Source organism: Actinia tenebrosa, unplaced genomic scaffold, assembly GCF_029948245.1.
Source record: "Actinia tenebrosa isolate PJP-AT-01 unplaced genomic scaffold, QUT_ActTen_1.0 PGA_scaffold13__45_contigs__length_12533684, whole genome shotgun sequence".
NCBI classification, from domain to species: Eukaryota; Metazoa; Cnidaria; class Anthozoa; order Actiniaria; family Actiniidae; genus Actinia; species Actinia tenebrosa.
The window spans coordinates 5,243,779-5,379,276 of record NW_028292573.1 but is presented as its reverse complement, the minus strand read 5'-3'; the positions used below and the strand labels follow the sequence as shown (position 1 = coordinate 5,379,276).

At 36.7% G+C, this 135,498-nt stretch overlaps 12 protein-coding genes across 17 annotated transcripts; 6 read left to right on the top strand and 6 right to left on the bottom strand.

Moving 5' to 3' along the window:
- Positions 1–19,308: 19,308 nt before the first annotated feature.
- Positions 19,309–22,351, bottom strand: LOC116295187 (tripartite motif-containing protein 3-like). The gene has a single exon (XM_031702939.2). It carries the CDS (start codon positions 22,273–22,275, stop codon positions 20,119–20,121), a length of 2,157 nt encoding a protein of 718 aa, XP_031558799.2. The 5' UTR covers positions 22,276–22,351; the 3' UTR covers positions 19,309–20,118.
- A 9,587-nt stretch (positions 22,352–31,938) lies between these two features.
- Positions 31,939–33,585, bottom strand: LOC148911667 (uncharacterized). Its single transcript, XM_089029228.1, has 2 exons — positions 33,525–33,585; positions 31,939–32,598 (listed from the first exon to the last, which is right to left on the bottom strand). The coding sequence occupies exons 1-2, from the start codon at positions 33,571–33,573 to the stop codon at positions 32,345–32,347; spliced, it is 303 nt and encodes a 100-aa protein (XP_088885354.1). The 5' UTR covers positions 33,574–33,585; the 3' UTR covers positions 31,939–32,344.
- A 259-nt stretch (positions 33,586–33,844) lies between these two features.
- Positions 33,845–34,635, bottom strand: LOC116295182 (uncharacterized). The gene is made up of 2 exons (XM_031702933.2): positions 34,294–34,635; positions 33,845–33,982 (listed from the first exon to the last, which is right to left on the bottom strand). Exons 1-2 carry the CDS (start codon positions 34,633–34,635, stop codon positions 33,845–33,847), a joined length of 480 nt encoding a protein of 159 aa, XP_031558793.2.
- A 635-nt stretch (positions 34,636–35,270) lies between these two features.
- LOC148911666 (uncharacterized) lies at positions 35,271–40,402 on the bottom strand. Its single transcript, XM_089029227.1, has 3 exons — positions 40,014–40,402; positions 37,385–37,505; positions 35,271–36,389 (listed from the first exon to the last, which is right to left on the bottom strand). Exons 1-3 carry the CDS (start codon positions 40,353–40,355, stop codon positions 35,884–35,886), a joined length of 969 nt encoding a protein of 322 aa, XP_088885353.1. The 5' UTR covers positions 40,356–40,402; the 3' UTR covers positions 35,271–35,883.
- A 2,105-nt stretch (positions 40,403–42,507) lies between these two features.
- LOC116295185 (putative NADH dehydrogenase) lies at positions 42,508–45,739 on the bottom strand. Its single transcript, XM_031702937.2, has 2 exons — positions 44,571–45,739; positions 42,508–43,683 (listed from the first exon to the last, which is right to left on the bottom strand). The coding sequence occupies exons 1-2, from the start codon at positions 45,454–45,456 to the stop codon at positions 43,253–43,255; spliced, it is 1,317 nt and encodes a 438-aa protein (XP_031558797.2). The 5' UTR covers positions 45,457–45,739; the 3' UTR covers positions 42,508–43,252.
- A 136-nt stretch (positions 45,740–45,875) lies between these two features.
- Positions 45,876–54,593, top strand: LOC116295180 (uncharacterized). 2 transcript variants are annotated; one of them, XM_089029226.1, is made up of 6 exons: positions 45,876–46,242; positions 48,342–49,802; positions 51,015–51,096; positions 51,732–51,975; positions 52,392–52,717; positions 53,089–54,593. In XM_089029226.1, exons 2-6 carry the CDS (start codon positions 48,401–48,403, stop codon positions 53,144–53,146), a joined length of 2,112 nt encoding a protein of 703 aa, XP_088885352.1. In that variant the 5' UTR covers positions 45,876–46,242; positions 48,342–48,400; the 3' UTR covers positions 53,147–54,593. The 2 variants fall into 2 exon arrangements, with proteins under 2 accessions (XP_088885352.1, XP_088885351.1); XM_089029225.1 differs by having other exon boundaries at positions 45,876–46,246.
- On the bottom strand, positions 54,039–64,344 carry LOC116295184 (cytochrome P450 4V2). Its single transcript, XM_031702936.2, has 14 exons — positions 64,011–64,344; positions 62,905–63,020; positions 62,401–62,473; positions 61,417–61,429; positions 60,515–60,635; positions 60,373–60,442; positions 59,809–59,878; positions 59,201–59,327; positions 58,453–58,638; positions 57,880–57,982; positions 57,242–57,309; positions 56,630–56,696; positions 56,148–56,327; positions 54,039–54,891 (listed from the first exon to the last, which is right to left on the bottom strand). Exons 1-14 carry the CDS (start codon positions 64,201–64,203, stop codon positions 54,731–54,733), a joined length of 1,548 nt encoding a protein of 515 aa, XP_031558796.1. The 5' UTR covers positions 64,204–64,344; the 3' UTR covers positions 54,039–54,730.
- Positions 63,790–73,272, top strand: LOC116295183 (cytochrome P450 4V2). 2 transcript variants are annotated; one of them, XM_031702935.2, is made up of 15 exons: positions 63,790–63,942; positions 64,712–64,998; positions 66,030–66,145; positions 66,995–67,067; positions 67,254–67,266; positions 67,747–67,867; positions 68,670–68,739; positions 69,201–69,270; positions 69,614–69,740; positions 69,969–70,154; positions 70,622–70,724; positions 71,008–71,075; positions 71,823–71,889; positions 72,015–72,194; positions 72,372–73,272. In XM_031702935.2, exons 2-15 carry the CDS (start codon positions 64,806–64,808, stop codon positions 72,536–72,538), a joined length of 1,554 nt encoding a protein of 517 aa, XP_031558795.1. In that variant the 5' UTR covers positions 63,790–63,942; positions 64,712–64,805; the 3' UTR covers positions 72,539–73,272. The 2 variants fall into 2 exon arrangements, with proteins under 2 accessions (XP_031558795.1, XP_031558794.1); XM_031702934.2 differs by lacking the exon at positions 63,790–63,942 and having other exon boundaries at positions 64,585–64,998.
- A 2,200-nt stretch (positions 73,273–75,472) lies between these two features.
- LOC116295191 (adhesion G protein-coupled receptor E3) lies at positions 75,473–98,572 on the top strand. 4 transcript variants are annotated; one of them, XM_089028952.1, is made up of 21 exons: positions 77,402–77,615; positions 79,351–79,401; positions 82,311–82,402; positions 86,623–87,012; positions 87,182–87,765; positions 89,115–89,174; positions 89,451–89,619; positions 90,827–90,943; positions 91,331–91,409; positions 91,839–91,923; positions 92,583–92,641; positions 93,108–93,234; positions 93,309–93,412; positions 94,028–94,130; positions 94,271–94,421; positions 94,623–94,707; positions 94,795–94,861; positions 95,378–95,466; positions 96,245–96,371; positions 96,814–96,855; positions 97,420–98,572. In XM_089028952.1, the coding sequence occupies exons 3-21, from the start codon at positions 82,330–82,332 to the stop codon at positions 97,663–97,665; spliced, it is 2,757 nt and encodes a 918-aa protein (XP_088885078.1). In that variant the 5' UTR covers positions 77,402–77,615; positions 79,351–79,401; positions 82,311–82,329; the 3' UTR covers positions 97,666–98,572. The 4 variants fall into 4 exon arrangements, with proteins under 4 accessions (XP_088885079.1, XP_088885078.1, XP_088885077.1 ...); XM_089028953.1 differs by lacking the exons at positions 77,402–77,615; positions 79,351–79,401 and adding an exon at positions 75,473–75,710; XM_089028951.1 differs by lacking the exon at positions 79,351–79,401.
- A 285-nt stretch (positions 98,573–98,857) lies between these two features.
- Positions 98,858–110,387, top strand: LOC116295178 (uncharacterized). The gene is made up of 9 exons (XM_089028720.1): positions 98,858–99,163; positions 104,305–104,362; positions 104,485–104,928; positions 106,294–106,900; positions 107,102–107,720; positions 108,077–108,136; positions 109,168–109,333; positions 109,510–109,623; positions 110,305–110,387. Exons 1-9 carry the CDS (start codon positions 99,113–99,115, stop codon positions 110,385–110,387), a joined length of 2,202 nt encoding a protein of 733 aa, XP_088884846.1. The 5' UTR covers positions 98,858–99,112.
- Positions 110,388–110,515: 128 nt separating this feature from the next.
- LOC116295175 (adhesion G protein-coupled receptor L4-like) lies at positions 110,516–116,938 on the top strand. Its single transcript, XM_089028954.1, has 12 exons — positions 110,516–110,609; positions 110,754–110,809; positions 110,889–111,015; positions 111,359–111,462; positions 112,074–112,176; positions 112,515–112,665; positions 113,150–113,234; positions 113,731–113,797; positions 114,278–114,366; positions 115,293–115,419; positions 116,015–116,056; positions 116,220–116,938. Exons 1-12 carry the CDS (start codon positions 110,586–110,588, stop codon positions 116,454–116,456), a joined length of 1,212 nt encoding a protein of 403 aa, XP_088885080.1. The 5' UTR covers positions 110,516–110,585; the 3' UTR covers positions 116,457–116,938.
- Positions 116,939–124,775: 7,837 nt separating this feature from the next.
- Positions 124,776–131,035, top strand: LOC116295192 (adhesion G protein-coupled receptor D1-like). Its single transcript, XM_089028719.1, has 11 exons — positions 124,776–124,865; positions 125,860–125,915; positions 126,046–126,172; positions 126,428–126,531; positions 126,612–126,714; positions 127,865–128,015; positions 128,555–128,639; positions 128,714–128,780; positions 129,713–129,801; positions 129,886–130,012; positions 130,805–131,035. The coding sequence occupies exons 1-11, from the start codon at positions 124,776–124,778 to the stop codon at positions 131,033–131,035; spliced, it is 1,230 nt and encodes a 409-aa protein (XP_088884845.1).
- The last annotated feature ends 4,463 nt before the right edge of the window (positions 131,036–135,498 follow it).

Sequence of the window (135,498 nt, the reverse complement as noted above, 5' to 3'; positions counted from 1 at the left end):
GCTTCTCAAGGCGCGCAAAGGTCTATTGGGATTGATTCTTTTTCAGCAAACGCCATTCGCAATATGATTGGCTAATCGATCTCCGTCAGATCACCTGGATGTGTTTACGGAAGCAAGAACACGGGGCGTATAGCCAATTGTTTCTCTTGCCTCTTGAGTAAATGTTTTTGAGAAAAACACCTGAAAATTATCCTTAATTTGTCTCGTCACTCATTGTTATTACTTATACCTACTTACAGCCAAATATTTTGGCGTATTCCTGTCTAAAACTAGGGTTCATTAATCCGTAGATCACAGGATTCAAAGCAGAGCTGCTCAATCCGGAAAATGTTACAATCAAATGAACCTGGCGAGATAAGAACGACCAACCAAAAATGTTTGTTACTAAGGTAACAAGAAGCGCTGGAATCCACGTGACACAGTATCCTAGCAACACGGCAAATAGAGTCCAAGTGATCTTGATTTCTCGTACGCTCTTGCCCAGGCCGCTGGAGTTTGTCGAGGTGGAGTCCGCAATGCTTCTCTTGTGTTTTCGTATTTTTTTGAATACTTTGAAGTAGCAGTAGGTGATGATAATGAATGGTATTAGCAAGCAAGCGACGATCAACATATTACCCAAAACTACGAATAATTGCTTGTTTGTGTCATACACAAAGTTACATCTCATTTGCTCGGGAAAAAAGATCGCGTTTGAAGCACTGTTGCTTAGCTTGTTATAGACAGTCGTTCCAACAAATATCGTCACCCATGCTATAACGATCATGATCGAAGTGGTTTTTTTATTAAACAATTTTTGGTATTTCTCTGGTTTACAGACACGAACGAAACGATTGACAGCCATAAGGACCATGTTTATGACTGTTATGTAGACTAGACTTATCACGGATATTGCTTGAAAATCACACATATGTGGATTGAAATCAAACCTACTTTGTACAGAAGCGATGATCGTCAGGGGCATCGCCATTATAAGGTGCAGTATGTCTGTTATCGCGAGGGAGAGTGCGAGGTAGTTAGTGATGATACGAAGGCTGGGATTGCGATAGATGGAGATTACTACCAGAAGATTTCCTCCAATGGCAATCAGTACAATAAGGAGTAAAATACTTGTCTCTACAGCGATGGTAGCTGGACTGCGGTTCATGAACACGAGCCATCGTAAACTTACTTGCGTAGAGTTCGTCCCCGCATCCATTCTGAAATGAAACAGGATTGAATCAAATCGTCGACAATGATTTTTCAGAATCTTTATATCATAAAGCGTTAGGATAAATGATAAACCATATTGACAACTCAGCTGATCCTTGTCAGTGCTAAAAGACGAAAATTTTCTATCAAAACAATTCAGATGTAAGCCTAATTAAATATTGGCCTGTTACGATTAACTTTTGTAATGTTTCAAATACAATTATATCGAAGAATAAGTGGAGAGTGCAAAAGAGACAACCCAAATTGTGGATTTAAAAAAAACGATTTTAGTTCCAGGCACACGAACCAAAAATTACTATGGATAAAATTTAGATGTCAACATGCTAACACGAAAGAACAATTTTTGCTATTCAAGATTATTTTTACTGTATCATTCTAGCCGAGTGTTGTTTTGTGCTGTCAATTCGTCATATTTTTTTCCTCCTTCATATCATTAATTATCCAGAAATATCCATTTTAAGCTACGACATATTTTGGCAGTTCAACATTCTAGAAATATTGATAAATTTACCACCTTCATTTAAGTAAAACATACCTGTAAACTGTTTTTCTTCGAGGAAGGCAAGCTAAAGAGTCGCGGAAAAACTGGTACTCGACCTTTACACTGCATATACTGAAAACCCTTTAAGAAACTTCTTAGCATATGTACTTTTTTTATTTTACGAATTGCCAGATGTCATGGTCATTGTATAGGGATGGCACCGCTGTTGGCATTATTCAAATTTTCGATACATCTATTCATATGGTCATTATTCACTGACAGGCGCCTTCCAATCGCACTCCAGGACCTTTAAAATTATACTTATATTTTTTTCACAAGACTTTTGTATAAAAGAATGGAAGGATTGTAATTTAATCTTTTTTCTTGTGGACTCTCAGCTGCAGTGGTTTGACATTCTATAACATCTTTTATAACCTCTCTACAATTTGTTTATGTTCTACATCACGTATTTACAATACTTAACAACTCTATTTGATTTGAGCGTAATTCATTATAAATACCTCTTTAATTTGTTTGCAAAAGGTATCCCAAAGCCAAAATTTAAAATGCCAACTTATTCGCATATATACAAACCTTATAAGATATTCGATTAATTTGTTTTATAAGATATTTTATCAATTTTTTATTTGTGGTGTTCATTTTGGCACAACTGCTCGATTAATTTATTAAATGCTAATATTTTTCCTCGGTCGACATTGTAACCTTTCGCTTATTTCTCTTTGGTTCGAAACACAGCCAGAGGAGGGTGTAGGCGCGTGGAGCATTGTGGGTTAAATTTTTCGTTATGCTTCATTTGCGTTTGACCGTCGTTGTGTGAACATCTCCTGGCGAGAAAGTATTATGAATGCCAAATCTGTCTCACTGGTTTGGTGTGAATTTTCTTACAGCTGGGGATTTCCTACATCTATACTGTGTAGACTTTCAATTTCTACATCCTCGGTACGGCAAAGTCTCCGCCATTTATGTCGATAAAACTAGTTGGGGGCCACGTTAGCTTCAAAATTACGATTTCATATCTTATCTGAAACGATTTAGTGGTGCCGTGTTTTCATGTGAATGAGGATAGTAGCGTTACGCGGGTGATCCCCGCCATCTTGACAAGATATGCTTGATAGGCGACATAGTACAATGCACAACATTCAGAATAACTTGGAAACGGTAAGAGGTTCACCGGAGTTCACCTCGATATTTTTGATCATTAGGAATTAAAGCTTCAGAATATCTATAAATACAGACATGCTATCCATCGCAAAACCAGATGACAAGCGATAAAGATGCACGATATTTCAACATCTAGTGTCAGCGTGTGAAAGCGATGGCCATCGTAATGTTAAAAATTTACATAGAAATATGTCTTATCTGGAAACGAGACTTGGTGTACAGGAATTAATGCCATTAATCCATGCGACAATTAAAAAATATGAGGTTATGATAAGTAATATAAGGGGAAAGTAATGATTCTTTACGATGACTATGAAATTCTTGTGATATTTTTTGTTGCCTGTGATCATGATTGTGATTGGTCGATTAGGTCACGTGTCACTTGATCACCCTCCTCTGGAACACTGCAGTATTCCACAAACGTCAAACGTACAATTGTCTATGTTTAGTTCAGTCGTTTTAACCAATTGTTTTGACAGCCACTTTGACAGCCAACACCCACTTTGACAGCCAACACCCCCAACTGTCCGTACGTACGCATGGCTTTGTTCCTAAGTACGCTCCACCCTCTCCTTTGGGATCTCCAAGGGCCTTAACCCTCCATGACTTCCATACCTCCGGGAGCCCTGTTACAACATTACGATTTTCTTACCAATCTTGAATTGCTTTTTTCACTTCTATAGTCTTTTTGAAAAACATACACTTATGTTGCTACTGTTATTTTGCATTTTATTCACGGGCGGCGGAAGCTGAAGATCTTTGGGGGGACTCGTCTACGGCTAGTTCTTCTCCTTATACTTCTTTCGTGCGTACGTCACTTCCTGCGTGCTTCATTACTGAACGGAGCACGGAAAAAGCTGCTTTACTTGTTACATAACGTGGCCTTTGTATGTAAGAGTGCATTTTGAAATTTGAATTGTCGAGTTCTATAGTGCAAATTGTATATGAAATTTGATTTGATAGCTCATTTGATAGCTGCTGATAACAGCAGAAGAGGATATAGAGCGATGGTACTTAATCCGTTAAATAAAAGCAAAATAGTTATTAACTAATAGTCGCAATTTAGTGCCTATTTAGTCGACATCACTCAAGTGAATCAATCTATATATGAATGCACAGGAGACATCAAATACACAAGAAACATGTTAGTCATTGATAGTCATTGATAGTCATAGCATTGATGAACAAATGACACATAATATGTACGTGAGCTTGAAATCGTAGCTGACCAAATGTTAACAGATTTTTTCTGATGAAAACGGATTTTTAAAAAAAAATGATAAAACGATTATTAATATTGGACTCGGTTATCACAAAATATCTTGATTTGTTAGTGACTCGCAAGTCTTCGGCATGGGCAGATAATGGACTACTTCGACGATAAGGCGGCCATCTTGGATCACGTGCTCAATGCATAATGTGGCGTCCAGGGGGCAAATAAAGCTTTGTTACGGTATTAACAGCTCACCACAAGAGAATACAAATAAAGATAAATTGAGACGGCACATCGATCACCTTTACCCATGAAAGAAAGACAATCACTCGAAACTCTATATATTTTCTGTCGTCTTTATTTTTTGGTTTTACCCCTGGCAAGATGGCCACCGTATCGTTGAAGTAATCCATTACTCGCTCGCTACTAACAAATCACGATATTTTGATCAGTTCTCAGCGGCGTTCCGAAATGGCAAAATTACTTGTGTCTTGAAAGACAATATATTTCAGTGTTCAGAAGGAATATATTTACTCTCAAAAAAGACTATTAAGTTAATTTAGGTGCATGGCATTGTACTTTCATTCTGTATTTTCTCTATAATATAAAATTATATTAATTGTACAATAAATTGTTTGTGTGTTTTGTGTGTTACTGTCTCTTAAAACATTTAAAACTAAACGGCTAAAAGCCTCGAGCCTGACTTCATGCTCGAACTTGAATCAGTTAAAAATGTCCAGGGAAAACGAGAGATTTCGAGGAAAATCCCTCCACGAAAAAGCCATCAAGCAACTTAAATAATTTATGCAGGACCAAGCTTTTTAGGAAGTCACTGTCAAACTTCAAGTTTTCTTGTCCACATAATATATAAATCAAAAGTTTTTGTTGCAATAAGATTAATGATTCTTCAACCATTTGATATTTTAATTTCCAAGCTTTCCGATCAAAAGTTATACAAATATCCCTGTTTGTCACATTATGAGTATGGGGAGATAACAAAGTCGCTTCATACAAAGCAATAAATAATGTATTAATTATTTTTTTCGATTAATAAGATAAGCCGGAAAAAGATAAAGATAAAGATAAAAATTAAACACGAAATAAACTACTTGAAAAAAGGCTTTGAGTGTGTGGAAATTAATAGAGGTGTAAGGTTGAGTAGTTGATGATGTACGTATCAATAAAGAGTGCATGCATTACACAATGGACACACAACAGGTGCATTTTATCATACGTGACTTGCAAATTGAAAGAAAGCTGAGAGGAAAAAAGAAAGAAAGAAAGAAAAAAGGGAGAGAAAGAAAGAAAGAAAGAAAAAAGAGAGAAAAAGAAAGAAAGAAAGAAAAAAGGAGAGAGAAAGAAAGAAAGAAAGAAAAAAAAAGCAAAAGAGAGAATAAAGAAATCTCCCCCACCCCTCACTCCCGCATTCTCTCCCCCTCCTCCCTCCCCCTTTCGTTCTCCCTCCCCCCCTCCTCCACTCACTCCTCCCAACTCTCCCCCAACCCTCTTCATTAAATGAACATAGAAAGAAAGAAAGAAGAAACTGAAAGAAAGTACGTAGCTTTAGCTCAAAAACACTGATAAGACAGACAGACAGACAGACAGACAGACAGACAGACAGACAGACAGACAGACAGACAACTTTATCTAAACACGATAAAAAACATCAGCTATATTATAAATTTCCCTGCTAGCAGAGTCTCTCCTCTTTCTCTTCCTTCTTTCAGGCGGGAAGGAGGGAGACAGCCTATGTAGAGCGTTTCCTTCGATACACAGCCCGTCCACGATGGTGGACGAACTGCAATATTCAAAGTGTGGCTCTATCAGAGCCTTGTATATTTTTATTGCAGTGTGTTGATTAACGAAAGGTCTGACTATTTTAAGGGCGCCTGTCCATAGGAAATCTTTTTAGAGATTTCACAGATCTGAATTTTCCATTTTTCAAGTAGTCATCAATAAAAACCCCAAGAAATTTAGTATTGTCAACCCTTTTTATTTGTTTATCATCAACTTGTATGGTGATAGTACTTTCTCTTCCAGTTAGTAGCTTTTGGCCGGAGCCAATAACCATAAATTCAGTTTTAGCAACATCAAGGCTTAATTATTTGATCTAATACAGATATTTTGTGTTTGGTGATTGTTCAGTGTTGAGGCTGCATAGATAACAGTTGAGTCGTCAGCATACATTCTAGGCGGTATACCCATGTACAACAAAGACAGGTAAGATAAAGGTATATAGATAACAGATTATACGGTACGTTTGAGCTGAATGCGATCTAGAACAAACGGGAATACTTGAAGAACTCAGTATATAGTAAAGACATCCAACTTTCTGGTTGCACATGCGTAGTCTGGACTCTCTTAAGTAGTGTAGTGGGTATGCATCAATCTCATACCCAGAGCCTGCGTTACTTCTGGCCGGCGGCGAAGAACAAGGGCTCTATAGGTATAAATTTGGTGTCGTCTCAATACCTTATGTGCATCTAAATATCCTCTTGTATTCCTGTCGAAAGGATGCGTTCATTACTCCGTATATTATAGGATTGACAGCAGTGCTCATCGATCCTGTGTAAGTTACGATCATGTGGACCTGACGAGGTAAGTTTGCAGAACCGAAAATATTTTTCAGTAAAGTAATTATCAACACGGGCATCCAAGTCATGAAATATCCAATCAAAACAGCGAACATAGTCCACGTGACGTTGATGTCTTGCACATGCGCACCCAGGCTGTTTAGGTTGGAGGCAGGAGTGATGTTTCTCTTGTGTTCTCGGATTTTTTTAAAGACTTTGTAGTAGCAGTAGGTGATGATTGTGAATGGCATTAGGAGAGTCATTGCAATGATAAAGTTGACTAGTATTTTTGAGGTGGTTTCCTTGTTAATTAAAAAGCCACATCGAAGTTGACTCGGTATGAAACTTGCTTTCGTTTGATTCAACCCTGCTTCGTTATACAAAGGAACTCCTGCAAAACTGATGACCCAAACCGATCCCAACATCAACAGAGAAGTCTTCTTGTTGAAGATCTTCTTGTATTTGTCGTGTTTACAGACACAAACAAAACGGTTGACCGCCATTAAGATGATGGTCACCACCGACACATAAATGAAACTGGTGAAAAAACTAGCTTGGAAATCACAAACCCCTTGTTGTGAGGTAAAACGGCTTTGTATTGACCAGAAAATAGACGGTGGAATACCCAATATTGGATGAAGAATATTAGCTAAAGAGAGCGACAACACGAAGTAGTTAGTGATGGTACGAAGACTGGGATTACAATAGATGGAGATTACTACCAGAAGATTTCCTCCAATGGCAATCAGTGCAATAAGGAGTAAAATACTTGTCTCTACAGCGATGGTAGCTGGAATGCGGGTTGTAAAATCTTTCCATTCTTTACTCAATGTAGACGAGTTTTCTACGTTCATCGTCCTATAAAATAGAAAATATAGTTATTTTGACTAAATTATGGTGGAAATCTATCAGTTAGCCGTAGTCCGTCACTGACTTATATTTAGCCCAGAGGTTAGTTATGAATAGAGTTTGATCTCAGTTACGGAGTTAGCTGTTCCCTGAATTAGATCAACCGAATGTTGTTTAAAGGGTTTTATCTGTGAGTTCAGCCGTGCCCTGATTGAGATCAGCTCAGAGGCTTTTGCAGGGTATTAATCAGTAAAATTTGAAAGTCATCCGGCCGGAAAGCTCCTTTTGATTCCAAGCAAGATTTATCAGGGTTGAAGCAATAAGCGTCAGCTGGGTTAAATTTGATATGAAAAAATTTAGTTGCTTGGTTATAACTATCTGGAATATTTCAAGCCATGCTTCAAACATCTGGGTTTGGACTGCGCAAATTGCCGTTTCGTCAGATTTAATTTTCTTTTTCCCGAATATACAAGCTCTTTAAAAAAACGATTGAGACCAAATAAGTGGAAGGAGTTCTTTATTAGTAAATAGAGTTTAGCATCGGTACCGTTGAGAGCGAATCCTGGCTGTCTTTTTTTGTTTTCTTCGTCGTTGGTCAGTTTTGCTAAGTAGTTATGACTAACTGACTAAGACTATTTTGTACTCGAGATTTCTCGCTTTTAATCTTTTCTTTTGATTTTTCTCCCGGTTTTTTAATAAGAGGGTCTTAATTAAAAGAAAAAAAGGTAAATTCAAGTTCTTATCAAAAGAAAGATGTGCAATTGAATAAGAAGCAAATCAAACGAATAAAATAAAATGAATAAATAAACTGACCACAATGTTGCTCTATCTATATTTAACAATCATTTTAGTTTTTATGGAAGAAAAAAAAAACAAACCTGCTACTATGTCCAGTTTGACGATGATCGACCGAAAAAACTTGCGTAAAAAACTGTGAACCATGTTGTACTAAAACATTAGGGAAATAATAATAATATCCTATCTAACCTATGGAATGATTACTCAAGTTTAGGAAAATAAATTGACTCATATTTTTAAAACATTCACTTGGTAAATTTCAACGCATTTTCTTACCTCTGATCCAAGATTGTCAACAACAACTAAATATGTTAGTTGTGTGTCGACTCCTAAATCGAAGAAAGTCAATACTAAAAGCAATCCAGTTGCTGTGCAGTAATATTGTGCTTGTGGTAAAGATAATTGCATTTTCTTCATTTGATGTTCCCCGACTGATTTCGGCGCGAAAGCCAAACTGCATCATTAGATATTAAGTTTACATGTCTTCCTTCATGTATTATTGAGAATTACGAGATTACAGCAAACAAATGTGGTGTTTATTCTTGCCGATAATAATTTTTCCAAGGCTGATTAAGGAGATTTAGTTTATATACTGAAAGGGATAACATATCGATGGCCTGTTTAGACTAAATATAGCTTTTGATCGATCGATTCAAACCAGCTTACATTTGCTCGAAGCAATCTCGTACACTGTAGGACTTTCGTTTAAGTGCATATTTATTTATTACCCTCGAAGTGGAAATTAGTCACGACTGATTATTTGACATGAAATTAATTTCTGTCACACTCTCAATATATACTAAAAGTTATTATATCTTTGATAAGAGGAACTACTAATATATGCTATTAATAGCGCAGAAATTTTGGTTGACAGTTACCATAGTCACGAAACTGAAGTTGGTGCCATTTCGGGTAGTATCATTCGAAGTATAGTTGTGGACAGCGGCGTGGTATCTGAAGTAATCTTGGAAACCTAAATTATATTTGAGTTTATTTTCTGTTACATCAATGTTAATTGATCAACCAGGTGGAAAATTTACGCTTTAAGAGCGAAGGCCCACTTATATCGAGCATCGGCTAGTCTGGGGAGGGAGAGTTGCGTGACGACCGACACTAAAAACGGAGATTGTTGATGAATGTTTTCAAGTATCATGGTGCCGGCTGTTGGTAAAATGTGGTCTTGCATATATCCGCAGCACTTCACTTACATTATGTAACGAGTATAGTTTACATTATATTTACATCGTTGAATTTCCATCTTTTCACATCAGTTTGAATATTTTTTTGCATTCTTGTCGAAAGCCTGGATTCATTAGCCCATATATTACAGGGTTGATGGCACAACTGCTAGATGCAGAGTATATCGTTATCATGCGAACCTGACGAGGAACCTTAACTCTCTCAAAAAACAAGTTAATTGTCAATGCAAGAAGGAGAGCAGGAATCCACGTAAGTAAATAACCAATCAAAACTGAAAACACAGTCCACGTGACCTTGATTTCCTGTATACTTGTGCCCAGACTGTTTGGGTTGGAGGCAGGAGCGATGTTTTTCTTGTGTTCGCGAATTTTCATGAAAACTTTTAAGTAGCAATAAAAGATAGTGGCGCATGGTAAAAAGAGGGCGAGACAAATGGTTATATTCGTTATTATCATTGATATTACATTTGTTGCTTGATAAACGTACCTACAAGCAATATTGGATGGATTAAACCGCGCGCGCACCAATTCAAGCCCCCCTTTTAGATAAAGCGCACTCGAGAAAAAGCTTCCAACCCAGATAACAACGATCATGATCAAAGCTTTATTCCTGCTGAACACCTTTTTGTATTTCTGAGGTTTACAGACGCGAACAAACCGATTGATGGCCATGAAGAGAAGATTGCTAACAGAGACCCATACTAGACTGGTGTTTAATACAGCTTGAAACTCGCATGTACCAGGCTTGGAAGTAAATCGGTCCTGTATCGACCAATAGAGACTGAGAGGCAAACTTAGGGTTGGAAACAGAATGTCAGTCATCGCGAGCGAGAGTACGAAGTAGTTAGTGATGGTACGAAGGCTGCGATTACGATAGATGGAGATTACTACCAGAAGATTTCCTCCAATGGCAATCAGTGCAATAAGGAGTAAGATACTTGTCTCTACAGCGATGGTAGCAAGACTGCGGTTCATGAACTCCATCCGTCTCTTGCTTATGCTGCTTGTCTGGTTAGTCGTGTTCATTCTCGACAACAATCAACTGCTTGTTTTAAGATTAAGAATACAACGATATGATTCGTAAAGATATGTATAATATTACAACATCATAGACTACCCGTCTTGTTTTCCTTACAATGTCGACATCTTTGAATTGACTTTTGGACTGTACAAAGCTAGCAACACGAACATGAAAAGCTTTGGAACACACTGTTTGTCTTTGGGGTTTGGCCTTCCAAATTTAATCAACTTTACTTTCTCAGTCCAAATATACTTTACAGCTGCTGAAAGTGAATAAATGTATTTCTTTATTTGACAGACAAGCAATTGTTACCTCGTCCCACAGGGAACAATTTCTATATTCAATATTTAATCCTAATATAAATATATTTGATAACATGTAGGTAAAATATGATATGCCAAACAGGAACGATTGCTTATGGAAAAAGACGGAGTTCTGCTAGATGTAGCAGATGTTTTGCGCGAATTTTCTGGAACGAAAAAAATTACGAATTGAACTAGAAATAAAGTAAATCAAAAATTAAAAAAATTGGAACTAATAAGTGCTAAAGATGACAGAGAAATGTAGTCAAATGAACAGATACTAATACAACCTCGTCATGTTTCAACATACTTGACTCGTCCACTATAAAAATCTGGCTGTGTGAATTTGATTTAAAAACTAAATAAGATGAATTGATTTATACTAAATTGTATAAGCTTTAATACATATTTACAATAATGCGACCGAGTTCGTTTCTCAGAATCGGTGTCGTATTTTAATAGAGTTGCGTCTGTGCTTCGAGGGTATTTATACCTCAACGTATATTGAAAACTGAATAAACTTCTAAATTCCATATTGGAATCCAGTGGAAGAAGAGCCATGGAATCAACTGCGAATTTTATTTTTATTTCATTCATTTTTCAATCCGTCTTGAAACAATTCGTTCCAAGAGAAACACTTATTGTACTTTATAATGCTCTCGTTCAACCGCGTTTTGATTATTGCAGGGCAGTATGGGATGGATTCAACAAAGGTCTCGTAGACAAGCTTCAAAATCGTGCTGCGCGAATCATAACCTTCTCAAACTATGATGCACGAACGAATGATATATATTGTAGTTTAGGCTGGCTTTTACCCTTACAACAACAAAATAAATACGATTTAGTAAACACAGAACGTAAGGTAGTTCTGAAATGCCAAGGACAAATTGCTTCTAGAAAAAGCTTCGGTTATAGTGGTGGCTTTCTCTGGGACAGCTTACCAAATGAACTGAGAACAGTTACAACTATAAAGTCTTTTAAATCTTTAATGCTACAACATGAATGAAATTTAATCATTATTTCGTATTCTATTATTTCAAAGCACGGCATTCTTGCAAAGCAGATTTTATTTTCCCTTAGAGCAATACATTTTATTTTCATAACTGTAAATATATATATAGTTTAGTGTAGTGTAGTGAGTGTAGAGTAGTTTAGTCTAGTAAGCTTAGTTTATTCTTTGATATGATTTTAATTAATTAGTGATATAATATAATTTCTCCTGAAGGATCTACTGTGGATAAATAAAGCTATCTATCTATTTATCTACTTTCCTAAATTTGAAGGACTCATTTGAAACATTAAACATGAAATATAAAATTGAGCATGAAACCATTTATACTTCCTTAATACTATTTCAAACGTTCCTATGGTAATTCATCAGTCTTTGCCAAATAAACGCTCGTGGGCTCATAAAAGCCGTTAGAGATAACAAATTAATCAAGATTTTTACAGCATAAAATTTTTTTGTCGGTTTTCACAGAAACTTATTTATGGGAGGTGAAACGTGTATATATGTTATTTACGTTTTTCCCTATCCGGACCGACTATAGGACGGTAAATAACTTTTTTCTCCGTATTTTTTTAAACTTCTTTTTGTAATTATTTTGTTTTGTTGTTTAGCGACAAAAGATACCGGACCGTGAGCGCGGGCAGATACTGACAATATACCGCCCGCTCAAACAGCCAATCAGAACGCACGGTTTTTAGGATACCGGACCGGAAAAAAATGAATACTATATCCGTACCCCAGAATATCGCATACGACTGAGTTTTGCTTTCAAGATGACCGCCTCTCATATCAAACTTCTCGCTGAATTTCCTGAGTTTCAGAGGAGATTTACTGAATCTTTCAATCAAACATTTTGAATTTTGAAGCAAGAGGACGGGATTTCCTGGGGGAAAAATTGTCAAATAAAGAAGTTTAACATTAAGTCCAGAGAAGCGAACTCAAGAAGTGTATGGCTGTTACACGTTTCAATTTCTTATGAGTTTCTGGTTTTCATTAAATACGACAAGTGAAACAACTACAAACACCATCATAATTAATCAACAGTATTTTCGTTACGTTACGAAAGATATTTAATTAAAACTCAACACGGGAAAAAACAATATGGTGTTTGAAGAGATAACAACGAAGAAGTTGGATTAACATGTTTGACTTTCGTCTCAAAAGTATCGTGGATGTGAGCCTAACATGGAAATACAAAACAAATCACACTTTTTCTCGATGGAATTTGTGGCATTTCTTTTGTATTCCCATGTTCGCCTCGCATTCTAAATAATTTTAAGAAGGGCGGTGCATTTGCAGGTCTCACAAATGTTGTCTTAAAACTGAAAATAAGCTCAAACACAGTTTTACATTTTACAATCGTTGCTCGGCCTCCCTGTAGCCTGCGTTGCATCCGGATATTTTTTTGTAACGTCTTTCCCCAAATCAGCGCCACAAACCTTGGTCTAGATCCCCTGCGAATATTGTATGATTATATATAATAGATTCTGATTGGCTCTTATTGATAATTCATTCTTACGCAAGCTTTCCCTCTAAAAGAAAAATTTCTTTAAGGGGCACTTGGATGAAAACGCCCCAATTTTTGAAAGTCCAAATAATTGAAGTATTTGAGGATAATATGACTAAATCATGACTATGTAAACATGATTAGTGAAAATTTTAGCCTGTGAGCCACTTGCTGTTGAGAAATTTTGGTTTAAAAGCAAAAAGAACAATAGGTTTGAGTAAATGACGTCATTTACTCACAATTTAGATGCTGAATAAAAATTTTACTATAAAGAAAATATGTGGCTTGGCCACCATTGGGGCCATATAGATAAGCTCAAAGGTAGGGAGCAAAGGTATTTGAATAACGAATTAATATTTTTTTAAAGTGTATATGACACGAAAACATTCCATCATTTAAAATGTATAGTTTGTTAGTAATAATAAATATATCGTAACAAAATTTGTTTCAAAAGCTTATTTCTTGAGATATTTGCGAAAGTTAATCCCAATTTGTGACGTCATTTTGTTGACACGTACTCTAGATTCAGTAGTAATGTACTAAATATAAATTGTAATTCATATAAATTAACAACAAAAGACATATTTTAGTCAGCTTCATTTGATAGCTTACGTAGTACTCTTCCAATGTTGGGAAATTGAAAAGTGTACTACTTGAAATTAAGATTCTACATTCAAACATATTTCGTGTATTTGCAACTAAATCTGGAGACTTGTAAACAAAATGACGTCACAACTCGTGCTAAAATGTTTTGAATTTCTAGAGAAATACGTTTTTGGAACAAATTTAACCGTGATATTCTTATTAATGCCAATAAACTACACATTCTTAACATTAAAATTTTTTCGTGTCATATACACTTTAAGGAAAGCAAGTGTAATTATTTTAATGTTTTGAAGGCATTGACGATTCATAAAACACCAGTCTGCTGGCCTAGACTCGCTTCTGAAATATGAGTAACAAAACAAGCAACTCCTGGATTCGAGGCTAAGCCCGCATACACTGGAGGTTGTTGAGGCATTTTTGATATGTTGTCCAAAAATGCCTCGTTTTCGAGTTCAATCCACAGGGTGACCAATATATATGCAAATATTTTATACAAATTGTTAAAACAGTTGACAAGTGAGTTTAAAACATTATACTCACCCTAAACATCCTTGAAGCTTCAATACATTCACTACTTGGAAGACTTTAATGCGTTTCTACCCTGGTATAAAGATATTGAACAACACCATTATAATCCCTCTCTCCTTGAAGGTCATCTCAAGTCACAACAACCAAAAATAGTTCCAGTCATTCGGCACTAACAAGTCGCTTGTATTGTTGGACCTTTGCTGCCTTCTACCCTAAGTTTATCCGTGTCATTCTTTTGTCTAAACAATTTTTTTAACTTACTTTTTCTCTTAGATTCATCTACTGTTTGTAACTCACTAAACGGCTTGTGTTCTTCACTCCCTTCTGAACCTTCCTTGCCAATCTTCTTCGGTTTACTCAACTCAAATGCTTGATTATATTTCAATAGACCCCTTGCATTGAGTCCCGAGAGAAATTGTGCGTTCTGGGTGACAAAACAATGGATGATTTTATTTATTTTAATTTTTGCTTGAGAAAAGACGGCCTATTGTTTTGCCCCTCAAGACAATTTATTCTTCTAGGAAATAGTTGCAAGGGGTCTTTATTCAAACCTTATGATTCAGTGCGTGGGAATGTTTAGTTTCGCAAGTCTTTCAGGGGCGGATCCAGGTATTTTAGGGGAAAAAAAGGGGGGTGGGGGTGACTATTACAAAGGCTGTCTTTTATATGCGTCGGTTGTTTGTAAACATTCGCTCATTAGTAGCGATTTAAGACACACCTCTTCAGTTTCACTGATCAGCATAAGTTCGTAATTAGTTCTCGCGGCAGTAATGTTAACAATGAATTGCAAAATATGAAATTCAGCGCTTTTCCAGCGGTCTGTAAGAAAAATATCGCGGAAAAAGTTTGAATTTTCAACTAACTTAATTATCAGTCTTTCGATTCCGTTTAATTATCATAAATATATGACGTCATGTTAACAAGCCGTTCTAATATGTAATGTGACGTCACTACAAGGAAAATTCCAGGATTTCCAATCGCCCATCGATACATCACACGATCACTTATATGTTCTCTTGATGTTTAGTAATATCAGCTAATTTGAATAAATGAATGAATGAATGAATGAATAAATAAATAAATAAATAAATGAATGAATGAATGAATGAATGAATGAATGAATAAATAATAAATAAATAAATAAATAAATAAATAGATAGATAGATAGATAGATAAATAGATAGATAGATAGATAGATAGATAGATAGATAGATAGATAGATAGATAGATAGATAGATAGGTAGATAGATAGATAGATAGATAGTTAGATTCATGGGGCCCTAATGTAACTTGACACGCTCCCTTTTGTAACATTTGATCCTTTTTGTAACTCATTGCGGTTACAAAAGGGATCGCGATCCCTAATGTAACTTCAAGAGTTCCCTAATGTAACCTGATGTTCCCCAATGTAACCTGACACGTTCCCTAATGTAACGGGAGGTTCCCTTTTGTAACTCAAGGCGTTCCCTTATGTAACTCCACATTCGCCTTCAATTTTCTGTCATTTCTTTTTATTTATTTCATATAATAAAGGTGATATGGTAAATCGAGATGCTTTTTGAAGAGTATTACCATGGCTGTTCACCTTCTGAGAAAGGTTTTTGGGGGTAAAAATCGATTATAAAAAGTGTACTAAAACCAGTTACTTCGATAGTTCCCTTATGTAACTTCATATTTAGCTTCAATGTTTTGTCATTCTTCTTTATTCTTTTTAAATAAATAGTGCAATATGGTGGATCAGAATGCTTAGAGAACACCATTATCGTACTGTTTTCTTTTTAGGAAATGTTTTTCCGGGATTAAAATCGATTTAAAAAATAATATTACAACCACTCGCTGTAATAGTTGCCTAATGTAACCTTTTACTAAGTCTTGTGTTGATATGATGTTCTTTGAAACTGATAACAAATATCTTACACTAATTGCCCATGCACAGAGTTTTGACTAAAAACTACAATATTTTTTATCGAAATAAATACAGCCACAAAGTAGTTTGGTCTCTATGGTACTTCTTAACTAAGTTTTACATTACTTTAGAAGTCGTTATTAGTGCTGGTGATACCCAGTGTTCAGTTGTGTTTTGTTTGCTTGACGTTTAATGGTATTTTTACACAGTGCAATGCAACAAACGATTGAAGTAGTGCAAGTAACTTCAGCTATACTTATTATAGTTATGGCCTTTATGTTATCATCAAGATTTCAATGGCGTTTAAGTTGTTGACACACGGTGCAGCATTGCACGCAACATTGCAAGCAATAAATTTGAATCGGAGTTACATTGGAATAAAATCATGCAACATCGCTTGTGTCAGCCTGCTATGTTAAGATATTTGGTCCGCAGTCATAAATTTGGTGCAAGCTGTTTCGCTTTAAATTTCAAAATGTTGCAGGTAATGTTGCAGACATGTTCACATGATGAAATTTGTAGAGCGCGATTCAACTTCAGATTTGTTGCATGCAACGTTGCGTGCAACAAGTTTGTGGTAGACACACGCTACGACAGTCCTTTTGCGTGCAATGTTGCATGCAATGTTTCACCGTGTGTCAGCACCATAACTGCCGTGAGTTTGTAAAGCGAGGTTATTTAGCAAAATGTGTTAAGATTCAAAACTCACGACTGTGTCAAACATCCTTCGTTTTGTTAGTCATATAAAAGCTATGAGGCTCTTACGTAAATGCGCTAATGCAATAATGAAACGATTTAAACGAATGCAATGATAAAAATAATGAACGAAGTAGTTTGAACTCTATCGTACGTCTTAACTATGTTTTACGTTACTTTAGAAGTCGTCATTAGTGCTGATGACACACAGTGTTCGATTGTTTTTTGTTTCCTTGAAGTTTAATGGTATTTTTACAAAGTGCAATGCAACAAACGATTGAAGTAGTGCAAGTAACTTCAGCTATACTTATTATAGTTATGGCCTTTATGTTATCATCAAGATTTCAATGGCGTTTAAGTTGCTGACACACGGTGCAACATTGCACGCAACATTGCAAGCAACAAATTTGAATCGGAGTTACATTGCAACAATATCATGCAACATCGCTTGTGTCAGCCTGCTATGCTAAGATATTTGGTCAGCAGTTATAAATTTGGTGCAAGCTGATTGGCTGGAAATTTCAAAATGTTGCAGACATGTTCACATGATGACATTTGTTGCGTACAATGTTGCAACAGCAGAGCGCGATTCAACTTCAGAATTGCTGCATGTAACATTGCGTGCAACAACATGGGGTAGACACGCTGCATGCTGTTGCGTGCAATGTTGCACCGTGTGTCAGCATCTTGACTGCCTTGAGTTTGTAAAGTAAGGTTATTTAGTAAAATGTTTTAAAATTCAAAAATCACGACTATGTAGCTCATCCTCCGTTTTCTTTCATATAAAAGTGATGAGCCTCTTACGTAAATGCGCAAATGCACTGATGAAACGATTTAAACAAATGCAATAATAAAAATGACGAACTAATGTTATTATTAGAAGTAGCTGTACAGCTGTTACAGATTAAAGATTACAAACATATGACAGCAAAAACGTGCGAATAATGTATCTAAATGCTGACGGATAAAACAAGGGAGAAACGCCGTATTCTGCAAAACAAAACACTTTTTTACACTCTTACAAACTATCTAACAAGTTGGTGATGCGCATATTAGAATTCTACATCAAAAAGTCTTACAAAAAAGTCTTGTAGAAGAAGCTATAATTTCGGTGTTTTTCGCCGATGTTCCCTTTTGTAACATTTTAATGTTGGAGATTAAAAATTCAAAACGAGCAAATTAGCGAAAGCAACTCAATTGTCTATTAGGATTCACCGAATTGATTCTATTCATGGCAAGAGATTAAGTTTCGCGAACAAAATGAAACCTGGAGAAAACTTTATTCCAACTTAACCCTAACTTTCCCATTTGTAACTTGAACGCCATTTTACAGGGGTACATATAAAAAATCATAACTTCCTAGAATTATGTTATTTTATCCTCCACTTTTGGTGTAGTGTGCGGAAGAAACCTCTTATCAACTGGTATAAAATCCATTCCTATCCTCAATGTTTGTAAGAAGTTATCATTATCCGCTTGGAATGGTTAGATTTGCTCAAAACAGCTACTTTTCGGTTACGCACATTTCGACAACTTTGGCCAAGAAAATCCTTCTAACTCAAAATCTACTTAATATTTTTGCATGAAATTTTGAGGACATCTAGTACAGGTATCTAGAATGTATGTACTTGAATTTAGTAGCACTACATTAAAACGGTGGAAAGATATGGCAATTTTTCATGAAGATGCACGTTTTTTGATCATTTTGAAATTTCTTCAAACCCTAGGACCTAGTGAAGTTCATACGAACTTACTTGAAATTTTCGTCCCGATTTCCTAATGAAATTTAAATACTGAGTGGATGTTTGGGGGCATCAGTAGACAGTGTTAAGCATGATCTAACCTGATTTCCTATCATATTGGGTTTTTGATCGATTAAGAAACCGCAGAATCCACGACCATGTTCCCTAATGTAACATAGCTAGGTTTGTGAGGTTCGTAAAATTTGAAAACGAAAGCAATGAAAGAGTGACTCCTAGGGAGGAGAAACAGCATCAATATCTGTCAATCCACTCTATTTGGATTGAAATAGCACGTTTTTAAGAGTACGAAAAATGCTATCTATTATTAGGTTACACTAGGGCCATCCATGAATCTAAAGATAGATAGATAGATAGATAGATAGATAGATAAGTAAGTAAGTAAGTAAGTAAATGAATGAATGAATGAATCAATGAATGAATGAATGAATGAATGAATGAATGAATGAATAAATGCAGATGATCACAATTCTATGAATATAAGTCAAACTTTATTATTGAAATTTCAACGCAAATTTACAAATCATCTAGTTCTATCAGTCTTCTGTATAGTATATTGAATTCAGCATGCATTAATACAACGGGTTGTCATGGCAACCAAACACATGGCCTATGTACCAAGACCACTGCATTATGGGTATTACAGGTTTATCGGTGTAAATAAAATAAGGTAGTAATCATATCATGACCTTAACCTGACAAAAAAAGATCTGCGTAATAGGTAAATTACGAGCCTTGTTATAGGTAAATTTCCAAGCCCATCCCACACGGCTTACCGCCTCAGTCTTTGACGAAAGAAGGACAAACTTCGAAAGTTAATAGAGCGTTTTCACGTGACGTCACAGCGGCCATGCTGGTGTACCAAAACAATACATTTTCTATCCTATAGGGGAATTGAACTCTATTTTTATGCAAAAACTGTGCAGAAAGTTTCAATTGTTTGTTACATTCATATCCACTTGTCACGTGAGTGAAAACTCTCTGTTGATTAGTATACGTAGTTGTGATATTTGATTGTCTGATGTTGTGGCACAACAGCCAAGGGAAATAAGATAACACCATAAGATACAACTTATTGATCAATAGTGTTATGAGTATAATGATGGTTATATATAGACATTAATAATATACAATTAGATACAACTTATTGATCAATAGTGTTATGAGTATAATAATGGTTATATATAGACATTAATAATAGACAATTAGAAACAACTTATTAATCAATAGTGTTACGAGTATAATGATGGTTATATATAGACATTAATAATATACAATTCTACTTTAAACGAAAGACACCAGAATTATTCGTACTAACTAATAACTGACCATCCTTTAAAACAGTTATATATGCAGGTTCCTCGTCGCACCTTGAATTATAACCTGCAGTTGAAATCCTTCCTACAAAACGACCATCCAATGTAAATTTTTGTACGCGTTTATTATGTTTATCACACACCAGTAGATAATGGTCATTATCAATAGCCAGGCCCAGTGGTCCATTCAGCTGACCATCAGCTCTGCCTTGACCACCAATCGTCGATATTCTAGTCGGTACGTTACCTTTCTTCTCAAATACCTGAATAACGTGATGTTTACTATCACTGACGTAAAATAGTCCATCATGTGTTATCACATCATATGGAGCGAACTTGTCCTGTGTTGTGAAACCAAACTGATATTGATAGTCACCGTCTCTTGTGAAGACTTGAACACGATGATTTTTAGTATCACACACAATGATGTTACCATCGTCATCGACGTGTACTCCCCATGGACGATAAAACTGTCCATCCCCGTCACCTTGGTTACCAAAGGTTTTTACCAATGTCCCTGTTGTAGTGTTCACTATACATATTCTATGATTATCCCTGTCTGCTATGACTAAATCTGTATCATTCAGAAATGATAAACCCATAGGATTAGACAACTGTACCTGTGGACTAGCATACGTCAGTAAGAGATCTCCATCAGTGGTGAATACATGGACACAATGAGAATAATAATTGGTAACAGCGATCCTGCTGTTGTCTTTGTTTACTGCTATACCTGTCAACCCACTAGATCCTATATCTACACCTTTCGTCTTAAACTGTCCTATTGTTCTCATCCCTTGTGACATGACATACATCACTAGAGGACTGTTAGATACAGGATTCCCATTCACTTGAACCTCTGCTATCAACTGACCAGCTATCTTAGCCGTGAACTCAACTTCTACTTTACCATCAGTTCTCACATATTTCTTTTCTATTTTCACATTTTCTTTAGGCTTGATTTGAACGTCTATAACATCCCTTGGATCATGATTGAGTTTTCCTTTAGACGTTCTAGTTTTCACTACCAGATTCTTTTTCGTTGAAGCTATCGCAGTCTCAGTTTCCACCTCAATAGTGCTCATCTTATGATCCGTTTTGTAACGGGTTCGTATTTCTCCCAGCCCTGAATTCACTTCTTGAACCAGCTGTTGGTTAGGAATAAACTTAATCTTAGCTGACAGTGGAAGATAGTTGAAGATGAATTTCTGAGAGCATTGTGTCTCTTGAATGTTCAACATTTCACTTGCCAGTCCTCTTTCCATCACCTTCCTGATGTATTCCGTGACGGCTGGAATATGATGAATTGTATTCAAGTTTGTTGTGGCTGTATCCAGCTTCTCGTCGATTTGTCTCAGCAATTCTCTTTCGCTTTCTTGTAGCTTTTCTATGATCTTCTTGGTTTTGTCTTTGATTTCTTTTTTGGCCTTTTCTCCTTGTTGTTTGATTGTGTTAGCAATCTTTTCTTGTTGCTGCTTTTCCTTGTCATCTAATCTCAACTGCTCTAATACCTGCAGCTGCTTTGATAATACAGCTTTCTTGATCGAAGCAAACTTATCTAATGACAATGTTTTGTGATCCTTGTGATCGTGTTTCCAGCATGTCAAGCAAATCATGTCATCACAGTCTTCGCAGAACAACTCTAGCCTGTGATGAGGGTGGCTTTGACAAGGATTTTCTCTTGTTATTATGAACTCAATATCTTCTTTCTTCAAATAAGCCAGACGAACGACCTTGTGATCTTCGGTAAACTCTGAATGATATTTCTTGCATTCCTCACACATTGAGCGATCACAATCAAAACAATACCAAGATGCTGTCGAATGACTCTCCGAAACAGAACAAACCTTTTTTCCTTCTGCTAACGCCAGACCCTTCAAGATTCTTGATAGGTGTAAGCTTGGCTGTAGATCTTCCACGCTGCTTGGTTCTGGTAGAGAAGTTTGTGATTTGCATAGAGGACACTTGAAGACGTTGACTTCGTCGATCAGCTCTGCGTGTCTTTTGAGGCAGGGTTTACAAAATGTGTCAAAACATGGTAAGATCTTCGGTTCTATGAGTGTATCATTACACAAAGAACATTGGACTTCCTTCTTAAGATCGTCCACGAACGATTCCATGTTGGCGAGATTTGAGGGAGTTGGCTGAACAATGTTGTTTATCAGACGATTCTTGGAAATTCGCGTGACACTTGAATTCCTAGAAATGATATCACGCTATAAATGCATAAATTAATTAGCTTAAGCGCAGTGTCTAGATACCCGGCAACCGGGAACCAATTTCAAACGATACTAGATACCCGGAAGTTTTTGATTTTTGAAAAAAAAATTGTCAAATAAACACCTCTTTTCCCATTGAATATATTCTTACTTTATTTAGAATAGTCAAGCACTTCTGCATAGAATACGAAGGTCAATTCGAAGACACTCAGAAAAATTTCGATCAAACATGCTAGCTCCCGGGAACCAATTTCAAAAAATACTAGATAGTTAAAAGAAGTGCTTGACTATTCTAAATAAAGTAAGAATACTGACAATGGGCAAAGATGTGTTTATTTGCCAATTTTTTTTCAAAAATCAAAAGCTTCCGGGTATCTAGTATTTTGAAATTGGTTTTCGGTTGCCGGGTATCTAGACGCTGCGTAAGTTAAGATATAAGGCTACTACGCTCTTGTTTAGATGTGGTGAGAAATTGTGAAAATTGTGAAATTTAAATTTGTCGTGTAACATAAGACACGATAGAAATGTCTTTTTCGTTTGTAATATAGTTTACATATTTGTCTTTAGTGTATTATATTTTTTGTGCTTTACTCAAAGGTAATTAGATGTAGGTGTCCTCGTGGATATTAATGACATAATGATCATATGTAATGAACGACGTCAGTCTGAATGATTGGTTTGCCTTAGGGACTGGTCATTATTTATCGAGGGGGGGGGGGAGGGGGCTGGTGCAATATTAAATATGCTATGCTTGATTTTTGCTGACCCCCCTTCTCCTTAAGCATGATTTTTGCTGATTTTTGCTTAAACCCTTGCATAAAAAATACTGACCCACCCCCTATTTGCACCCCCCCCCCTCTCGATGAATAATGACCAGTCCCTTAGTTCCTTTGAATAAAACATTTATCTAAAGCGCGACAGCGATCTTTATCGGTACTCTCTCCTATACAGTGTTCATTGCTCCATATATCACAGGATTGATGACAGAGCTGCCCAGTGCTGCAAATGATATTACCATATTAGCCTGGCAGGTACAACACCATTAAATGTTTTAAAACATATGCATCTCCTCAGCTACTTGGACATCATGAAAGCTGGAACCCAAGTCAGTAAATATCCAATCAAAACTGCGAATTTGATCCACGTGACCTTGATTTCTTGGACAGTCGTTCCCAGGCTGATTGGTTTGGTGGCAGGCCGAGCGATATTTTTCTCTTGTGCTTTTGGATGTTCTTGAAGAGTTACAAGTAGCAGTAGACTACAATGCGGAGACGGGGGTGAGAAGGATAATACTTGCCAGATTGAAGAGCATTCATTGATTCCCGGAAAGTAGAACTAGTTTTTTGAATGAAAATTTCACTGAGCTACTTCCAAACACTTTAACGACAAAGGCCACCTCGTAAGTTCCTTCCTCTCTTAGGGGTGAAAAACGAGAAGTTTTTGGTCTTTAGCACGTGCGGTATCTTCTAGGGGTACGCGACAGTTAAATTGATGGTTTTCAAGTCGGCCATGCTGGAGGAATTTAACAAAAGAATTGTCAATGAATTCTTTTGTTATATCCTCCAACATGGCTGCCGTGTCTTTTGTTATTTAATTCTCTTGGGAATGGTTAAAAACCATCCATACTTTCAGAGTATGTTGCAATAAACTCAATGATTTTTTATTTAAATGATTTATCTGGTGTTTCGAAATGGTATCGCTTAGGGTAAGAGAAAATGAACTTGGTTTAGGGGGTTTAAACTAAAACATTGCAACGCCCAAACTCTCTCTTTTAGGGAGGAAATGTATTTTTTTCGACGTTCATCCCCGTTCTTTTACATGGGAGTACCGTCCCCCCCCCTCCCCCTCGGGCAATAGTTCATGCCAACCAGCAACCGGCAACTCGCACACCTTTTGTCCCAACAGAAAACAACTTTTAATTGACGAAGCCAGAATAAGGCTCAAATTTGTAGAAGGGAACGGAACCTCTGTCATCGCTAGCAAAAGACTCGGATAACGATAGATGGACGGGAGATTATTGCAGAAGATTTCCTTCAATGGCAATCAGTCAAATAAGCGCGAGTAAAATGCTTGTCTCGATCTACAGCGATGGTAACAGTGCTATGACAGTGAACTCGTTAACTATCAAATTGCTCACAGTCGGTATCTATTTCATTAAAAACTGCTATAATTTTACCGACTTTACCTGATTTGAACATGAAGTTAAACCGGAGAAAGATCAATAAGAGAGACAGGTGAAACTGAAACTGTAAGACTTCGAGAAACGCCGGAGGAAGGTGAAAAGCTCCAGCATTTATTTTTATCTGCGTAAGCAAAGTGTTTTTGAGGAAATGGATTTGAAAGTTTGAATAGAGCTATCTTAAATTGTCTGACATGTTTACACTTTCTATTCAATGCTGAGGATGTCTTAAGTTAAAAGCCCTTCAGATTCATCACGAGAGTCTTATTAACTCATGGACTTCATGCATAAGAGCGTTTTTGTATTAATAGACTGAAATCAGTCAGCTGTACAATGTGATGGACGACTAAGTATCTTTTCTATTAATTGGTACTGTGGAACTCTTAGTTAATCAATCTATATTAGGAACTAATACATAACTTTAATTTTAAAAAGGGTTGTACAACACTAGCACAAAGATTTTCCTTTGTAGTTTTTCTTCGCTATGCGGTTTTTCAAGGTTTAATTTGTCAAATTTTCCACTTTCTTGATCTTTCGAGGCATTTGAAATATACACGTCTAAGAAAGCTTTCACAGCAATATATCATATAAGAAAAGTTTGTTTAAATGAATCGCTAGACTATTAAATCTTTTGCATTGTTGAAACCGGCATTAGAGTTTTCTCGATTTTGCTTGATGGATGACGAAAATGCTATTTAAAAAAGTCTTTTGCTTGAGGTTAGACCATAAAATCAACAAGAATTTGGACACAGCTGCAATCTCGGCTTAAATACAGGCGTATGTTACTTTGCCTCGCCAGTAGTTTAACCGGGTTCTCAGTGATCCTCCCTCTGCAATACCTGCTACGCTAAATTCCAACTTTGATTTGTGAATTAGCCTAGCGTTATTTCTATCGATCGGAAACCGTGTTCACAGACGCATGTATTAACCGCCAAATATATATTTTTTATGCGCCAAAATATCTTTTTATGATGAAACAAGTGCTAAACAGTTCGATCGACATTTACTATCGCAGTCCAGCTACCATCGCTGTAGAGACAAGTATTTTAATCCTTATTGGACTGATTGCCATTGGAGGAAATCTTCTGGTAGTAATCTCCATCTATCGTAATCCCAGTCTTCGTACCATCACTAACTACTTCGTACTCTCGCTCGCGATGACTGACATTTTGTACCCGATGTTGGCGTTGCCTTTTACTGTATTTTGGTCAATCAACAATAGTGTCATTGTTTACCAGGGAATGTGTGATTTCCAAGCAATATTTGGAATTGGTGTGTCAAGAGTTTCAATCTTTACTATAACTCTCATGGCCGTCAATCGTTTTTTTCGTGTTTGTAAACCGTTAAGATACAGGCAGATTTTTAGCAAAAGAAAGTCATGTTACATGATAGGTGTTTCTTGGGTACTGTCTTTTATCATAACGATATTGCTCGTTAAGGGGAACACACTGTTAGTTGCCAAATACAATCCATTTAACATACGCTGCATTATTTCATCAGCGAGATCTGAAAATGGCTTGGTAATTAAGAACATTACCATGTTAACCACCATGGGAATCCCATTCATCATCATCGCCTTTTGCTACTTTAAAATATTCAGGAATATAAAGCTACACAAGAGAAACGTAGTTCCTAACAGTAATGGCTTTGGTAGAAGAGTGATTGAAATAAAGGTCACATGGACTTTGTTTGGAATTTTGGTGGGCTATCTTGTGACTTGGATTCCTCTATTAGTCATAACGCTAATGTCCAAAGATGATCTTCACAAACTACCCCGACAAGCATATTTGGTTACGACGTATTCTATTGCAAGCAATAGTGCCATTAATCCAATAATATATGGATTAATGAACAGGGTATTTAGATACGAGTACCAGAGAATTGTTAAATGTCAGCATAACAACTAAAGCTGTATGGATTTCACTTTAAACCCGCCTCGTTTGTAAACAGGAGTATAAACCAATTTAGTCTTTTTTTACTGAGAAATCGTTCCTTTTTCAGTTCATAAAAACAATATTTTGCTTTATACTAGTCCATCTCTTTTTTAAACAAATTCTGACTATTCTTTTAAAAAATTCTCTTGATCAACTAAAGAACACCTCGGAAAAATACGACAAAAACGACAGAAAGAAGAAGAAGAAGAAGAAAAAGAGCAATAACAACAACAACTACAAGAACAACAGCAACAACAACAACAGCAACAACAACAGCAGCAACAGCAACAACAACAACAGTAGCAACAACAATAACAACAACGGGAAGAAAAAGAAGACTGAGTAAGAAAAAAAAAAAAAAAAGAAGAAAAAGCATTTCCCTCCCTTTTTCCAAAATATGTATTTTAAAGCTGCACATGGAAACTAAGGCTTTAGCTTAGAGCTGATGTAGTCCTTTTTGTAAGACACTCAGACAGGTTGTTTCAGGGTTCTATCTGTGAGTTATCCATGTCCTGACTTAGATCAGCCCTGAAGTTGTTTCAGGATTTGATCTGTGAGTTAGCCATGCCCTGACTTAGATCAGCTCAGAGGTTGTTTCAGGGTTCGATCTGTAAGTTAGCCGTGCCCTGACTTAGATCAGCCCAGACGTTGTTTCAGGGTTTGATCTGTGAGTTAGCCGTGTCCTGACTTAGATCAGCCCAGAGGTTGTTTCAGGTTTGATCTGTGAGTTAGCCATGCCCTGACTCAGATCAGCCCAGAGGTTGTTTCAGGGTTCGATCTGTGAGTTAGCCGTGTCCTGACTTAGATCAGTCCAGAGGTTGTTTCAGGGTTCGATCTGTGAGTTAGCCGTGCCCTGACTAATAGATCAGCCCAGAGGTATTTTAGATAATCGTGTATGAATAAAAGGTATATAAATAAGTGCTGTTATTTTTACAGGCAGTCAGCTAAGCAATGGGACAAAAAAGTTTACCATTCTTTTTAAAAAACTGTACGAATTAGAAAGAAAAGTTGTCGATGTAACAAGACAAAACAAGATAAAAGCATTGATAAGTGATGATTTTGATGATAATAAAATCAAGTGAATGACCGGAGATTTATCAAGGCTTTTATAAATATTGAGTGGTGCAAGCAGATGGCTGTTAAATTTGAATCACTCAAATCTAAGCTTCGTAGGTTGAGTATCGTTGCTCGAGATAATGAATCGTTCAAAAGGCGAGGCAAAGAACTTTGTTTCTCGCGTTATTGCGAGATAGTACTGAATTTCACGAAGAGATAACGAAAGTCAAGGAAATAGTGCGGTTGAAAACTGTTTTTTCCAGCTCTTGATGCTCGATGGAAAAGGTGAGTTTCTTGGATTACCTATCTTTTTTCGTTCGTTCTCTCTTTCCTTCCTTTCCTTCCTTTCTTCCTATCTTATACTTTAATTTTTGATTTATTTTTTCTCTTTGCTTTTCGTTTTTCCAACACGAACAACACGAATTGTTACTTTCTTTCTTTCCTTTCTTTCCTTCCTTTCCTTCCTTTCTTCCTATCATACTTTTTTTTTGATTTATTGTTTCTCTTTGCTTTTCGTTTTTCCAGCACGAATTGTTACTTTCTTTCTTTCCTTCCTTTCCTTCCTTTCTTCCTATCTTATACTTTAATTTTTAATTTATTGTTTCTGTTTGCTTTTCGTTTTTTTAACACGAGTTGCTACTTTCTTTCTTTCGTTCTTTGTTTCCTACTGTTCAAGTGGTACAATTTATCACGAATTAGTTTTTTATTTTTATTGCATGCGATTGAGCTCGTACTGAATTTGCTAACAATGAAGTCGCTCTATGTCCATTGCTTAATAATTCAAAATTGATATTTGAAATAGTACTTGACTCATCATTGATAATACTGCAGTAAAGTTGAAATCCGAACTGACAAATTACAATACACTTTTAACGTATATTTGATGTTAGGTGAAATAGCGGATGTTTGCCCTCAAGACTGCTTGAAGTTTGAATTACGTAGGCAAACCTAGCGAGCCTTGAAATTACCACAGAAAAAAAAAAAAGAAAAAAAAAAAAAAGAAAAAAAGACCATTGGTTCTTAAAATGAACTGAGTGTTTCATATGTTTAGATGAATTCGACTATCTCCACGCCTCATGTCTCTCAGAAATGGCTAGATTTCTGGAACCGCAGTCCAGCTACCGTCGCTGTAGAGACAAGTATTTTAATCCTTATTGGACTGATTGCCATTGGAGGAAATCTTCTGGTAGTAATCTCCATCTATCGTAATCCCAGTCTTCGTACCATCACTAACTACTTCGTACTCTCCCTCGCGATGACCGACATATTATACCCGATGTTGGTTTTGCCGGTCTCTGTGGTTTCATCAGCCGTCAGTCGGTTTGCATTGGGCCACACTTTTTGTCAAATCCAGGTAACATCCACGTTGATTTTGCTAAACGTTTCCTGCTACACCATAGCTGTAATGGCGGTCAATCGATATGTTTGCGTCTGTAAACAGCACAAATACAAGAGATGGTTCAACAAAAAGACATGCTTGATTATGATCTTTGGTGGTTGGTTTGTTTATTTAGTCGTAGGGCTGGTTGCCATAGGAACAGGGGAAGTTGTCTTCATTAAATTTTTTCCTAGGGAAATAATGTGTAAACTTTCGCGTGTTACAAAAACCTCAACGACAAAGATTGCAGGAAACATATTGGTAGCTTTTTTTATTTTACTACCATTCACAATCATCACCTACTGCTACTTCAAAGTCTTTAAGAAAATCCGAGAACACAAGAGAAACATCGCTTCTGCCTCCAACCCAAACAGCCTGGGAACGAGTGTCCAAGAAATCAAGGTCACGTTGACCATGTTTACGGTTCTAATGGGGTTTGTGCTGAATTGGATTCCAATTCTTATTGTGATGTTAACAACCAGCCACGACAAAAGCCTTCCACGACAGGTGCACATGATCGTGACGTACTTGATGGCGAGTTGTAGTGCTGTCAATCCCGTGATATATGGAGCAATGAATCCGACGTTCAGAAAGGAATACAAGAAAATCATCAAATGCCAACCACATTGAAACTGTAACCTTAGTACAGTACAAAAGGTAAAAAGTAGTCTTTCATTCCCTTGCGATTGCAATCATGTATTTGTTGCCAGTAATGTTTGAAAAGACGCATATGACTTGAATATAGACGACAGACAGCTGACCTTATTCTTCTGCATAAACTAAAACACGATAAAATAAACTCGTCTTAAGCAATATGTACAGCCTGTACCTAAACCTAATCAGTTTGCCGCCTCAAGAAACTACTACGAAAACAATTTCCAAGAACTTAATCTCTTCAAACAGGACTATTACCTATTACCTCATTTCTACCTAGATCTATCAAACTATGGAACTCGCTACCAATACACTGTAAAATGAATGATGTAAGCCTTTCCAAATTTAAGGAATTTGTGACCACCCATCTTGCTTCCAAAATGGAACATTACTTACCACCTTAAAATCTTTTGAATTTGAATGTTGATAAATTTTGATCCATCAACCTTTATGATCCTGTTTTTTTTTTCATTATCGTTTTTTCCTCGTCAATTTTAATGTTAATCATGTTTGTACTGTATGTAAATTGTATGGAGACTAAACTAAACTAAACTGAACTGAACTGAACTGAACTGAACTGAACTGAACTGAACTGAACTGAACTGAACTGAACTGAACTGAACTGAACTGAACTGAACTGAACTGAACTGAACTGAACTGAACTGAACTGAAAGTAACAGAAGTCGGACATCCTTACCTAGCCTTTTAGCCACAAGAGGCAGTTATAATAGACGCGTAGCATGGAGATTATCAGTTTGAGTTTCTCCTTGCCCTAAACCTTCTTGGGAATAGCTTTTGTCATGAAAAAAACAAACAAAACAAAACAAAACAAAACAAAACAAAACAAAACAAAACAAAACAAAACAAAACAAAACAAAACAAAACAAAACAAAAAAAAACAACAACAACAAACAAACAAACAAACAAAACAAAAAAAACGCCTTAAGTAAAACAGTAATTTATCATGTTTTAATCAGTTTTTAGAGAGCTTAATTAACTAAAAGATTAGTGCGCGCGTGTTAGTTTGTGTGTGTGTGTGTGTGTGTGTGTGTGTGTGTGTGTGTGTGTGTGCTTTCTGGTGTTCTCTACACGTTCGTTTTTCATCGTGTTTGGAAGAAAAGGGATAAAAGTAGCATCGGAGCATAGTAGTAGAGGCCATAATTATTGTGATGCTATACGTTTGAGGTGGGGTGACACGACTGTCCTGGGGTGACGAAAAAGAAGTGTTCATTCCAGATGTTCCTGTTACCTCTAGTTGGGTCTTACTGCAGACTTTATTCAAATTAGCTTGTTGGTTGCGGATCATTCACAATGGAGTGAAATAACTAAAGACATGACGGCCATGTTGGTTGATAAAACAAAAGAATTAATTGACTATTCTTTGTTTTGATCCAATCAAGATGGCGGCTATGACGTCATGTGCAAACCAAGAATATGACGTAGGCATGATGACGTCATTTGACTTCCACTGTATCAAGATGCATTGCGAATTGTCTTTTCCAATCTAATTTGTATTTCTTCATGAGAATAATAAGACAATTGGTGCTAATTAAGTGTACAAAAAGAAAAGTGTGCAAGGAATATAATTTTAATATAGTAAGTGCAGTAAGATTTAATTATGAAATTTGTGGGGAGGTTTACTCCAATTTTATCGACCTTTCGACGTCATCAGGTGGTCAAATTTTTTTTTCGGTTCGTAAAATTACTTCCTTTGAAGGTATTCACTTTGCAATTACTTAGGGTCTATGCAAAAATGTTTTTCTACAGATCGAACATTCGCCTTCGTCCCGGCGTGAGTTTTCAACGCATGCATTCTTCATTCAAAGAATAATTATTTAACCTATGAGCAACTCTGATCAATCACTAAACCAACTTGTTTATCTTAAATCGGAACAGATTTGCCACAATCAGACCCGATCGGTCGTCGAAACCTGACTCCTGACCCGCTTGCAGAAAGCTTTGCCAGACCTGACTTGCATGGCTCAATTATAGGCCATTTCACGGATCCCGTTACTCAACTTCAGCCTCGTCAGCGTGTAATTATTCTTTAGAATTTGACTACAGTCCGCAGTAATGAAAGGAATTTACACATCAACGAACAATTGAAACACTTAAAAATTTCACAGGTTGTAGACAATTTCTAAAGAATATATTACACGCTGACGAGGCTGAGGTTGAGTAACGGGATCTGTGAAATGGTCTATTATCACAGCGCAAAAACCAGTTAAAGAGCGATATAAATCTCTCTTTTCCAAAGTTTAAAGACATGCTTCTTAGTAGATTTACTGAACCGAATGAGAATCCCTAAACAAAAAAATGTTGTACAAAAAAAAAAAAAAAAAAAAAAAAAAGCTCTCGTTCCAATGGTTCCTCGTCGTACATTTTGCTTTGTCGCGTGCGATACCGACAGAGAAGCGAGAGAGCCTCTGACCCGCAGGATAACAACTAAAATACATAAACATACACAAAAAAATTAACAAAAAGATAAAACATACTAAACTAAAATGAAAAAATCTCATGCATCGTTTTTTTTTTTCATTCAGAGCAAATACTGTCCTCAATATGATCAACATTGATATGTTCCCATGATCCACTGCCCCCGTCCACAATCCTTATCTTAGCCACGTTGCCCTGGTATTTTGCAACATCAAAAGAACTTGGTCTCATGGTTTCACTATTTGTTGCAGAGGTGGTCAATGAAGTGGCTTTCGCAACGACATTTCCACCAATCAGGAGCTCGATATGTCAGATCCTCCTCCAATCAGAAACTTAATCTTCATACCTCGGATGATAAAGGGGGGGTGACGTCATGGTACCTGTAGGTGGATCTTTTTGAGTAGAGCCAGCTGAATGAGAGGGACTGGGTCGGTTTTCAAATGTACCTATCCACCATTCGCCTCTGAGGTTTGAGGCTATGGCGCTTCGAACCAGGCTGTTGTCACCGTACGTTGGTTGGTTATTGAAGGCTGTTCCTGTAAGAGTCCAGTCAGCTATGCCATTTTCAAAGTCGAAAAGGACGCACCCTACAAAAAGAGAAAGACAAATGATCTAAGGCAGGGCACGACCAAACTACAGATCGAATCCTGAAACAACCTTGATAAGAGCTTTTCTAAGTCAGCACGCGACTAACTAACATTATTCCCATTGATTAGCGTGCTTCCATTGAGTGGCAGGTGCATGTGAGAAGCGTATGAGTTGCACCCCTCCCCCCTCAGGTTCAATGTTGGCATCACCCAGGATCCTTCGCGGGATTGGGGTCGAAGGCAGAGAAAATAAAGCAGAAGCACATGGTTGTAAAAATAGTGTGTCAATCATTAATCTTTACGAGTTTAATTAAGCCCAACACTCGCTGCGAGAGGGCAACACATGTAACTATTTACGCAAATGTAAATATGTGCTGTGTTTTATAGTTACTCTGCTACATTATAACTTTTCATTGTTTGGTACGTTTAATAAAATGGCTCATTGTATACTTTACTCAGTGCAGACACGATAAACCGTGACCACCTGAACAAAATTTAAGATAACAAAGATTTTAGCCCGCAATAGATCTCTTGCAGCACGTCGGAATGCATGAAGCTCAATTTGGAGGGTAAAACAATAGGTTTTCAATTCTCAGAAAATTACTGAATTTATTTGGCTTTGTTCTCCAATTTGAGCTGCTTTGATGTCCCATGCAAGGATTCTATAGGGAGATAGCAAAATGTGTATCATATAATTGACCTTCGACAATCACAATCAACATTCCCGTGGTTGTTGATAACAGTCTAAGTTGAATTTTCTCAGATATCTATAGTTTTCATTGTTCGTTCCAGTTTGACTAGAGTTTGAACGCTTTTTCCCCGCAATCTATGTCGTGATTGGTTAACTTTCTTTAAGTGGTCCCGGCCCGGTTAGTGTGTCTGCACAGTAAAATGAGTATAGTTGATACCCTGAGTGCTATACTCACCTGCTTTTTCACAATTCTTTCCTGTGAAGTTCTTACTGCAGTTGCACATTGAAGAGTCTACGGTCACTTGACACTCATAATAACATTAACATCAGGCCACCGGAAACGGTGACATGAGGTCATCTGATATTCTCGAACAATCGTTGACTCACGAGGAACACACGTTCATATTGTTACCGTTCTTTTATATCATTTATAAGCATTTAGGACCTGATTACTTCTTTGTTGTAAGTACTTTATGATTCAATGGGACTATTATAGCATGTTAATCACGAATTACCATTTATATATCATGTATTTGTAATCATTATTTTGTAGAATCACTTCTGCATCGTCATCGTAATAAAATAGACAATACGAGCATCGAGGGGTAATTCTTCACACATGTATGGCTGTCCTCCGATGTTTGCTATGCATTCTCCACCGTTCTTACAAGGGTTTGGCCAGCAAGCTGCGGTCTATACGAGATAAAAAATGTGAGAAAAGTAACGAACGAACGAACGACGGTCACAGCTGAAAATTATTTGCAATTGTAAACACCTGCGTCGGTTGACTATAGGTAGGCGTGCTGTTTACATTTCCACTAAATCGCGTCTCGGTAAATATTCCCCGATATTCACTTCGCCTTCGGCGAATAATTGCTAAATAGATATAGATAGATATACACTGATAGAATATTTCGCTTAAATGGGACATTATTTAGTTAACTTTGCATCCACACTTGCCCCTTCGAAACGTTTGTTAGCCATTAATGAGAGTTCAAACTTACCAATAACCTCATGCTGTAAGAGTTTGCTCTTGGTTTCAGATATCTGTGAAAAGCCGTTCCTCCCCAATTCAGAAGCTCACATTGTATCTGACTTGGTCCATTAAAGAACAAGTTGATGGAGAGACATTGCTCTTGTTTCACACATTCAAGCAAACAATCACTTTCGTCTTGGGTCGTGAAATTACTTAAGGAAGTTCCATTCTTTTCAAAGATTTTGTCAACTTGCATTTTTTGATAATTACCAAAGACAAAATTGCCTTTCCTGTTGACTTGTGCGTTAGTTTGATAGCCTTTATACGCTAAGATGAAGAAAACTGCGAATAGAACAGCATTGAACGACATGTCGTACGTTTTGATTTGAACTCTTTGAATCATAAAGATTCAGTGCAATTACTGAGAATAGTATTCATTCTTATTACCACATACGGCTCACAATAACTAACTCATAAATGATTAATAAAAACATCCGTTTTTGAATAATTTAATTGTTTATTTCCCTATACTTAGATGCCTAGACTGCTAAGCTTTATTTATATTAATGGTGAGGCTATATATCAAAATAAGGGGTTTTTTACCCTCTGGTTACCCCCAAAAGACGCAAAGGATTATAGGGATGTGAAATTCGAGAATAAAAGGCCAAGAAACTTAACGAATAGGTTTCGCTATAAAATGTTAATGAGAATGGTGGCACTTTCTTTTAATCGCAATTTTAAAATATCCATTACATGATTAGTGACCATGCAAAGTTTGAGAAGAAAGTTTTGTTTTGCCGACATTTCTTTCAAGGGAATTCCAAACAAGGATTAAGTCTATCAGAGTGAAGTCATTAAACCCGTGTAATAGATATTAGACAAATACCCACTAGTAGACCCTAATTTCATTGTTTTCTTTTGTATTTGACTATTAGATGTGCAAAGTACGTGTAGAATAAAACACCATAGAAATAATCTATAAAAACATACTTTTTACATATTGGCGACTAAGCGAAATCACAAAAACATAATATAATATATTGTCATCATAATATTAGAGTTGAATTAAAGATTTTTTCAAGCAAGTTGATAAATACAAAAGATTAGGAAATTATTGACTTTGATTAGTACTACGAGTACTAGATGACACTAGGAAGGGAGTTCCATATTTTTGGCCCAAATACACACGAGCACGATGAATTGTTTAATGTTTGTATGACAGTGTCGTGATCTGAAATTGTGAGAAATTCTAGTGTTCTAATGATGAATTTGATTACTTGTGGAAAAGAAATTAGTAATGAAGGTAGTCAAGGTAGTCAAGGTAGTCAAGGTAGTCAAGGTAGTCAAGGTAGTCAAGGTAGTCAAGGTAGTCAAGGTAGTCAAGGTAGTCAAGGTAGTCAAGGTAGTCAAGGTAGTCAAGGTAGTCAAGGTAGTCAAGGTAGTCAAGGTGGTCAAGGTAGTCAAGGTAGTAACAATGCGTTTTTGTAGTAGAAATATTCTGTTGAGGCTTGAAGGATAAGGGCCTGGGAATAAAGAAACCAAAATCTAAATTTTCAGTCCTCTCGCGTTAGGTTGCTAAAGATAACTCGCATGAGAGTTAGAGCTGCTTGTTTTTTTTTCATTCAGAGCAAATACTGTCCTCAATATGATCAACATTGATATGTTCCCATGATCCACTGCCCCCGTCCACAATCCTTATCTTAGCCACGTTGCCATGGTATTTTGCAACATCAAAAGAACTTGGTCTCATGGTTTCACTATTTGTTGCAGAGGTGGTCAATGAAGTGGCTTTCGCAACGACATTTCCACCAATCAGGAGCTCGATACGCTCAACATTTATGTCAGATCCTCCTCCAATCAGAAACTTAATCTTCATACCTCGGATGATAAAGGGGGGTGACGTCATGGTACCTGTAGGTGGATCATCTTGAATAGAGCCAGCTGAATGAGAGGGACTGGGTCGGTTTTCGCTTGTACCTATCCACCAGTCCCCTCTGAGGTTTGAGGCCATGGAGGGGCCGCGTCGAACCAGGCTGTTGTCACCGTACGTTGGTTGGTTATTGAAGGCTGTTCCTGTAAGAGTCCAGTCAGCTATGCCATTTTCAAAGTCGAAAAGGACACAACCTACAAAAAGAGAAAGACAAATCTATATCGCTGAAACAACCTATGGGCTGATCAAAGTTGTTTCTAAAGACATAGTGAATTAAACAGAAATTTTATGCTGTACTATGCATACACTTGGGATTAAAAAAAGAAGTATAGCCTATCGGGAGAGACTGATCGAGCAAAATTAGAATTCTCGGATAAGGACTTAAAACTGTAGACCCTGTCTCCAAACCCTTTAAACCTCTAAATGGGGGACATAAAATAATCTGTTGAATAATTCGTGCAAGAGTATAGGGGATTGTTCCCTGTTCGACAGCCTATCCCAATTTGGAGGCATAATACTAATATACTAATAATTCACTATAGATTTTAAAAAAACTTGTCATTATGGCTTATCACCACCGCAAGTACAGAAGTGGTGCAGCTCAAATGGGATCGAACTGAAAGCATGTAAAGACGCCTCTGGCAGACGCTATACAATCCATGTATGACCCTAGAGCACAGCTCTAATCAGTTTGAATTAGTTAGGGTTGGTTTGAGAGGAGGGAGGAAAAACTGGAGGACCGGAAAAACCCTCGGAGTTAGAAAGAGAACCAACCAACTGAGCTCACATAGGGTGACTGGGATCAGCTGCACGTCTGCTAATAGCGCCTTAATATACAGCCTATAAAGTAACTCCGCTGATCACAGATCTAAAGCCCTTTGAGACAACTGTGAAATGGACAATTTTCATCACTCATTCCCACGGCTGTTGACTGGTTGTTGATTACATCTAAGCTTAATTTTCTCAGATACATCCCTAGTTTTAAATGCTTGCTCCTGATTGGTTTAATTTTGAATCAAGTTTGATTGCTTTGTCTTCGCCCTATACCTTGATTGGTTAACTTCCTTCAAGTGGTCAAGGTAAGTATGAGTCTTCCTCGTAGATGCTAGCTATCAGTGTCGTCATGCAACGCTTAGTTAGTGTGTCTGCACAGTAAAATGAGTATAGTTGATACCGATGCAATACTCACCTGCATTTTCACAATTCTTTCCTGTGAAGTTCTTACTGCAGTTGCACATGTATGGCTGTCCTCCGATATTTGCTATGCATTCTCCACCGTTCTTACAAGGGTTTGGCCAGCAAGCTGCAGTCTATACGAGATAAAAAATGTGAGAAAAGTAACCAACCAACCGGTTCTATATATTCGTAGAGCTATTCATCAAGGTCATGAACAGTTCACTTACATTTCTCGGGGGAGGCAATGTTCATTTGTGAGTTTTTCGGTACTTTTATGTGCGCAATTCTGTCCTATTCATGAATGGAGTCGTTCTACTATAGATAACATACTAATCGAAGGTGACAAGATGTATCTGAATGCTTTTGAAAGCCATGCAACCCCAGATCAAGAGCATATATCTCTAAACTTTTTGCCTAATACTGTTTCTTCGCCTTTTGCTTTCGATAGCAGTACAGAGTCTTTGAGCCAAACGTCTTTGAGGACAACAGATTGTTATACGTTTTGTTACTGTTCAGCGTGGTAGTATGGACCTCTCAAATACATTAAGAGATGATTACGAATGCATGATCCAAAGATTGTTGCATTTAACTAATAAACACTTACTGAATATTAATGTCTACAAGTAAGAAGCAATCCAACGGCTCTATAGGTCTATTTTTTCAATGATTTTACAATATCGATATATTTAGCCCATGAAAAATAGAAAAATTAATAGTTGTGGGTTGTAAAGCAACACAATTTACTGTTTTCTCTCGTGAGGGAGATGAATCAATTGAAATTAGAAACTTAATTTGTTTTATTCCAATTATAATTTCAAATGTTATATAAACATTTTACTCAGTCTCCCATAACACAATATGAAGGAAAAGGACAAATCAATCTGCAGCACTTCACTTTCAATCTGAAATGACTAATATATCTGATATAGATTCGTCTTCAGTCATTTACATAAACTTTGACTTGGATTTTCTCTATCAAACTTGGTTCATTTCGTAAAGAATTCTGTACAATATGAGAACATACATCATGAGTTTTTTAAGCCGTTTAATAAACTCGCAGATCGTGTTTTATCGGGTCTAAAACCACTCGACTCCGCCTCGTGCTTTTAAATCCTGATAAAACACTCCTGCGAGTTTATTAAACAGTAAGAGAAAACTAACAATATTTTTTTCTTCACTAAAAATGTACCTTAAATGACGCCATGCACAAAACGTTTTACTTAAAAGTCCATTGCAGGAGTGTTTTCTGTGGGTACAGTGTGCAAAAATGCTCTTTCGTTTTTTCGTCACTAATAATAATTCTTTCAAAAAATGCAGAACATTTCAGCTAACGATTGTTGGCTTTACCTCAAAAATATATCGCGTGCAAGCCACTTATTATTATAATTATACAGCTTCTCATTAATCCCATATAGATAACTGTCCAATTATTTTCTTTATAGTACACTCAACAAAATTACTTGACTCTGATTGGTCGAGAGGAGTACAATTATAGCGTTAATTGTACTCCGTAGGAGTACCGAATTAAGTCGCTATGGCAACAAGGCCAAAACAATGTCAAATCAATTATTTTCTATCATTTTGTACTTAAAAAACATAAATAAAATTTTAAAGCCGTAAGAACTAATCTTTTTTATGCATTTCAGTTGCGCGATGGACTGAAAATCGGCCGCCAAATAGACAAAGATGAACGGCGTCGCTTCGAATTTTTTACTGAAATTTTGTTGAGTGAACTATAAACAAAAAATCTCACGATCTTCTCGTACAATTTGGAATTAATAGACACTCGTAATGTTTTGAAAGTTCTTTAATTGCACTCGCCTAAAGGCTCGTGCAATTATAAGAACTTTCAAAACATTACTCGTGTCTATTAATTTCCAAATTGTACGAGAAGATCGTGCGATTTCCTATACTAATTGGACAGGTCTTGTTGATAAGGGATTAATCAGGCAGCTATATAATTAATAGGTAATGGGATTTCATGCTCCCCAATCAAGAAATAATTAGACTCGAAAAATTCCTCTGACTGCCTCGGAATTTTCCTCGTCCAATTATTTCTTAATTGGACAGCATAGAGTCCTATTATATATACTTATTCATTGTTTATTTTTGACAAAAGCTTTTGCAATAAAAGTGTAAGACATTTCAAAGTGAAACTTTTAATATCAAAACGAAGAACATCGTTTTCCTAATAAGCCCAAATTATATACAGCGCTTTGCAAAAATTCTGTAAATAATATGAATAACGATATATCGATGTATCGGGTAAATTGTGGGGTGATTTTCAATTTAAAAAACGTTTTAATAAAAGTTAAATACAATGTTTTCGGTGAACTCGAAAACAATGGTTACATCGTTACAAGAATTTTTGTTAAGAAATTATTTAAATCATTGTCCTCCATATTGATATTTATATAAATCCCAAATGTGTCAACGTTTTAGGGTTTGGTGTACTTTATCTTCGGCAGACTAGAAGCCGGTAACTAAAATGTCTGTGGAACGTTTGTCAAATGTATGTCTGCAGATATAAAGCTTTGCTCAGAAGGCAACACAATAAGTATAACTTTATCTTATCTCCTTGCTCCTTGCTCCCTTTGCTCCTTCGAAACGTTTGTTAGCCATTAATGAGAGTTCAAACTTACCAATAACCTCATGCTGTAAGAGTTTGCTCTTGGTTTCAGATATCTGTGAAAAGCCGTTCCTCCCCAATTCAGAAGCTCACATTGTATCTGACTTGGTCCATTAAAGTACAAGTTGATGGAGAGACATCGCTCTTGTTTCACACATTCAAGCAAACAATCACTTTCGTCTTGGGTCGTGAAATTACTTAAGGAAGTTCCATTCTTTTCAAAGATTTTGCCAACTTGCATTTTTTGATAATTACCAAAGACAATATTGCCTTTCCTGTTGACTTGTGCGTTATTCTGATAGCCTTTATACGCTAAGGTGAAGAAAACTGCGAATAGAACAGCATTGAACGCCATGTCTCACGTCGCAATACTATAAGAATAGTATTTTGTTGGTACTTATCTTTTTTCCCTCAGCTTTTCTTTCTTATCTATTATTATTTCTATTGACAAAAGAATATGTTAATGTAATATTAAAATTTGCCTCGTTTAGCTAGTTTGGCTATTACAGCTGGCATGTACACAGGCAGCCCAAGCAAGGTTCCTGTGTGATATGGTTGAATAAGGGAACGTACGGACGGGAGTTATCATGAAGCGGATACTGCAAAGATATGTTTCACTGAACAATTTGCTTTAAAACTTGATACAGTCGTTGCTTGTACCTCGTTCAAACTTCTTGCGAGGTTTCAGCGCGATTTGGTGCCGTTTGGTGAGTTTTTTTGAAACCCGGCACCTAAACAAAACCCCCTTATACTATAAACCATACACAGGAACCTTGTTTGGGATGCATGTGGATTGTACCAATTTTCTGTATTCTTGTAGTTTAGCATATGTAATTTTGCAAATTTCGTACTAAATAAATATTGATTTATTCCACATTTATTCTTATTACCACGATGCGACTCAAAACACAACTAACAAACTAATTATAAATAAATAAAGACATCCTTCCTTTAATAATTATTCCTTTAATTGAACTTCAAAGACTTATTCAGTTGTACTCATGGTGATGTTGTGCTATAGGCTTTGCACCCTTGAAACTTGGCACGAAATTCTGTTGCTAATGCATGAATTATCAGTAGAAAGAAAAGAAAAACAAAACAAAAAAGAAAAAAAAAGTATATATACGAAAGTATATTTTTGTAACATCCTATCTGTTGGTGTTTCCAGCTACAACATCGAGGTGGTTTGCTTTCTCTCAGCCCAAGCAAAGCAATCATTTTGTTCGTAGCTCAATATTCCTAGCCCCAAATTTTTTGGTCCAATTAACGACAGCTTTTATTCGAAAATACAGAAAATAAATTAAACTCTTCAATGATTCACCAAATATCTTATAGAAAATGCACATTTTCGTCGTTGTTGTTGAAGAATGTTTCGTTTTGACTAGAGATAATAGAAAATACTTGGAAATGTTTGCCGTGACTGAAAAAAAAAAAGAAGCATTTTGCTGTGACTGAAAAAAAAAAAAAAAAAAAAAGAATTGCGTGCTTATATCACCTGGATGACACTGTATCCTGCAATGAAAAGGCCCAGGGGATTAATAAGGATTTTACCGTAACTAGTTAACAATGTTGGTGATTGTGGTTGGCTGATTATTTTTTTCTCTGGTGTTTTCTAAACGTACTTTTGCACATCTTGACATGAAGAAAATGAATGAAAGTGGCATCGGAGCATAAATGCACTTTTTATTCCAAACAGAATTTGCGCTGAGATTCAATATGATGTTTTTTGGACGTCAATCAAAAGGGCTTAAACATGTCGTCTAATGCCTTCTGACTCCGAATTCGTAGCTAAACTTCGGGGAAACATGCGCGCGGTAAAAGTTTCTGGAAACATCAGTTCGCCTCGTTTAGCCAGGGGCTATAAGTTACGATGTGCACTCCAAAAAGTTTAATTTTCTCGGTTGTCTTGATTCTTTGTCCATCTATCTCTAGGTATGCGTGCTCTAGCTTCCTCCACAGGCGCCTCTTTGCTCTTTTCTTTTTCCTATACTGGGCTTCCTGTGCTGGCAGAGAGTTGTTTCTTTCCTTCCCCGTACGCCTTAGTCTAATGATTTGACCATAAGTAGTTGGAGCTTTTCAGGGTTGGCCAAAATTTTTCGATAGTTGTTATACATGCACCAGTACAGTGCATTTTCTGCTTTCCTTTGCTAGAATTTTTTTTAGAGTAGATACCTCCTTCCCTGTAGTGTATAGCTGATGGTCGTCTTCATACATGGTTAAATTTGCATTTCTTATATATGTAGATAGGTCGTTTTGAAAAAATTTCCAAAGAAAGAGTCCTAACGATGATGCCTGTGGAAATCCGCTTTCCATCCGCTTTTGTAACGATTCCAAAGTTTACTCTGTTTAGTCGTCTATCGAAAAAGGATCTCATCAAGTCCAAGGAGTATCACACTAAAGTCATAGCCTTTGAGTTTGGAAATTGTTAGCGTATAAGTTAAGGAAAAAAAACGTATTGATATGTGTTTGTGGTTTCAATTTTCGAAATAAAGTTAAAAAATTCTAGCTGTAAAATAAACTGAAATTTATTTAATTTAAACAGTGGTCGTGTAAGATGATTGTCCCCAGTCTGGGATTGTGTAGTTGGAACGGATGATATATATTATACAAGACGAGAATAAGTCATACACCCCCCCCTCAGAAAAAAGGATCTGAAAGAGATTATTTACTTGGCTGTATGGTTTTAAGCTTGTATCAAGATGCTAGAATAATCTTTTCTGCATTTTCATGTTAGCCTCCCATCCCAGATAATTTTGAGAAATATTGACGTATATGTCCTTAATTAAATTTTATCATTAATTAAATTTATCTTTATAATCTTGATTAGATTTATCGTATAATTATACATTATGACATTATCATTATATAAAGGTTAAAACGCTTGGGCGAGGGTTTGCATTGAATTTCAATGCAAATCCGAGCACGTGTGTTTTAACTGGTTTAAAAAACAACCCAGCCCTATTTTTAATGTTTGATGGAGGGTTTGAATTTTGATGGAAAACCTGTCCCGGGTTTTGAATTCAGCCCCGCTCTCCCCTGTTAGTATCAATGCTAAATTTAAAACCCGAGACAGGTTTTCCATCGAAATTCAAACCCAACCTTAAACAATAGACATAGGGTGTGGTTTGTTTTTAATTTTGAAAGGCTCATAGATAATATTACATCGTTTACAATATTTACATGAAAATTATGCAGTCTTATTTTTTCAAATTAATAGTCGGTGCAGAACGTATACAGTGCTAAAATACCAAGCTAAAACTGAGAAACATCCCTTCCAAAGATGAAAGTTCTAGTCCAGTCAAAAGGAACTTGGAATCTTGCTCTCCAACTCCCAAGTTTGGTAAGATAAACCGATCTCCAAAGGAGCCATGATTTAAACCCCTGGAGCTTGTTTGTTGGAAAATCTGCCAAGCCCTGATACCCACCTAGGTAAGCAAGCATGCCAAGGTTACTCCAGGAGAAAGGCTTTACCTCAGAGTTTTTCCCTTCGGCATAAAGAGCTAGAGACTTGGCAAGGTAAAGACCCTGTTTTTCTGCAACCTGGGCTGTACAAGGGTATGGATTAGGTTCCACGAAGGAGCAGTCACCAACACTAAATAATGATGAATCTTCAACACCTTTGATTTGAAGACACTCATCAACTAGCAGCTGTTGGGCCTTGTTTTTAGGTAAGTCAAGAGATGCTGTAAAGAAAATCATAAAAAATTGAGAAATGATTTAGGCTAAAAGAATGAATACCAAATAAACAACATAACAGCTTTACTGCTGGTGTACACCAGATTATTTATTTATTTATTAGTGACTTCCATGCAGATTACATAAATAAAAAAAATGGAATCCAAAGAGAGTGGATACACGTAAACTACATGAGGGGCAGAGTGAACGGACTCGTACTCCCAATGAGGCTAGCCCCAGATGAGAGAGGGATAGCTAAGGATTGAAGGAGGGTTGTCATTATAAATTAAACAATTACTTGAATCAGAAGGCTGTCACAGGTTGTTTTGTCAGGTTACCCCCGACAATTTGCTGGTGACTAAATGTAGGGACATGTAAAAATGCTGCCTAACAGAAAACACATACTACTGACTGTAGTGCGGCATATGACCAGGACCCAACTTTCAGTCCAAAAGTTATAAAGCTAAGGATGATCTTGGAACAACTGTGAGCAAATTGCCAACCTCTGTATTCTCACTGGGGGCTTAGCACACTTATTCTGGTGTGCCCCAGTATTGTCTTTACCATAACAGACTATAGAAAATAGACTATAAATAGCTTGGCCAATCAGAACACATTATTTCCAATAGTCCGCTGATATATATCTGTTGAACACACGTGCCTGGGCTCTATTCATAGGTAAGGAGATTTTTTATAATTTTGGATTATCTATTAAATATAATTATATCATTGTACATGACCCGCATACCTGTAGGGGAACTGAACTCATGATGGAAAGGAGTAAATAATTTATAAACTGTTTCTATTGTTATACCCATTATCTTGACCCTTCCCCCCCCCCTTTCCTTCTCAAACATCCTGAACCCACACTTGAGTCATACATATTATACTTTACCTGTGAATGACCTCGGTGCAAGCCCTGTAGACCACACAACCAGACCACAACGGATTTTATCTCCACCTTTAAGGGTTACACCATCCTGATGAACTTCTGTTACACTACTTTGAAGTAACTTGAACTGCTCGCGTTGTTTCATTTTTTTCTCTGCATATGTCCTTAGCTTCTCATCAAACGACGGTAATATATGCTGAGCTTCTATCAAAGTTACCCTCACATTTACCTTCTCATGGGAATATAGGCGATTTACATCTTGTCTTACAAAATCATATAGCTCTGCTCCAAATTCTACTCCTGTAGGGCCTCCCCCTACTATCACGAAATGCAACAGCCGCCTTTTGTCCTCCTCTGATATCCCAGGCTGCACTGCGAGCTCGAAGTTCTTAAGAATTTGATTTCTAATCTTCCTTGCATCTGCAATCTCTTTGAGGAAAAAGGCATGATCGTAGACACCTGGAACCCCAAACGTGTTACTCACTGCCCCCACACCTATAACCAGTTTGTCGTAATTAAATTCGACAACTTCGTTATTCAGGGTACTTTTACAGACAACTTTTCGTTCTTTTGGAAAAAGAGCAGTTGCTTCAGCGAGTTGGAAATCGTGCTCATCTCTGAACCCAGTGTTTCTAACTGGTTCAATGATGCTTCGAAACTCAAGAGTTCCGACAGTTGTACTGCATAATAATGGCGTAAATAGGAAATGGTTTCTTGGGCTTACAACTACGACGTCAAATAGCTTCTTATTAATGTGCTTGAGTACGCTGTAACTACCCCATCCAGTACCAAGTATTACTAGACGTTGCCTTCTTAATAAATGCGTTGTGGTGCTAAAGCATCGTACTAATGATGATGTTAATGAAGCTTTCTTCGATATCCTTAACATTGAAACTAAAAGCTGTAAAATGAATGTAATAATCTAAAAGAGAATGATGGCACGGAGGTCAAAATCCAAACCCGAGAACAAACATGGCTGCCGTGAAGTGACGCTGGATGAGGAGGCCTGGGGAAAGCTAGAAGAAAAATAAAGCCAATATACCTTGAGAAAATATTATATAACTTGCCGCAACACTTTTCCTTAACTGTATTAGTAGAACCCAATTTTGAGAAGACAGCAATGGCTCTTCATTCGCACTTTTTCTGCTTTCGTGCGTTGCCAAATGGATTCCCTGTGGTTTGTATCGTTTGGCTCGTAACACAGGTAACCCAAAAGAGAAACTACAATCAATGAATTATTTTATGTTTTCATGTCATTTCCGCAGGAAGGTCTGAGGAGAGTGCCTTTTATCACTATCATATACCAGTGGTATGTAGCCCGTGAATTCACTATGTAACTAGTCTTGATACCAAGAAGTTCTTTCAAAATGTCCTACTTCCGGTCTTACTTAGACTACTCGGTACTTGCCCATCCCATTTTGATTGACGTCTGTTACGCAAGGTAAACAAGATACCTTCGTGCTTGGCAGACCGACTGAATCACTAGCAAGGCTATTCCATTGTGATAAACAAATTTAAAGACTGTCTCAGTTGTTGCTAACTGATCAAGTAAATGCGTTTCTGTAAGACGCTAAACTTTTGCGAAGTCAAGGTCGTGACGGCAGAACCAAAGTCACCAAAGTTCTGGAGTTTTCGATTACATTGAAATGTAAATTAAACTTCAAGATTGAGTCGTGTAGGTAAGCCATTTTGATATATGCTTACATTCACTTATCTCTTCTCGTATTAGCTATGCTAAAAGGCAACTTTGAAACTGAATATTCTTAATTTATTTTAAAGAAATATATCTCCTTGATGATATTTTAAGATTTATACTATGCTTAGACTCGTTGACCACATAACTAATTAAAGCTTAGTACATTAGAATATTCAGTTCTTGAAGCAAATTTCCATTCTTATTATGTCTAATTTTTCATGTTGATGTTAAAGTGAAATTCGCTCCCAAAAACTCATAGGTTTCAGTAACTTATGCCGTATTTGCTTCCTAGCTTTCTTGAAGTAAAAATTTCCTTAAAGCGCTCGAGGCTCGGATCGGAAGCTTGTTTTATTTGCATGATCATGATGTTGATGAATAGTTTGCCAACCTTTCTTCGAATACTAATTTTGGCTAGGATATCAAATTTGATTTCTTTCTTTGCAATTTTATTATATGCCTTACTTGTGGTTAGATAGTTGACTTGACGGAGCTATTTCTTATCAGCTAGCTACGACAAAGTTGAGTACGTTTAAACTGTATGGTGCTGTAATCAATTATCCAAGAAGCTATAAATACTTTCAATCTTTCAATAACGATCATAGTTTAAGTACATTTATTACGTGAGTTTTACAAATAGTACATTTATGACCATGATCGATTCCTTTTAAGTTAGTCCACTATAAACTGTTAATCCTACCTCACGCAATATGATTAATGCAATGTTTTCCAACTATATATGAATTTATTATAATAATATTTATTATAATAAAAAAACGAAGTCATCCATAAAACTAGCCAGCAAGTTGAAATGTAATGCTGCGTAGCGATTAGACTTTACCAGGTACAAATTAAAGAAGAAAAGTAACATTTGATTGTTACAATCCAACAGGCAATGATTTCTCTCCTGAAAAGGTGCTAATTGGAAGAAGTCAGTTCTTTAAGTCTCAATATTTGGCTTTTTGGAACTGTTTTTAAAAGACTTTGAATACTAACTATAGAGAGTATGTCTTAATTCTAATGGTTGGCACAGACAGGCTTTTCTCAAAATTATTATAAAGGCCAAACGACAATACAAAATAGTTAAATTAAACTTTTTATTGATTGAAAGTTTTATTTGCTAACATTTTAGCCTCATATTCAAGATATTTAAAAGGGTCAATGGGAAGGGAAGATTATTATTTATGAGTGATGTTAGATTTAAAAACATCCTTAATTCACTTTATATTTTTATGATACCACTGATTGTTATCACTGTGAATATCATAAGTGTAGCTGAGCAAATAATTTGAACCACTTCTTTAAAATATATAAACAAGGTAGGACATTGGAACAGAATTTTTAGTTGGGGGGGGGGGGGGGGGGGAGGCTATAATGAAAAGGCATGTGCATTCAAAACAAGGTCAACAGCAAGTATAGCTGACTGTGATAAACAAAGGCTACCGCATTCTTAAGTGTTAGAAATAAAAGATACATATTAGCTAATCTGGTCTACTTCAGTTGCTTATTGGCAAATGCTTTACCAATAAAATATATTATATGATTGACTTATCTACCATAATTTCATTGTTATTTGTTAATTGCTATAGCCCCCTCCCTCCCCTAACCTCCTTGTCAGCTCCTACGTCCCTGATAAAATTATATATCGAAATCAGAAAATAGGTACCTAAATAAAATAATGAGTTTCCTGAATAGATATTTTAATTTTGTGCCTTTTGGTAATCCAAATCAAGTCAATCAAATCTTCATTATTTTTTATTTTATTTTTTTGAGTGGCAAATTTAAAGCTTGTTCTTGCTTTCAGTTTACAGCCCAAATTTATATTTTTTTCTTGATATGATACACTGACAGATTGTAGTGAGTATGGAATTTACTTTTGGCTTGCATCCATAAAATTGATAAAGCAATACAATGAGCATCACATCTTGGAATCAATCTATTTATGTTTATTGTGGTTATCTTCATTTACTGACTTGCATGGTTGGCCATGGTGTTTTATTATTGACTTTTCAAACAATTATTGGCATTTTTTTAGATTCAATAGACCAGAGTGAATTATTGTTTAAATTTTTCTTCAACAGATTTAAACCTCAACATTTTGAGCCAAATGTGAAAATAACACAAACTTATTACTGATGCTATGGCTTTAAGTGAGCCACAAGTAAATGAGATAAGTGAAGAACAAGAAGCAAATGAGCTATTTCATACTTTTATGGATATAACAAAAGACGCTGCTATCATGGACCACAAGCAAAATAATACTACTGAAATAGAGAAAGACAAAGAGCAAATTAATGTTGATAATACAGTGGAAAAAGAAGCAACAATAAAAGAAAATGAGGAAAAAACAGTTGAACTGAAAAATGAGGAAAAAACAGTTGAACTGAAAAATGAGAATGAAGAGAGTTTACCTGAGGAAGGTAAAAGAAACCCTAGCAAGAGCTTATCAGAAGCTGTAGATGAACTATCTGATCTTGAAAAGCAGCTAAGTTTAATGATTTCTGAGGGTCCAAAACACAGCATTCAACAAGATAACGCTTCAAGTACTTCTGATGTCGTAGAGAGTGGTGATGATACTTTTATAGACGCTAAGGAAGAAGGGATGACTATCTCCGTGAATGAAGAGAAAGACCACGATGCTAAGGAAAGTGTACCAAAGCTAACTGAAAACACGGATAAAGAAACTGTATGGGCAGATGAAGACACTGAAAGAAACGTAAATACAGAGGTTACAACCGAATGCAAGGGAGACGACGAGAAGGAAACGAGTGGAGAAAAGAATAATACAAATAGTGTTGATGAAGCTAAAGATATTGAAGCAGAGAGAAGTACAGAGGTAACGACAAAGTACAGTGAAGATGATGTTAGGGATACTGGTAGTGAAAGTGTCCAGGAAGATGATCCTTCAAAACCAAGTGCTGATGGAATTGCAGAAAGCAGTCAGAATGCAAACGTCGAAGAGAAGAAGGATGACAGTCTTGAAACCAGCAATCTAGTTAATGAGGACACATCTGTAAATGGTGGGTCTTCTCAGAAGTGCAGTGAGCTAGAGGTTTTTGACCAGACAATTATCAATGAAGAAAAACCCGATCCTAAGGTAGGGGAGGGTGTCACTCAAGACGAGGGTGTAAACGGAAAACCTGAGGATGCCAAGGAAGAGGGAAGCAAAGAAAGATCTCCCGAGGTGCATGATGACGATGTTGATAGGAAAGCAGCAGAAATAGAAATACTTATGACAGACGAGAGTGGAATTTCCGAACGTAAAAGTCTTGATTCTCTAGATAGTTTAGATGATGATAACCACCATGGTCGACCGGATTCACCAGCACTGTCTGATGAAGGAATAGATACAGATTCCAAGTCAGACATCGGTGAAGATGATACTTTTGATACATCCTCCGGTGACTTTTCCATGAAGAGTAAATCCAGTTTACTAGACGTTGATAGAAACCGCACTGGATCAGACTCGTCGACGATATCTGAGCAGGAGTTTAAGAAGGACCTATCAGATAATACAGACGGCGTCATCGGAGAAACTTCAGGTAAAGAGGGCTCTCTCAATATGCCATATTCTAATCCCAGTCGCCCCCATGTGAGCTAATGTGGTTGTTTCTCTTTCAATCCAAATCCGAGGGGTCTTCCGGCCCGCCAGTTTTTTACCTCCATCCTTCCAAAAAAAACTCTAACCAATTCAAACTGGCTAGAGCTGTGCTCCAGGGTAATACATGGACTGTACACTCAATTGAAGAATCGTTGTCGGGTTCATAAACATATGAAATAAAAGCTGAGACCGAAATGGCACATGGGAAATGGCATAATTATATTATAATTTATTCATTTGCGCCATCCATGCAGTCGGTTTAGAATGCCAAACGTGTATTAAAAACAGTAGATGATGCCACGGGTCGCCGGTCACAGCATGCATTGAAATAACGTACTTCTCATGTGCCATTTCGGTCTCAGCTTCTATGTTCTATGTTTCTGAACCCGACAACGATTCTTCAATTGAGTGTATACACGTTACATTTTCAGTTCGACATTTGTTGAGCTGCGCCACTGCTGTACTTGCGGTGGCCATTATTGATGACGAGTTTTTCCCCAATAATTGGCATCAGTGCCATTTAATTATTCTAAAAAACGTGCAACCGTGATGTGTTGTGGTTGGACGGATGATTACTGTTTTGATCATTTGAGCGTTTAGAATATTTCTGGAATTTTTTTCTTGTTTGGACTTGCAAAGCTAGCATAATTTTTTTGGGGGGGGGGGGGGGGGGGCGGTAATTTGCAGTGCATTATACAACACACTCTACAATAGACCATTTTACGGATCCCGTTACTCAACCTCAGCCTCGTCAGCGTGTAATATATTATTTAGAAATTGCCTACAACCTGTGAAATTTTTAAGGGGTTCGATTGTTCGTTGATGTGTAAATTCCTTTCATTACTGCGGACTGTAGTCAAATTCTAAAGAATAATCACACGCTGACGAGACTGAGGTTGGGATCTGTGAAATGGCCTATTGCATCAGAACTTCTCGTATCGCTTTAGCGCATTTAATTCTATGCGTACGTGCATGTACGTAGTTCTTTCTCGCTCAAGCAATGGCAATAATACAAAAATATCTAATCTCTGAAAAATGGAGTATAAATTCGAAGTGAAACGGTTTTCCACGTGCAAAACTTCGTACTCTTTGCGGTAAAATAGATAATATGTACATATTTGTAATAGATGTTTTCGTTCTGTTTTAACTTAAGCCGCAGACCATGTTACTGTGCAAGGATATTTGCTAAAACTAGGAGGATCTGGTCTTACGCCAAGGAACTGGAGACGGAGATGGTAAGACTGATAATTAATCGAATTTCTTATAAAAAGTAAATCGAGTTTATGTCAAGGTGTAGAACAACTTATTCACCGTGTCACAGTAAAAAGGAGGGGGTTCAAAAAACAAAACAAAACAAAACAAAACAAAACAAAACAAAACAAAACAAAACAAAACAAAACAAAACAAACAACAAAAAAAAAACAAACAAACAAACAAACAAAAACAAAAAAAACAACAAAAAAAAAAAAAAACATAAAAAAAACAAAAAACAAAACAAAACAAAACAAAACAAAAACCGCAGAATTCCTGAAGGAAAATGTACCCATGTCGTTCCAAAATCTAGCAGATGCTTTAAGACTGAGCTACAGGAGACTTTTGGTGAACTAATGGACAATACTGGACTGTAGATCGAGTGTAGTTGATATCAGTGAAAGGTGTACAATTCATGCAAAATTCCCTATAAAATCAGTGATAGGTCAGTTGATTTGGTCAGTTTTAGGATTTGGTAGAATGGTTGCAAGAGAAAAAGCGTAAGCGTACAATTCATGCAAAATTCCGATGAAAATCAGTGTTAGGCAAGTGGTTTGATTTTTAGAACTTGGTAAAATGGTTGTGCAAGAGAAGAGTCACATTTTCTCGTTTGTTGCAGGTTTGTGCTCAAGGGAGATAATTGCTTGTACTATTACAAGCATTCTAAAGACAAAGTGCCTTGTGGAGTTATAGTCCTTTGTAACTATTCCATCACCAAGGCACCCGAGGACAGCAGAAAATACTGCTTTAAGTTGGATAAAGGAGGTGCAAGAAGCTACCACCTTAGCGCCAGCAATGAAGATGAAATGAGAGAATGGATGGTGGGACTTATGACTGCAGCAAATAAAGTCGCGCCTGATGGGGTAGGTATTTTTGGGCTGCATGTGACCGCTATTTTTATTGGCTGTAAAAAATGGGGTTGGGTTCGTTTGTTATGTCGACCAACATGGCGGACACGTCTTTTGCCCTTTTATTCTTATGGGAATGGATGTACGCCTCCAATGTGAAACCCAGCAATTGTTGGTTTTCAGTTATTCCCAAGGAAATTAACAAAAGACATGGCCGCCATGTTGGATGATATAATAAAAGAGACTAATGACGAATCTTTTGTTAAATTCATCCGACATGGCGGCTGTGAAAACCGACAGTTATTGTAAAAGTCCCCGGTGCTTCGATTCCTGGTCAAGAAGTAAAAAAACCTTTTGTAGTTTGACCACCCGTCCTCCTCCCAAAAGACCCCGCATCAATCACGAATAACAAACTTGTTTTTGTGTCATAGTCAAGTTTCCAAATCTCAGAGGGTAACGTCCACAACGTCAGTATCCCAGCTCTATCCATCAAAGACCCCGAGTGCCACGGCTACTTGTCAAAAAAGGGTCACCACATCAAGAACTGGAAGCGCCGTTACTGTGTCCTGAAGAACGGCTACCTGTATTACTACTCTGATATGTCAAATACCACTGCCTTGGGGGTTGCGAAGTTACTTGGTTACACAATCGAGATGGGAGATAAACGTGGCAAACACTATTGTTTTTATGGCAGTCCTCCTAATGACTCGCTAAGGACGTACCACTTTTCTGCAGAAACGGAAAATGACCGAGATAGGTAGGACTTGTTTTTGAATGCATTCTGAAGAAAATGTTTTTCTTTAGACCCTTGTCACGCAGCGCAGCCATGAATAAGACGCTTGCGTGATGGCGTCATTTGACTCCCACTACCATAATGCTTTGTAGGAGGGAGGAAACCCGGAAAAAACTCTCGAAGCACAGAAGAGAACAAACAAACAACTCTATTCACTTATGATCCCAGGATTTGAACCTGGGTCACGTTGGTGAGAGGCGACGCATACCACCTGGCGTGCTTGATTCCCACTTTACCATACCCGCCCCGCGTGCTTTCGCGATGCTTACTTAGTACTTGCTGCTGGCGATGCTTATTAATCATTTTGATCAAATATATTACTTGATTCATTATAGATGGATGACACGGATGGCAGAATCAATACACAAAGGAAATCACATAACATCCGAGTAGCTAGTTTGCATTCACCCTTACTTCTTAAAGCCAAGCATCATGGTATTCAAATCAATAACATGTTAGTTGTCTTTCTATGAAAGAACCGAAGCAGAATTCAGCTAAGTACTGAGACTTTTGCTATAATTACCAACCACCACATTAGCAATCAGAAGCTTTTCATGACCAGCTAATATATAATTCAGTTAGTTACAAATCAGGGTTTAACCAGGAGATTATAAAATTCCAGCCTAATTTAGCCAAAAGGTACTGACACACAGTGCAACATTGCACGCAACATTGCAAGCAACAAATTTGAATCGGGGTGACACAAGTTGCAACAAAATCACGCAACATCGCTTGTGTCAGGCTGCTATGTTAAGATATTTGGTAAGCGGTTATAAATTTGGTGCAAGGTGATTGGCTGGAAATTTCAAAATGTTGCAGGTAATGTTGGAGCCATGTTCACGTGATGAAATTTGTTGCGCGCAATGTTGCAAGAATAGAGCGCGATTCAACTTCAGATTTATTGCATACAACGTTGCGTGCAACAAGTTTGGGGTAGACACACGCCGCAACAGTCCTGTTGCGTGCAATGTTGCATGCAATGTTGCACCGTGTGTCAGCACCTTAATACCAATAGAAATTTCAAGAACCTTTCCAGGAGTTGGTGTAAAAAATGAAATTTTCAAGGACTTTTCCAGGGCCCTGGAAGAAATTTTCCTAATTCCAGGAGTTTACCAGGAATTCAAGCAGCAGTGCGAACCCTGACAAATCTATAGAACAGTCAAGTCAATATTCCAAAGCACTCTCGCTTTTCACTCTTTTACTTTTTTAATAATACGTCTAAAAAAGCTATATTATTGTAATCTTTCCTGTGAGAGCTGGGAGAAAAAAAAAAGAACAAACAACATTACTATTTCTACCCTTTATTACGATATTTCATATTTAAGTCATAATAATAAAGAGAAGCACGGAGTTTGAGGTACGGACAGCCGGTCTAGTGTAACAACATAACAGGCCGCCCATGACTTGCCTCAATCCTCCCCGTTCTCAACCAGCAACGTCTGCAAGCTAATACAATCCAGGCAAAAAATCTAGGTTATGTTATGATCAGTTCGTGTATCGAAGCCGTATTTGTTTGAGTGTTTATCAGAAGTAGAATTACATTTGCGTGATAGATATAAGGCTTATCAATTTTATAACATTTACGTACAAATTAATATCGATTCGCTTGTAATCAATAAGATAGAATAGAGATATTTAATACCAATGAGAACAATTTTTGCTTTGGAAAAAAAGGTGTGGATGATATACTTTATCTAATTTAGTGGAATAATTTTCTCAGTGTATTTTTATTTTTTTTCTTTTCTTTTTTCTTACACAGGCTAAAAACAAAAGCCGTAAGTTAGATAAACCACTGGGTTATTGCGTCACTCTCTTTTAATAAAGTTTATCGTAATATTAACATGAGAAAACAGACATCTTTTTGCCGCTTTGGCGCGGGGCGAGGCAATGGGCGAAAGGACGTCTGTTTTCTCAGGTTACAAAGGCATTCAATTGGAAACAAACCGCGTGTTCATACACTTGTAAGAATAAATTTGCTTAGTTTCTTGGGGTTAGAGTGACGAAGATCCCATTCTGTGGCCTTGTGATCAATTCAGCGCAAACCCTGATTTGATCACGTGATTGCTCGGACTTCACGCTAAAGTGACGAAGAATGTTGGCCAACACGACCTTTTCCTCCAGGATAGCAAACCGCTGACCTGAATTAAATATTTAAGAAAAAATGAGCTGAAATTGCCCTATTTCACTATGACGTCACTGCTTGTTTATGTGGGGGATAGAATCGCCAAATCCAATAGAAAATTCAACAAAATTTGCTCCTAGCGAAACAGTTTAATCTAAAATGGCCTGGTTTTCAGATATAATATGTGTAAATATGTAATAAAAAAATTATAAGCGTTTGCTGGCTATTCTACTTCTCTTCGTGGATTGATACGGGTTTTAGAAAATTTTCGGTGAATTTGCGTTGATTTGACCGACGACCATGATCCTTTGCGTTTAAACAATAGGTTGTTTTGAAGTGACGTCATAGTGAAATAGGGCAATTGATTGGCGATGATTCAGCGACACTGCCGGGGGAATCCTAATCGACGAAATACAGCTATTTCAAAAAAGGTTAAAGGGGCGAACGGTGATAGATAATACGCGATAGGTCCCATTCCAAGATCGAAGAAATAGCGACACGAATGAAAAACGTCTGCGCATGCTCTGAATCCGTATGCAAATTAGTCAAAACATGTGTAAAGTTAACTTTCAAACATGCCTTATAAATTGGACTTTACAAAATAGAACTTAGTGTCCATGCTTAAAACTTTAGGCTAATCCATATTGTGTTTGTTAATACAGTATCTTGGTCTGACAAAAGTATACTCTCGAACTTTTTAGTATACTTGGAGGAAACAAACATTTATTTTCTCACTCAATCAGGTACTATCGTCGTGTACGGATTAACGAAGTACGTCATAGGTTTCCGAACACACGAGTGGGAAATTTTGCTTCTCCTCACTTAGAAAAAAAATTAAGTGAAGACACCAAGAATCGAACTCGGTACCTTCGGCACCAAAGAACTACTACAATGCCAACCCCAACCCTAACCCTAAACCTAACCCTAAACCTAACCACTAGACCACGAAGTGAATTCGGTTGGGTGGTCTCATGTTTTAGTCATATTTAAACGATGTATCATCAGCGCGTGTACATAAATATTTATTATAGTTTAATTTATGCTATCGTAGGGTACGACTACTAGCCGATTACTCGAAATTTGAATTTGAATAGAATTCCCCTGACAATTCCCGTACACGACGATACAACCCTCAATCTCTTCAAAATTCTTAGAAAACGTGCTAAAATGCACGCATGCGCAAACGTTTTTCTTTGGTGCTTCTTTTTATCATTCTTAGTGTTATTAAAACCGAGGTTACTGTTTCGATAAAATTTGTCTTAGAAAACTTACCGATGCAGTTTCTAGGTCCCGCCGAAAAGGGTACATAAGCGTAGGGATGACGACCTTCGCTATTTTCAGGTAAAAACCTGTCTGGGTCGAATCGCTCAGGATCTGGCCAGACATTTGGGTTGGAATGCAGAGAAACTTGTGCCACGCCTACTGTGGTTCCTTTTGGTATTGGTATTCCATCTGTGAAGAGTAAGATTCACAGTACAATATAGCGATAACACCGATAGTTTCAATTTGGTGCACCTGCCAGACCAAATGTAGGCCTTTCAAATTGCGGCGACCTTTAAGGGTTACTAGCAGATCTAAGATTTTCAAAATCAACGACGACGATTATCAACCGGAAGTGTAAATAATTTCACTTTGGGGTTTTGCGCCTTTGATGCCTGTCTTCCCTGTGGACGAGTTACATACTTGGGTAATAGACCCATGTAGCGATAATAAAAAGAATAAAAATCCGTTAAAGTTGGTTTAAATTGTCGTACCAATAGTTAGGTCTTCTGATAATTCTCTTGCAATGAACGGGACTGATGGATACAAGCGAAGACTTTCCTACGAAAGAAAATAAAGTGAAGACCGTTTGATATAAGTGATACAAAATATACGTGCCCTTGGATGCCTACCACTCGTCCCACTCTTCCTCCTCTCTCGTCCCTAGTTCTTCTCTGCCATAAAATTTAACAAAGGAATCCCAACGAAGAATAAATGGGGTAGCCTGCGGAGGAGGCTAAAAAGCTAAAACTAACCCATCCGGATGGAAAAAGAGCGGGAAACTTTGACTTCCAACAAATGGTACACGCGTCTACCGCGAGAACCAAAAAGAGCGGGAAAAGTGGATTACTTCAATCGGAAGACCGAGTTTTCCGAGACATTCCGATCGGAATGACACGTACTATTTGTCTTCTTATAGGAATTTCCGGTTTTTCCGGGTAAATGGTAAGCGCCCCTGATAACCATGATGTAAAACATTCTCAATGTTCTTATCAAAAGAAAATGCTTGCATTACTACCTTTATTGTGTAGAAAGTATCACTCATCAATGAGCACTGTTAGAATTCAATAAAATGTAAGCATTTGGCTAAAACAGGTCCAGCTTACCTTAATGACGCACTCCAAGTACTTCAAATCCTTCAACGAATCAACAGTCAGTTCCTCTGCTCGAGATTCTACATATTAAGAATATTTATATTTATATTTATATTCAGTACTTATGGAGCCGATGTCTTCTATCAAGTTGCTTTTCAAGATTACTTTAAAAAATATATTTATTGTAATAAAATACTGATGGAGCTATTCTATATTTAAAACAAAGTATTCAATCCCCACCCCAAAAAATGGACTGCGAGCGTTCCCTTTCCCTCTACATTCAGTAAAGACGAGTGTAATCTCTGCGCGCGTCCACAGGAATGCGCAGAAATGACAACGTGGATCTTCGCTCAAGACTCTTGAAATATATGCAAAGGCTCTTTGCACTCTGGTCACTGAAAATATTGCAAAAAGGTAAAAGTAACTATATTTGACGTCGGTAGTTCCTTCGGCTGGTATCCTAGGAAGCCGACGGTGCGCACTTTACCCCTTCTCTTTATAAGTGCCTTGTTTTAAGAGTATTCAAAGCCGAAGCTACACGGATTAGAGAGAAGTTGAAACAGAGGTGTAGATTCAGTCTTAGGATCGAACGATGGAACTCTAGCTCCGAAGGCCGCAAACTAACCAAATGAACTACGCATGCACCTTACCAAAGAACTCGTCCACTTCGTGCTGTACTTTATCCTGTACTTCAGGATGTAAACCCAGTAAAAGTATGGTCCACGATATAGCAGCAGCAGTTGTGTCGTGACCCTGTCGTGAAAATGTCGTCAAACATGGATTTTAGGGACGGACCATTAGATAATTTAGGGGGGTGGGGGAGGGGTGTTTGCGTAAATCCCCAAAAATATCTTTTCAATAAAGAAATATGAAGCAAACACACACACACAAATGCATGCTGGGGTTGTTGCGAAAAAATAAATATCGTGCAACATAATTTAATGCAACCCAAATCCCCCCCCCCCCCTGATGGTCCATCCCTTAGTATCAACTTTATATTTACGAAATGTACATTTTGTTGGTATACACAATAATTATCCACGACACAGAGTATTTCAACAGACAAATCAGAAACGTCTATGTCTAATCATATAACAAAATAGCATTGAAACCAAACCAATATTAACTAAAAGTAACTGCATCCAAATAATGATGAGTAACATTTTCAGTGAAAATGTTACTCATGATTCAGTGAAAATGTTACTGATTCTTCAAATATATACCTCAAACATGAATGTGTCTACTTCTTCACGGATGCCTTCTCTATCGATCTGTCCATCATCAAAGGCATCAAGCAACAGATCGAGGAAAGCCAATGGACGTTTCTTACGCTTCCCAGTGAACTCGTCTACTTCCCTTTCCTCTTGTCCTGCTGAAGACTTCCTTTCTAACAGACGCTCGTCAATCACCTGCACGATAAACAAAATACAATCAATATCTAAATTTACTTACTGCTCCTCACAGAGGTTTCTTTTAACAGTACATCTAGTCAAGAGGGAGAATAACAAATTACCAATTCAAGTTGTGTCTGCAGGACACGAAAAAGCGAACCCTATCTATTCCCGGGGGGGGGGGGGGGGGGGACTCTTGCCCCTTTAGGGTAGGGATGTGCCGCTGAGCCCTCTGAACCCTGACCCTCCTCCAGAGTAAAATCGCTGAAATTCATACCCTGTTCCAGAGCAAGATCGCTGAAAACCATACTCTGTTCCGGTATTGCGAAAATAGCTACCCTGAGGAGAGAGCGTGATTTCATATACCCTGTCCCAGAGCGAGCGCGATTTTATACACCCTGTTCCAGAGTAGAATCACTGAAAACCATACCCTGTTTGGCGGCACGTACCCGTATAATGAATATAGGGGAGAGCCCCCCCCGGGGGAATCTATTAGGAATGCAATCGTGTGAGGTGATGACCCTGGAGTAAGGATGATCGCTGGTGTGATTGGTAAATTGAGTTACTTCTGCATTGTTACCTTGTTGGTAAAGCCATGAAGAGTTTCAAGGTACTGTTGCTGCATGCGTCCTGATGGAGTGATGCTATAAATGAGATCAGACCAAAACCAGGGACTTTTTTGACGTTCTTGTATGAGCTCACAGATCCTGCAGCAAAACCAGTGTAAGACTTGTAAAGAAAAGTTTTTGTATAATATCGATATGGTAAATGTTTAAACCACATTTGCTTTGGGAGTGTACATAGTAATCTATTCTACAACAATCTCATTCATGCTCAATTGAATTAAGGAATGGGAAAATATTGATCAGCGGTCTAAGCCAAGCTGGGAACAGCTTGGCTTAGGACTGGTTAAGAGAATATGACCCAAGTGAATCTGGAGGGAGGGAGGGTGGGCCTATTCTTCAACCAGTGTTCCGCTGGAACTGAGCAAGGATGGAGTATTTCTGGTCCACTTCTTATTTATAGCCATCCAGTTAGCGTCCTTCACGTGCATATGTACACTTAGCTGTTAATGAACCGAAATTGTAAGTTATTTCATTATTGCTTATCATTAGGAATGTTGTGAATAGTAATGTATAAACGAACATTAGAATCAGAAAAAATGATAACAAAGATTGAATGATTTACCCTGTAACAGCTGCAACATATCTAGAATTGCCATCTCTCTGAGCATTAACATTCTTACCCATCGATGACTCTATAAGGGGAAAAGTGGAACGTACAGAAGGAGTGAAAACATGAATCACAGAAAGGAAGAAGAAAAGAAAGAAAGAAACAAGAGTAAGAAATAAGAATGAAACTGCAATATAATGGAAAAATAATAATGGTGATTAGAAACAAATTAATGGAAGAAATAAAGAGGGAAAAAAAGCAATTGAAAGAAGAAAGAAGGAAAAGAGAACACAATTAATATTCAAATATGACGAAATAAAATAAAATAGAAGAAACAAAGAAGAATGAAGGGAAAAAGAGAGAAAAAAATAAAAAAATTTAAATATGTAAAAATGTACCACACCTACCACCTGTACTGGTGATTCGGAATCTGGTCAAGTGGCCAGAGAGTCAAGTCGCCCAGTAATTTAAGCTGATCATTAGAACTTATTACTATCTAATAGGTCAGAATTTCAGCTCTTCAATCTTTAAATATAAGCTAACCAATTAAAAAGACATTATTGAACTTAATTTACTTACTGCAAATAATGTCTAATGCACATTTTGCGGCTCGAGGGAAAATATCTAGAGCACCTTCCTGGCATTCAGACTGGAAGAAAATAATATGGAAAGTGCACTCAATTATAAAATAAGATCAACACCATGTTAGACCTTGTCTCACCTTCAGAATAGAAACAAGAATTTTTGACTGCTCTTCAAACACTTGAATAAATTCATTCAGAATTTTGAAGTGGAATGTTGGTGTTATTTGTCTGCGACGCCTCTTCCATTTTTCTCCAGTGCTGAAAGATTATTAAATATATTACAGTCATTACTGCTGTAAAGAGAAATTTGTGTTCAGGGGCAGCAGAGCACTTTTTAGGGGGGGGGGGGGGGTGTACTTATCTCTTTCTTTCTTCAAAAAAGAACTCAAATTAAAACAAAATAAGATGTTTTTCTAGTAAAAAGAGAGGGAGCTTCTTCCAGTCCTGTTGGCCCTGCTATCCTGGTAATATATCAGCTATATATGGTAGGAGGATTGGAAGGAGTTGGGTTATGTGATGAGGGGCCAGGGAAAAGTTAGAGATACTTAGGGGTACATTCAGATATCAGGGCCGGGTGGAAGGAGGTGGGGGAGAAGGATGAGGAGGATGATGATAAGGAGGATGCTAAGGAGGATGCTATGTATATGCCATAAGGCGTGAGGGAGAAGTTAGGGTTACTGAGGGGCACATTGAAAAGTGGGGGCTGGGGTATAGATGGAGCTTCATGTAGGATGGTGAGGAGGAAGATGGTGAGGAGAAGGGTGGTGAGAAGGAGGAGGATGCTATGTGACCAGGTGCCAGAAACAAGTAAGGAATGCTGAGGGGTACCCTGAAATATCAGGCAAGGTGGAGCTAGGGTGGAACTAGGAGGATGGGGAATAGGAGGAGGATGGAAAGGAGGAGGATGGGAAGGAGGAGGGTACTACGAGACAAATATCTCGGACAAGTTAGTGACACTGAGGGGCACATTCAAAAGTGAGTACTGGGTTAGAACGACAGTGAAATAGTTAATTGCATGGTAATTAATGCAATGACATACCTGGTAAGAAGACCTGTCAATCATCAGTCAACAGTTACACTTAAAGTTCAGTCCCATTTTATTTTGACCTGCAGACCTCAAAGACACCATAATGAAGTCTAATGGTCTACTGTAATGCTGGGACTGTACTATTAAGTTAAACTGTTGTGGTAAAATAATAAATCATGTGAGTAATAAAATCATACCATAGGCCTTGGAAAAAGGGGGGGGGGGGGGGGGGGGAAGGAACTAGGTGTGGTTAAGTGAGTAATAGGGAAGTGACCCAATGTGAGATTATAGTGTAGCAGTATTGATAGTAGTGTTTAAATAATGGTACGCATTCTGGAGGCTACACTCACTTTTTTAAGTTTTGATGAAAATTCATCAAAACATTATTTAATACCCTATATAAAAATTGAAAATGCTAGTATAGATAAATGTTAACATCATATATCCAGTATAGGCTATGTATGGGATCCCCCTCCTCCCGTCCAAACCATTAATGTTGTTTATTAGATTTGTCATTAGTGGATCGGACCTCATATAAAGCTGTTCAATATTTTCATTACTATTTTAGAGACACATGATCGTACATTTGGTAGCTAGGGGCATATAGAGAGGCAAATACAAACTATAAACTTAAACTTAAACTTTTCTTGTAAAACCACCACTCCTACGAGGCTCTTCTGTGAGGTTCCCTCCACACGCACTACCACTACATTCTATATTTACAACATACAAAACTCAACTTGCATATATGTTGATTTTTACGGAGGAGGGAAACTGGAGTGCATGGAGAAAACCCTTGTGGCATGCAAGTAAGGGAGAGAACAACACAACAAACAAACTCAACTCACATGTGATCCAGTCTGGGCCGGAGCTTGCATCCGGACTACAGCGGTGAAAGGAGAGTACATCACTAAGCCACTACAATATGCCACCCATGCCACCCATGCCACCCAAACTATGAAATCCACATGTATTTAATTAAGTCTAATTATTTACCTGTGCCGAGCCATGGATGTAAAAATACATATTCGTAAGATTTGCTGATCTGGTGTGAGCTGCTCAGTAATATCTGCAAAATTTACCAGTAAACAACCTTTTTCTAGGTCAATAAGGCAGATACACATAAACTAGTCAAAGCCTCACACTCCCATGACACAGATTTTATTAGATAATTATATAAAATTAAACATATTAACTCAAGGTTAAAGCATTAATTAAACAAATATAAATATTCTGTTGTTCTATTGTGTAATAAGGGAAAACCCTGCTGGCACTAAAATCAGATGAGTAAGCTATTAAACGATTAGACCAGGTCTACACAAGTCAGTAGCCCATTTGGACCAAGATTATAATATTATCACACAGTAAGAAATTGCATTTACAATTGTATGGACAATGATAAATGAAAGCATCTAATGGGTTTCCTACGGTGGAGTACCTAATAAAGACCAGCAGTCAACATCTACCTTCATTTATCTTCATATTTCTTATGTATTTTACCTCTGCATATTCTGGCTTGAAGGTATATATGAATGGATTAAACGGACCAAGCCAGATGCAGAACATGCCATTATCCTTGAAATCTTTGGACCAGCTGAGTACCTGGTCACGGAATTCTGTTTTTACAATAATTTTGTAAAAATAGAGAACATTAGTTTTACATACTGTAGAGATATTATTCTTGGAGTACATGCAACCATGGACAAGACTCAAAATCAAATTCCCTCAAGATCAGTAAATACTGTAACAATGAAAAAACTGCCATCTTGAATTGGTTGATCTAACAAGATGATCAGTAATGCTTGGTTATGATTGTCAACCAACATGGTGGCTATGAGGTAACTAATTGCACCCAAAGAATACTATACTATTATGGCATTATATGAGGACGAAACATCATTATTATGAGAGGCTGCAATGGGTGATCGGGGTACATATGTTTTCCTGTGAGCATGGAATTCTAAAAAGATTTGGAGTAAGTTGTCAGAGGTCTTAGTAGCTAGGCTGGCCGCGATCCAATAGATGAACTATATTATTATTATTATAATGGAAAAGAAAAAAAAAAGAGCAGGCAGATAACTTCAAATCAAAGCTCTTGCCGGCATCCACCAGTTTATTCTGAAAGCCAAGGTGTTAGCGGTGTAAACCCTGATTATTGTGAGTGAAAAAAGTCATCTGTATATAAACCCCTGGCATTAAATTCCTAGAGGAATTATTCTGGGCGACGAAACAATAGGGCGTCTTCTCTTATGCAAAAAAAAAAAAAAAAAAAAAAAATTGTTTTGTCCCCCAGAACAATATTCCTGGAGGGACTCAGTGTAAGGGGTCTATTCTTTGGGTACGTGCATGTGACGTCATAGCCGCCATTTTGGTTTACTTTGACATTTGGTCTTGATGTATTTTGTCATGTCAACCAAACATGGCGGCCGACCTCTTTTGGCCTTTTATTCTCACGGGAAGGAATACACGCCACTATTTATGATAAAGCCCACTATCTGTGCATATTTTACGCTGGATTACATTTGGTCGTGATCGAAGGTAAACGCTCGATGATCGAGCTAGCTAATCTTGTGTATAAACTTAGCAGCTAGTATTAAATCACTCACCACTTGGATCTCGAGCAAACTGGAGCGTATTTCCAAACAGAAAGTTTTTCTTGGGTCCTGGAAATTTCTCAAGCATCTTAACCTTGTCTATTTTTCTTTTCCATATGAACAATCCCAATAACACCAGGAGTATTGGCAAACAAATAAACGAGCTCATGCGGGCCACACTTTTTGATTCATACAAGTAATCCATGATGAGCGAAACTATCTTATTTATGAACTTCAGTATCTCTTTTTACGATCCGTCCACTCTAATATCCTATAATCTAAGTCTATTCAAGGATATAAATAACAATCAAAAAGCGTGCCCATAAACTAGCACTCATAATCTTATCGAAAACGAGGCCAAGGTCAATCAATGTCAGCTTTGCTTTATCTGTTTATTGATTATGTACTTGCTATCGATATCATTTTTCGCGCGGCCATCTCGCGTGATCCTGAATATATTTTGTTGTGTTCAAGTGAAGGCATTGGTTTGTATCAATTCTTTATTCTTTTATTCCCCAAGTTTGTTTTTTTTTTTACCTTGATATATTCTTGATGTTTCGATGGAACAAAATTGCGTGACAAAAAAAATACATATGCTGGACCTTGGACAGCACGTTCTGACAGATGCCACTTTAGAAAACCCCACCCCGGTTTCTCTAGCCATTAAGTGGCATTTTTAGAAACTTGTGGATCGTTGTGGCGGTTTCTTGCAGCAAAAAGACACGGTAAACGAGTCGATCCATACTTCTGCTCAAAGAGGGACAGACTTACAGGCTTTGGAAGGGAACTTTTGAAAGTATCAAACCAATGGAGACCTCAAGATCCGAATTTTGGCCACTTATACTTGCCCTGTCCGTTGGCGTACCTTTGGTGTTCGCGGTGTGGGGATTGATGGCATGGAAAAGGGCAAAAAATGCAATGAAAGTACTGGAAACTCTACCTGGTCCAAAGAAAAGCTTCTTCTTTGGAAATGCTATGCAGTTTAAAAGGGATGGTAGTGGTGAGTATTAAAAATTTGAGACGTAAATTCATCGTTATTTAACACCCACTTTTTATTTGTTGTCTAAGCTAAATAAACATGTATTTTCTTGTAATCCTCTGTAAAAAGATTATCAGTGAAAGGAGATTGACTATCATACAAATTACTTGCGAAAAAAATAAGTACCGTGTATACAGGTGTATATATATATCCAGTATCTAATATGATTTTTGCCTTTAAATAATTGAGGGGGTCGGGAAGCCGACCTTTGCAGATGTTCTTTGCAGTGCGTATAAAGCTACTTACTGGCTGGGAAAAACTTGTGGACTTTGAAGAATTCAGAAATAGTTTTCACAGGTTTTTCACAGAATTTTCACAGGGTATGGATCGACACAAAGAACTTCTGAAACGTTAAGGAGGCTAGTGATTACTTGATAGATAATTTAACTCTTTCTTCTTTCTAACCCTGCCAGTTAACCAATAGTAATAGTAATAATGATGAGGGGCAGATCTAGTGGGTTTGTCCACACTCCCTAATCCATTATTAAACCCCCTTAACAATGATCAAACCCCCTAAATGGCAACTACAAACCCATTAAAGGACTCTGACACGAACCCAATAACAAGCTAGAAGTTGCTTTTTTTTCATTTTGATTCAGTTCACCCCATAAGCATATGCTTTAATTACTTTATCGTGTGAAAATAAAGTTTATGTATTCATGTATGTATGTATGTATGCAATAAAAACCTGGACCCAAACCTGATGATGATGATTTAGGCAGAACTATGTATATGTAGGTTCTAGAAGGTTTCTTCCTCTTATATCATGTCTATAAATACTTACAAAACATAGTATAATATATTTTTAAATCTAAGCCCAATTCTCACTTTTGAGGGTGCTCTCTGTAGTGCTTGCTGGAGCTGACAGGACATTTCACTTTTTAAAATGGGTTTTAAGATGGGTTTTCAGATGGGTTTTAAAATGGTTTTTCAGATGGTTTAAGTGAGGGATTCTAGAAGCTAGAAATTCTAAAATACTTATTTATTTTTAGATTTCAATGATCAGTTGTTGCAATGGTCCAAGGAGTACCAGGAGAATGGTTACTTTTGCCTTTGGTTTGGTCCCTTTCACACCATGATCTTCACTTTTCGTCCTGATTTTGCAGAGGTTATTATTAAATATAAATGTATAGTTCCAAAAATGATCCATATCCCCTACTGAGGAATTTGAAATTTCCAAGGGGGGAAGGGGGGGAGGACAGAGGGACTAATAATTGTTTTTGAAGGGTTTATAAGGAAGGAAAATGGAATTTCTGGTGGTGGGGTTTTTTTAAAAAGAAATTCCACCATGGGAAAGGGGGAAGGATAATTTCCAAGGGGTGAGGGGGGGGGGGGGGGGGGGGGGGCAGAGAAAATGTTTTTAAAGAGTTTGTAAGGAACGAAATTGGAATTTCTGGGAGTGGGGGTGTTCTTTAAAAAAATTCCTCCATGGTGGGGAGGGGGGGGCGGGGGGGGTATGGAGTCAAATGGGAGTGAGTCTTACTAAATCCATAGATGGGTACATGCTGCATAGTTTTCAGTGACAGGAGAATACATTATTTAAAAACATCTTCAAATGGAGGGGTACATCATTGCATCTGATTAAACCTCACTTAACCAAGCCATTGGAGCTTTCCCCTTTTCTCCTTCAGATAGCCTGTGCTGCTGCTTGGCAGAATTTTTTTGCAATCAAAGTCATTGATAAAGATGAACTTGATATTAGGTGCCTTAAGTTATAGCTGGTCGTACTGGACATGATAAGGAGGTGACCATAAATTGGAACCAGAGAAACACAGCTGGCCAGCAAAACCTCAATCTTAATTTTGCCTAAATTACATTTAGTCACATTTAAAGACCACAGACCACCAAGTATTGCAGACTTAAGACCAGATGGATTTCAGCAGTTTTTCACAGGGCAGGCTGTTGTGCAAGGAATTTATAATAATTATTTACTTTTCTGTCTAATTTTCATTTTCAGCTATTATTAAGCAGCTCTCGCAACATTACCAAGTCATTTCTGTATACTTTTGTTCATCCATGGCTAGGAACTGGTAAGGATTTTGCACTCTGTAATTAGTTTTACACACAGTTTATCTTAAATATTGCATTCCCTTGGTTCAAAATGACAGATTCAAATATGCTATACTTTTTAAAACCTTTTTGATACATTTTGTAAATTTAATCTTTTTTTTTTTTTTCTTTCTTTTTAAAATGATGTTTGTGTTATTCCATACAAGGACTTCTAACAAGGTACTGATTCAGAGCACTTTTCATCTTTTAGCAACTCAAAACAACTCCAGACTGAACAGACATTTTCTCATTATTCAGACTTTCATCCATGAAATTTCTAATGTCTGACTTAGTAGCTTTACTCATTCATTGTGGTGCACAGTGTTTTCCCATTACAGAAGAAATATTGCCAGTCCATAGGGATTGAGATTCTTTTTTCAGTATGTATCCATATTTTTGTGTCTTCTCATGCGCAACAGCCATTTAAACAAAGAAATGAATCATACTCTAGGGAATGACACGTGGTCTGTAATACCATGGAAATTAAAGACATCATTACAACATTCACTCTCATTCTTCCTTCCTTCCTTCCTTCCTTCCTTCCTTCCTTCCTTTTTTCCTTTCTTTCTTCTTTCCTTCCTTCCTTTTTTCTTTCTTTCTTTCTCTCCTCCCCCTTCACATTTGATATATTTATTACTTTATTCATTCTAAAATATTCAGCACTGGCGAAAAATGGAAGAGACGTCGCAGACAAATAACACCAACATTCCACTTCAAAATTCTGAATGTATTTATTCAAGTGTTTGAAGAACAGTCCAAAATTCTTGTTTCTGTTCTGAAGGTGAGGAAAAAGAAGTGCCTTGTCCTAAAATAACAACAACAACAAAAAAGTCTTGTGTATTTTCTTTGGATTCTATCTTTTTTGTAAACTGATACTTGAAAAGTTATGAAGCAAATCGAGGGTGGTGTAGCGGTAGTGTCATTGCCTCATTTTAGGGGTCCCCGGTTCGTTGGACTTAACTTCAACTATACAGCGGCCATCTTGATGGCAAGGCATTATGTTGCGTCCAAGGGGCAAACAAAGCTTTGTTACAGTAATGACGTCGATTGATATTAACAGCTCACCACAAGAGAATCACAAAAAGATACGAATTAAGACGGCTCATCGATCACCTTTATCTATAAAAGAAACACAATCACACGAAACTCTATATAGTTACTGTCGTTTTTGTTTTATTTTGCCCCCTGGCAAGATGGCCGTCGCAGCTTCGAAGCAGTCCATTCAAATGCGAATAGAATTTGTTAGTTCTCTCCTCCATGGTAATTCTAGCATTTTTCCTAATCCAAATGTGATCAGTTAAGTTTGCTGTGCCCTGATTTTGATCAACTTGGGCTGACCCAGGGTTTGTTTCGGGGTTCAATACAATTAGAATCGAATTCACAATTAAATCTTCATCTAACCTAACTTGAGCTGGTTGCTTTGTCAGAAGTACTTATATATGTTAAGTTGTCAATTTTTGGGTTTGGGGCATTTGGTAACAGCTTAAATTAAATCATTTTACTGACGTCTTTTCTGCGCTTAACAGGTAGCAGGCCGTATATATAATATATTTTCAATTGAAGTTTATTCTTCTTTTGTTCAGGATGAATGCGAGAAAGGAAAACTGGACATCTTCCCTAAAATAACAAGATGCGCATTGGACATTATTTGTGGTATGCTGTCTGCTCTGCCTTTATATAGAAGTATAAGCAATACGCTTAGCACAGCGATCCCAAACTTGTGGAATAGAGGCTTTTGCACCATCACGTGATGGCAGCCATGACAGGAGACACAACAACAGAGTCTTTCTCCCCTGGGAAACTGAATTGTTTCTTATGTAAATCAGATTAGACCAGATTCAATTGTTCCCGTCATGGGTGCCATCACGTGATGGTGCAAAAGCCTCTATACTCCTATTTCGAGTTTGCCTTTGCTCAGTCTTAGTCTCGATTGTGCAAAAAAATAATTTCTTTTTCTATATTGAGGCACATTGTATAATAAGGAATGTACGTACTACGGAACAATACGAGTTGATTAAAATGCCACGAGTTTTCAGTTAGTTGAACAGCTGAATATTATAGCACAACCGAGACTAAGAGTGAGCCTGTAACCTTTAGTGCCATTGTTCTTACAGAGTCATCGATGGGTAAGTCAGTCAATGCTCAGATCGAGGGAAACTCTCCTTATGTAAATGCTGTTTTAAGGTACGATCTAGTTTTTCTTTTTCCTTCCTTTCTTTCTTTCATCCCTTCCTTCCTTCCTTCTTTCCTTCCTTCCTTTCCTTCCTTCCTTCCTTCCTTCCTTTTCCCCCCTTAATATCTGGTTATTTCTTTCTTTCTCTTGTTAATATATAGTTTTCCGGTTGTGAGCGTGTGTAGCGCAAAGTTGAGCGTTCGAGTGAAATAGGAGTCAAATACTACTCTACTGTGAGAGAGCCCTAAAATTGGGACTGATTTGAAAGACTGAATGAATACATGTTAATAAGCGTTTTCAATTTGAACTTTAAATCTATACCTTTAAAAAAACGTTTGCCTTTTTCTTTTTAAGGATGAGCGAGGTACTTCTTCAACGTGCAAAGAGTCCTTGGTTATGGCCTGATTTCGTTTTTCATCTGTCATCCTCTGGACGCATACACAAACATTGTCTCAACATGCTACATGGCTTTACGAATAAGGTACTCTGGACACTAGAGAAAAACGTTTGCGCAATCGTGCATTTCAGCACGTTTTCTAAGAATTTTGATGAGTTTGTGAGTGAGAAAATAAATATTGGACTTGGTGTGTATGGTATATATGATATATAGTATAGGTGTTCTGTAGTGTGTGCTGTGCTCTTAAAAGGAACCTCTATTGCGGAGCATGAGGTAGATATAGATATTTGATTGTATTTGATAAATTTTCAGGTAATTGACGAGCGTCTGTTAGAAAGGAAATCATCAGCAGGACAAGAGGAAAGGGAAGTGGACGAGTTCACTGGGAAGCGTAAGAAACGTCCATTGGCTTTCCTCGATCTGTTACTTGATGCCTTTGATGATGGACAGATCGATAGAGAAGGCATCCGTGAAGAAGTAGACACATTCATGTTTGAGGTATGTTTCTATTTATTAGTTATCCTAAAGTTTGTAAAGTCATCGATTTTCAGTTTCAAGGAAGCAAGATATCGCTTAGTTCCATTAAATACAAGTTATAATACATAATATAAGAATATATGTACGCTCGTAGCATTATGTTTAATGGGCTTCCTGTGGCACACAGAAATATGAAGGTTTTGCAGTACTATACCCGTTGGGTTCCCGACAATAATACTAAAGTGTCTAGCGAATGGTAATAACTTGTTTATGATGGTACTAAAAATAGCCCAATCAGGAATTTGCATGGTGCGCGCGTTATTAAGAAGTTTCAATTCCCTTTCTTATTTATGCTCTTTTGAAAAGTTTTGACACTCCACAAAAGTTCAAATTCTTACTGATGACCCCTTTGAAGCCCCACCCCTCCTAGTAAAAACCGTACCTTCCCATTTTAGTCATAGTTATGAGATACTTTGTTTGGATTTCAGGGCCACGACACCACAGCTGCAGCCATGACATGGGTCATCCTTCTGTTGGGTCAACATCCTGATGTACAGAATAAAGCACAGCAAGAAGTTGACGAATTCTTTGGTATATATATATATATATATTATTTTTTTCCTTGTCCAAATTGCGCTTTTGAAATTCTTAATGGAATAGGTCTTACTTTTCTTTTGTTCGATAAACATAATGCATTCTGGTCCTGCATGTTTGGGCGCAATCCGCATCCGAGAGACAGAAGGTGTCGACATGTTAACCGAGATAAATTAGGTGAAGACTGTTTGTGGCAGTAAATATATTTCACTATTGGAATTTTAAATCATAGATCAAATTATGTTGAAATAAATATTGATTATTAATTATGTCTTCTCAGAATCTCGACCTGAACAGCTTACTGTCGACTCTATGAAGGATCTGAAGTATCTGGAGTGCGTTATTAAGGTATTATTTTGGTATCCATGTGTATATCGGCCAAAAGAATCTCGTAAATCTCATTACCAGCACTGCCCCTCATGTGCTATCGACCAGAGATTATTCTATTGCTTGGGATAAATTTATCAGCTGAATGAATCTCATGAATCTCATTGCCAGCCTACAATGACATGCGCTATGAACCAGAGAGTATTCTAATGCTTGGTATCAATCAGCTGAATGAATCTCCTTACCAACCTACGATAACAGACTACCCGTCATAACCAATTTTACTTAAGCAAATATCGAGTTTCATATTATTTTCCCCCTAGAATATTAATATCAATATTTCGGGTTTTTTTTCCTTTTTTCTTTTTTCTTTTAATTAATGACAGGCATTCATGATTTGGCCTATTCATCTTTTATATCTTTTATTCAAAACCCCATGAATAATTAATAAGCATTTAGACCTATCAGGTCCTTCAAATTCATCAAGTGCATGTATCTTTATACCTGATAATAGTTTAACAAGGGTATCTTTATATATAGATTTGAAATCTTTACCAAAAGAGTACAAGAACATGTCACGAATAGGGACCCTAAATGCTCATTAATTATTCGTTCAATAAACTCGCAGATCGTGTTTTATGAGGTCTAACACCACGAGGCTACACCTCGTGTTTTATACCCGATAAAACACTCCTGCTCATTTATTAAACACTACTTTATGTTGGTTCGACCATAGACCTTACTTTTTTATTTCTTATGTTGTCAAAGGAAAGTCTTCGTTTGTATCCATCTGTTCCATTCTTTGGAAGGAAAATAACCGACGACTTTGTCATTGGTAAGATTTTATAGACCTCATTCCAGGGGCAGATCCAGGAGTTGTAAAATGGTTGTTAAAGAACCTAAGCGTGTAAACGTCATTTAAAACACCTTTATTGATATCCTTTATTCTACTCATTTTAGACGGAGTCGCAATCCCGAAAGGAGAAACAGTCGTAGTGGCTCCCATGGCTTTACATCATAACCCAAATGTCTGGCCAGATCCTGAGCGATTCGACCCAGACAGGTTTTTACCTGAAAATAGCGAAGGTCGTCATCCATACGCTTATGTACCCTTTTCTGCGGGACCTAGAAACTGCATCGGTATGTGTGTGATTTTTTATATTCAATATATTAACAGGACGCGGTCGTCGTGGTTATTTCGTTTTGATATGAAGCCCTCGTGACATGCGCAATAAATGAGCAGAAATGAATTAATCGCTTTCATGAAAGAAAACAGATTCGTATTGAAACTTACGATGTTTTTAATTTTTCATTTAGGGCAACGTTTTGCTCTACTTGAAGAAAAGGTCGTGTTGGCCAACATTCTCCGTCACTTTAACGTAAAGTCCGAGCAATCACGTGATCAAATCAGGGTTTGCGCTGAATTGATTACAAGGCCGCAGGATGGAATCTTTGTTACTCTAACCCCACGTGACAATGTCTGACTCTTCATGCTGTAGACCAACCCCGCTTATGATCCTCTCCCGACCCCCACCCTCTCCCTGTTGCATGGAGTGGCTAGATTTCGCATTTTTCGGATAAGGCTTCTCAGCCAATCGTTTTGGGTAATTCCCGTAACCATGGAATCCATTGTATTCGCCAAGTGACGTCACTGGATGGAGTACCCCTCTGTGGCCTAGTAGCATAATGAAAATTCGCTAAAATTTGCCCACCCAAAAATCATTACGAATTAGAAACTCATAATATATGCCCTTACCTTTACACTAAACACTGACCTATTCATGTCATATATATGTTCAACCATGCATGGAATTTGCCAACAAATGACCCCGTGCTTCTTCATTCAGAGAAACGCCTAGTTTTAGTTTTTGTTAAAAATAACTGTATGACTTTTGTTTAGTTCCTTCCGTATTACTTAGTTAAGTTCAACAAACCAGACAGACAGACAGACAGACAGACAGACAGACAGACGCTAAGGCTCGTGTCAAACGGGAAGACATATGCCTTATTCAATTTCGGCGAAGTGTTTTTTTATTCATCTTCAAAGTATATTAGATACGACTCAAATATAGAATTCCTCATATATCTAAGTGATTATCGGTGGAATATTTATCGAAACGCGAGTCTTCGAGCGGCAAAGTAAATATTCACCATGCATAATCACTGAGCCTGAGGGGAATAATCAATTGCTTTAGTATAATTTTATAATTTTTTTCCATCTGTATGCTTTACCTTTCGTCGGCTCGCTCGATCGCTTTGCGACCTCATATTACGCTCGCATATTACGCTCGTTTTCGCAGAGGTCGACTTTGAGCAAATCTATCCCTAACCCCAATTAAGATTGATACCCACCACAATCCTCTTTCAAAATTTCTTTTCATATTCAAATGTCAAAACTACTTTGAGAATGCCCGAAGGCAATAGTGAAAATCTGTTAGCAAAAAAGGATGCTGGGAGTGTAGGTATAAAACGTCATCATGATTGAGGCCAATGCACCTTTTAAAAGCTAGCCGTCACGTGGTATAGATTGTGTTGGATTGTGTTACGGTCACCAAGAAGTTTGGACATTGTTTTCGAATTCCCATACAAATGTACTGACTTTTGAGCAACTTATTTACTTGGCTTGCTTATCTCTCCCCCCCCCCCCCCCCCCCTTCTAAATAGCAGTAAGAAAAGCTTCAATCAAGTTTAAAAATGACATTTTGCTTATATTTATGCCGTAGCTAACGAGAATCCGACCTTAACACAATCCAATACAATTTATGCCACGCGACGGCTCAAGAGGTAAAATACCTTGAGTAGCCGCGTAATTAGCAATGTTGAACTTGACAAAATACTGTACATGTATGCGTTTCTCCATCCACCATATCTCGTATATTGTATTAGCAAGTAGGTAGTCTTGAGCTCCCTTAATTGTTGTGGAGACTCGCATTTCCTCAAAACTCGATTGCGGAGCATCGATCGTTGCTTCGACAAGATAGCTATCTCCATTTCTTTTCTTTATCAATGCAAGTACTGGTTATTTACTGGGAAAAAAAAAAAGAAAACGATTTAAACCTTTTTGTCAAATCAAATATTTTTAGACAATAAAACCTTCAATCAACTCCTGTCAAAAAGAGTGCATTCAATACAACGTTTACCAAATCGAAAATGATCGCTTTGTTCAGCAATATGCTTTAACACGTAAAAGAATAAAAAAATTCATATGCCATCGTCAGTGCATGTAAAGTTGAATTGATTAATCCATTCAACGTTACACTGATGATAGCAGATGACTTGCCGTAACAATAATCCGAAAAGTTTTTCAGTACTTTAGGTTTTTTTTTTCATTTTTAAAAAGTAGGTATAGGTAAATATTCTAACGTATCCTTAGGACTGGCGTAGTAATGAATGTTTGCTTAAGTAAGATACCTTTGTTCTTTGTTTAATCAGAATTGGTACTAATGGCTTTATCATTGTTTCTGTAATCTATTTTGATTTATTGCCTTGATGATCGACTCATGATCAGTTCTTAATGCCCGCCATCCAACTTCAGGTAAAAAATTGAAAACTTCACTCTTCAACACTTTATCCATTTTGGTTGATGTGAATTCTTGTTGAATATAGTGAATTGGATTCAATTGGACAACTTCAAGGTTTGACTGATCTTGTCTAGTTATCTAGAATATTGACTGAATTCAGGTGCTGCAATCGACAAAGTTACGCGATTCTGATTGACAAAAGGAGTACAACAAAATCCAAAATTGTACTCTGTAGAGTCCCAATTAAGTTGCTCAGTTTTGTTGAATGTATTATAAACAAAAATTCGCACAATCTTCTCGTACAATTCTGACTTCATAGATACTCGTGATGTTTTGAAAGTTCTTATTAGACTCTCGCCTAAAGGCCCGTCCAATTTCGAAAACTTTCAAAACAGCATTCGTACCTATAAATTCCGAATTGTACTCGAAATCGCGCGATTTCCTATACAAATATTACACCGGTTTCCACACAAAACACGGTGTTACCTTGTTTTTTTTTTTGTTTTTTTTTTTTGTTTGTTTGTTGTTTTTTTTTTTTTGTTTTTTTTTTGTTTTTTTTTATATTTTGAATCCCAAATTTTCAAACATGGCTTTTGCCCCGAAGGAGCTGAGCTTTAGTTGCTTTATTTGATGCTACTCAAAAAAGATTGCCGGGTTCTAATTTAGTTTTCTCTTTCAAAATTATACTGAAAAAGGATGTACTTCCCTTTGGCTATCTCTTTATCATCATTTAAAAATAATAAATAAATCACTTCTATTGTGTGTTGTCGTTCAAGCGCTTTCGGCACTTATTGGGGCGCATTTCGCTCACACGCATGGGTTGCATGGGTACCCATATCATAGCAACAGAGGATTTAGCACCAGATGCCTTCAACCACGATATTTAACAAGATATGAGTGTTACAGCAAACCTACGATAAGGAAGCCGAAGCCCTTGAGCAATGAACACTTATAAAAGTCAATAGCGACGAAACCAAGCTAGTTATTAGAAGTGATCTGTTCATGTGTTATGAAGGGCAATTAGCCAACTGTTTTATTGGGTTTTATAGTTGGAGTGTAAGCTGTGAGTGGTTTCCATGATTGGATCTATTAGCACAAGTCACTGCTGAGATGCACAGAACATCTTCCTTTGTAGGTATATAAGGCTATTTCAAAAGACGCTGTTGAAGGCTTTGTTACGGCATGTTGCTAACTCAAGCTAAACTATGGGAGATCTTCAATTGCTTTTTTACTTCTTTTTTTCATTTTTCTTTCGTGCTGATATATGAATATTATTTACATATGAATATAACAACAAGCAAAAAAAAAGCCTTCACCACTCTTTTTTTGAAATAATGTATTTTGGTTTTATTTCTAGATGTTCATTTGTGTTTGTGTCCCAAGTATCTTGTAATGTGAGTTGAGTGACGAGTTTGTACTCGCCGCTCTCAGTATGATTTCCCAGAAAAAATCCTTCTGGAACTCAAGGTATTAATATGGCATGGCGGCTTTATAAAGGGTAAAACGCGACCTATGGCAGATTTTAGGAAACAGTATAAGATATTGCTCATTTTCATAACTACTTTTGATGGTATTAGAAATTTGAAATATAATTAGAACAAATGTTTAAGTTTATAGTTGCAGTCACACACACACACACAAAATAATAACATTAAAACCGATCGAATAATCAGAAGAGAGAGAGAGAGAGAGAGAGAGAGAGAGAGAGAGAGAGAGAAAAGAAAAGTTCGTGTAATCGAATAATCAGAAGTAGTCCATTCCTATCATTTTCATTTCGAAAGCGAACGAACGTCTTATTCTGAAAAATTGATCCTCCACTCATTTGTTCATTTATTCTTCATTATAGCGTGTACTAAGAAATAGCAAAGAAATAGACCCTAACCCCAAATGTCGTTTCATACCTAAACTACTGATCACAACCTTTTTCAACATCTCTTTTCATAATTCAAATGTAAAAACTCATCTGAGAAAATTATCATAGCTGGGAAGCTACCAGAAAGTATTCTGGAAGTGTAGGTATAAAATGTCACCAGACTCTTTTGAAATATTAAAACTGCTTTGACAATACCACTACGATGGTAAAAATTAGCATAATGAAAATGCTATCGTTCTAGATTCTAGAAGTGTAGGTATAAAACGTCACCATACTCTTATTCAAATATTAGAACTCCTTTGAGAATACCGCTGCAATAGTGAAAATTACCGTAACAAAAATGCTACCGTTCTAGATTCAGGAAGTGTAGGTATAAAACGTCATCATACTTCAGGTCTATCAGTTTCTTTGTTGTTGTCAATTTTTAATAAATTTAATATATACTTTTTAATTTCTTTTTATTTTCTGTTTGTCTTATATTTATTTTACTGACAGTTGTTTGTTTTTCAATTCACTGAGTTTGGTTAGTTTTTCCCCTCTTGTCTCAAACCTTTCAAACTTAATTCGGGTATGTTTTATTTTTCATCACGTTCATGGACCTCACGATTAATTTCCAAAACTTCAGTAAACAGCATAGTTAATTGCCTTTTGGTTCATGTACTAATTAATCCTTCAAACTCATTAAAAAGCTTTTTCATCAGCCGAATCTTATCCTTAATTCTGGTTGATTGATTACAGTCTGGCATGTGCCGACTTTAAAATCAACATTTGTAAGGTTGAATAGAGAGGATGGCAGCATGACATCTAGCTAATTTAGCCTATATCCGGGTTTCCAAGTTGAACATTATTGGTTGCAGTCCTTAATAACCTCTTTATTTGCTGAGTGTTCATCGAATCGAACTTGATGAAAAAACTTTATCTTGGTTCAGTATTATTGCCTTTAGACAAATAGGAAAATGCTTCTTTGTTGCAAGGAAGGAGCAGTTCCTTTAAGACTATTTTTCTGCAGCCTCTGAACTAAGAATTCCAACTGTGTGTTTTCTTTAGATTCATTTAAGCAAATTCAAGCATAAATCGTAGCTCCATTGGGTCGATCTATTTGACTTAACTAAGTGTATCAGGATCTAAAGTAATAAGGATCGAATTCGAACAAGAATTTGATCGATGGTAAGTGCAAATGAAATCCATGTGTAACTTGCCCTATTTCATTGATCTTAGGATGCGATTTCAATGGTTCCATGACTCAGTACCGTAACTCGTTAAAACTTGTAATTTATTTTTAAAGCGTATTCGTTGCCGGTCTTTATCTAGTCTGACAAAACATTTTATTACACTATTCAAATCAGTTACCTTTAATACTTTAGGGCACGTTCTTCTCACGAAATATTCAATTGCTTTAAGTTACTGTTACGTGGTTGTAAGTAATGGCTAGTGCGCGCTGTGTCGTCTAAGGCCCTGGCTAAAAGAGGAAGCAAGTTTCCAGAAACATGTTTCCCGCGCGCATGTTCCCCGATGATTCCAAGTTTAGCCACATGCGAAATATTGCTGCGTGCAACAAATTTTGCTTCCAAGACGCAAAAGTGTTTCTGCTGTGCGGCAGAAACATTTCATGCTTCCAAGACGCATGGAAACAATGTTTCCCAATGTTTCCTCGTTTAGCCACGAAAGTCAACTTTCTAAAAGTTCGTTTCTTACCAACGCTAGCTCTATCTTCAAAGTGCGCATGCGCTACCCGATATTGAGTAAACATGCTTCCCGATGTTCCCTGACAGTTTGCGCAACTTTTAAATAAAGAAATAATACTCTAGCGAATAACACACAGTTTGCGCAACTGTTAAATAAAGAAATAATACTCTAACGAATAACACACGATCTGAAAAGGGAAAACATTACGCCTTAGGTAAAATGGTCTATTCGGAAAGGCAAACACTAAACACTGCGCTGTTTCGTTAATGCTTGGTAAAGTATCGAGCAGTATTATCTGCCTGCTCGAATTAGCCAATCAGCGAACATTTTGTTCGTAAGCTCAATATTTCCTAGTTCAAGGTTTTTCGGTTCAATAAACAACATTTGTTTACTCAACATTAAAGAAAATAAGACTAATCCGTGGAAAGATACAACAGATATCTTTTAGAAAAGCATAATCCTTCGTAGTTGGTGGAAAATACTTCTTTTTACGAGACATGATAGAAAATACTTGAACATTTTCGCTGCGACAAATAATGCAATGCGCGCCTAATTTCTAGATCACCTGGGCCCGGTTGTATGAAGGGTGGATAGCGCTATCCGATGGATAAATCTTATCCAGTGAATAAATTTATTGGATAACAGCTTCGATTTGTCCACTGGATAAGGATTTATCTGTCGGATAGCGATATCCACGCTTCGTACGACCGGGCCCTGGTTCGACTATACAAGGGAACAAAATCTCCAACACTAATTAACATTAACGATATTCTGATCTCGAGCTAGAGCTCCCGAGTCATGAGCGGGTTGTTCGCATGCACTCCAGAAATACACTCATTGTCCTGTCCGTATCCCTCCGGTAAGCCAACTTATTATAAAAAATTCATGCTGAGGCCTACACCTACGAAGAATAAGAATTTATAGGTGATCGTTTAATGACGAAATTTATTTTGGTTAACGCTTATTGTTATTTAAATTACCAGCAACAAATCTATTGGACAAACGGATAAAACAGAGCGACACAACCTATTGTTAAAATAGTTGGGCCATTAACATTACAACAGTAATTTCTATAAACATTGAACCACTTATTATTTGGATCTGCACCTGTACTCGTAGGGCATTAACAATTTCACACCTTTGAACACAAGTCAGGTCTATCATAATTGAACTATAAATTGAATGCTTATGTACTAATTATGGATTTCTCGTGAAGATCTGCTGCTAAGGAGAAGTAAAGGATTGAGTGTACCCGACTAAAAGAGCTGTAAGGGATTAATTTATATATTTATTTAACAATCATTCGCCGAAGACGAAGTGAATATCGGGGAATAATAACCGAAACGACGTTGTAGGTTATTATTCCCGATATTCACTGAGCCTGAGGTGAAAAAAACACAGGTGATTCTTTCAAAAGGAGGGAAAAAAAGAAGATAAAAGACACATTTTTTCCCGGTAACAGCAACAAAGCGGCTGGCCGCCATTTTGGATTATCGCTGGAGGGGATTATCGTGTGATAATCTGAGTTTCAATGAATGTAACAACAACCAACAAGGAACTATTTGATTTAAATATAAATTGTTGCCGAAATAACATTGAATACCAAATAATTAGGATTTAAAAAAAGTTTCACACAAACTTGCTCCTCGTTTAATACTTTTTAAAATTTTTTCAGCAAAAATTACACTGAAACATATATGTATCCGATAAATGTCAGAATTTTTGAGACTTGGTGTACGTATATATTTAACCTGCCAATTAGAGGGCGAGAAGTCTATTTTTTTAGTATAAACTTAATAATTGGTCAAATAAATGAATAGGTGGGCGTACGATGACGTCATTTGTTTTGATCAAGAACATGAAGTTCTTGGAAATTCAAGCAATAAACAAACAAATGTTAAAAGTGGCAAGATCCTATCGCTTTGGAAGATATCTGAGAATTTGAAGACAAATCTCTTGATATTTTTCAAATTAACGTTGTGAAATTTGACAGTAAATGTATGTTGGTTGGCAATTTAGCAACTTTAATTTATTATATCTCCTCGGAACTAATGAAGCAACTGCTCTCAAATTGATAAATATGAACAACAGTTATTACTTCTTTATATTTCTTAAGTCCAATCGTTTATGGCTCAAAAGTTGATTTTTGGAAATGTAAACAGTACACCCACCTATAAAAACAATGTTACAATTTTGCTGAAATAATTTAGTTTTTAATTAAAAGTGGTCTGTCACTAATAGACCACTGGTATCTCAGCCAATCAGAGCGCAGGATTTGGATAGACCATTATTGGCTTTATTTAACAATTATTAAGTGAATATCGGGGAATATTTACCGAGACGCGAGTCTTCGAGCAAGATTTTCAATAATCACCTGTGTATTTTTACTAAACTAAATATATTTGTCAGCTTTTTTTAGCAATAACTTATTCAATATCTTAATATCAAATGTTAAAAAAAGATTTTGAGATGACTAATCAGTGGAGTAACCTAATTATAACAGTTATACTAATAATAGCGGAGCTCCCGCGCGGAGCACCATACTTAAGAAAACCATCGTGTTGATTTTTCATGGCTTGGCTGACGTCACTTCCGTCCGTCCGTCCGGATACACGACACAGGAATCCCGCTTGATATCAAACCAAAACTACTTACAAATGCGGCTCTCAAATGCACAGAAAAAATCGCTTTAGGACAAGTTATAGACCAAAAACAATTAAAAAAATGTAGTCAAAGATGGATCAAGAAGTGTTCTTCAAGAATTCAGGTGTGTGTTTTTTTAGCAAACAATCAGTCGTATATATATATATATATTTTTTACAAGCATTTTTCTCGACGAAACGACAAATCAAGGACTTTCTCTCAAAACTTTTTATATTCTATAGATAAGCTTAATTTATTTTAATGCTGGAGGAAATATAACACGGACAGCATGTTACGACAACAAATATTCGTCCTTTCAGTGTTTAGCTTTGTAAATCTTTAACAATTCCGTTGTTTTTAACCAACTATCGTATGTTTTTCGTTCAAGAAAAATGCAGCTTTGTTCGCCTCCTATCGCGGGGTCTCATCGGCAAAACAATGAAGACTTTCATTCAAGAATTTTATATATTTCTACAGATAATTTATTTAATTATTGAATGAATCATAAATTTTTATCAAACATTCAACTGTTTATTAAGCTGTTCGATCAAGTATGGTTATAAAAATGAGCTTAAATTTGTGTTGTTGAGAGATGTTATTGTATAAAGACCTAGATTTTCACTTTGAAAAGCTAGAAAATATTCAAAAATATTTACAAACGCGATTTACTGACAAAGAATTTAGTCATTTTGTATTTTGCATTGCCTTTTTCATTATTTTCTATTTTGTCTCAGTTGTTCTTGTCAAGTTTAAATGAATGTAAGCTTTGTTTTTGGAAAACTGTAAAAGACCTAATTAAGAAAACCTTATTTTTTGCTCACCTTGACCAGTTTTCAAGTCTGTTTTTTGGTCTTGATTTGTCCTAAATCTCAAGATTTTCGATTTCCATGAAAGACATCCGAGGTAAATTCCACTAAACTTGATATTGTATTGGATTATCTATAGTTATCTTTCGTTTTTGTCGGCCTTGGAAAACTTTGTCGAAGAATCTTCAAAGAACAAAACTAGCCCCTGAGGGTGGTGGTGAGTTGTGTACAAAATGTGGGAGTGTATACTGGCGCAAAGAAAACAATGTAATGCATTTCGATTCGAATTCACTGCATGGTTTCTATAATGGGAGAAAGTATCTTCATCTCGAATAAAAAATAATTGAAGATTTTTTCCCGATCTTAGTATTTTTACCTTTCAGTTTCATTCAAATTGTTCTTCCTGCGACTTCCGTAGGCGGGAGCTCCGCTTTTAGGCAGTGCATAAATATATATATTGTTTTCATAATATGGGCTGTTTACAGTCAGGATTCATTGGTCTATATCACAAAAGTATTGTCTCTGACTTAAAATATAAAATCAACAGACTATTGGCTAATTATTTCTTTCTTTCTGTAAAGAAAGCTTAAAAAACTAATAATAATTGGAGCCATAATAAGTAAATGTTTAATTTATCAGTTAATTGTATTTTTATTATTATTATATTATTAACGTCATGTGATCTTCACTAACTGTGACTCGCTTTTTTGAATAACTTACTTTGTAGAAAGCTCTTAGCAACGAAGATGTCCGAAATTGGCGGCTCTTTAAGACCGTGGCTTATGGTCGTTTTAAGTCTCTATTTGGCATCTACGATTGGTAAGTTGGATTCAAACGAATGATTTAATGAGTGAGAATCATTTCATTCTTCATCGTTTCTTTTTCCCTCTTTCAAGAATACATCATTCATGTCATTCGTTACGTTCGCGACTGCAAAACTTTGATCAATAATCCGTACGTCGTTTTTTATATTACATAAGCATTTTCGCTACTTCTTAATGATAACAATTCATATTATCTTTATATATTGTTAGTTTCTATATCATTTTCTTCTTATTTCTCTATTTTGCAGAGATGTAAATGTGTGTTTTGCTGGCAAAAAAGTCTTCTTTCCTTTTTATTTATTTATGTGCTTAAGTACGTATAATTATCCTCTGTCTTCATTTAATTACCAAAAGTACTGAAGCAGTATTAAAATTGCTAGATTAGTCGTTTGAGTATAAATCAATTCCTACCGATATCAGCCAGTATATTAGTTAATATAACCTTAGCCCTGGCTTAGCTCTTTTCAAACTTCTATTAAATGAAGTGGCTTTAAGTTGTTAAAAATCTACCAATATCAACAATCAATTTTATCGAATCCTGAAGCAGTCGTTTGGCTTCTCGAAGAGCACGGCTAACTCAAAAGGTTGAATGGTAATTTCGCATTTTTGGTTGTACAGAAAACTTTCGAAACATCGAAACGCTACAGGCTTTGTTTCCTGGCTAGTTCCTTTTACCTCGCCGCCGCTCACTTGCACCTGTTTTAATACGGCGCTTCAAAATTTTTTCATGTGTCAAAAAAATCCATTGATTGATCATTCAGTAACATTAAAATGAAGCTGCTAACGAGCGCATTGATATATATATTTTTTCCTATATATTTCTCCTGCTACATTAAAAAACAACAACAAAAAAACAAAAAAAAAAACAACACAAGATCTCAAATATTGTGCACGTATATGACAACAAGGACTGATTTAACTCTGATTTCACTAAAAACCTCCTATTTCCTTAGTTTCCTTCTCTAATCTCTTTACTTATCTTTCTTTTTTCCTTCCCTCTTATTTTCTGGGGTCAGAGTGAAGTTTTTTTATAGTATCCTAATATTGTGAAAATAACTCTTTTGTTTCGTTCTTTACTTTATTTTTTAGATAAGATAAATAAGCAAAAAAGTAAATAAGTAAAGCTTTTGCAACTTATTAAATTTCTTTATTGATTTAAGTAAATTGGCCTATTTTGCATGTTCAAACCGATTAGGAAGAAATAAACTAAATCATTAATTTCCCTGCATGCACGTTTGCACACTCTTTTCAGAATTAGTCAAAATTCTCTGTTTTTTAAGGGTTAGATCATTCCAGAGTGCGTTCAGGGTCCAATCTGTGCGTTAGCCCTGCTCAGACTTAGCACAGAGGTTATTTAAGCGTTGGGTCGTTCAAAGGGTTTGATATGAAGTCCAGTTAGTTGAATACAAATCATACTCTATCCTCTAACCTGGTTTTTTTATACACATATTTTTCCAGATTTTACCAATAAGTTGTTGTTTTTCGAACACTCTTTTTTCCTTTTATTTCTTCTCTTGTTGCTTTATCGCTTCTGGTATAGCATTTTTGACATTTCCTTTCCTTTAGTTCTTTACGCTTCTGTAATTGCAAAGCGTTTCTATTTGCATTTCCACGATGAAGTTTGTAAAAAATCACAAACAAAACACTTTGGAGAAAGAAAAAGGTGGAAGCCTTTTTTTACCTTTTCTTTTCTTTACTTTCCTTTAATTTTTCTTAGAAGATTAGGTTTTAAAAACTTTTTTCAGGACATTGGTATATACTAATATATGTTTTCTAATTTAGTAAATATTCTTTCTATCCTTGTAAAGCGCCTTAATTAGAGCCTTGAGAAGGGCTATAGAAATAATACGGAGTATACAAGTAAAAATTAGAGATCACCAGATAAGCAAAATTATCGTAACCTTTGGATCTTTAGATGTATAGATGTAAAATAAGGAATTTCATAATAATTGAGAAGAAGCGAAGAAGACGGCTGCACTTCCTTGCTAATTCATTTCTTAAGACTGAATTCTTTTCACATCTGTCTGCAAGGTGATTATATGTGTACAAGCATAATTTGTGGACTTCCGTTCCGTTTATTAAGCAAAGACACTAATTTTTTCCCCTTTCTTCGCAATCAGAACGGAAACATTTAGAAGTAGCAAGTTCAAGTGTTCAACTTGAGTGAATTGTAAATTATTAGAATTAATTGCGCAGTTTTAAATACCCTGAAAAGAACAGATTTAAATTCCATATGGCAGTGAATCAGTGACGCGTCGTCATAGTGATTTATGTAACTATGGTTTTTCGACTGATAATATTATTATTTTCCATGCAATTAAGAGGAAATCTTTTTCAATAACGAGCAATAATGGTAAAAAGCGCCAAAAACTAGACTTTCGTATGAGTTTTGATCCCAATTTTCGTTTTGGGTTAACACACAAAACCTTTTTTAAACAGTTAGAAACTGATGTACTATGATAAAATGCCTGTTTGAAGCGGTATTTTCAATTGAACGAAGATGTTTTGTTACATTTGTTTTAGAATGTTGCTTTGTCAGGCTTTTTTTGAGGTCTAAACTTCATTGTCGAATAAAATTTTTGCTCTGGGTTAGCACTGTGATTCCACTTTCATCGGTCATCTCCACTTCAAAACGAGTTAAACTTTCTGAATAACAAGATTTTAGCGTGGTACAACAGCCTTGCTCCAAGAAAATAGTTTTTGGCGCTCACTGCTTGAATACGAAGAGAATTCTCTCTTAAAGCTTTTATTTGCAATGTTTGTTCGGATTTTGATCCCACAAGGCTTTGTGATATCTTTTTTTTGGTAACCATGAAAAATGCTAACAAGTATCTTCAATTCGACTCTGGTCTGTTCTGCTCTCTTATTCTTCTTTCTTCTGATTGTTTTTCCTCTCTTTTCTCATGCCTGTTTGTATTCTCCACTTTATTTTTATGAATGGATGAATAACCTTTATTTGACCACGTTCATAACATCAACGTAATAACACTGCTTTTCACTAAGGCCGTAAAATAAAAATCTATGCCATACAAAAATAAAAGGAGAAAGAGAGAGAGAGAGAGAGAGAGAGAGAGAGAGAGAGAGAGAGAGAGAGAGAGAGAGAGAGAGAGAGAGAGAGAGAGTGAGTGAGTGAGTGAGTGAGTGAGTGATACTTTATTTATACTCGAAAAAAATTCTATCAATATAAAAATTGCTTTACAAGAATGTCGAGTTAAATAAGAATACAATTTAGACAGCTAAAAAAGTTTATGAGAGTCCAACAGAAGAAAGCTTTCTTTTAAATTCCCTTATACTTCTAGCTGACTTAATATCTGAAGGCAAAGAGTTCCATGCTTTTGCACCTTCATAGGAGAACGCACGTTTGAGGTACTCAGTGTTTGGTTTCGATAATTTTAAACACTTTTCTCCCTTCCGCAAATTATATTTTGTAGTTTGATACTCAAAGCGGTCTCTTAAACTTTGAGGTGCAAGAGCATTCAAAGTCTTGTACATTATTGTGGCTTTATGTTTCTTCCGCCTGTTTTGAAGATTTTCCCATCCTAGAGACATTAAAATGTCGCGCGATCTAGTTTCATAATTACTCTTAGTTATAATTCGGCCTGCGCGATTTTGCATTTTTTGGAGTCTGTCAGCTGATGTTTTTGGTAAATTATCCCAAACCACATCGCAGTAGTCAAACCAAGGAGTTATCAGCGAATTATATATTGCAATCGCCGTCTCCTGGGGGACGTAATCACGAACCTGTCTAAGGCCAGCCAGGCCTGATGAAACTTTTTTACATATATGATCGACATGGTCAGCCCAGGACAGGCGTTGGTCGATTACAACCCCCAGGGTTTTGGCTGTTTGGACACGTGCGATTTGTTTACCTTCAAGGTAAACATGTGGTTTGGAACTTATTTGACGTAATTTGTCGTCAGACCCAATAAACATATATTCAGTCTTTGTTGAATTAAGGCTTAATCTATTTGCCATCAGCCAGTTGGATATGCTAATAATATCAGAATTGATCTGCTCAGATAAAGATTTTACGGAAGTATTACAAGCCGTGAGGCTTGTGTCGTCCGCGTACATTCTTGTACTTGAAAAATGTACACTATTTGGTAAATCATTAATATACAATATGAATAATAATGGACCTAGGATTGACCCTTGGGGCAGAGAGAGAGAGAGAGAGAAGTAGAATGGCACTAACGACTTCACCTTTTGTTCTAGTGTTCTGCGCATGCCCACCAGACTGGCAAGAAATAAACAACTCGTGTTTCAAGGTTTACAATGTCATGAAAAAATGGAGCGAAGCCAGTAAAGAGTGTTCCTTAGCAAAACAAGGGGCTCATCTTATTTACTTCGACAACGGACGCCCACTGACTTTTGTAAACTCTCTTAATGACATGGAGCACAAAGAATACTTTGTTGGAGCAAAGACGAATAGTCTGGGACTATTGGTTTGGGGGAATGGTGCTGAGGTATCAATATCTTCTTTATTGGGTGCTGTAGGTGGTAATAAATATCTTCTCTTCAAGAAATGGGATCTCACATGGGCCGCTACCGATGAAAACCATGAAAGTTATTTCATTTGTGAGCTAAATGAAACTCCTACTCCAGGTAAGAAACTAACTACTTTATTTTTTATAAAACCTGAATTATCAGATGAAATTTTCGTAGTATGACAATACATTAGTAGTGGAAGCCAATTAGATCTGGAATTTCGTTGTATACGCTCCATAATACTTTGAGAATATTATGTAGCTGAGGTCTTTCTTTTTTTCTTCAGGTAGTTCTTCTGTGATATCAAATTCAATAGTACCCTCATCGTCATCACCATCTTTTTTATCATCATCATCATCATCACCAACATCATCATCATCATCATCACCATTGCTGCCATCTAAATTATCGGTATCATCATCACCATCTCCATCGTCATCAACGACATCATCATCAACAACATCAGCATTAGCATCATCATCATCATCATCATCAACGACATCACCATCATCATCACCATCACTATTGCTGCCATCTTCATCGATATCATCATCACCATCTCCATCGTCATCAATGACATCATCATCAACAACTTCGGCATTAGCATCATCATCATCATCATCAATGACACCACCATCATCATCATCATCATCAACAACAACATCGTCACCATCATCATCATCATCAACATCGTCACCATCATTAATATTACCATCACAAGGATCTTTACCATCATTATTACCAAAGAAAACATTTTCGCCATCATCACAGTTTCCATCAGTACCTTTATTGACAACACCAATGTCTTCGCCTCCTATAAGCCCGGAAGGAAGTGAAAGCAACCAAAGCCAACCATTGGACAACAATCTGGTAATGATATGCAACGACATTCAATAACAACATAATTATAGAGTACTAGAGAAAAATAAATGTGTGATTTAGCAACTACAATTCGCCATGCATTTTCCATACATTGGTTCACTGGTCAAACACAAAGCGCTCAAGCTAGGCGCCAAGGTACTCAAAGGATTATTCAAATTTGAACCTTGCAACCTCGACTGAATGCTTTGTGTTTGACCAGTGAACCGATGTATGGAAAATGTTGACTAACAGAAGCTGCGACCAAACGAATTTAGATAGCAACATCAAAAACGAACACCAACCACACGTCATCATCATCACCAGCAATGACTGTAACAAAAGAACAATAATAACAACAACAACACCATACCAGCAGCAACAACCGCGACAACAACAGCAACAACAATATCAACAAAAGAAGCAACGACAGCAGCAACAACAACAACAGCAGCCACAAAAACAATAACAGCATCAGAACAACACCAGCAGCAACAATAGCAGCAGCAGGAGCAACAAAAATTACAACAAGAGTAGAAATAGCTGCAAGAAAAACAGCGTAGCAACAACAGCAACATCTTGAGTAACAGTAACAACAACAACAACAACAATAACGACAACAAGAGCAGCAACAACAGTCTTTTTCAAGGCTATACTCACCTGGACGATCACATTTCACACCAAACTTCAACACCTAGGTCCAAAACATTTACTCTTATGCCTGTTAGAATTAGAAGAAAATGTTAATAACTGAGCTTTGCGATCGCTATAAGTTTTATTTTATATATACTCTTCATTCTGACATCAAATATAACAATAAATAGTCCTAGAAAGAACTTTCCCAATAAACAAAGAAATAATACTCATAGGAAAGCCACAAGCTGTACAATGGAAAATATTACACCATAGCAAGAGAATATGAACTAAGAGAAGGAATCCTACCTATATAGCCTTGTAACCACCATGTGCACAGTTTGATGCTATTTTTAGCTTGGAGATATTTTGAGCGAAGAACCTGATTGGTTGATTTCTTGAGGGTAGGCGGCTTCCAGTCTTGCAGTAAACAAAAGCCTAAGTTTTTGACGTGGACGTAGCGAAATATGGCGCTTTTCGTGTCCTTAAACGAGGCATTAAAGGGTAGCATGATTATCGCGCGGGTATGGTAACGAGTTAAAAATAGCATCAATGATTCTAAAAATAGCATCAAAGTGTGCACATGATGGGGCACGGGGATTCCTTCTCTTAGTTCATTTTCCCTTGACCATAGCTAAAGGGAATAATAACGCTATCTTGCGTACTGGGTCTGTGAGTCAGCATATTCACATATTTACTACAGTCTAACACGTTCCATCTTTCTTCAGGTATCGATCTACATTCAAAAGATTGCCAAACTTGATATAAAGCAAAATTCTTCATTGGAAGTAAGTCTGGTCTAAACACAGGGGCCGAAAGAATACGATTGGAAACGATCCAATTTTTTTGGAATTAAAGAAAATTTGAAATAATATAATTATTGCTTATATGGGGTTATAGAGTGATGATACAATTAAATGAATTAGTGCATAGCTGCTACCCCGCATTTCAACCCTCTTATGATGAGAAAATGTAATGAATTTTTTAGTTTATAAAGAACATATGAACTTTTAAGGCGCGAAAATCAAAACACTGAGTTTGAATTACTCTCACATGATTTGAAGGAATCTGTAGACATGATGCAAAACATACTTGTTGCCATGGGAACATCTTCAACTAATTCCACCAATCAGATGCCTCTACTTGCAAGTCAAAAATTGGAAGAATTTGCGTTACGATACTTGGAATATAATTCGAACAAGAAAGAAATAGTCATCAAGAAAAGCAATGTTGGTAAGTCATTTATCTGAATTATGTTTTAAGAATTGGGTAATAGATTTTAGGTTTTAATTATTTAACATTAGTATTTTTACACACGTGAATATCATAAATACGGCGCGCTCATTGGTCACAATTTACGCCCTATTCTGCTATATATTTGCCTACAGGTGAATAGTGCAGTATTCGTATGACTGTGAAAAGCTCACGGCACGAACACGGTCATGACACAGCAAGGGATACGCCAGACCAATCACATTGCACGAGAAAAAATCATCCAATTAAAATTCTAGAAATCATCACGGTCACGGCACGTCACGCTTACGGCACTGAGCTTTTCACAGTCATACGAAAACTGCACGTTTCGCGCACGCACACGCTTTTTTGTCGATTTGTGCCGCTTGCAGAGATGATTAAAATTTGAAGGAAAAAAAAAAAAAAAACTCTCTCTCCCTTATTTATTATATTCACTTATGTTAAAAATACTAAAATAATTCTTTTAAATAGTCCCCTTCACAGTTCCCTGCGCCATCTTGAAAAGTTACCGTGGCTTTGCATCGAATGTGAATATTTGTTCGTGTTAAAAAAAGGGTCTCTATCATTGCAAGCTTACCTTTCGTCTCGCTACGATGCAAAGGCGCGGCTACCTTTCAAGATGACGCAGAGTATTGTGAAAGGGACTATTAGATCCGCAGCCCAAATGGTCTACGAGTCAATAACGAGTCAGGGATCTAATTGTTTTAGAATATATCTAGTATTAAGCCAAATAAATGGATACAAAAAATATGACAGGGGCGGCGGAACCGGGGGGGGAGGGGGGGACGTGCCCCCCTCCAAATATTTCGGGGGGGATTGGCCACCTCAAAAAATATTGGTTCTTAGTCATTGTTTTACGGCGCATGCGTCTGCAATCAAACAAAACATTGTCATTATCACATAACGCTAAATATAATCTTCTGTGTTGCTCCCCGCCCCCAAAGATTTTTAGCTTCCGCCACCTCTGTATGAAAAAAGATTGAAATAATTTATTTTGGGTTGTTTTGGTTTTTCAATACCGGCACTTTTAGACACTAGGACTATTAGTGGTATATCGCTATTAGACTGCTAGTAGCTCAGCCAATCAGCGCGCAGGATTTGTGATAGACCGAACGTAGGTTTATAGTAATAATTCATATTGCTTTAATAATTATGTAATTGTTTTTATTTATCGTTTATTTTCCAGTCCTACACGCAAAGATAGTCTTGCCAGGAACCACTTCCTACGAGTTCGAGACAGACGATGGTATACAGGAGCAGAACACCAAGATTTTCCTACCGAAAGAAAACTTCGTTGAAAATGGTATCTCTTAAAACACTGAATCATTTTGATAAATTCATGGAACCAGGATATTATAAAAGGGGCTTGTACCATATAATAGACCGTATGGGGTTACATATGCCATGCCGCTATTGCCGGACTGAAAAGCTAGTTTTTAAAAAACGAAAGCACAGCCATTAGAAAGAGCAAGCCTTTTTTAAATTTCCCTTTACCCGTCAATGAAAATCATTTGGAAGCAGAATTACAAAGAATTGTACGTGTTCAGCAATCTGATTCCTGGTTGACTAGTGTCGTATGGGTCTAATATTTGATATTATCATAGCTTTTGAAGGATTTAATATTTCTGCATGAACCCTGCTCAATTATTTAAATGTAGTATATTTATGAACTACTCTATTCGTTTTCCAGGAACGGCTGTTTTAAGTATTTATTATAACAACCTTGAAGATATCTTAAACAAACAGGAATATATCTACACGAGTAACAAGTACGTATACATTGAGTTCATGTCAATTATTTTACGATAGTCCTCTTCACAGTTCCCTGCGCCATCTTGAAAGGTAGCCGTGGGGGCTTTGCATCGAAGCGAGACGAACGGTGAGCTTGTAATGATAGAGACCTTTTTTTAACACCTTGGACAGTTATTCACAGGTCCCTAACATTGCAAGCTCACCGATCGTCTCGCTTCGATGCAAAGGCACGGCTACCTTTCAAGATGGCACAGGGAACTGTGAAGGGGACTATTGCAAATATTCTGATTGTCAACCCAAACTGTAAGTCAAATGAAATCAACATGTGAGTTGAGCGTTGTGTGCAGAGAATATTGAATTAAGTGGTATAGTGCGTGTGAGCGAAAAGTGTTATCAATTAGTGCGAAATCGCTAGAACACGACTATTAAAAAAATGTTATTTTCAGATATGGAGTGAGGTCCAAGATATTATCAACCTCCATTCAGCCAAAGAAAAACAAGTTGGTTAAGAACGCGACAATTGGATTTAAGGTTAGTCTGAAAGTTATAGTCTTAGAAAAAGGAATATAATTGTTTTAATGGGTTATTTTTCTCTTTGCAATTCTTTTTTTTTTTTTTTTTTTTTTTTGTTTTCGTATCCTTTAAAAAATCCATCATGTTAAAATTTGAGAAGACATCGATTTTTATTTGAACCCCACTGAGCATGTGCGTGGAAATATATAACGCGAATTTAGGCATCCCACATGGAAAGGAGTGACTAATGGAGTATAGTACTCAGTGATAAAAACGAAATGTCAGGGCTGCTGGTCATAGCAAGGGGTTAATCATCTACGGTCTAGGGGCCGACTAACCTCTCCCTTAGGCTTCGGCCGAGCTTCCTGATCAGTCTGTAATTCCTCCCGGGGATAGCGGTGTCGGGGTCGAAATCTCTGGCATAGCCGTAAATGCTTCGCGCTGCCATACGACGCTTCAGCATTCGGGTCTGGGAGTATGGTCTCCGGTTATTTTTGATCAATAGATAAGCTAAAATAATCCTAAACAAATCTTTCCAGCAGAGAGAACTCTGAAAAACCAATCAAAAAGAATTTAAACCCGCATGCGCAGTAGCTTGTTTCTGATCAAAATTTAATAATAATTGTTCAGCATATAAAAATCAGAGATATTTAAAAATGTTTACTTATTTATAATAGATCCCTGTTTCTGACCCAATACCTGAAAAGAAATGCGTCTTTTGGAAGTTTGCAACAGAGTAAGTACATGTTTTTGAGACTGAAAAAAAAAGTTTATGTTATACTATATTGGTATAGTAAAATTATATTTGCCTCTTCCGAGAAAACTTATGAAAGCTTTAAAAAAAATCATTGGATCAAATCTCTCAAAGAAAACCTATTAAGATTTCCTGTTGATCTGAGGAAAAATACTAGCCAATCGAAATCAAGAAAATTTGCAAAACTGAATTGTCACTTTCCCATAGATTTCAAGGCCACCGACGAAAAAAAAAAAAAAAAAAAAACGTTTCTAAGAAATGGTTGAGAACCGTGACACGATTATTAATGAGATTTATATTTTTTATTGCAATGGTGAGTGATGTTTATATTTTTTTTGCTGGTAAGTTTTCTCAGGCTTCATGTCACCTAAGTTTTGCAGTGACGTCATTTGTACGTCAATATTTCAGATCACGCGGTTGACACATTGATGTTTCTGTACCTTTGTAGAAAAGTCAAAGATCCCGGATGGTCAAGCGAGGGTTGTACGTTAGTGAAGTCTACAGACCAATATGTAGAGTGTTCATGTAATCACCTGACACACTTTGCTGTACTCATGCAAGTCAAGGATGATCAGGTAAGATAACTGTACTATCACGTGATCACTAGACGTCAGTCAAGTCTACATCTTTCTGCCTTTACCTTAACCAGCTTTCAAGCGAGCATCAGGATATTTTAGAGATTCTAACCTATCTTGGCCTAACTTTGTCGATCATTGGTTGTATCTTGACCTTCATGACATACTTTTTATTTACGTAAGTATTTTACTGAACTTTGTATTTTCTAATTTCTTATCATTTTTTGTTTCAAAAATATTTCTTATTTTCCATAAAAATACTTGTTATTCCTTTTTAGTAAAAATACGCAGGTGATTATAGAAATTCTCGCGCGCTGATTGGTTAAGAAACCCACACTATCACACGATAATCACCTCAAGCGAAAATCCAAAATGGCGGCCAGCCGCTTTGTTGCTGTTACCGGAAAAAAATGCCTTTTATCTTCTTTTTATCCTTTTTTTTGAAAGAATCACCTGTGTATTTATACTAAAACAATTTAATTGTTAATTAATCGTTGCTGGATTTCGCCGTATCGTTTTCTACGCAGAAATAAGGCAACCGATTTACTGCCATTTTCAAAAACATTCGAAATCGCGATTGGTAGTTGCGAGCTGCACGCTGAAATTTGGTTTTTCACTGCCGCCAGTCAAAAATATGAAAGGTACCGACTGAGTACCGACTGGTTTGATTGACAGCAGCAAAAAAAAAAAATTTCAGCGTGCAGCTTGCAGATACAGAGTGACATGTTTATGAAAATTCCAGTAAGTGTAATACACTATCGGTTGATTGAGTCGCCACTTCTTTTTTGCTCAGTGATGTTAAATCAGAGCAGTCACAGATCCGCATGAACCTAGTATTTGTCTTGGCTGTTGCTCATATTCTGTTCTTACTCGCTTCTCCTGCAAGAGGCGATCTTGTGAGTATCAATATTGTTGTTTTGTTAGTTAACTGAAAAATGTAGATATTTTATACTAATATTTGAGTAATATCTTGTCATATTGCGCCCAATATATACTGATTTAATAGGCGACTTTATCTTTTTTTCTTCTTAATAAGTTCCTATGTATATCAGTAGCTGCATTGATGCAGTTATTCTACACGTCTGCCTTGTGCTGGATGTCTGCTGAAGGAATACAACTATACATGCAGGTTGTCAAAGTGTTTAACACCAACCTGAAAATGAGACAGGTTTATGGCTTTGCTTGGGGTGAGTATTGAATGATAACATGCCCACGAAAGGATCAATTCATACGACCACCTCTATTCCGACCACTTCCACTAAACCAACCACCTCTATAGCGACCATTTCGAAAAATAATCATCTCTGTCTGTCTCTGCTCTGGCCACAATTTTTCCACTTTCGACCGATTTTCCTAATTGTTGGCAATTCTTAAAAATTCTTTTCCAGGTTTTCCTCTTCTTCTCATGGTAGTTTCACTTAGTATCGCTTCGAATGGTCATGGTGGATTGGCAAGCTTCGTTAACGAGGAATTGTACGTTTAAGGGTTTTCTTTTTTATCCATAATCAATAAATATTTTATATAATTTTTCCTTAACCCTTTTTGTCGTTAACGTTGCAGTTGCTGGTTATCGACAAAAAATCATTTGATCTGGACTTTTATTGCTCCGGTGCTTCTTTTGATACTGGTTGGTAATAAAGTTCATATTTTTTAAGTAGAACCTCTATTAAGTGACCACTCTTGGCCTTGGATTGGCAATTGTTTCAATTCTGATATTTAACGACTAAGGTCAATCTCGCTTTGATCTTTTTGGGCACCCTGGATATATTTCTTAATAATAATAATGATTAATAATTTCGTTATTTCTAACGCGTAAATTATCATGTACAAAATGACCAAATGTGCGTATGAGTACGAGTGGGAATAGATATTACGCTACGCAACTGTAAAAACTAGACTCGTGGATTGGGTCGATGCAATCCACGTACGCATAATGTTTTCCCATGCAAATAAGACCACGTTGTCATTCTAATCAGAATAAGATTCTTTATTTGAATTGTATGCATATTTGTTCCCTTAGAACTCATTTGCAACCGTTAAACAAAGAAATGATACTCTAGAGAATTCACGTGGTGAGAAATGGGAAACTAATAGGTTGGGCCTGTTTTATTGTCATCTAGAGTGTGTTTTTTCTTCTTCTCAGGGGAACATAATTGTTCTTGGTTTGGTGATGAAAGAAATGAAAAATATTACCAAGCCAATGGGAACTGGTCAACGTGCAAATGCCTTAAGGTATGCACCAAGAATTCCTTTATCGAAAATAGTATATTTAGTCTTAACTTAATAAAGATTCAAAGTTGTTGCCGTATTGCAACCCAGGGCCTATCACCGGCTCTAGGGACTAGTTAGCTTAGAGTTGTTAGTAATAAGGGAGTTGAAACGTGTAAGAGCCAAACATTTCTTTCCTAAGATGCTCTGGGGATATCCAACTTTTTTTCTTGACAAATTTCTTCTCAGTAAATCAAGACATCTTGCTTCAAAAATTCCTCAATGTTTGATTGACTAGAGATTCAATAATTTTTTCTGAAAGTCAGGAAATTTAGCATGAAGTTTGCTATGTGATAGGAGCGGCCATCTTGAAACCAAACTCATAATTCCAAATATGCTATCAAAACGCCCAATTTGCATATCTGAATATTTCAGAGCATGTTATAATGTTACGTTGCGATCCCTTTATAAGTTTCTGCTCGGGTTCAATAGATTCGAACAAACATTGCATTCTGTTTAACGAATTTCGCCTTTGTCTTCGTATTGATGACGTCACGGCTGCGCTGCGCTATTGCTTAAGTCAATATCACGTGTCGGTAGAGCTAATTGTTACGTCATTCCTTCTCCGGGTTCAGCTGTTTGTCTCCAACTACCAAACCCAATACACTAAATTTCAATTCAATCTGTGAGGTAGATCTGCACTTTAGTTTGATCAGTCCAGCCAGAGGTTATTTCAGGGTTCCAATAAAATTCACGATTCATAAACGTCTCACCTGGCACTTTCTTCCTTAATCCTTTTAAGGTCCAGTTTTAAAGCTTTCGTTGTCTTGGCACCTTTGCTTGGAATCACGTGGATAATGGGTTTGCTATGCATTCTGGGAGCAGGAGCTGCTGGGTTGTACATATTCACTATTCTTAACTCCATACAGGTGAGTTGTTGTCTTCAAGGTGATTGGCCACTTTTGTGTGATAATAGTCCCCTCCACAGTTCCCTGCGCCATCTCGAAAGGTAGCCGTGCCTTTGCATCGAAGCGAAGCGAACGGTGAGCTTGCAGTGATAGAGACGTGAATAATTGTTCAAGGTGTTGAAAAAAGATCTCTATCATTGCATTCGCAACCTCACTGTCAACCTCAACATCACCTTTGAGGAATTTGCCTTCTTGAAGTTCAAAACTTGTATGGTCCCTCGATGACATTTCAATGGCTATTCATGGGTTTTGCTCACACGTTATATCGTGGGCTCAAATCGAAAGGTACCACAGTAGGCAGTCACCTCCAGATAATAATGCTAACGAAAGGGTCTAAGGGAGTTGTAGAAGGGGAGGGTGTTACAATATTTATGATTTTTTTATGTATCTTTTCTTTTTTTAGGGATTTTTCATTTTTCTCTTTCATTGTGTCCGAAATTCCGAGGTAAGACTTTTGAATTGGTATAATTGATTCTAGTTGTCTATATGTTTTTCAGTGCAAGAAACAGGGTATCGTATCTATATCCTCACGAGTGAATGTATCCATGACACTTTCGATGTTTCCCCGCTCACATAGCAACAACTTTTATTTTGGGACGTGTACCTTTATATCAAAAATAAAATTACACTTTGGCTTGAAAATATGAAGTTTATCTTCTCGTGTTGAACAAAATATTTCTCCACTCGAAAATAAACGTCATATCTTCGCGCCACCGTGTAATATCTTCTATGTAGCCTTTACTTCAAGCAGGTCGTTATTTAAACTCAACCAAAGTCATGAGCAAAACAAATACATTTTTCCGGGATCTGAGTGACATGGGACGGGGTATACAAGTGAAAAAGCTCGAGTTGGTTGGATTGAGGGTTAGTAGGGTAAACGGACATTCTGCACTTGGAGCGGTCGGGTTTGGGTGAACAAAAAAAGGTAATCGTACGACCACCTTTTTTGTTCGCCCAACCGCTTCAAGTATAGAATGTATTGCTCAATTCACGCATGCGTATTTTACAGATACGAAGCAAACTTCAGCGCAAAATACAAGCGTTTGATGACAGTCACCTTAAGCAAGAATCGTCTAATAACTATCGTCGATCGAAAAATCTAAACCAAATAAATAGTAAAACGCCGAATAAGCCCACCACACCAGAGACAGCTGTGGTTAACACTCTCAATATACCACAAGAAAATATGGCTTTATCTGAGCTAGACATATCGGACAATCTTCATGGTCAAACTCAAAATGAATTGAAGTTATGAAATAACGAATAATCGTTTTAGTATTTTTAACACAAGTGAATTTAATAGATAATGGAGAGTTTTTTTTCTTTTGTTGCTGTTGTCGTTGTTGTTGTCGTTGTTGTTGTTATTGTTGTTGTTATATTATATTTATCTCTCCAAGCAGCACACATCGAGAAACGAGCGTGCGCGTTCGCACGTTATATTCACCTCTAGATGAATATAACAGCATAAGACGTAAATTGTGACCAATTTATTATACTCACTTGTGTAAAAATACTGATATACAATTATTGGATGAGAATGAGCATATTATTATCTGCCTCATTGTATAAAATATATGTATAGCACGGTAAATAAACTTCCAAGTCTGGTTACTCTATACAAATGCATCGAAAGCAACGCGTAAAGATATATCTTTAACTAAGTATTTGATTCGCTCGATATCAAACTAGGCTGATCTTTTTGAGACTTGATGATTCAAAATAGATGAGAAAAATTAGCAGCTGGCTGTTGTGATAGCTGTTAGTACAATTGAGTCCACAGTGACAAATTCTCTTGTTTTAAGAATCATCCAAGTGAGCCTATCGGGTGGATACAATGCTTTTTGTCTCATTTGCATTTGCATTTGAATGCATATCACTGCTGTTTTGATTTCTGTCAAGACTTTATAATTCTATATATACAAGCTATAGTTATTAATGAGAAGCTAACTGGAATAAAACATGCTCTGCTATTGCAATAATGATAGATGTAAAAGTGCTGTAAAAGTGTCCAGGATTGTATTGCGGATTAAAAAAAAAAAATAATAATAATAATAAAATAATGACTGTTGTTTCAACTAAAGGCCATATAATTTGAATTCGTAAAGTAAAGAAAGAAGGCAAGGAGGGGAGGAAGGAAGGAAGGAAGGAAGGAAGAAAGAAAGAAAGAAAGAAAGAAAGAAAAAAAAGAAAGAAAGAAAGAAAGAGAGAGAGAGAGAAAGAAAGAAAGAAAGAAAGAATGAATGAATGAATGAAAGAACAAAAGAAAGAAAGAAAGAAAGAAAGAAAGAAAGAAAGAAAGAAAGAAAGAGAGAGAGAGAGAAAGAAAGAAAGAAAGAAAGAAAGAATGAATGAAAGAACAAAAGAAAAATAGAAAGAAAAAATGGAAAGCAAAAAGAAGAGAAAAGAAAAGAAAAGAAAAGAAAAGAAAAGAAAAGGAAAGAAAAGAAAAGAAAAGAAAAGAAAAAAGGATAAGAGAGAACGAATGCCTAGAAGAATACTGACTTTTTTTACTCTAGGCTATAGCTCCAGCCAGAAGAGGTACGCGCCTTGTACGTGGCACTTCTTTCGGGTACTGGCCATGGTAACACCGATCCTAACAGACCAACCCGATGAACCTACCTTCCTGGCGCCTTTGAGACCCAGTCCCAACCAACGCTGACACTAGAGGTCTCGATATTGTTTAATTTGTTGCCCAAAAACAGATGCTCAGCAGAAGAAAACTGACAATTTCGTTCGACACTTGCAATATACCGGTAAGTAGTAATAGATTTAAATGCCAAAACACTTGACATGAAGTTATGTCATATTTTTAAACTAATAACATGATCATATTCACATAAAAAAACAAAACTAAAAAAAAATAAATAAAAAAAAATGAAAAGGCAACATACATTTTATCCCTATCTAGATTCTAGTTTCTTCATTTAATTGTTTATGTTTCTTTTGAGATGAAGTTGATAGACAGTATCATTTTAACCCCATATTTTCTCACCTTTCGCTCCAAGAGCTATGCATAGAATAGCTCTTGTGGAAATACATAGATCTAGATCAGGTTTATTCTGGAATTCCCCACTGCAAGGGTTCTAAGGAATTATCACAATTGGTTTCAAGAGCAATTTTTCGTCGACTTTAAGTAATTCTTTGACTTTTTTTCAAGTTAAAAATAAAACAGAATTTTCTAGTACGTAATCAATTGAGCACAGAGAACTGAATAAAATACTAAAGAATCTCATCACCTACGTAGAAAAAAAATGAGAGGTTATAAAGCAAATGCTGAGCAGGTGCGAATCTTTTTTTAAATAATGTGTAATTAAAATCGTGAGGGATAGAGCGCTACTGCATTTTTTCAGTATATTATTTTGAAAATGTAAGTCGTAAGAGATTAGATAAGAGTTCAGTGTTTAAAAACGACCCGTAATTTAAAAACTATCGCGGATTCGACCAACAAGATTTCTTATGCAAAAACAGTGAAAACAAATCTAGCTCGCGAGGTAAACGATAATCATAAACAGACAAAATTTGAGTTTTGATGAACATCCATTAAATCGCTTTTGCTTTTTTAATTTTCTTCTTCTACTTCTTTTCTTCTTTATCATCATCTTCTTCTTCTTCTTCTCCTTCTTCTTCTTCTCCTCCTCCTCCTCCTCCTCCTTCTTCTTCTTCTTCTTCTTCTTCTTCTTCTTCTTCTTCTTCTTCTTCTTCTTCTTCTTCGTCTTCTTCGCCTCCCAATTAATTTCGATGGCTGAATGTAATTTTTTCAAGAATAGATACAATATTCCAATAACATTTCAATCTCACTTCTTGTCATGTAGTGCTCCAAGTTATTATTTATTGGATAAGGCTGAGTATGCATCACGCCTAACGTCCTTTAATAAAGATTTGACACGTTAAGGCTTATTTGAAATTGTCTAAATTTTTCTGCGAAATTTGATTAATCTGAGATTTCTTGGCAAACGCCTGCATTGATCTATGCAGAAGTAATAATTTCAATCACTGAATTTTTGACTGAGTTGTTGTTGTGAGATGTAGAATACAGTTGGAGTTGATTGTATTTATTTCATACAATACATATTCTGCACTGCTGTGCGAATTAAATACTCTCTCAAATATATTACTCTTGTACATACCAAATAGTTTTAGGGCGCTAGAGCACCTACATGGGCTTTTCTTTGAGCCAATCCCGTCGAGTCACCACGTATTTCATCCAATCAGAATGCATGAACATATCACAGCACGTCATTGCTAGTTTTCAGCTTTTCCATTCATTCATTCATTCTTGTTTTTTAACAAAACGAATTATTAACACTGACTTAAATTTCGAACCTTGGAAAGAAATCCTCTGAAGAAATTTCATTTATCTTCGATTTTCATAATTTTCTAAAATTCTTCCCAATATTCATTTTTTATCAATGTTTCTAAAATTCTGCTATTTCAAAAAGTGATATCAAGTAAGGAGCAGGTGAGTCAAGAATCTAAAGCTATTTAATTAACAATATAAAAAGGGAGCCATGATATAAAAAGAAAAAAAATTAAGAATTTATATTTTGTATTTTAAAGTCGATTTTATTTTCTCAAGCATGTTTTTAAAATTTATTCGATTGTACATTTTAGGGAAATGCCATTGACTTTGAGAAAAGCTAAAACATAAGGCCATTTTAAAACAAATATTTTTTGCGAGGTGTTTATCAGTAGTCTGTCGCATTATTAGTGCTAACTGATAAATCAAAAACGATAAGCCAAGCAAAAGTTTGGGGAATATATACATATAAATATTCAGGTTGATTTTCGAAAACTATACAAAAAGTGAAAAAAATGACCATAACGACGATGTTACAACGATCGATGTGAATTGTCAAATTTTAGCGCAACGCGGCAAAACTAAAAGAGTTTTGACTTCGGATCCCATCATATCAAAAACCTTGCAATTTCGGCGTTTTCGACGTTTACACGCGTACTTTATTGCGAGCTAGTTTTTGATCTGGCGAAGTCAAAACCGTGCAATTCAAAATTAAGATTTTTGGCAGCTAGATAGCCTTTGAGCGAAAAATCGTCGTCGTTAAAACTAGTCGGTAAGGACAAAAATATATGCGAGGAATTGGGGGAAAAATGCGTTTTCAATGTGTAATTTGTAATTTTTTAAAGTTAAATCAAATTAAATTAAATCTTATTATCATTATTGATATTATTTTATTTTATTTTACATTTTACTAAACAACTAGGTTTTTTACGAAACTAGACGGCTTGCATTCTTTGTTCGTTCGTTCGTTCGTTCGTTCGTTCGTTCGTTCGTTCGTTCATCCGTACGTTCGTACGCTCGTTTGTCCAATCATCCGTTCGTTTGTTCGTTTGTATGAACAAACAAGCGACATCTGATAACTGGGGTTAATATTTGTTATGAACTGTTATGCGACTGCCCAGTATTAAGCAAATAAGCCCGCAAAAATCATGCACTTTTAGAAAGAGCACGACTTCAAGTTAGTAAGAATATGATTCTATTAATCAATGTCAAAAATTGACCATGGCATTAATTGGCATTTACGACAGAGATATATCAATCAAATGGACAAATAATAACAGATTTTTAAAAATTGACAATGAAGTTTTAGAAAAGCTTGCTGCAAGAGGCTTTTTAAGTGTAGCCCAAATATTTCTTTGACAATAAATCCTTTCGATGTCAACTGAATGAAGAGCTTCAAAAGCCTTTCAAGTGTCGAGTTGACAAGAATGCTTGCCGATGATAAGAAACACATATTTCTTTATTGATAAAAAAAATAGGGCTGTTAATCAAGCTAGTACGTCTGGAATTTGAAGAGTCACAAGAACAATACTCGTATCCGATATAAACCATCAATAAAATCCTGTGTAAATCTTCCTTGACTGTTTTCTACTTTTTGGAAAGAGAAAAATATAAAACTAATTATATGATTATAAATATATATTTTAGTACAAATATTTTTAACAAAAAAATTTAAAAAAAACAAATTTGGTGAAAGATTGCCTTCACCACAGGTTATTTGCATAATATGATATTTCTTTTATCAATTGTTAGACGAAAGTTTTTTATTTCATCTCAATTACTATTTCATTGTATTTCTTCTATTGTAGCTTGTTTATCCAAAAAATAACAAGAAATAAGCTGGGCATGCAGATGGTGATTTCCAAACGACTGAATCAAATCTGCTTGTGATTTTGGAGACAAGAATTACGCTGAAAACTGGATTGCTTCGTTTGATTTTATTTTTATTTTTATTTTTGCCAAGAGTAAGTAAAATAAACTACATTGTTTATTTAATTATTTCACTCTTTTAAAAAAAGATAAAATGATAGGAAGTTTCAGTCTTTTCTATAGTTTGAGGGTTAACGGAACGTTTTGACTCGGCATCGATCAATCCGCAAATCTGATAAGAAAATCAAGAAAAAGGGTTTGGAAGGAGAAATAGAAACAACAGCGACGACACTAAGCGACGACAACGACAACAAAAACAACAACAAAAACAACAGCAAAAACAATAGCAATACTAAAGAAAACCACCACAGCTACAGCTACAGCAGCAACAACAACAATATTAGGCACAACAAAAATAACACCAAAAACAATGAATTTAAAAGCAACAAAAACAAAAGATCCTTAGATGTTTATTACCAAAATTTATATAAGTCAAAATTTACGACAGTCATTATTACAAATATATGATTAGATAATGGCACAATATAGCTTCTAAGAGTGTAGTAAGAGAGCAAGAGGGAGGGAGATAGGGAGAGAATATTTTACCGCGTTCTAATATGTTTTGGTTTCTTTCATGATTATGAAAGTGGAAATGGAAGTAGAGAAGGAGAAGGAGAGGAGGAGGAGGAGGAGGAGGAGGAGGAGGAGGAGGAGATAGAGGAGGAGATAGAGGAGGAGATAGAGGAGTAGGAGGAGGAGAAAGTGATACGACAGCCTTTAAACGATTGCTTCGGACGCGTTTCATGATGAATATTGTTTTAGACTTTTATTGCATACTGCACTTGATTCAATATCATTGGAGACTTATGTTACTTCAGTGGCATGGTTAAATATAGATAATTATATCATTAGAGTCTATTCTAGTCCCTGATTGTTAGGTACTATTTTTAGCGTAAATGACGTCATAGCCGCCATGATGGATGACTTCTTATTCTCCAGCATGGCGGTCACCCCTCTAGCTTTTTGTTTCCTTAATAAGATAAACGAATAGGATAAAGAAAGCATTATGATTTTAAAATCATATTCTTAAGATTTTACAAATTCTAAGAATATTTAAAATGTCTTAATTTTTTTAAATGTTTTAAATATTTTGCATTTTTTAGATGTTTTAAATGTTGAAGTCATATTCTTAATTTTTTTTAAAATCATACTTGAAGAGTAATTGCCTTATAACACTTAGACGTCACAACATGTTTACAGTGGGGGACAGACTCGCTAAAAACAACGGAAATTTAATTTTTAGACTAAATCTTATTTTCAAATCTTATCTTTTTCTTCGAAAGTTTGCTTTCAAATTGTGTAGTTTCCATATGGCCGAGTTATGTCTCAATGTTTATCCTTCGATATTAATAGTATTTTTTTTGTCGTTTCTCCCTACTCCGATTGGTAAATGCAATTTTATCGTGGCTTTTGTGTGTGTGTGTGTGTGTGTATTGTTGTCATTCTGCCTCTTTCTAGCGACCAAAATGCTTGTCATTTCTCCCTACTGCGAGTCGTAAATGCAATTTTATCGTGGCTTTTTTGTGTGTGTGTTGTTGTCATTCTGTCCCCCTCTAGCGACTATAATCCTGAGCTTTAAAGCAATAGACTTGTTTTAATCTGACGTCATAGTGTTATAGGGCGTTTTCCGCAAATACATCCGTTTTTTTTTTTGGTATTATTGTGCAGGCAATAATGACGAGAACAGAAATTCGGATTGGTCTTCTGATGACTGCGATTGGGGCAGGTATGTCAAGTTCATCAGCTGATTGAAACCCAGCAATAAGATAAATTGAATACCACATTTTTGCCTGATGTCTTTCCGACACTAGCTAGATATTCATTTATTTACACTGTTTTACTTTGTAGTGTTCTGCGCATGCCCATCAGGATGGCAGCCATATGACAGCGATTGCTTCATAGTTGTGAACCAGAATAAGACCTGGTTTGAAGCAAACAGTGATTGTAATGATCGACACCCTGACGGCCACCTCTTTTATATGAATTCTTCAAGCTATAGATATAAACACCAGTTATATAAACTTGGTAAAAGCATAAACCTCACCGAATCAGACGTCTACTACCTGGGCGCAGAGAAGAATGCATCCGGTTGGTTCTGGAGCAATGGCAACAAGCTAAACGCTTTAATCCTTTCCTTGATTAATCAAGACAATATTCAGCCTCAAGAGAATTACTTGGCGGTAGAATATACGACAACCTATAGTAACCATAAGTTCAAAGCAGTTGATGGGCGAAGCAAATACAAATACATTTGTGGAATTGAACAGAAGCTTGTTAATATTTCCGTTAAGGGTATGTATCTGGACTTAGGGAAATGTTGTTAAGTCTTCAGTCTTTGGTCGTGACTATAGCAATATGATTGGATGAAAGCAGGGCGTAGCCAGGGGGACCAAGGGAGCCAGGGCCTCCTTCGTGGCAACAAAATGGCGGTTTTTTAGGTTTTATATGGTATACACCTACTTGCAAGAACGTTGTCATACGATATTATAACATTAGTAATTTAGTGAGAAAGGAATACATTAAAAGACAAAAGAAAAAGTTCAGCTTCAGTGATCTTCTTTTGTTTTTTAATATAATTCTTATCCCACTAAATTAATCACTAATGTTCTATTTTTTATGTGACAACGTTCTTGCAAGTAGGTGTATATCTCAAAAACATTTTGAAAACTAAAAAACGTAAAATGTAATTCCGGTTTTTATATGTTTTTATACTGCAAGGGGAGAGTCAATGGCAGGTCAAGACATCTTTTTTCATGTCTTAAAATCAACTGATCTTTTCATCAAAACAAAATCAAGGGTAAATGAAGCACGGGTGGTTTGCACTGCTAATGCGCTGCCTGTCACCAATGCGGACCACGTTCGAGTCCTGCCGGTCTCGGTGTCGTATGTGAGTAGAGTTGTTCGTTGGTTCTCTCCTGTGCTTTGAGTTTTTTTTCCGAGTTCTCCGGTTTTCCTTCCTCCTCAAAAATCAACTTCTAAATTCTAATTCAATCTTTGGGCTTTTACCTAGTTGGAGTCTAGTTCTGTCGTGATTGTCCCACGCTGTGATACAACAGCTAAAGCTTAATAAATTATTTAGATTTTTAAATCACACTGGATAGCCTGCAATGATTCAGAAGTAAGGTTACCTGATATAGCAAAGAATACTAATCAGGTCAATAGCCCAATATGGGGATCATGTCATATGCTTCGCTTGTCACGCACAAAGGTTCCAATGTGCGGTTACGAACATAATTCTTAGTGATTCGGGTAGCATGGGTGGAGTTCGCGACTATAACGCGTCGTCTTTCACCGTTGTGAGTCCAACGAGTCGGGTCGCTGGTTCGAGCCCTGCGGTCGCCACACGGGAATTAAGTTTGTTTGATGTGTTGTTCTCTCCTATGCTACGGGGGTTTTCTCCGGGTTCTCCGGTTTCCTCCCTCCGTATAAAAATCAACATGTGAGTTGAGCGTTGTGTGCATAGAAGTTTTCAAAGCCGGCACTTTTCGCTAGTAGTAGGCTATAACTTATTTTTGTAGCCTAGTAGTAGCTCATCCAATCAGAACGCAGTAATTGTAATAATAAGTAATTGTATTATCCCCCTCCCCCATGCGCAATGCACAAGCAGCCCCATGCATGTGTTTTAATAATTCAGTGTAACGAATGTTCCTGTTGCAGATGCTACCTCTAGATCTTCTTCCACGAGGCAAAATCTAGCGTCGCCATCGTCGCCAGCGCTATCGTCTGCAGCATCCAGTACACCACATACATCATCATTACCATTATTGTCATCATCATCATCATTACTCTTGGGTTCATTACCATCATTGGTGCCAAAATCTTTTTCGTTATCGCAAACGCCAACACCATCAGCACCATCCTCGTCATTTTTTATTGCAGCAATATCATCAACATCATCAATGTCACTACAGCCACCACCATTATCATCAACATCATTTACAGCAATATTTTCCGCACCATATAATAAAACTAAGCCATCACAAATATCATCATCATATCCATCACCCCTTCTAGATTCTTCCTCGTCTTCATCATTGATGAACTTGTTATTAACAGAAAAGCTGTTGCCAAACTCGTCCTCGTTGTCTCCATCATCATCATCGTACATCGTAGCATTATCATCACCAGTATCAGTATTAGCATCAACACAATTATCATCATCTTCTTCTTCACAATCCCCATCACCATCATCATCACTATCATTACTGCCATCATCATCATCACCATTACACATATCCCATTCTTCATTATCATCACACATATCGTCTTCACTTTCACCTTCACCTTCACCACCATCAACATTACCACATTTATCTGCATCATTATCATCAACATCATCACACACCTTTATCCTATCGCCTTCTCCTTCACCTTCACCTTCACCACCATCACCACCATCACCACAATTATCAGTATCATCATCAGCAGCATCAGTTTCATCACAATCATCATTATTATTATCAAGGACATTAACATCGCCTATATTATCATACTTGACAATATTACCACTGTCACCGGTGTCTTCTGTGAGCGCGACTGGAGATACGATGGAAAACGACAAGACAGTGCCGTTGCCTTCTGCGAGTGTGATTGCAAATACGATGGGAAGTGACAAGAATGCGGCTTTCCCGATCAGTTCAACAACCTCCGCCAGTCAAAGCTGGCCCGTTAGTACACATGGTGTTTCTGTAGAGGAGGAGTTGAAAAGCAGCACCAAGACAGCACCGGTGTCTTCTGTGAGCGCGACTAGAGAAACGATGGGAAGCGACAAGAATGTGGCTTCCTCGATCAGTTCAACAACCTCCGCCAAAAAGAACCGGCCTGTTAGTACCTCTAGTGTTTCTGTTGTAGAAATGTTGACAAGCAGCACCAAGACAGTGCCGTTGACTTCTGCGAGTTTGAGAGATACGATTGGAAGTGACAAGAATGCGGCTTCCCCGATCAGTTCAACAACCTCCGCCAGTCAAAGCTGGCCCGTTAGTACTCCTGGTGTTCCTGTTGTGGAGGTGTTGACAAGCAGCATCAAAAAAGTGCCAGTATCTTCTGCCAGTGTGATTGCAGACACGATGGGAAGTGAAAATAATGTAAGCAAAGAAATAGGGTATTATCATGAAGGCCATCTTCATCTTCAAAGGCTTAATTAAAAACAATCAGATCTAGAAAAAAGTTATGTTTATTATACCAGCACTGTGAAATTTAGTCATTTTATAGACAGGTCGTTCATGTCCATAGCCAAATATTAAGTGGCACTTTTCACGACTACGTTGGTAAGAAACTTGTGGTGTTATATTCCCCTCCGGTTCGCTGCCGTCATTAGATTCGGTCCTACATCTTCGCGGACCCGGCGTGAGGATCTGGGACCATACCTAAGGACGGCTACGGAGGAGATTATTGTGGTGTGCGCATGCGTTATATTAACCATTTTGTCTTTCTTACGTAGATTGATTCCTTTATTGAAAACATTACCAATCTTGATTTTAAGGACATCTCATCTCTGAACGTAAGTATGTTGTCTTACTAGAATAGTAAACACTTGGTTTCACGTTTTTGAAGGCCTGCCTTCGCGAATATAATCTCTTTTTCTTGAAAATAAAAAATAAACAGAAAATTGAAGCTTGAAACTTTCTTACCCTGAAATGTAATGCTGATTCCAAATATGAAAATAAAAATGGGGCTTCCCGAGCTCGTTTTCGAGATAATGGGCGTTTAGTGGATGCCTACGCGCGAGTTTTTGGGACAAAAATTGCGACACCGTAAGTGATCAGAAAAACTGAAAAAATCCATAAGATAATAGTTCTTTGCAGACTCTATGATTGCACAAATGACGGTTAGTGTATATTATTCTACGATAAATAATACGTGGATATTTTTGACAAAACGACAAAGAAGCACATCGATTTGTATTATTTTGTCCCTTCTGTGTTCTCATCAAAAACTCTCATAAAGTCGAACAAAATAATCCTTTTTTTAACAACTTTTTCATCTTTTTCTAAAAAATGATATAACCTAGAATTTTAGGAGTTTTTTTTTTGAACAAGCTCACAAAGCGTATAGAGTCCCGTGCTAAATTTGAGGGTTTTGCCCTCTTGTAATTGAATTTCAAAATGCGTATGGTTCTTCAATGAAATCGTGAAGACTATTCAGTGGTTTTTGAGCGCGCGCACATCGTTGGCTCAAATCGAGCGTCATTCTTCTAGGTGCAATGTTTTCCCGTCACACACAACGTGTGGCATTCCCTAGAATATCATTTCATCCTTTGTTCAACCGATGTGCATGAGAAGACATATAATCTTACTCTCAAGGCCTAGGATGACACGTGTTCCGAAGTAATATATATTTTCATTTTTTCCTATGTTGTTAGACTACTGTGTATTTGAGGGGGAATTTCCGCGCCAAAATGCGTTTTATCGCTTCACCAACTCTGGTACTCTCACTGCGCCACTCCAACCCTCACCTCGAAACATACGTACTGGTCTGTACAAGGACGTATGTAAAAATAAACAACAACTAATTCAATATGATTTTCATTAGAAATCTTTGGCCATGATGGAAAGCCTTCTTACGTCAATGAAACCAACAGACTACAGCACCAATCACAATCCTCTGACTGCAAGCAAGATTTTAGAAGAGTTCGCACTTCGTTACATCGACTACCACTGGAATGGTGCGGCATTTTATTACAACCAAAGAAATATAGGTACGACGACTATCACAGAGACTATAAACATTACAGATAGAACTGACACGTGACTAGCAATTATACTTCTAAATACATATATGGTCATATAAACTTGAAATTCTTGAAATTCAGAATTTCTCGCCATGAGCTCCTAATATTTGATGGCAAGATCTTTATGATTGATTTTGTCATAGTTTTGCAGGGTGAAAAGTGTTACCCAGGAAACGACAGTTACAAATTCAGAGTATCAGGAAATGATAGCGAGGAAAGCACAATAATTCTACCAAAAGAAAACTTTGTCACCAACGGTAAGTTTCTATTATATGAATGCGATATATAAAACAAAGCTTATAGATAATATATGTACATTCAGCTGATCTGAAATAGTGACGTAGAAATGACGTCACTGCAAAACTGAGGTGTTATGAAGCATGTGAAAATAGTCCCCTTCACGGTTCCCTGCGCCATTTTGAAAGGTAGCCGTGCCTTTGCATCGAAGCGAGACGAATGGTGAGCTTGTAATAATAGAGACATGTGAATAATTTTCCAAGGCGTTAAAAAGAAGGCCTCTAACATTGCAAGCTCATTCGTCTTGCTTCGATGCAAAGGCCCGGCTACCTTTTAAGATGGCGCAGGGAACCGTGAAGGGGACTATTGACCAGGAAAAAATAAAAACCTGTCCACCGTTGTAATAAAGATATAAAACTCATTAGTTATTGTGTTACTGCTATCAACCTCTTATTACCAACGTCTTTTTTCTCCATTTGGTGGACTGCAAGTCAATTTTAAGAGGAAAAGTAACACCTCAGTTTTGCACATTTTCTCGATTCTGATCACCCAACATCTTCTCTTGGATCGTTAGATAGAAGTAGAACCGTGGGATCGTTATGATCACCAATGACGGTCGTCATTTTTATGCGTCTGTCCTGGATGTGGAGTATTAAGTGGCCAAACATGGGTCACTCAAATGTTACCTATTTCTTTACCAGGCACGCTGATCTTGAGTATTGCGTTCAAACGAATGCATTACTTGATGGAAGGCCAAAGTTACAAGCTACAAAATGATAGGTAAATAAAGAGTTTTAAATAGCTGCCAAAGATGTGTTTGCCCCCAAGAATATTGTAAAAAGCCAGACCCTAACCCTGTTCTTGTTCATGTAACACACATTTTATATACTTTTATTTTTTTAGTTCTAGGTACCAACTAAAATCCAGGATTATATCTACAAGCATCAAGCCAAAACGACAGAATCTTAAAATCAATGCTACAATGGTCTTCAAGATTTCCCCGCAGGTAACGCATAAACTCATTCTCCATAGCACGCGCGAAGTCGCACAATAGACCTTAATCATTAAGCAACCATATTTATTCACAAGCCAGGTTCTTCAAGCCAATAAGATTTTTTTCTTATTTGTTTGCTTATTTATTCTCTTTAAGTCTGCTGCCGATTCTGAATCTAAAAAGGAGTGCGTCTTTTGGCGTTTTTCTACGACGTAAGTAAAGAGATCTGGAAAGTTTTTTTTAAAAACTTTTAAACTAGGTTATACGATAAGTTTACGTCATATTTTTTAGACGTGAAAAGGACGCAGGATGGTCACGTGATGGCTGCATTGTTACTAGCACTACAGGAGAACACGTAGAGTGTTCATGTAATCACCTGACACACTTTGCTGTACTCATGAGAACCGACAATAAGAAGGTAAAATACAGGAAGACAAAAAAAGTTCCTCTCTTGTGTTTATAATGCGCCCTAAAAATCAAAGATCCGTCGCAGTTTCTTCCACTTGATCAACAGTTAATTGCCAAAGGCGAACTGATTATAGGTGAATACTTGCCGAGCCGCGGGCCCTTGAGAGGGGAACCTCATAATCACGCCGCTCGAGCAGTGAATATCGTCTCATATAACACTGGTCGGTCGACCAATCACAGCGCGTGAAACTATAAATTCAATTCCAAAATAATTTATTTCCCTATACACATCCTCTGATTTATCGCTTTTACCGTTTTGACAATCTTATATTTTTCTATGTTTATTTCTTTAGCTTTCTCGCAATGATGATGCCATCCTTACGACCCTGACTAAATTTGGTCTTGCTTTGTCCATTGTTGGGTGTGTGATTACGTTTCTTTCTTATTGGTTTTTTACGTAAGTATTATATCGGAGTTTTAAGTCGGAAGCTAAGTCGATGTTACGTTCGCAGGCTTTCTCTTGAACATTTTCAATAGACCTCTTCGGCTCTGACGTAATATTTTCCCATTTCAGACCACATGTCATTCCGTAGAGTATCATTTATCGCTCGGTTGCACATGAGAAGACACATGAATATGGATACAACTCAAACAAAGAATCTTATTCTTAAGGGAATGAAACGTGGTCTGAAATGGGAAAACACTACCCCAAGCCGAAGAGGTCTATTCTATATAAATCACATATTATTGAAGTGCAAACAAATGATTCGAAAACCTTTTAGATGTAAATAACGATGTAATAGCAGCCACGTTGATTGATTTAAAAAGAGGAACCCTTTTGAGGAATGCTTCGTTATCGTCAACCAACATGGCGGTTATGACGTAACATGATGAACCCCAAGAATAATGAATCCTTTACATTTTCGGCACCAGTTTTACTGTTTTATTACACTAAACCCCATTAGTTTGAGAACGATTGCTTTCCCTTAGTGAAGACTACGTGTTATTCCCTAACGAGACTCGGAATTCTGTTGGATATTTTTTTGCATACCTTTTTTTATTCAAAAGGGAAGCAAAATCAGAGCAGTCACAGATCCGCATGAATCTGGTGTTTGTCTTGGCTGTTGCTCATATTCTATTCCTACTTGGCTCTGCTGCAAGATTCCATTTGGTAAGAGCACCAGCTGTGTTAGTCTTAACCTAAGGTATATACACCTATTCCAAAAAAAACGTTGTCATCGCCAAAGGCGATAGGCGATAGGAAATTCCGACATGCAAATGATTTCATTGAATACAAAGAACATTGAATCAGTCTCAACACTAAAACTCAAAACACTATTTATTTTCCCGCCATAAATGCTTAAACCCATGCAATTAAAAAGTATAATGACAAAGAAATTGCAGAGAAATTTGAAATTGAAATTGAAAATCTAGTTATTTGTTGAAGGATGACAACGTCGTTTCTTCTGCTCAACGTGGATATTCATATTCAATCTTTTCCTCTTAAAGGTTGTTTGCGTCTTGGTAGCTGTGTTGCTGCAGTTGTTCTACACGTCTGCCTTGTGCTGGATGTTTGTTGAAGGAATACAACTATACATGCAGGTTATCAAGGTGTTTAACACCAACCTGAAAATGAGACAGGTTTATGGCTTTGCTTGGGGTGAGTATTGAATGATAACATCCCGAGAGATGGATCCCTCCATACGACCACCTCTTAATGTCGAGCGCATGGCATCCTCTAGTAAGCTACCCTTCTATAACGACCGTCTTCCTTTTCAAACCAACCATCATCAAATATTTTGTTAATATATAACGAAATCAAGGTCTTGGCAGAGACCAGAGATCAATAGAGGCTTGTGCAAAAACAATGGAGGAAATGAATCGATGCTGCTCTAACTAATGAAGTTTTAAATATGCATTTTACCCAATAGTTTTTGTGCACATTTCAGACCATGTGATGCCACTCTTGGGAGTTGATTCTTTCATGTTTAAATATCTTAACATATTCGCGTCATAAAAGAACAATTCTCAAGGGAATATCATGTGATCTGATTTGATCTCAATTTGCATACGAAGTTAAAAGGGTATATTGTAAACGCAGACATCATTTTCTTTTTTTTCAATATGATGTTTTCTTCCTTCAGGTTTTCCTTTACTTCTCATCACAGTTTCACTAAGCATCGCAGGCAATGGTTCTGGTGGTCTGTCAAGCTTCGTTAATGATGATTTGTAAGCGTTTATCTATTTTTATTTATTTTCATGATAATCTTCCAGGGGAATCCTGTTTAAATTGTTGTCATAAAAGGCCATCGAAAGTGAATCGGAATTTAACGTGTAATACATTGAAATATGGCAAACAATGCCCGGGGGGAACAATGTGAATAGTTATTGACCTGCACTGATTAGCCTGATTAGCCATCACGTGTTCACACCCATAATAACTTGGGATGCCTGTGGTTAGATGGCAGTACAATAACATCCCTTTTCTCTTGGGAATTGAATTCTTTCTCATGTAAAACTATTGTATTGTTCCTGCCATCTAACATGGCTGCCGTCACGTGATGGTGCAAACCTTAAATGAAATCTAACAAATTCTACTCACGTGCGATGACGTGTCTAGGTGACCAGGATGATCGAACCGAGGACCCCAGTGGTGAAAGACTAGTGTACTACACCTATAACCCCCTCGGTAATTAATCTCATTATTGTGTTTATTTCTCCTCAGCTGCTGGCTATCCGTTGACAACCACTTGATTTGGACGTTTATTGCACCGGTGATTCTCCTCATACTGGTTAGTAAATAAAGTTTCAAACGCACAGGCTCGGTTTTGCATTAGAATTCAAGACCGAGGGCCGCATGCCCGAGGTCTTGAATTCTAATGCAAAACCGAGCCCGTGCGTTTGATCTGGTTTAAAATATCAACTAAGCCCTAAATTCCATTTTTTCGATGCAAAACACGAAATACTAAATTATATCGAATTCAGAGAGATAGATTACTGTTGCTTTGTTCTTTTGGAAATAGAGTGCTTACAATATATCCGTGTAATTAAGAACCTATCCCGGGTTTATAATTCAGCCCCGTTCTCCCCTGTTGATATCAATTCCGCCCCCGGCTTTAAGAATCTGGGTTTTCCGAAGAATTTAAGAACCTACATCACATTTAGGGTATGGTTGATTTTTAATGTTGATGCAAGCTACTGGGAAGAAGTTGAGATATGATGCACAAGTTTCTGTTATTATTTTATTGTTCTAATTTTTTTTTCTACTCTAGAGTAATTTGGTTGTTCTTGGAATGGTCGTCAAAGAAATGAATAGAATAAACCAGCCAATCGGAGATCAACACGGAAAGATATCACTCAGGTATGCAGCTGCAATTATATGTAAGTCGAACTATCCTCATGAGAGTTAATCCTTTGTTTCACCCGCATTTATTTATTCTCAAACTAGCTCTTGTATGCGAGGCTACGCGTGGTAGAATCTATTTTCCAACCAACATGGATGCCGCGTGAAAAAGACCCATATATGTTAAGCCGTGTATTATTCTACCTTTCCTTTCGCTCTCAGAAAGGAGAGAGTGAATAGACAAGGACAAAAGGGACAACTGAGCAAACAAATCGATTGTTCAAAACGGACTTTTCAATGAAACCAATTAGTTAATCCAATAACCCACCGGCATACAGACAGACAGACAGAACAAGGAAGCAAGTTAGCAAGTTAGCAAGTAAGCAAACAAAGACTTCAAACAAACAGACAAATAGAAAAGCAAACATACATACAGGCAGGCAGAGAGTCAAGCAGGAAGAAAAACGGACAGACAAAAAGACAGACACAGAGACAACGAAAAGAGGATCGATGTCTTCCATTATGCACGTGCACGTGCAATTTAACTTCCTGCAAGCCATATAAAAGATGCACGTTACCTTTTTGTCATTTCTGAACAAGCTTCGTTCCAATCTCGTACCCAGAGCCTGCGTTTCTTCTGGCCTGCGGTGAAAAACGAGGGCTCTGGCATAATCCATTTTTTGAGACCAGGATTTCTTGGACTTCCAAGAAAGAGCGCATGCGTTAAAAGACTTGCCAAAAATTAAAAAATATGTTCCCGATTTCAAATTTTTATTTTGATCGTAAGTAAACACAGAACTCTGTTTGAAAGCATGATTTTCATTGATTATATTTCACTTCCGAAAAATTGCGCCAAAAATTTGATTATGCCCTAGCCCTCTTTTTTCGCCGCAGACTCTGGGTACGAGATTGACTTAGTTCATCTTCACGAATCTAATACGCAGGTCCAGTATCAAAGCACTGATTGTATTAGCTCCTTTACTTGGAGTCACGTGGCTAATTGGACTGCTATGTATCCTGGGAGCAGACGTTATTGGCTTGTACATTTTTACCATTCTCAACTCAACCCAGGTAAAAAGCGATTGGTTTTATCTTAAATAACTTTAATTTTAACAAAGCATTCGAGACTTTTAATGAAGTCAAAAGATCAGCGTGAATACTAGCTTCCATAGACCAAATCCACTGTTTTCCCATTTCAGACCAAGCGTCATTCCCTAGAGTATAATTTCTTTGTTTGACAAGTGTGTATGAAAAGACCCATTTATAGGGATACAAATAAATCTTATTCTCAAGCTCAGGGTAGGAGGATGACGCGTGTTCTGAAACATAAAAATATTATGCCTAGCTAGATAGATTAGGTACCATTTGGCGATATTTCACTTATCACACATACACACTTACACTGCATTCAATACTCTATGCATATACACGACTCTTAATTCACGTATGTTGATATTGTTATCGAAAAAACCGGAAATTTGGAAAACCTTGAAAAAACTCATGGCCTTCTGGTGAGGAAGAGGACACTCATTGCGTCAAACAAACGAAAAGAGAGTCAGACATATATTATTATTCCACGATTTTGTTTCAATAATATGCTTTTTTAATAAAAGATAATATTATGAATGTTTTTTTAAAAATCTTATACTTTTCATTTCTCATACAGGGATTCTTAATTTTTGTGTTTCATTGCTGGAGAAATTCCGAGGTAATTTGATGTCGTACAAGTTTTTTTACGTATCATTATTCTCATCAATTTCTCTTTCTGTGACATTATCATATTATCAATCCGAATACATTTTTAAGCGCATTGGAAGAAGAAAAAAAAGATATTTGCGCATCTAAAAGGAAATGAATTATAACTTTTTCAGATTCAAGGGAAATTTCGACGCAAGGTCCAAGCGCTTGAAGAAAACCGCCCTAGACAAGACAATATATTTCATGTTCATAATTACAGACACAGAGGACACGTAAAGAAAGAAGCCTTCACAAAAATTCCAACGATATCAAAAAGACCTAAAGCAAGAAAACAATCACCGGGAGGGCTGACTATTTCGGATTTTGACCCTTCGGATTTTGTGGAGTTTAATGCAAGCACTAAATTGTGATTCTAATTTGAATTGCTTTCTTTATTTGCTCAACGATGTGGCTTTACAAAAGCCACATCGCGCTCTGGTTGATGTAAGAAACAACCTTTGTGCTGATCGAAGCCAGGGCACAGCTAACTCACAGATCGAACCCTGGAACAACCTCTGGTCTGATCTTAATGCCAGAGCACGGCTAACTCACAGATGGAACCCTGAAACAACCTCTAGAGTGATCCAAGTCAGGGCACGGCTAACTCACAGATCAAACCCTGAAACAACATCTGCGGGCAGATCTAACTAAGTCAGGGTACTTGCTCTTAAGCGAGTTATGTTATTTATCTAAAGAAATCCCTGCGAAACCAGTAAAAAAAGTTGTAGTACATAAAGTTTTGAGGAAAAAAACCTGAACCTCCTTTTATGATTATTTTTCATTTAATTCATTTTATTTGTATAGCAAAATAAACACAAATTCAGTCGTTTAAACTCCAAAAAACCCTAAACAAACTTACCATTCTTCATCAATTTTATTCATATATTTATTTAAGACTAAGAAACAATGAAGACAGTGGAGTTTTTCAGAAAGATTTTCTTATGCTATGCTATTATATTATACAAAAAGATATCTTAAATAATTTTTAATGCGAGAAAAAATGTTTTGAATTACAGCTGCTTTGAGCAACTTAGAATAAGTAAGTTTTTGACGAATAAATCAATAAAAGATAATACAATACACACCATGGTAGTCTTGCTTTCCCTATTATATGAACTAATAAATACATTATTTACCTTATAGGCGTAAAGGAAAAAAATCAGGCAAAGTTGAAAAAATAACTTCCGCTACTTTGTTTGAAGAGTAGTATAGAATGTATCAAATTTAAGTGGCAATCCGGCGCGCGCTTGATCTACTACTCTCAGATCTTAAAATTGGCTAAAATCCAAAAAATGAATAAATAAATAAATAAATAAACCTTTCAGTATTCCATCAAATAAAAGAAGGTTTTTATTACGATAAAAAGAAAAAAAAAGAAAAAAGAAAAAAAAAAAAAAAAAAAAAAAAAAAAAAAAAAAAAAAAAAAATTAAAAAAAAAAAAAAAAAAAAAAAAAAAAAGAAAAGAAAGAAAGAAAGAAGGAAAGCAAATAAGCTGCAATTTGGTGATCAGATCAATAAATAATAATGGTAAAATAGCTAATAATTCACTCAGTCATTAACCAAATAAAGGCGGGTAACGGTATTTGCTTTTCTTCCCAATGTTCTGTTACATCAATATCCACTATTAGTATAAAATAGCAGCCAAATAGCTGCAATTAGACAATACGCCCTTGGTTTTGTTTCACGGATACATGGCGTGCATTCTAGAATATGCCACTTAAACGCGTACATTTTTTAAAGGCACAAGTCAAGGGATTTCACTGGTGTCTTTGTAAAGCAAAGGCCTCGTCCACACTATGCCGGATAAATTTGAATCCGCAACTTAACTTTCGCACCGAAACCGAAAAAAAGGTTTTCCGTCCACACATGAAAACGGATAAAATGTTGGCGTCCACATTAGTTCGATCAGAGGTGGCAAAAACGCTTCATTGCACATCTGAGCATGTGCATGAGCATGTGAATTGTTTCGGATTCGCCCGCACTAGTGTGGACGGTAGGCCTAACCGAATAAATAAAAATTCGGATTCAAATTTATCCGGCATAGTGTGGACGGGGCATAACTTATACAATTATCTGAATATTGAAAATATTCACGTGACATTCCACATCATTTCCCCCCTTGGGTATTCAGATTTTATAATTATTCATATTTATCCGTGTTTTCTTTTGACTTGAGTAATGACGCGAGTCATGAACGTCGAAGCGTCGTCTGAAGTTAATTTCGAAATGTTTTATAATCAAGATTAGGTTTTTACCCTCAAGCCTGAGGTCGTCAAATCTCTCTTCCTTTTAATATCAGGGATGTGCAATCAGAGCAGTCATAGATACGCTTGAACCTCGTGCTCGTCTTGACTGTCGCTCATATTCTTTTCCTACTCGGCTCTGCTGCTACAAGTAACATTGTAAGTATTTTTAGATAAGCTAAACGATGAGCACTCGATCAAAAAGCAGGTTAAAAACTATGATACATTTCTTCGTCTTGCTTCTCTTGTGCCCTACAGCTCTATAACTTCAGTGTGTTTATAAAAACGAGTGCGACTATCTTGGTACGGTTAACAATGGAAGAAATTTGGCCGCGATGACGTAACGAACTATTATTTATCAAGCGCTAAATGTCGTGCAATGCTCCAAATCAAAGATAATAAAGCAGAAATATATATTTACTATACTGAACTCCTTTCAGGTTAGTATTTTGCAAAATAACTGGAAAATCGGGTTAATTTTTTATATATATATTCTTTACTATATACCTTTCTTTCTTTCTTTCTTTCTTACTTTCTTTCTAATAACAAAGCCTCAGTTGAGCAGTTTGAACAAGCGTAAAGAATTGGCAGCTGCATGCCGGCATTCCTCAAAATATCTTTTGAAATTTCTGTAATGTATTCGTCTATAAGACCGACAAGTTTGTATTAAAGATCACTTCACCTGAGGAGAGAGAGCCTTACGGCTCTCTTGAAACAGCGCTGTGGTGAAAACCCTATTATGCCTTAGTTTATTTACTATATCCATCACTATTCTATTATATATATATATATGTATATATCTTTTATTCTTGCCTTACGTGTCAGCCTTTACTAACTTTAAATTTAAATCGAAGTTTATTTAGCCAACTGATGCTAGGAATCATGAAAGTGTCCTAATGCAAACATAAAATAAAACGTGTAAAAAATGAAATAAAAGCTTTCAATAAACTTGATTGAACTCGTGTCTTAGAGAGTTCCAGAGAGTAATAAACTTTCCGGGCGCGTGTCGACCTTTCCTTAATTAAAAATATATCTTTTGTTGACTCAATCCTACAGAAACAAATACGAAACCGCCCTTTTCAGTTTTTTGTTTTTCATGTGACAAGAAAGCTACTACATAACTATTTCATTAGAATCAGCGGAACATTGAGTTTGTTTTCATTTTTTTGATCGATCGTCTTGAAGTTCAAATCACATGAAAAAGAAAATCCTTCTCTCATCTAACAGAATTTGAAAGGATGAAGTGAGTATATAATGCAAAATCAAAATACATAGTTAATTTATTTAAAGTCGAAGGCATTTTATTCTTCAGTTATTAAAAATTTTATGAAATTGTTGCTGATGAAATTTTTCTAACGTCATAAATGGGACTATATTTTTTTAACTCTAATAATCAATCTTGTTTTCTAAGATATTTTTTTATGGATGTTACATGGCACTGATTTTGAAATGGTTCTACACGACCATCACTTCTTTGCTGTCACTCGGAAATAACAAGATATTTCAAATATTCGTTACTTCAATTAGAAACTTTAATGCGTGAGTTGTAATAATTGTTCGTCCAAGCTGACGCCACTGCAAATATCTATTTTAACAGTTCTCGTCGTCGTGGTTATTAGTTTATTCTTAAAGAGTGAAAAGTAACTATGTTACTACTGAACTGTTATATACCCTGAGCAACCTCTGGTCTGATCTACGTCACGCCACGGCTAACTCACTGATCAAACCCTGGAACAACCATTGTGATCTAAGTCAGGCACGGCTAACTCACAGATCAAATCCTGAAACAACCTCTGGCTGATCAAGTTAGTGCACTGCTAAGTCACACATCGAACATTAATTTGAATGAAACAAGCAAACGACATCTGGGCTGATCCAAGTCAGAACACGGCTCCAAGATCGAATTGGAATTTAGCTTGCTAGGCTTTAAGAAGTGACTGGAAAACCCGGAAACCAGTAGAAAAAAGCTTGTAGGAAGAGGGATACCAAAAAACTTTACATTAGCCATATATTGCATGTCAAGAGTGGTGCAACGTATTTGCGTGTCAGGCGCTAGAGGTTTCATTTCGATTCTCAAATGAAGTCGTTTTCAACTATAAAGATAGCTATAGTCATACCCCTATTAAAAATGCCTAGCTTTTGTGATCCAATTTTTTAAAATTTTGATTCCCCTTTGTTGGGGACGTGCATTTTTTTGCTTTGAAATTTCAGCTGGAATCGACAATTCATGGAAATGTTGAGAACAAGAAGCTACTTTCTTCTCTTCTTTTTTGCATCAGGTAGAGTGTTGAATTTTTTATTAAATCCATCGTGTGGCTCAAGAGCCCAACTATAATGGCAATGAATACATATATTGATTGATTGAAACCTGTAAAAGTAAATTAATGAAATTCATGCATTGGTCTGCAGCTGAATAGTCGAGGAATAGTCTCCTTTACAGTTCTCTGCGTCGCCTCGAAAGACAACCTTGCTTGTACATCGAAGCGAGATTGGCAAAGACCTTTCAATGATGATAAAGACATGTGAATAATCAGTGTCCCAGGTGTTAAAAAAGGTCTTTAATTGTCAGTATTGCAAAGTTCTCGCCGTTCTCGCTTCGATGTTAATTTTCAAGATGTCTCAGGGAACTGTAAAAGGAAATATTGACTCGGGTGTTGTGTCAAATAACAATAATAATCTAACGAAACTACAATACAAAAACCATGTGGTCGCCCGTCAGGGTCTGGTAACAAATACATAATTAATATTGTTATAACAATTGAGATTTTGCACCATCAAGTCACGGCAGCCATGTCAAGAGGTTCCCTGCGACCCTGTTAGTCAGCCGGATTAGACCAGCAGCCGGATTAGACCAGCAGCTGGATTAGACCAGCAGCTGGATTAGACCAGCAGCCGGATTAGACCAGCAGCCGGATTAGACCAGCAGCCGGATTAGACCAGATTCAATTGTTCCTGTCCTGTCAGGAAGGGGGGGGGACAACCAGCAATGCGTAAAATATCAACCCAAGATTTAGAAAAAATTAACGTCAACCAAATTTTAATTAAGTTGTTTAAAATGATTTTATGTTGTTAACGTAACAGGTTCAACGTCGCTCTCGTCAGCTGGGTGTCCCGCTGACTGGAAGGACACTCCATATGGATGTTTTTTCCCTTCTGTTGCTTCTTATTCATATGCCGATGCAAAGAAATTTTGCATAGACAAGGGTGCAAATCTTATCACGGCGGCATTACGTAATGCCAGCCTTGATCGACAAGATTTTTTTCGAAATGTACTGAGCATTCAAAGTACTGAATTTTTCATTGGACTGAGAAATACAAGTGACGGATGGTATTGGGAGGATGGTGTTAAAGCTGATGCTAAGAAAACAGTCAAAATAGGTTCCTCGGGAGTATGTGCTATTATACAGAGCTACGACAAGTATGCTATTATAAGACTTCTTATTGCTCTAGTTATTTGAAGTTTATCTGCGAAAAAAGCCGAGACGGTGGAGGTAAGTTGTAACTTTTTAGATATCCCTTCCCCTCCTTCTAAAGCTAAGCATTTAATTCTATGATTTTATTGAACACTAAAACAGCCTCTGGGCTAATCTAAATCAGGGCACAGATAAGTGACAGATCAAGTTGGAATTTAATTGCATGGGTTTTGCGAAGCGAAGGAAATTGCAGAACTCGGACAAAAGCCATTAACAGGAGAGAACAGTTTTAAACTTAAATATCATAACTAAAGCATTAACTAAATATTTTAATGTGTTTCTGTTAGTAGAAAACTCAACGCTGGCTTACTCGTCAACAGTAGGAATACAAAAGATGGCTTCAATATCAACCTCGTCGTTGGAATCATCGTCATCGCCATATTCAATCTATAAAAAATCATCATCATCATCAGATACGAAATCCACAAAGCAAGAAAGCTACCATTCAAATTTGATAACTCCAACATTGTCATCGTCATTACCATGGACCATTTCTAGCACTGATAACCAAATGACATCTCTGGCGTCTGTTACATTCATGCCAAGTGAAGCTACGAATCTGAAAACTGTACATCTACAGCCATCATCGTTATCCACATTCTACATACAATATTCAAGCCAAACAATGCCGTTTTTATCTGATGTGAAATCTTCAAACCAAGAGAAGACACTATCACATTTAATGACTCCAACGTTATCATCGCTATCATCATGGCAATTTTCTATCACTAGTAATCATATGTCATCTCTGGCGTCACTTAGTGTATCATTCTCAGCATCATCAACGACTTTGACAAGATCTAAAGAATACACGATAAACCAGACAGCGGTTTTGGTATCGTTGAACTTGGCTTTATTTTACTTTAATTAGTATTCTAATCATCAGGAGAGCGTCAGGAAGCATTACAATTAACACGTTGCTGTTTGTCCTTTCTTTATTAGATTCATTCCTTCCTTCAAAACATCTCACAGCTCGACTTCAAGCAGCCAGATTCTTTGAACGTAAGTTAAGAAATATTTTCAACTGCCAGTGGGTAGAGTACAAACACTATAAGTGTGCAGCATAAATACCACTAAATACTGTTGAATTATGCTAATCCTAGCTATTGTTTTCTATTGTTTAATTAGCACTATTTACTACTAAATAGTGCAAAGTGTTACACACTTTTAGTGTTTGTACTCTATTGTTATTCCACGTTAGCGCAAATTACAGCATACTTTAGCATATATACAATTATATTATTCAGAACTTCAACCAATGCGTCACTTGCACCAAGAGGTCACGTGTCCCTTAGTTTGACGTATCAAAAGTTGTATTAAAATGAACAACAAAAATGGAAAGAGTATCTTGACCTTCATATGAAGACAAACGTTTTTCAGCTTATGATGTAGAGTTTTGGAGAAACTGGTAATAGGAAAATGGGAAAATACGCATTAAATCGCCATAAGCAGTTCTTGAATTTCTTTCTCCCACAGAAATCCATAAACATGATGGACGGCTTGTTAATGGAGACAACTGCCTCCATGACCAACTTGAAAGATGAGGATGTGCTTCTTGCGAGCAAAAATCTCGAATCTTTTATTCTACAATACGCTGAATATCACTTTAATAAAAGTGCTGGTACGATATCGATCATGGGAGAAAACTATAGTAAGAAGTTCGCAGATATTTTTTATTGTAATATCTAGTAAAATATTCTTAAAATAATAATATTAGTTATAACCATTCTGATCAGAAGATTTGGGGAAAGAAATGAAATGCAAAGCATTCTACAATGAAAACAGCCACATTATAATTTATTGCTTAGTGGCGTGTTTTATCATTATTCTTTTATTTCCTTGATTTTGTTTAGTTGTCAATGCAAGAAAGGTTGGTTCCCAGGATGAAGACTACATCTTTGGAACAACCGACCTTACTAATGAAAGGGAGATAAACCTTCTTAGGGAAAACTTCAAACAGGGTATGATTTTTCCTTTGATGCATACAGACATTTACTGTAAAGTCGTGGTGATATTTCACTACAATAATAATTCCAGCAACAACAGTGACAGTGACAGTGACAGTGACAGTGACAGTGACAGTGACAGTGACAGTGACAGTGACAGTGACAGTGACAGTGACAGTGACAGTGACAGTGACAGTGCAGTGACAGTGACAGTGACAGTGACAGTGACAGTGACAGTGACAGTGACAGTGACAGTGACAGTGACAGTGACAGTGACAGTGACAGTGACAGTGACAGTGACAGTGACAGTGACAGTGACAGTGACAGTGACAGTGACAGTGACAGTGACAGTGACAGTGACAGTGACAGTGACAGTGACAGTGACAGTGACAGTGACAGTGACAGTGACGGCACTTTTAGACCAATCATATCGCGCGTGAAAAAAATCAGCCATTTAAAATTATAAAAAGTATCACGGTCACGGCACGTCACGCTTACGGCACTGAGCTTTTCACAGTCATACGAAAACTGCGCTAACGACAACCACAGCATCGACAACAGAGAGCAGTTCAACAATATCACCAGCAGAAACAGCAGCTATATAAACAGCAGCAGCCGCAACAACAACAACAACAAAACATAATAGAACAATGGAACAACAAGTGCAACAATAGAACAACAAGCGCAACAATAGCAGTCATGTTGCCAAATGTAACCATCAGCATTCTCTCAAAAAACAACGACAATAAATTATGGAGTACATACAAATTAAGGGTTTTTCAAGCTAGCATCATTCTTTTTTTAAGATTCGATTATCGTAAGCATGTCTTTCAAACGACTGGGCACTTTGATATCAAGGCACTCTTACAAGATCAGCGAAAACAGGTTAGCTCTTTGTCGATGCAAAATAAACTTAATGCAACTGACTTTTGAGTTAAATATATAGTTTCTTTTAGTTTTGTTTTTTAATATAGCACCATGCATTCTCTTTTTGCTTTCTCAATTGTGTCTTCCTTTTCCCCCAGTTAATGCTCCAATCCAGGATTCTATCAATCTCTGTTAAGCCACACCCAAAGATCTTGATAAAGAACGTTACACTGAAGCTATCCACCTCACAAGTAAGTGAGAAAAGTGACATGACATTGAAAAGTCATTTTAAAAAAAATTAAATCCGTCGAGTATTAATCATTCATTATTATATGACCGTGAATCTTAGAGCCTAGACACTAGCAAATCGAGCAATCTGATTGGATAGATCGCATCGCGGACTGGTCTAGATTCTCCGGTATTAACCGGTCCGATCGCATATTAATCTTACGGCGAAAACATTTTGTCATGAAAAGTGGTCATATAATAAAACTCTTATCAACCGAGCTTGGTCGGTCTGTACGGGATAATCTTGACCTCGGTCGGGTACAGACCTCGCTGTGCTCGGTCTGTACATTCCGACCTCGGTCAAGATTATCCCGTACAGACCTTCCGCTTGGTTAATAAGATCTAATTTACGACTGAACATAAATAAATATTAAAAATCAATAATAATATATAAACAATAATATAAAAATATATATAATATATAATATGTATATTTATCATATAATTATCCATAAAATACCCATATTTCTCCTTTTCGAAAAACTGATATTTCACATGTGAAAATAACATGTTATTTTCACATGCGAAAATATCGTTACCATGTGTATTTAAGCAATTAGTTTATAAATAAAAACTTTTTATAATAATAAAAAGCTTGTTAAGTTGATTTTATGGATAATTATATAATAAACAGAATATTACATGGGCGCTTGGAGATACGAAATTTATCTTCTCGTATTGAAAATCTCTTGATCTTTAAAACACCCTAAGATAAATTTCGTATCTCCGCGCGCCCATGTAATATCCTCTATATAATATATTAAAAACGTATAAATATTTTCAATTTCAATATTAACGTGTCCATGTTCAGGGCATATCATGCAAACACTCAATTATATAAGAATGGACACACCTCACACTGACAACGTTTTGCACGTTGGTTGAAAGAGACAATGTTGACATGAAGTTTTTTGGATTCTCCAGCACACGATTTCTAGCTTTATTTCCACACTTCAGGTCCAGCCATCAAATGATTATAAGAAGCTATGCGTCTTCTGGGATTTCTCAACAAGGTAGAAAATATTCAGTTGATATTAATAATTTTAAAATAGTATTACAGAAGTTTAAAAATAAAACATTGGAACAAATGCACAAAATATATTTTGCATCATCTCTTGGCAAACGTTTAACCCTATTTTTAAGGGAAAGAAAGCAAAACGGATGGTCGAATGGTGGATGTACGTTAGTGAAGTCTACAGGCCGATATGTAGAGTGTTCATGTAATCACCTGACACACTTTGCCGTACTCATGCAAGTCAAGGATGAACAGGTAAGACTACCGTACTATCACGTGATCACTAGACTTCAATATATCTAGTATACAGAACAATATGCAGAGTGTTCATGTTAAATCACCTGACACACTTTGCTGTACTCATGCAAGTCAAGGATGAACAAGTAAGATTACTGTTCTCTCACGTGAGGAACAGACGTCAATCAAGTCAACAGACCAGTATATTTTGAAAGTGTTCATATAATAACCGTAATTTCTTTTAAATTTATGGTGGTTCTTTTCCTCCACAAGGTTCCACAGGACCACGATGCAGTTCTTACAGTCCTCACAAACATTGGTCTTAGTTTGTCCATTGTTGGATGTATCCTTACATTTTTCGCTTATTGGCGTTTTACGTAAGTCATTGTTTTACTTGCCAATGTATTTTAGTTTGGTAAACTACTCTCGCTAAGTAAACACAACGGCTTTTCAACAGAGACTCTAAATCCGAGCAGTCACAGATCCGCATGAACCTGGTGTTGGTTTTGGCTGTCGCTCATGTTCTTTTCCTACTTGGTTCTGCTGCAAAAGTTCATTTGGTAAGTTGGTCAGAATGCGATAGTAAAATACTTTACAACGACCCCAGTGTGCAGACATGCACAGTATAGAAATAAAGTATTTTTAACTAGAAGAATGGCAGGTATCAGAGCCTTTACACTTTATTATTACAAGTCGAGGCCTTTGGGTCAATACAAGGAAAAGTATAGTAGCTGACCAATAGCTGACCCAAATCCAACAATTGCACGTTTGAAGCCCGAGTACTAGTAGTTAATAGAGGGGAATGGTTATGAAACCTATTGTTATCAGGTCTTTGTTCGCTTTTGATGTTGAACCGGTCTTGACCGTGAACAATGTTTGATTTATGCTCATCCGAAATTGCAAAATAAGTAAACATAATTTTTGTCTATGGGATTGTTGTAAGGAATATTCAAATAACTCTTATAAATCTTTAATTATTTTGAGCCAGCAGCCAAAAGAAAGATTTTTGTCTGTTCACTCAGCCATTGCCAACAATGGTAAAACAAAGGATTGTGGATGGTCACGCTTGAAAAAAGTCAACAAAGACATATAATTAACAATAGGTTCCATAACCATTCCCCTCTATTAACTATGTTTGAAGACAATAGTGTGTAACTCTGATATCTGTTACTAAAAATAACTTGTTACACAGGCGAGTAAGCTTGATAAAAAAAATACCAAGTAGAAACATATCTAAGCATATCTGAGGAAGCAACAACACAACGATAAGAAATTAAAAACTGACCATGTATGATCTATAGTTACCTTATCCTAACGATTAATTACATCGTAATTGTTTTTTATTTATTTATATATTCCGACTTTTTGAATTTAAAAAAGAGAAATGGTAACGACCTCAACGTGCATAGGACTGTGGAGCAATTTTGGTATCCGTAGCAAAGCTTAGCTCTATGAACTTGCCAATATTATAGTCAGCTATCTTAGGCCACACACACACATACGCATGCGCATATTATTCAGCATATTCATATGCATGTTCAGCTTTCAATGATTTAATGTATTAAAATACCTTCACTCGTTTCAATTGTCGGACTACGCTTTGTTCGATCCTCAAGTTCAGTCCCAAACTTTTATGGATCACCAGTGATTAATTTTGTCCTCGCAAAGTCCAATCGAACATACTTCCTCTTTATTTGTTTGTTCTTCAAGATCCTGTGTATATCAGTAGCTGCATTGATGCAGTTGTTCTACACGTCTGCCTTGTGCTGGATGTTTGCTGAAGGAATACAACTATACATGCAGGTTATCAAAGTGTTTAACACCAACCTGAAAATGAGACAGGTTTATGGCTTTGCTTGGGGTGAGTATTGAATGATAACTTGCCCGCGAATGGATCCCTTAATACGACCACCTCTAAACCGACCACCTCGACCATCTTCTGGAGTCTACGACCTGAGGGCCGTAGAGAGACCGAATTGTTTATCAAGGCAAACGAGCGGCGGAGTCAGGAGGAACGAGGGGGGTTCGGGGGCATGCACCCTCGGAACATTTTGAAATTGAAACCCGCGAAAATGCGATGTCCAGATGTTTGAGGGACATCTGTGACATTTTACCAAGGCAACTGCCTCTTTTACCTCATAGTGGCTACGGCCCTGGACCTACATTTCTTATCAGGGTTTCTCCTTCCTCAAAAATTAATTTCGATCTTAGGGCTTTTTTCCTAGTATGGAGCTTAGTGCTCGGTGTGATTGTCCCACGTTGTGTTATAACAGCCAAAGCTAATACTTAATCGACCACTTTCACTGCACAATCACCACTGCAGTGAATAACTTTTCTGGACTATGCCCCTTTAAAAAACAACAATCGAATTCAAAACTTAATCGTTACCATCGATTTTAGGTTTGCCATTAATTCTGATAGTTGTTTCGTTGAGCATCGCGGGAAATGGTTCAGGTGGATTACCAAGCTTTGTCAATGACAAATTGTACGTATCTTTAATGTTTATATTGGATCGATCATTTATAAGATAAATACGTCGATGTTTCTTTCATTCTACAGCTGCTGGTTGTCAGTAGAAAATAAACTCGTCTGGACGTTTATTGCGCCGGTGCTTCTCCTGATACTGGTATGCTTGCTTTTCAAAACATTTTTCGAGGTTTTATAAAGCCATGATAATAAAACAAGTATAATCTGGCCTATGCGGTCGACCTCATTGGCGTCTAATTAATTCTTACTTCTAAAAGGGGGTGAAAGGGGCTCTTATTTTATTTAGATGCAGAGTAGGCAAACGCCAATGATTGGTGGTTGGTGAGGCAATGTAAATAAAAGTTGAAGGTTACCATGTCGTGAATAATTTTGAACATAAGGACCAAAAGGGCATAATTCCATACATGGATACAGAGGGCCAGCTGATGACTGGTCGGTGATGAAGCAACGTGACATAAATGTTGTCACGCCTTGATTCAAATTGCATGATTTTGAACATTTCATTTTCCTCATAGGTCCTGCTACAGATATACGCATTTTTTCCAATGAATCAAATAAAGAAATAAATCATTTTTAAAGTGCACATGAACCCTTCGACAATACTTTCAGTACTGATTCTACATAAAGTAAATAGTTGAATGGTAAAATATTTCTTGATTTGAGTGATGCGTTTCTAAGTTATGAAGGTTTATACTTCCAATATGCTAATGAGTGTATAATCAAATATACAAAATCGAACTGGTTCATAGATACAGTATTTAAGAAGCATCATTATTTTACTCATGGTTTACATGAAAGCTATTTACAATTTTTATTTTCAAAATGGCCAGCATTTAGTATTATTAGTTACAACAAAAACACTCAAATACCTTACCTGACGTCATCATCATTAACATATTGGAAGTATAAACCTTAATAACTTAAAGACGCATCACTCAAATCAAGAAATATTTTACCAATCAACTATTTACTTTATGCAGAACCAGTACTGAATGTATTGTCAAAGGGTTCATTTGCACTTTAAATAAGAAGACTCATTAACAACCTGTGTTTCCCTATTTATTACTTCAGAGTAACCACGTGATTCTAGTTATGGTTGTCAAGGAAATAAACGCAATAAACAACCACAATGTAACCACAGAACATACAACGATCCTAAGGTGTTTCTAATATATAAACGTGTAATCAAACTTAAATGCAAATTTAATTTAACGTTGCTAAGCTATGTTGTTTATGTCCTTAAGATCCAGCATCAGAGCACTGATCATCCTGGCTCCTCTACTTGGTATCACGTGGGTAGTAGGTTTGCTGTGCATCATGGGAGCTGGTATTGCTGGTTTATATATATTTACTATCCTAAACTCCTTCCAGGTTAGTGTGCGTACAGGTGTATGGTATCATTACTTTTTGTAGCTCAATTTTTACACTCTGTCTTGCATTTCAGGGGATTCTCATTTTTGTTTTTCATTGTGTACGAAACTCAGAGGTAAGATATATTACATAATAAATTTCATAAATAAATTTCATATCGGTTTATTAAAAAGTGTATTTTCTTCCTATTTATAACATCTTCCAGCTTTTTCAAAAAGGTAGGTGAGGGTCTGTGCTGTTGCATGTATCAAATTAAGCCCGAAATGCGATATGGGCGATCTGAATCAGCGAAAGATCACAACAATATGAAATTTTCCTAAACATTGTTTGCACGTCGTTCCGGTATAGAATTTTCTGCGCTGACATTATTTACATATGAATAAAATACATTAAAGCTTAGTAGGCAACATGCAACATGCAACATGCAACATGCAACATGCAACATGCAACATGCAACATGCAACATGCAACATGCAACATGCAACATGCAACATGCAACGTGCAACGTGCAACGTGCAACGTGCAACAGTCTCTAGCTGAAAGGAACTCAGAAAAAAATCAGAGTCCCTGATGTTTTTTCCTTTCATGCTAGATACAAGTGATCAATGATTTATATGCTACTTTCTACCTTTTAATCAAATGCATCATATGATCTGGCTCGACTGTCGAGATTCCGTTTATATTTTTTATGAGCCGCGAAGTAACCTAAAAATAGTGTGTGAAATGGTGGTGGGTGGTTGTGTTTTTTTTGGATTGAAATATGCTCATAAAATTTTTGGTACGACACGTTAGATCAAGGGGAAACTACGGCGTCAATTTAAAGTGTTCGACGAAAATCAACTCAAGCTTCCCTCATCTGCTGGTGCTCCATACCACTCAAACCAAACCAACCCAAAGCAGAAGAACATGACAAGTCAACATGGACACACGCTGCAAAAACCACAAGAGGATATGATGACACTATCAGACTTTGATCACTCGGAGTTTCAAGATCCCAAGGGAAAAAGATCCATGCAGAAATAATTTGTAAATTGTAGTAGCGAAAGTGTATTGTAGAAGAACACTGCACTACATTTAGAAGTGGCTCGGATGACTACTTTACATTTCAGGTCGCGTCTACTCGACATTTCATCATCACTAACCAATGTATTATAGCAAGAGTAATGTAAAAGAACCACTGGCGACTTGATACCCCGACAGTGACCACCCTCAGTGTCTACACCTCATACTAACCACCTCTCATGACTGTAAACTGACCAACCTTTCTGCGCCTCATACTAACCACCTCTCATGACCGCAGAGTCCTTTGATATACCCATCTAGAAATACCATGGTTCCAAAGGCAAGGAGAGAGAGATCCACTGTTAATAAATAGGCTAAACTTTGTCATTATTATTTTTTATATGTAAAAGTGTACATAGGTTTTATGTGAACTTTTTATGTGCTAACTTTGGTCGTGAAGTTGGTAGGTGTTAATAAAGCGCACCCAAGGCAGATTACTTATTTTTTCATGGGGAAGAAGATGGAGAACTCGATGAAAAATCCTCGAAGCACAAGAGAGAAACAAGCCGACTTTCATAGCTACTAACATATCACGAGGAGTGACACTACAATTGTGCAGAGAGAGTAACGAGTGCAATAGTACACCCCTCGCCAATGGCGCACCCTTTCCCAAACAATTGTATGGGATATCGTCCCTGATATTTTTTTTCAGAAAGCCCTAATGATAGACAACTCGAAAAAAATATCCCATAATTTTTGATATACTTTTGATATACCTGTGATATGCACAAAAGGGTCAAAGTTTTGTATGCAAACTGCAGTATATATTATTATTATTAATATTATCATCATTATTATCATTATTATCATTATTATTATCTATTATTCTAGTTTATCCAGCTAGAATAAAAGGTGGCATATTATTATTCGTCAAATGTATTCAAAGAAGTCGAAGAAAAACAGCGGGCCTTGCTGAAGTGACAGTCCTATATTTAAAATCAACCCGTTATTGACTTTTGGTTTTAATGTTTCTATTCGAAACCCGCTTTTATTTGTTTGCTAAAGAGTTAAGCAGAACTGCTAATGAAAAAAAAGAAAAAAGAAAAAAAGAAAAGAAAAAGTAAAAAGAAATGAAAAAATGCATATAACAGAAAAGACTTCAGCCGAAACGAAATGAAGCTAAGAAGAACATGTAGATAGATTAAAACAAAACGAGATAAATGAAGAAACAGAGTCATATAACTACGTTTGTTTAAGTTGTTGACATTTCGGCTTTTGTGTTGGTTCTCATATGTTAAGAATTATTCATTAATGAATATTAATTTAAATATCAGACCACGTGTCATTTCCTTGAAGATATTATGAGTTCCTTGGTCAAGTTTCATAATAATTCATGTCAAATCATGGTGGAAAAAGAAATTATCAAGAGATCGAAAGAAAAACGCACGATAAGGAACATCAAACTTTCTATCTACAGTCGAACCTCTATTAAGCGGCACTCTATTAAGCGGTCACCCTCTATTCAACGGTCACTTACTAAAGTCCCAAATTTTCTCTCTCATGTATACTGTAAACTTGACCCCTATTAAGTGGTCACCTCTATTAAGCGGACGCGGTCACCATATCAACGTACCAATTTGTAAACTTGCATTGTATTTCACCTTTATCAAGCGGTCACCTACTGATTACACATTGATGTATTATGACACCAAATACATAAAACATGTCAACATTCTTTTAACAGTTGTTTAGATAGCATAACTTCAAAAACATATGTTCGTATTTTACGTCACTGTATATAAAGCAAATCCGAAGCACTAGCCAGTTTGTTTCGGCCAATTTCCACTTCGCGCAATTCCATGGTCACGAAGAGCTGTCGCTAGCGCTTAGCAAAGTGAACGACATGTTTCATGAACTTAAGTTGTCTGCCCCTAAATTACAAACAACCATAACTGAGTTTTTTTCATAATACTGTACTGTACCTTAAACAAATCATGTTTACACCAGCGATGTGAATTTTGTGATTTTTTATAGCAAGAACAAACCACTGTATTGTACGTACGTAGTCATGCAATGTTGTTCTTCAGTTTGCGACGAAAAAAAAATATTTTGAGTGAGCAATTTTGCACTTTATTGCTCTATTTTCTAGTGTTACTGTTTTCTAAGAATAAAATGTACATTTCGTGATCAATTATGCACTCCTTTGTTAATTTTCTACAAAATGTGGCCTAAATAAGTAAAACCTCTATCAAGCGGTCGACCTCTATTAAGCGGTCATTTGGCCGGTCCCGTGGGTGACCGCTTAATAGAGGTTCGACTGTATTATTAGCCATATTATTGTCAACGAATTCAAAAGTATTCAATCAATTTTCCTTCTGTGTGACTTTTTGTTCTATTCTTTTAAATGTTTGTGAGCTTTAAATAATGGAACATAACTTTACGTGATTAAAAACACTAAAAAGTGAAAATACAACTCAATCTAAGGACCCCCTTCAAATCTCTACTGGTGGTTTTAAACTGCTTTTGAACTTGGTGAGTTATTGTGACTGAACCAAAAGTAGCTTCTCGGTAATTATTGATTTTCTTTTATAATTCAAAAGTAATAATTAGCATTTCAAGAACTGCTTTGACAAGCACCGTGTTTTTCAGACTCAACCTTGTCAGTCCGGTGAGAATTAATAGTCATAAGTTCAAAGCGAGCAGGTGAGATGAAAAATTGGTTGTTAGATGTGTGTGATGTTTGGCTTTCTCGCGGTTAACGTGTATTTTGATCAGACTCTTTTTTGAAGATGAAACTAAACGAAGCTCTCATATTGGTTTTTCTCGTCGCTAAAGGTAGAAAAACTATCTGTTTATCTGTTGTTGTTTTTGTTTTGTTTTGTTTTGTTTGTTTGCTGTTTATTTTGATCTGTTTTGTTTTTGTATGTATGTATGTATGTACTTTATATTGAATAATTATTATTATTTCATTCGAATCACTAGTTGCCCTATGCAAGACTAGTCGACAAGTACTCTCTTAACGACTCTTTTCCCTGCCCTGGACTTAATCAATTGAGTAGTTGTGGCCATCGTAACGTTTAGATTATCTATTATTTATTCGGCTCTTTTTACTGTCTCAAGCGAAGTATCGTAAACAGATACTTTTTTTTTCTTCTAATTTGTAAAGTTGTAATAGGAAAGCTATACTAAAGCTAATCTTTGTATTTACAAAGGCGATTTGAAATCGAAGCGCGCAATGCATTGTCACAGCAAAAATGTTCAAGTATTTTCTAAACATTGCCAAAACAACGTTTTCCATCAACGACGACGAAATATGCTATTTCTAAAGGATATTTGGTTAATCTTTTAACTGACTTTTATTTTATTTGGAAACATTGAGGCAAGAAGCCAAGAATAAAATATTCGTTGATTCGTACGGACTGAGAGAAGCTAAATCACCTGCATGCAGCCTTATTTACGCGAGCCCATGAATTCTTGACTGCCCTTTCGCTAAAAAAAACGAGAAGCCTTTCTTTCTATCTCAACAGATTGTTGGGGGATAACATAACATTTGACTAGTCACTAAAGTCATCGCTTTTTGAAGAAAAGAAAAAGAAAGAAAAAGAAAAGAAAAGAAAAGGGAAAAAGCAATTTCAAGATCTTATTATGGTCGCACGGTGCTGGGCTGAGTCCAAAGAACAAAATCTAATCTTAAAATAATTTCACTGCCAAATTTCTTGGGTAATTGCAGTTGATCGTTTGGCTTTTTTCTTTCTTTCTTTCTTGTAAAGAATAATTAAACTGGTCTACGTTGGGGTAATAGTTACCAGATTAATTTTTTTAAATGTTTGTTTAGCAGGTTTGACGTCGCTAACGGCAGCCGGGTGTCCAGCTGACTGGAAGGACACTCCATATGGATGTTTTTTCCCTTCTGTTGCTTCTTATTCATATGCCGATGCAAAGAAATTTTGCATAGACAAGGGTGCAAATCTTATCACGGCGGCATTACGTAATGCCAGCCTTGATCGACAAGATTTTTTTCGAAATGTACTGAGCGTCCAAAGTACTGACATCTTCATTGGATTGAGAAATACAAGTGACGGATGGTATTGGGAGGATGGTGTTAAAGCTGATCCCAGTTTATCGGCAGAATTATCATACGACTCTAACATACCATGTGCCCAGATAGGTGCATACGACCATTTTAAAATCACATCTATTAGTTGTGCTAATTATTTGAAATTCATTTGTGAACTAAAAATGCATGGTAAGTGATAAATAAGCTTTGATATTATCCTTTTTATTTATTGGCAAACGCGCGTTTGATCAAAACTCAAACTGTTTTGGGACTAAAAAAATCTCTTAATAATAGGGAAAAACAGAATTAAAAAGAAATTAGTAAAAGAGAAAAACAGATTTTTCCCTAATTCTCCGTTAAGTGACGACTAAACGATGGCTTCAAGTTGAGTTCGACTTGATGTATTCATACCTTTACTGTATTTAAT

Excerpts from the sequence above, each read along its gene's own strand:
- LOC148911667 (XM_089029228.1), bottom strand. The coding sequence starts at position 33,573 with ATGTGCAACTGCAGTAAGAACTTCACAGGAAAGAATTGTGAAAAAGCA. Across the intron at positions 32,599-33,524 it reads AAAGAATTGTGAAAAAGCAG|GGTGCGTCCTTTTCGACTTT; the intron begins GTGAGTATAGCA and ends CTCTTTTTGTAG.
- LOC116295184 (XM_031702936.2), bottom strand. The coding sequence starts at position 64,203 with ATGGATTACTTGTATGAATCAAAAAGTGTGGCCCGCATGAGCTCGTTT. Across the intron at positions 58,639-59,200 it reads TTCATGGCTTTACCAACAAG|GTGATTGACGAGCGTCTGTT; the intron begins GTAACAATGCAG and ends TTTATCGTGCAG. Across the intron at positions 57,983-58,452 it reads TAGACACATTCATGTTTGAG|GGTCACGACACAACTGCTGC; the intron begins GTATATATTTGA and ends TTTTCACGACAG.
- LOC116295178 (XM_089028720.1), top strand. The coding sequence starts at position 99,113 with ATGCTCAGCAGAAGAAAACTGACAATTTCGTTCGACACTTGCAATATA. Across the intron at positions 104,929-106,293 it reads TGTTAATATTTCCGTTAAGG|ATGCTACCTCTAGATCTTCT; the intron begins GTATGTATCTGG and ends TTCCTGTTGCAG. Across the intron at positions 109,334-109,509 it reads TTACAACCAAAGAAATATAG|TTTTGCAGGGTGAAAAGTGT; the intron begins GTACGACGACTA and ends ATTTTGTCATAG.
- LOC116295187 (XM_031702939.2), bottom strand. The coding sequence starts at position 22,275 with ATGGAATCGTTCGTGGACGATCTTAAGAAGGAAGTCCAATGTTCTTTG.
- LOC148911666 (XM_089029227.1), bottom strand. The coding sequence starts at position 40,355 with ATGGCGTTCAATGCTGTTCTATTCGCAGTTTTCTTCACCTTAGCGTAT. Across the intron at positions 37,506-40,013 it reads CTTACAGCATGAGGTTATTG|ACTGCAGCTTGCTGGCCAAA; the intron begins GTAAGTTTGAAC and ends TATCTCGTATAG. Across the intron at positions 36,390-37,384 it reads AAAGAATTGTGAAAATGCAG|GTTGTGTCCTTTTCGACTTT; the intron begins GTGAGTATTGCA and ends CTCTTTTTGTAG.
- LOC116295185 (XM_031702937.2), bottom strand. The coding sequence starts at position 45,456 with ATGTTAAGGATATCGAAGAAAGCTTCATTAACATCATCATTAGTACGA. Across the intron at positions 43,684-44,570 it reads TGCACCGAGGTCATTCACAG|CATCTCTTGACTTACCTAAA; the intron begins GTAAAGTATAAT and ends TTTTCTTTACAG.
- LOC116295182 (XM_031702933.2), bottom strand. The coding sequence starts at position 34,635 with ATGTCGTTCAATGCTGTTCTATTCGCAGTTTTCTTCATCTTAGCGTAT. Across the intron at positions 33,983-34,293 it reads CTTACAGCATGAGGTTATTG|ACCGCAGCTTGCTGGCCAAA; the intron begins GTAAGTTTGAAC and ends TATCTCGTATAG.
- LOC116295191 (XM_089028953.1), top strand. The coding sequence starts at position 82,330 with ATGTCCGAAATTGGCGGCTCTTTAAGACCGTGGCTTATGGTCGTTTTA. Across the intron at positions 94,422-94,622 it reads GGTTTATGGCTTTGCTTGGG|GTTTTCCTCTTCTTCTCATG; the intron begins GTGAGTATTGAA and ends ATTCTTTTCCAG. Across the intron at positions 94,708-94,794 it reads AGCTTCGTTAACGAGGAATT|TTGCTGGTTATCGACAAAAA; the intron begins GTACGTTTAAGG and ends TTAACGTTGCAG.
- LOC116295175 (XM_089028954.1), top strand. The coding sequence starts at position 110,586 with ATGGTCTTCAAGATTTCCCCGCAG. Across the intron at positions 114,367-115,292 it reads CACGGAAAGATATCACTCAG|GTCCAGTATCAAAGCACTGA; the intron begins GTATGCAGCTGC and ends TCTAATACGCAG. Across the intron at positions 116,057-116,219 it reads ATTGCTGGAGAAATTCCGAG|ATTCAAGGGAAATTTCGACG; the intron begins GTAATTTGATGT and ends TAACTTTTTCAG.
- LOC116295192 (XM_089028719.1), top strand. The coding sequence starts at position 124,776 with ATGCTCCAATCCAGGATTCTATCAATCTCTGTTAAGCCACACCCAAAG. Across the intron at positions 126,715-127,864 it reads CTGCTGCAAAAGTTCATTTG|ATCCTGTGTATATCAGTAGC; the intron begins GTAAGTTGGTCA and ends TTGTTCTTCAAG. Across the intron at positions 128,640-128,713 it reads AGCTTTGTCAATGACAAATT|CTGCTGGTTGTCAGTAGAAA; the intron begins GTACGTATCTTT and ends TTCATTCTACAG.
- LOC116295180 (XM_089029226.1), top strand. The coding sequence starts at position 48,401 with ATGGCTTTAAGTGAGCCACAAGTAAATGAGATAAGTGAAGAACAAGAA. Across the intron at positions 49,803-51,014 it reads CGTCATCGGAGAAACTTCAG|CCGCAGACCATGTTACTGTG; the intron begins GTAAAGAGGGCT and ends TTTTAACTTAAG. Across the intron at positions 51,097-51,731 it reads AGGAACTGGAGACGGAGATG|GTTTGTGCTCAAGGGAGATA; the intron begins GTAAGACTGATA and ends CGTTTGTTGCAG.
- LOC116295183 (XM_031702935.2), top strand. The coding sequence starts at position 64,806 with ATGGAGACCTCAAGATCCGAATTTTGGCCACTTATACTTGCCCTGTCC. Across the intron at positions 69,741-69,968 it reads TACATGGCTTTACGAATAAG|GTAATTGACGAGCGTCTGTT; the intron begins GTACTCTGGACA and ends ATAAATTTTCAG. Across the intron at positions 71,076-71,822 it reads ATCTGGAGTGCGTTATTAAG|GAAAGTCTTCGTTTGTATCC; the intron begins GTATTATTTTGG and ends ATGTTGTCAAAG.